This window comes from Pagrus major, chromosome 12 (assembly GCF_040436345.1).
Source record: "Pagrus major chromosome 12, Pma_NU_1.0".
Lineage (NCBI taxonomy): Eukaryota > Metazoa > Chordata > Actinopteri > Spariformes > Sparidae > Pagrus > Pagrus major.
Genome location: NC_133226.1, coordinates 7,420,984 through 7,550,653, shown reverse-complemented (window position 1 = coordinate 7,550,653; position 129,670 = coordinate 7,420,984). Strand labels below are relative to the sequence as shown.

The following is a 129,670-nucleotide window of genomic DNA, read 5'->3' as shown; positions in this document are numbered from 1 at the left end:
ACTTATCTCTCTGCTTTATACTGACCCTTGTTTGACATTAGCAGCAAGCAAAGGTGTTAACATTAAGATTTTGTATAGATAGCGCATGCACTAATTCACAATGCAGCCTAATCCCTCAAAGAGCTGTTGTTCTGTTCACAGTATCTTCCACATCGTACTCCAACAGGCTGAGGGATTTATCAGCTCTGCCTGAAGGAGCAAGTAGGGTCAATTATAAAATCACACTATATGTTTTTTTTTTCTTTTCTCTTTTGGTCTGAAAACAAACAAAAAGTGAAAAAAAAATCAATTTCCATTATTATTTATATATAATACCAGATTATCCTGGAAAAGTCTGCAACAACTGCGAATAAGCCTCCAACATCTGATTTTACTCCAAAAGTTGACAGTGAAGATTGAGGTCACGGAGGTCACGGCGCAGATAAGCTGAGAACTTGTAAATCCTGTCAATCTGTTTTCAAATTACTGCAGTAACAGCATGCGAGGTGTTGTTTCCGTGTATTATGGTAATGTAATAGCTGAGGCAGGCCTTGGTCTGCAGCTCCTGTTTGTTCGCAGGTACCGCGCTCGCTGCGTTTGGCATTCTGCTCCACTTCTCCCACTGAAATGAGTTCTCTCTCTCTCCCTCTAAACTTACTGAGGATGCGGCGCCCACACAGCTGTTCTCCCCTGAGCTGGCGTACATAAAACATAAAAGGCGAGCCTATATGAAAAATGCACAGAGCGCTGGAATATAATGTGCTTGATACCCTGCTGCTGTCGGGCAGGCGAGAGATAAAGAGAGAGGCCTGCCCTGGATAGATTCCTTTTCTGCAGAATTCGTTTGACTGCAGGCTTGGATGGCTGCCTGAGCAAACATTTACTCACCGCGCTCGATTCGTGGATCACATTACAAAGATTGATTGTTCACTTGCCTCTCACCCTGCACTGTTTCATTGGCCAATATGAAATCAAATGGGATTCTTGAAAGAGGGAGAATCTGACGGGTAGACTTGTTATGCACAGAATAAGTGACTGTGCTTCTCGGGGCGGACGTGAACGCGTGTGCGCCGGGTTTTCGAGCAAATTCCTCCCATTGTTCTTGTGTATTCCAGATGAATTGAAATGCTGAGTGCCAGGCAGTGAAAACAAATCAAATATGATTGTTACACTTGGAAGAGTGGCACGCTGCGCCCATGTTTCTCTCCCTCATATCGCCATGTAAATCAGCCCAACCGCCTTGTGAACTTGCCAGGCAATTAATTCGCGACACACAGGTGCCTCGCTACCTACCGCTGCGTAATTGCAAAGTTCACAAAAAGGGAAATTAAACAAGGCAAACACTGGATTGCGTGCGCTCTCTTTGGAGAATTTGTAGTCCAATTAAAGCTCGGTATTGGTTTGAATTGCGGTGGCGCACACGCCTGTGCCAAACCTTGGCTCATAATCATCATTTCAGCTCGAGCAATTGCCAAATATTTACTCAGTTGTTTTTAGGGGCCTCTGGGTACTGTATCAAGAAGCCTAACTAAGAAAACAATTGTTCAGGAGGCAGAGGAGGAGAGGAAACTCATAACGAAAACTATGTGAAAATGCCTGCGGTCCCTCGGTGCGCCGCCGAGAACAAGATCGAAACAGGCATTACTCTCAGTTCAAGGTGACCCTCAGCTTTTACCCCAGTCTTTTCCGACCAACTACACCAGCCACAGAGAATCACATCCACCACGTGTAATTCTCTGCAGCAGGCGAGACGTGATGCTCCCCCTCCTGTTTTTAATCAATAGCAAAAAAAAAGGAGGGAAAGGAAGGTAAAAGTGAGCGCAGAGGATGCTGGTGTTGGTGTTGGTGTGTCAGAACTGCTCGAGTGGAAGTAAAAGAGCCGAGATCAGGTGCTTTGACCCCCGGGGACGGGAGGGTCAGCACACCGGCCGCCAGGGGGGCTTTCTCCTCAGCTAACCTGCTTTCAAAATAACCAAACTGCTCCCGGAGACCCCGAGCAGCAACAGATTAGCCCCCCTCTGCTGCGTCTTGTCCTCTCCTGCCAAACACGCTCGCGCTCTCTTTCCCATTTCCCCTCGTGTGTCTTCCTCCCCATCATCATTTTCCTCTCCTCTCTCTCTCTCTCTCTCTCTCTCTCTCTCGCCCCCTCACATCGTTAGCATTTAGATAGTTGAGAGCAGAGGAGCTTGGGTAATAGGCTTTTCCCTCCATCCCCTCTCTCCCTCTCTCTTTCTCCTTCTCTTGCTCAAATCAGCTGAAGTAAGAGGGATTAAATCAAAAGAACAACAGTGATGATGAGAGCAACTGCGAGGGAGAGAAAGGGGGAATCAGGGGGTGGTGGGGGCGGCGGTGCATAACGCTTGATCGGCTGTGAGCTCATTAACCCGGGCCTTGGCAGAATTGATGTTAGAGGTGATTGGAGATTATCACATTTAGGGGATACTTCATCCCCTTATCTCTCCCAGCTCCCCCTTCTCCTCCTCCTCCTCCTCCTTTTCCTCGCCTTCACTCTCTTTTCCCCTCCCTCCTCGTTCTCTCCATTTCATCCAGGTCAGCTGTCCCCCGGTTCGATTCCCCAGGTGCTGGGAGGCAGGGAGGGGGCCTCACGGATACCATCAACACCAGCTCCTGTGTCTGCTTGATCTCCTAATTCTGCTTCATTTAAACTTCATCAACTGTTCCACTGGACCGGAAGCGGAGAAGAATGAAAACAGCTTATGCGGAAACAGCTTTTTCTCCCTCGCTCCTCTTTTGTTGTTCAATCTGATATGATATTCCCCAAAGCTGCTGCGGCAACCCCCCCCCCCCCGACCAATGCCCACACACACACACACACACACACACACACACACACACACACACAACCTCCACCTCCCCTCCTGAAGTGTACATTCTTGCCCATGTGTTGACAGTTGCACTGCTTAAAAAAATGTCCACCCTCATTGAGCAATTTTTGTCAATAAAGTGTTAAAAGTTGTGTTTTCTTAAAACGTGAATAAATCTTCCAGTGCACATCAACTTTTTCAGGAATTTTGTGTTTTGTAGTTTTTGTGTTTCAGTCTCTTGGATCAAGGCTGATCAAGATACGTGACATTTGGTTTTAGCGCTGAAACGATTGTTCAATTTTCAGAAAATTAAAAGGGAACTTCAAAATTGTCACTTCAACATCACCAGGCCGTTTGACCTCGACTACTCAAAGCGAGCAGGGTTCCTTGAGGTTCAGGATTAAAAGTGGAGATATCTTGACTTCTCTTCCTTAAAAAAAAAAAAAGGATCTCAGTCCCTCAACTTTGTGGAAGTTCAAATGTGAGTCACTGTAGAGGCCCTTAATTTGACAACAAACAGTCTCTGGTTCAAGCTTCTCAACTGTGAGGATTTGCTGCTTTTCTCTGTTTTTCCTCTGCCGAGGAGGTTATGTTTTCACACAGATTTCCATGAAACTTGGATGAGGGATGGGTCTCGGCCCAGAATAGACCCAATTAACTTGTCGTGCGGATCTGCCTAAGAGGGACGGCTCGAGGAATTTTTTCTCACTTTCTTTAACAATAAAAAAATCTGGCGTATTTAGCTGGCTGGTATCTATGAGGGAGGGCAACTTGATGCAAATCCTAGATCTGGTGAGCTTAAATTATGGTTAAGCCGTTATGGGTGCTATAAAATGTAGAGTGATACACGGCAATGGAATTTGATATTGGATTAGGCTTGATTGAATTAAATGGGAGTGTTTGGCTTTGGCAGAGGTATGCACTCTACTAAATGCTGTTTTTATTATTGTAAAGTGAGTATCTTTTGGTTTTGGGCTCTTGGTTGGACAAAAAAAGACATTTGAAGAAGTTAGCTTGGGGTCGAATAACTTGTGACGGGCATTTTTCTCTGTTTCCCTTCATTTTATACATTTTTATACATTACATATTAATGATTAATGGATTTATCAGGAAGAAAATTACTTAATAAATGAGAATTATTTTTTAAATATGAAAACAAAGTTGATTAAAATCAGGAACACATTAAAATGAGTTAACCGACTACACTTGTAGCTTTATTTAAATGTAAAATTATAGTTTCTCACAACTTGGATCTTATTTTTGTACGGTTGTCCGTCTTTTTCATCCATCAGTCACAATTACACTGTAATCACATCATTGATTACCGACATCTGGGGAACACACAGCAAAGTCTGATAGTACAAGAAACCTGACAGGTCAGACAATCAGACAGGTTGGAAAAAATCCCAAATTTGGGCCAGATTATCAAAACCAGGCCTATTTGATTGGCGGCTCACAGGGCACACTGGACCCAGAAGCAACCTCCAAGTGGCCCAGCATACATAAAATCCAATATATATACTAATATTGCTATTTCTATAACATTCACTTGCATTTCTTTAAAATGTGTCATTACCCACGCTTACAAAAGAAATTCAATTTGTAATTGAATAATGCTGCTCTGAACCATATTATATAAGTAAGCACAACTGAAATGTCAGTAATAATCCCTGATTGCACAGAAAAACTGTGTTCATACAACTATAATTTAAATGTCTGCTTCATTTTGCCTTCCATATAAATTTGACTAAGCTAGAAGTTTGTTTACAACCTGTCTGAGCTTGTTTGTTGACTTTCTGAATTCTTCTTTAGTTGTGTCTCTGCATTCCCAGATCTTTGCATTAAATCTGTGAGATGTTATTTTAGCCCAAAGAATGAAGGTCATAACTAAGAAAATACAATCTGATTGTAATAAACCAGGATTAGACTTTAAGGACTTCATCGTAGACACAAAAAAAACCCTGTTAAATGGATTTTTGCAGTGTGCCACAGCTACAACCCTGCAAACTGAGACACACAACACAGATTGGGAAAAGTCACTAATCCTGCATGCCCTGGACGCCGTGCACACCCCTCCCTCCTCCTCCCATCACACTGGGAAATTTAGCATGCCCCCTCGGCTGAGGCAGAAAATGAGATTACTGTATTTAAATGACTATGGTAATGGCGAGCATGCTGCCGGGCCCCTGTAGGATAAGGGATTTCTCCTGTGCTCATTGTTAGCAGTTTTGCAAAGTGCCATCGTCCTGCTCCGCCTCACAATGGGGATGTCATTTAAAAGACATTTCTCTTTCTTTCTCTCTCCCCCCTCGCTTCTTTTTATGCCCCTCTGTTCCCCCGTCAGGCCCGTGTACCAGTCCCCAGGAGGGCCCGTCCCTGAGCATGTGTATGCGCGTCAACCTTCTCAACCCACCGGTCCAGACATAAGGTGAATATTCTTCATTCAAAGGCGCACTAGAGTGATTGGACACGGTCAGTCTGTTTGGGAAGACATAATCCAATCTATGTTTGTAATGAAGTGTACTCTCTGAGGAGTGACACCATGTGTTCCTTGTAGAACGCAGAGGCCAGGTGGCCGGGAGGTCAAGTGCTCACGCCGTACCTGCGTGACTCGGAGCGTTTTCCAAGGCCAGGGTTCTCATTTATAAAACGGACCTGTGATCAATTCAGAAAAGCATATATTAGTAGTTATTTATAAAACCTTACTTTGAAGAATAAATGATTTTATCTCTAAACAACGTCTTGACTTAACTGATTCTTCGGTCGGTTATGTGTAATGCGTTATGAACAATGTGATGTGTTTCTGCAGACCACTGATATGTTCACATTTGTATGAATCATAGAAAACAGACATATTGAAATTTGTACACAACGTGTCATATCACGTTCACATTACATGTTTGTGACCTGACTTTCAAATGGAGAGATGGAGGCGATGGTGGTGGAGTTGTAGGTGAGATGGCTGCCAAGCCAAAGACTGAAGTTCAATACTGCATTTCAGCATTTGTGAGTCTGAAGCGACTGGAGTTTTTTGACGAGGGACGATGGTGTTTTAACGTGACACCACTGGATATTTTTAAGGAGACCTCAAGACAATTTCCAGCCGTGTTTGTGGAGACAAAACCAGTTATTTCAGGCCTTTCCCTTACCCCAAGCAAGTGATTTTGTACCTAAACCTAACCAGAGCATAAGCACAGCATTGTCACAAGAACCAAAAGAAACCTAAGGTTACAGTTACGTTTCAACATATCCGTGGTTTGCAGATCCCATTTCTGCTGATTGGGTTGCACCATCACCATGATCTCGTCTTCAAAAGTTATATTTTCTTCTTCTCTTTTGGTCCACTACACTGGCATTATATGAGGGGAAATCACAGGGTAGGTGCTGTCAATTTAGGCTGATTTGACTCAGCATCTTTTATGAATCGGACACAAGCACACTGCCAGAAATGATGTTAAGACCAAGTATCTGTATCCACATAAAACTAAACTGAAGAATAAAAAGTGTCCTACTGGAGCCATTAGTATATTTACTCTCATTTACTAAATCTTGCCATTAGACAAGATTTAGTATCTTTGGAAGTCAGATTTAGTTAATTTCCATCCATATCCATCATATTTTCCTGCCTCACAGTGCACATGGTCACATTCTGATGTATTTAACAATTCTGTCCACACAAAAATAAAATGACAAGCCTGCAGCGGCTACAACAAGTGGATGAAAGGATTAGGAGCGGATGAACATGAGCAGATGAAAGGTGTCCTTCTCCAGGCAGCTACTTGGTGAGCTTGTGTCAGGATCAGTGGTCACACACATCGACGGTGCAGTTTTACATCAAATAGCTTACAACCATGAATTTGTCCAAATCTCTTCACTCACCAGGGACAGAGCTGCATGAAAAGGACACATGGTTGGTCTTTTACAGGCTGGTTCCAGCAAGTTTAGATTTGATATGCTTAACAAACAAAACATTTATATAAAACAAGGGCTGAGAATCACTTTGAAGCATTAAAAGAACAGTCAAATTTCCAATCCGAATTTCCAGAAAATCAGCAAAAGGAAATGCGAATCACTCCATGATCTGAGGTTTTGTCTGCCGCCATGCTCGTCTCTTCAGTTAAGCAGAGGTTTCAGTGGAGTTAACATGCTCCACTTGAGTCATGATTTATTCACTAAGTCTGTTTACATTGCTCTTTGTTGCATTTTACTGTTATAAATACCCCAACTTTTCAGTGTTTTCTCTGAGATATTCTTTCAATAAAAACAGGTGGATGAAAATTCATTTAATGTTTTGATCCTCATGAAGACAAACTGCTCAGGATGGCTTGCAGCCATATATCATGTCGCTAGTAGCCAGGGGGAGAAAGTGTGATGGGCACCATCCCAAAGCTGCCAGTCAGTTTGGTAGAGGGCAAGTTCTGTACCTCGAGTCAGAGTACGTTATGAGAGAGCTACTGTGACTTGATGGATGGAAAAGCACTTTAAGAAGAAGGATGAGCGCTAGCAAGGGCAGACAAGCTAACATGTAGGCGTTGTCCGATCTGATGTTCCAATACACCGGACACCATCATATCTCAATGTCTCTCAAAACCTTCTGATCTGACACCATAATGGTTTTGTTTTGGTTAGCGTTAGGCAGGAACTGACTTGGTTAGGATTGTTAGGATCATGGTCTTGGTTAAAAGAAAGTGATTTACACTGTTTGCAGGAAGTGAAAAGTGAACAGTGGCCTACAGTGGTCAGTGGTTGACATTTTGTGGACCCAATCGTCCACCCTGACCTCCCTCTGTGGACTGTTGTGGCTCTGTAACAGCTTGGCATTATTTCCTCCTCTTTTCCTGACAGACTTGACTAATTGGGGAAAAGTTACACTCCTGACTTCGGTATTTCTAGATCCTGGCTACAGCCCTGCTCCATTTCAGCCATCGCTCAGCACAGGGTGCTGATCCAAGCTAATTGTGGAAATTATCCCTGTGCTAATGTTGAAATTCAGTCCTCTTGAAGTAGGAGGGAAGAGCTTTAACAAGACAGGAGGCTTTTCATAAAGAAAACAGAAGACACTGAGAGAGACACGGAGAAGGACACTGGAGTAAAGGAAGAAAGAGGAATGCGCTCAGAGGGACGGCAGGACACCGACTGCGAGCTGTAATGTTGCTGTTGCTTTTCCTGTGTGTCACAGAGCACTTCATCATAGGTGGGTTTTTCTCCAGGTCCCCTCCCTTCCCATCCACCTCCCTCCCAACCACCATCCCCATCCCCATCCTCTGTCCCTCTCTGCCTCCCGGGCCCCCCGCCGCAAGCCTGATCTATTGGTTTTCAGCAGCGCGGCGAGCGATAAATCATGGGAATGGGGGCCGGCGATGATTAGGTTGCGGGGTGCAGAGAGAGAGAAGAGAAAAGAGGGGACGGATGGATTGGAGGAGGAGGGGTGAAGGTAGGCCCAGCAGCCTTGTGTACAGCAGACAGGTTACTGATGGTGTTTGTTTCTCCCAGGCCTGTACCTGTGCAGGGGGCAGATTCTCCTGGGTGTTACATAAAGGAGCTATGGGTCTGCCGGGGCCCGACGCAGCCTCGAGGACACATAAAGTGAGCTGGAATTACCCAGGCGCTGAGATATATACGGGCACGGCAGCATTGCTTATTCTGGCCAAGCCCATTATATCAGCCCTGCTCCTGAGACGAAGAGGATGGAGGAGGAGGAGGGAGGGAGGGAGAGGCAGAGTGGGAGCGAGATGAGCCCATGGGAGCAGGAAATGTAGATTAATACTGTTGCATATTTTAGCACAATTAAAACTTCATTTGTCTAAATGTGTGGACTTTAGCCTCATTTAAGCCTCCTGGCTCTGTAGTTTTTTTAACAGGAGGAAAATTAAGAGATTGACCAGAAAAAGACTCACAGCTCACCTGTAATAAATACTGCTGGTTTTGTTCTGTGACAATTTAAAAATGGATAGTTACACCTTATTTCACCCAACACCTATAAATTGAGCTCCCTGTCAATTATTGATACCCCCTCAGAATCTGATTATATAAATACTGGGAGGAAGGTTGATAAGATTTGTCTGGAACTTGAGCAAAACTTGAGTTTATTGCCTCGTTGACAGAGATTTGCCAGTCAAGCACCCTTTAGCCTGTCACCTTTTCTCAGGTGACAAATCCCCCACAATGCACCCCAGCCCGCCATGTCTGGGGGCTGAGGAGTCGGAAAACACAAACACAAGTGGGGATGATAATGAACAAGCTGCGCGAGTGTGTGTGTGTGTGTGACTGAGAGCGGGGATGTGCCACAACAAGCCCCCCTCACATTGTACAAGTCGGTTTTACCGCGCGCCCATTTAATGGCTGTTCTCTGTTACTGTATGTTTCATCAGCGGCGCGGGGTGGCAGGTGGGAGGGATCCTGCCTTTGGAGGAGCGGAGAGGGGCTTTGTTTGCTTTAGTTTACACGCTCGCTCGTTGTTTGTTGCATGTTGGCGCGCCAGCTCTCTGCCGTCAGCCTCGCTATCATCGAGTCTGACAGCTCCGCGGCCATGTTTTGAAGGGAGAGGAGGAATTAAAAGATAGAGACGGGTGGGAGAGAGGAAGAAAGGATCCAGGTGCCGCGCTTTAACCTCACCTGCCAAGATCTTACAAAGTGATTCTCTTTTTAGGATCTCTGGTTTGAGGTTACAGAAGGCACCTTTAGAGCTAATGTGGGTGATTCTCTTCTTTTTCTTGGGTGCGGGAGGAGAGGAGAAGGAGGAGGAGGAGGGGGGGCCTTGGATTACAGAGATGATCCTGCCATTCATCCTAGCTCTAAACAGAGCCCCGTCTTCCCTCCCCAAACCCCGCTAATTCCCTTTTGATGAGGCGTGCTAAATAAATCCTATTTCCACGCCTTTATTCCCCACCGACTCCTGGAGCGTAGATCAGGGACGCAGATTTTAGGGGCTTCTGCCGCCGTTTGGGACCCACAATGGAGCCCGTCTGCATGGCGGCCCACTCTGTCCAGTCAGCCTCATTATGCTTTCACCCCAACACATGCCCAGTGGCCCACAAACACAAACACACACACACACACACACACACACACACACACACACACACACACACACACACACACACACACACACACACAACGAACACTAGCAGAGTGACACATTTACACATATAGTTCCACACAAATACACTATGATGTCTTTGTGCAATTGCTAGGACAAATGCTGGACATCATGTCATGTACTTCAAATTTGTGGTTGGAGTGTGAGAGGATACTCCAGGTGACTATGTGTGTGTATGTGTGTGTGTATGTGTGTGTACTGTACATCTCCCTCCTGTCCTGTCGGCCCTTCCACTCTCACATGCTGAGCCCCTGCGCTCGGCTATGACGCTAACAAGCTCCTCCGTCTCTCCTGCTCTGTCTACACCGGGGCCCTGTTATTAATGGGGACCAGCTGGGAGTGGTGAAGGTACATGCACAGCCAGACAAAGCCCCATATATAATCATAAAGTCATAACAAACGACCTGATGTAAATGAGGATGGGGGTGTTTTGAGGGAGGCTGGGTTTTGGAGAGAATAGGGCCACGGATGCTGGGCCGCACTAAATGGAGAATCGAGGTGTCATCTGACATCAAAATGGCCAGTGCCCTCTTGGCTGGCTGGCAAAGACCTGCCTACCTGACCCTTGACCTCCCCCCTGGACGTGGCAGACCGGGGGTCAAGCCTTGAGAGGCAGCGCTGAGTGCCTCTCCGATGGCTCAGCTCTCCGCTGATGGGGCAGTTAGCCTGAGAAGAATGCTGCGTCTGTACGTGTCCGGGCAAACAAAAGACAGCTTTCCAGACTCTCTGCACTGATAGCTTGGCCTCTTTGACATATGGCACCACTGTTACATGAGCTTCACGACCTGGCCGGCTTGCAGAAGCCTCTGAGAAATTCTTATTTTGAGATGAAGTGATGATTATGATGTTACGTTACAGGCAGTGAGGATCCTGGCCTGCTCATCTGCAGTGTGTCTGCATTGGCGAGGCTTACCCAGACACATGCTTCCAATTAGCTGGGCTTCTTCATGTAAATGCTTCATAAATTATCCCCCCTGCACTGGGATTAGGTGCTCATAAAGAGAGCTAGCATCTCAATAAACAGCAAAGGTTGTGTACGGAGAGCAAATTAGAGGGACAGTGAGAGGGGAGAGGAAGAGAGGGAGGGTGACACTGTGAGATGGTCATAAGGGTGAGGGTGAACAGGCCAAGTTGTATTCATAAAGAGAAGGTGCTCCATCTGGGCAATTTGAAAGGTGTCATGTTACAGAAAAGTATCTGCTAACGTCCAAACTCTTCATATTGTTTCAAATTTCTGTCAGTTTTTAGGGGTGACAGGGTCAAATATACCACTTGGAAAAAGCACAATATTCTAATAATGTTCCAACTTTAGTGATATTAATAATATTTACAATTTAATAATATTCAACCTTTAAATCAACATGAACAGAAAGTGCTCGGAAAAAAATCGGAAATTTTACAACATGTATCAGTCAGGGCGGGTTCCATCTGCCGATGAAGATCATGTGATCATATGAAAGCTCCACAAAAGCTACTAAATGCACATTGTAGTAAGATTATTTTGTTAACACTATAATAATCATTAATATTCCAAAATAACCTAGTAAACCTACTGAATGATTTAAACTAAAAATAATAAAATGATGATAAATATTTATACTTGTATTATATACCAGAGCAATGTATAAAAAAGCTACACATAGGATATATATATATATATATATATATATATATATATATCTATATATATATATATATATATATAGATATATATATATATATATATATATATATATATATATATATATATATATATATATATATATATATATATATATATATATATATATAAATATATATATATATATATTCACACACACACAGACACATATATATTGTCATGTGTAGCTTTTTTATATATTGCTATTGTTTACACAGAGGTGTATTTTAAATACATATATTGAAGTTATTTATCTTCATAAATAAACTGTGTACTTGCAAATAAATCAGTCAATTCTTTAAAGGGTTATTCAACTGTATTAAATGCATACATTTAAATTGAATGTGCCTAGTAGGACAAATCAGTTTTTACAACCTGTGCTGTTATTTTTTTTTTTACGCCACGACAGGTTGAAATGTTCACAAGAGATATGTTTTCCATACAGTTTCAGAAATAGGGCCTGATGTCTTGATTATTTCTATGATTAGTTGAGCAGTTGTTTGTTTAGTCCACTGAATGTCAAACTGCAAATTTTTAAAAAAATCACTACTTCCTAGAACTGGAGGTGATCTTCGAAATGACTGACAAACTGTCTGAAAAATAAAGATATTCAGTTGACAATAATATAAAACCGTGAAAAGCAGCAAATCCTCACATTTCTGCTGTTTTTGCTTGGTAAGTGACTTAAAAATGAGCAAAACCTGTTACTATAAGTGTCTGTCTAACAATTCATTTTAGCAGTAGTAAGACATAAATTAGATGTCAGTCATTTTCAAGCTGAAGTAAAACTTCTCACTGCTCAGTCTGAGGCACTCAACGATAATGACAATAAAGCGTCTCACTGAGCACATACTGATGCAGATCAACTCTCTCCTCATGCAGGAGGTACGAGTCAATCCACGGCTGCTGTGTACATCCACAACTTCTCCTAAACAGCACCGGCTGTGTGTGGAATACGTGATGGGATAATTTAATAAAGCGGCTCTCCTCTGTTCAATCCAACAGATAATAGCCGGGGCATTACGTGAATTAGGCCCTTCGGTTTGTGCAGAGGTGTGGGGTGAGCGAGGGCTTTTTGAATTCTGCCGGGAACGTAAAGCGTCTGTAAACACGACGCACAAAGAGTCTTAACGCACTAAACCTCAGGCCACACTGCCCATACAATGGACTGTCATATTGAATTGGCCCGGAGCTGTGGGAGAGAGGCTGTTTAAGAAGACGCAGGGTGGGAGTTAAGCTGAGAAAGAACCCAGCGTGACAGACACTTGTCCATGTTAACAGCTCTGCAGAAACTCACACCGGGCTCTCAACAACACTCTGCTTTACTGTCGATCACCAAGACACTCGGCAACACCGGCTGTCACCCGTACATGTAATATAAATGCAATCTCACTCTTTCTCTGTGATATCTATCGACCATCTCAGAGGGGCAGACAGAGACTGACACACATGCGCACACACACACACGCCTCACTTTTGAATACAGCACCATACAGACAGTCAATAACAGAATGGGGTGTGAGATTAAGCCTAAGCCCACCTTCTTTTCATGTGGCAGAGCAGCCGCTGCCCCGAGATCTGGCACCAGATGGCGCTGTGCCGGTCGGTGCCAGGAGATAATCGGGACAGATCGGGCCGCATTACTACCCATTATCTTCTAATTATTCTTGTGTGGAGCGCTGATCCTGCCGTTTGTGTAAGTGGATGGCACAGAGAGCCTGTCGCCCCCGGCAGCACAAAAATCCTCCCCACTTCCCTCACCCCCTCTGGGGATGGAGGGAGAGATCAGCCGGGGGAGGAAAGGAGGGAGGAGGAGCTGTGTAGGGTAAGGCAGCTAACCTGATAGAGGGGAGACACGTCTGAGATACCTCACGGCGTCCAATTTTCATACCAATGAAGTCCGGTTGAGGAGATCCCGCCGACCTTTGACCTCTGTGTCGCTGTCAGGTGAGGTGACATCTTCTTCGGTGACAAAACCAGAGCGAGAGCAGCCTCCCTCTCCTCTGATGACTCTATAAAGTGTGATAAGGATACAGTTCAGGTCTCCCAGGCTCCATTTACAGTGTTTGTGTGGAAACAGGCCCCAACCCCCCTACCCCAAAGGATAGCGCTAACTGCGCAGAGGCATATGGCTTACCATGTGCTCGGTCCCACGTGCACACTCTTAAGCGCGATTCTACCCAGAACATCTTCGCTTAATTATCAGCATTTTGTTCAGCATCCTCCTATTTTGCATATTAATATCTGTCAGCTCAGTGTGTAATATGAGGAGATGAAGGCTTAGGCTACGCTAAAATACCATCGTAAACGCAGGCTTCGCCGAGCAAGGATGTACACGTTCAGCCGCATCAACTCCCGCGGGGTGCACAGTCCAAGATGATGTGTGTTTTCAATACATTTTAACCAGGTCTCAAGTGTGCACGTATGCATATATGTTTGTGAAGTGTCAAAATCTGGAGGCGGCGTGCGAGCCGTGTGTGTTTTGTTTGCGAGCGTGTACCCGTCTTGCGCACGTCACAACCAACACCAACACCCACCGGTATACACGCCTGCACACAAACACATGTGTCTGCCCATGGCGTGCGGTAACCAGCCTTCCGACTGACATGTAATAAAACACGGCATTGTTGATCAATCTCACCAGCCCACAGGCCGCACAGCGAGGGCATGTACATGCAAATGAGAATAGCTAAATGCCACTGAGGGGGCGAGAGAGGGAGGCAATCACTTCAGCTGACAAACAGCGCAGGAAGGGGGGGATGCGGTTGGAAGGAGGGAGGGATGAGAGGGGAAGACTTGATATCCAGGGGGAAATTTTTAATGCAAGGTGATCCAAGAGAAATAAAGACAGCGGGCTTAATTACAGGAGGCGCTGCGAGAGATGAGTTTATCTTCACCGCAGTTTAAAGTACAGGTTAAAGAGAACCATCACATCATCTACTGTGCTGATCATTTTGCCGAGTGAAGAGAGAAAAAAAAGTTCAGTGTGTGTTCCTGTGTGTGTGTGGCAGCGATAGAAGCGACAGAGAGCTGTGATTAAAATGTAAGAGAGGCTGCAGCTAAGACCCGAACCATTCTCCGCCGAGCTGGGGTCAGGTCAACTGATCTGGGGGCTACTTGGGCAAATCCCAAACACAAACACGGCAGAAGAAAAGCACAGAAAGCGCGAGGAGGCCGGTGGTAAAAAGACTGATAGAAGGCGTCCATGGGAAGATGAACAGCGAGGGAGATCATGAAGGGAGAGCTGATTAACTGGCTTTTAGATCTCTGGGAAATATCTGAAGGATTGTGCCTCCAGCGCCACAAAACCTGACCCTTAATACTGAATCTATCAACCCTGGGAGCCCCTGTGCAACAATGAGAAGTCTATAAGCTGGTCCAAGCTGCTCCATTGACGGTTCATTAAGCGACAATGAGGACAGATAACCAGTGCATTGCTGTATTGGTGGCTTTCGCTTTACACTCAGAGAGGGCTTTTAGCTTACGTCACCCCAGCTTTGAAGCAGAGGGCATTCCCCTTATGCTAAGCCGGGGTGGCGCATTCAAGAGGCAACAGGCAAAGATTTGAGCAGGTGTTTTCTCTCTCACACATGTGGATGCTGTGCTGCATGTTCTAACTGTCAAACATGCCATCATCAATCCGTTTTTATCTCCCTGACGATGAAATGGGTGGATGACATCAAGAGGAGAGAGGAGGAGGGAAGGTGGGTATCGAAGCTCGAGTTGAAGGCTTCATCCAGCTTCAGAGGGCCTTTCCCTGATCAAAGAGGGAGCAGCGGGTCAAGGATCACAGAGCAGCTGGGTGGAATACTGGGTAGAGAGTATTGTCCTGGAAAATGAAGGCTGTGGGTTTTATTCTTGCAGTAGCCAGCATGCCAGCACCTGTTAACGACCGCTGTGAAGTGTCCCTGATACAACGAACCTAGAGTCCACCCTTGAGAGTTATTGAGCGTCTTTGGCTAACTGTTTCCATAGTTCCATAGGCCGCTCAGGTGCTGGATCGGAGCCAGTGCCTATTATGGAACCGTTTTTTTGCATTTTGACAGCCAATGAACTGGCTCCCAGCCAGGAAAACTGGTTCGAGAGTGGCCCCAACACTTTGCTGGTCTAGAACAAAGAACTGCTTACGTCAGGTGCTGGGGTAATCTTAACCAAGTTTAACACCACTTTTATCGTGACCAAGAACCAACTAAGACTGTCCTTTTTAAAAACCAGAGCTAGTGTAGCATTTTCTGACTCATCCATGGGAGACTAAATGAAAGCTCTGAACTGCTGTATTTTCACTTATGGAAGCAACAGCGGTCTGAGGACCAGTCACGTTTGGATGCCAATGTAGGCATGCAAAGCCAAGAGCAACACATATAAAGAGTCAGTGTAGTCCGCCACACATGTATTTGTTCCTTGCGATGTTGGGAAATTAGATATACGTATACAGTGACTGAATGATGTGACTTTACAGTGGCTCGCATGCCCACGGAAAAGCAAACCATTTCTTAAAAAGTTTAACAGTTGAACAAACTTCGAACCAGCACTTGCACCAGCCCAGAACCAGCACTTTGGTCGTTTTGGTCTAAACAGGGTATAATTGACTGAATTGGTGTGAGCCTGTGTGCAGGCATTTGCCATTCAACATTCATAAGTGAAAGTTTTTAACTGACTGAATTTCCAACACATTCCCAACTCTTCAAGTACAGCAGCTTGATCAGTGGCAGAAACTTCAAACTATGTCAGCTTTGCACATGCGGGGCTCCTCGGACAAGTTAGCAATAATAAATATGCAATGTGCCGTTAGATATTCAAAATAAAGCTTGCTGACAAACGTCACATATTTTTGGCCAGTTAAAGGTTGTGGTTTGGTTAGGTTTAGGCACTAAAAATCTTCGCTAGGTTCAGAAAAAGATCATGTTTTTGGTTAAAATAAGCACGTTAGTTCGAGACTATGAATTATGTAGCGTGGACCCTCACCAGTATGCTCTCAGAACCAACAGATCCACAGAGGATGCCATATCTACTGCCCTCCACTCGGCCTTCACACACCTGGAGAATAAGAACAGCTACATCAGAGTGCTGTTTGTTGACTTCAGCTCAGCATTCAACACAATATCACCCATGAAGCTGATTGGAAAACGTAACACTCTGGGCTTGAGTACACTCTGCAACTGTAAATGTACCTTATAAATTACAAACAGGTGACCTTTGACATCTGGTCACTCAGGTCCCCTGTATTTGACCCACCAAACCACCTACTTTTCTCGCTCTTTCTAACATTTCGCTAGAGGGGTGCCTTCAGGAGTGATGCTACAGGGGTATCGACAGTAGGTGTGAAGCTTTGGGTCACTGAGCAACCTATCATATTTGACACATTGGGAGTGAGAAGAGGCTGGAATTTCAATTTAATTTCAACAAGACACTGCTTTCTTTGAGGGTGAGCCATAATTGAGCAACACTTATGCATTTGAGGGGTTTAAATTATTTTTGTCCAATGATGATTGATGAAAGATGAGTTAATCAGACACTCCAGCCACGTAGTTCAGTTTCTCCTTTTTCTCCCTATTTATCCATTTGTGTTCCGATCATATGACCACACTGTTTTGTGATTTTCTCCATGTTTTTTTTTTCAGTGTGTTTCTCTGATGTTTTTTGGAGTACAAGTGCAGGTTACTCATGTAGGATCGTGCATGTTAGCGGTCAGATGGCCACCAGCAGCTTCAGATGCAACTTCAAACAGAAGACGTGGTGATGTGATCCAATGCATAAGTTTCTCCTTGTCGGCAGGAGGTCTTTAAGGTCAGTTTGTGTCTGGCGGGTCATAAATGACCCTGAACAAGACACAACATCCTCGACCTGCTCACACACTCTTAAGTTGGATTTGGTATAAAACCTTTTTTGGTGTAGAGGAAATGTGGTGTTGCACCGAGTATTGAAAACTTGTTTACTTATTACTTGATCAGATAGTTATTTTAATTTTGCCAATTATTGTCTATTTTTAAGGCTAAAATTCTTCGACAGCTGCTCGTGTTTGGACAAAATTCAACATTTAAGAACTCTGTCTTCTTTTATTGTTTTATATTTATTTCTCAAACTATTCCTTTGGTATTTGTACTGAACGGTGAGCCATTCCTATGTGTACGTGCGCTCATTTGTGCCGATGTCATTGCTTACACACTCCACGCTTTGATTTCAGGGCCTCGACCCTTATTCAACACCACACAATCATTCAGCAGACACCTGTGTGTTCGCCCTCAGCAGAGGAGGTCAACCTTCCCGTGAGGCTTCGTGTTCACTGTAAGATCGGGGTTCACTGGGAGCGGCAGGGTCCACCTCGCAACAACAAGCCACTGCTTTTCCTTCTTTTCCTTCCTGTCTGCGAGTGTCAATCAGTGGCGAGTCACAACCCGTGTGACAGTAATCAAAGTGAATAGAGGAGTGAGACAGGTGGTAATTGTGTATTATTCAACTTACGGGGAGCTGCTTTAGCCTGTTGATCGCCTATGTATAATTTAACACAATCTGTGCATGTATTATAAATGAACAGGGTTTGCGAAGTGGCAAATAGAGTGCAATTAACGTCTCGGAGCTCAGAGCATGCAGATTGACTATCTTTAGCCTATTTTTTCGTTGCTCATTTCTCCCCTTTCGTCCTTTTTTATCTCCCCCTTTTCTTTCACTTCCCCTCTTTCTCTCCCCTGTTCCCCAACCTCTGCTGTCTCCCTCTTTCTCTGGGAGTCAACTTTATAAAGGAGTATGAGTGAGAGTGAGTGAGTGAGCACTCTGGAGGCAGTCAATACCTTATCAACTCCTGCCGAACGCTGACACCTTGACGTCCTTGACAGCAAATTATTACTTTTTCATGACGCAACCAGGTGCAATTACAGCAACATCTTTGCGCTGTATCCTGCTGCTCCTGCAACTGTCAAAAGGCGTTCCTGGTGGGATCCTGGAGGAGCTGAGACATCAGTCTCTCAGTCCCTCCCAGATCTCGGCAAAGACAGACTGACAGACAGGAGCGAGGTGGGGGGACGGAGTGCAAAGAGAAAGTAGAGGGAGCCATTCAAACATGCCCAAAGATTCAGTAAATAGTTGCATTCTACTCAAATTCCTTTTTCTGGCAACACCAAGACGTTTGTTTGGAGGCCTGTTGACTGACAGCGAGAATGTGCCAGAGTTTTGTTGTTGTTGTTCGCTAGACACAGGTAGCGAGCTAGCTGCTGCCGCTGCCGGTGCTAGCAGCCCGGTAAACAACCGTGTTTGTAATGTCATCACACGCTCCCCGCTTTCCTCGCTTCACACTGTAAACCCTGTAGGCTTGATTATAAAGTTTAACCACACTTTAACGCTCAACAACAGTGAGGGAAAAAAACACCAGGTAAACCTCAATTAAGACTTCAGAGTGTCACTTTCTCCCCGTGGCGCGGCAGCAGAAGAAGAGAACACAAAGAGCCCACAAGCCTGTGATGCCACCCCTGTGAATATGGGGATGCTGGGTGGTGGGGGAGAAACTTTGCCATCCTGGAGGTGGAGTTGCCTCATGTCTCTTTGTGTGTTTTTGGTGTGTCCCCTGGTTGGGAGTAGAGGAAGGGGGAGACATGAGGGTGGCGGTGGCAATAGTGTGTGTGTGTGTGTGTGTTTGTTGCTGTGTGTGTGTCATGGAGAAGAAGGACAGGTAAGAGGAACAGAACAAACTGTGAACGTGCTTCAGAGACACCTGAGAGTCTCGCCTTTCATCTCAGACTCATCATCCACTGATCCTCACCCCTCTTCCCCTTCTTCCTCCCCCACTCAGCCAATTTCCACACTTTCCCTTTAACACTCCGAGTGCCTCGCAGATATTTCTTTTTAAAAACGCACACACACATCTGACTTATGTAGGTAATGACACCTCAGTGAGCTATTGGTTTTTCTCGGCCCTCTGTGTGTTTTTTTTCTCTCCTCCTGTCGCCCTCTCTCCCTCCCCTCCCTCCCTTCCTCCCCCCCGTCTCTCTTCAAGCACTGCCTCCTCTCTCCTTTACTCCCTCAGGCCTCCCTCCTCCACACCCCCACACCCCCCCACTCTCTCTTTTTTCCTGTGGTGTCAGACACAGATTTATTCTGCCTGTGATGCGTGTAGAGCAGAGGAGTGTGAGTGAGCGGGGAGGTGGGGGTGGGGGGGGTTAGGGTCAACGGGGGAGGGAGGTGTGTGTGTACAATAAGAGATAAGATCATGGCTCCCCAGGGGCTTGTTTGGCCCTGTACCCGATCCATCAAACGCCGGCTCCAAGTGCCAAGGTCAACTCTAATGAGCATTTTCTGGGGTCTTATTCTCCACGCTGAACACCCCCACCACCACCACCTCCACCACCACAGACACCGACACACACACTTTCTAAACACACCTTGGACGTACCTGCCTAGCTGTAGGATGGATGCTTGTGACAGGAGATATAACATGCTTGCATTCATCCCAACAGGTATTTCGCTCAGGAATCAGACATCGCTGCAGGAGAGCAGGAGAGTGATCCGTGTCAGGTGTGATGACATGAACCCAACCTCAGTCTCTAAATACCTATAAGATTGTGTCCGTAGCATCAAGTATCAAACATCTTTCATCAGATATTTCTGTATCTAAATCATAACTTTGCAAATTTTATTCGTTCGGGTACACCCTAGAGTTAGGGTCAACCCTAAACTTAACCCTAACATCAAATTTCAGAGATTATAACAACTTTTCATAGATGTTTAAGCCAAATTAAATATTCATATTTTGGACACTTTCTTCAGTTTAACTTAAAAACAGGTGGGTTAGTAAAGAGGTTCAACACTGACGCATTAGGAGGTTTGAACACAATACTTATTATATTGGCAAAGTATCAAAAACTTAGGTCATCTCCTCTGCTGTGAGTTCTCAGGTGTGACAACCGGAAAAAGCTTTCACACCGGCTCCCCCAGCTGTTTCACCTTACTTTCTGCACCACCAGTTTGAACGCACACTTGGACAAAAATGGGCCACAGCGCCAGGTAGGTGGGCTTTTAGTAGAAAGAGTCCCTCATCATCTCCTCATCACGCACTGATCTGCCAAAAGTTGTTAGGGTCTGAAGGCTCGCCGAGCGTGGGTGTGCGCCGGAGCATGTGGAGCATACTAATGAAGCAATAAAAGTCACGGTGGGAGGGGGCGAGGGCGGGGGGTGAAGGCATGTTGGAGGGGAAGGTAGTGGCGAGCGGAGGATTGGGAGCCGCTGACAGGAGGTGTGATAATTGAGATGTTGCGACCCCACATATTACCTGCATATTGGCCAAATTAGGAAGCAGGTAGTTTAAGGCCCGAATGGAGCGTTGGAACACCCCCACCCCCCGCCACGCAGCGTGTGTGTGTGTGTGTGTGTGTGTGTGTGTGTGACAAAAATAATACAAGCCCTGACATTTTTTTTCCCAGTAACAACTGCTCGGCTGGGCGTAGGAGCAAAATAAATGGATGGATGGAAATATCCTTTACAGACAAGTATTCAGGGTAAATTGGCTCATGTTTAGCAGGATTAGATTGATGATATGTACAACTGGATTTAAGTTTTACAATATTTTGCTTTTGACTAGAATTATCAATTTGGACAATGGAGTTTTGCAAAAAACGATATCAAACTTGTGTTGGGAATTTTTCAGTTTTCTGATATTTTGACTGAACAAATATCAGATTTATCAATAACGAGTCAACAAATTGATTGATGATGATGATAATTGAAAGTCACGGCTCTAAAGAGCAGCCAAGGTCATTCCTCTACTCGAGAAAGACATTAGAACCATTTTCCAGAGCATCTTGTCGAACATCGGTTTCATTACTCTTGCATATGTGCGTGTGTGTGTGTGTGTCCTGAGTGACACTCACAATGTGATTCATGGATGTAAGCACGGCCTCTTCAGCGCCTCCATTTCCCCACATGGAGGGAGAGGGCCAAGGGCTCGTTCCTCCTCAGTCTCCCCTGGCAGGGTAGAGGGTAGGGGTTGAACCTGGACCCTGTGCCCTCTCCTGGAGGTACAGGAGCTCTCCACACTGTCCACCAGCTTGTGTGTGTCTCCCTGTGGCAGCTGCGGGGGACCCCCCGCCCAATGTGAGCCCACCAATACACCATCGCTCAAGGGGTCTGCATGACAGGTTAACATTGAACTATGAGACCTTGCAAATATGCCTGTTATCTAGCACTGGTCTGGCTGCTGGGATGCAACATACACTGGTTCCAGTTCCTCAAATGTAAGAATTGTACTTTACTTTGTTTTATATCATTATAAATTGAATAACTTCTTGTTTAATATCTTTTGAGAAGCCATTTTGGGCTTCATGAACTTTTGAAGAGCATTTTTCACTTTTGTGTTTCCATCAACATGTTTTTGTGCACATTTTAAAGTATCATGTTTGAAAAAGTATTTACACTTGCTTGAGATTTACCTTTTAGGAAAAAGAGTTGATGCTTTTAGTGGGAGATTGAAACATACCTTCAACTATCAATATCCATGAGTTACAAAAATGTAACTCATGGATATTGGTATAAAAAATCCTGAGGCCCTCCCTACATTTCTCTCTGGTAGATGGTTAAGGTTACTGCTTTTGCTTCTCTTGTGCGTTTTCTTCTTCCGCTTCTTTGTCTTTTAGGTTTCTTAGCAGTTGGCAAACAACTGGTTTTGTTCCTAGTCAGTGGTGAGCCTTCTTCTACTCTTCTAAGCTTGTCAGTGCCTTCTAAGTGTCATGATGGAACATTTAACCTACTCAGAAAAACGTATCCAATAACTAATTGAAAGAGTAAAAGCAAAGTGATGAGCACACTACTTGTCACATTACATTTGTTAGCCCATTTCCGACAAAGGTACTAACGTTAGCGCTAACGTTAGCTCACCCCAGTTAACTGCATGCAGAATCCAGACGAGTCAACTGAATGCTCACAAACCATGGGCGTAGGTTTCTATATAGATGGTCGTGACATGTCACAACCAATGTTCGAGGATTGCAAAATAGTCACTACCAATATTTGTCTGCTGCTGAGCCAGTAGTAACGTTAGTGAGTGGTAGTAGTGAGCATCTTCCAAACTGTGTCCGCTACTTGAAATGGATAAGAGGAAGAAACAGCTGAGAAACAGCGATTAAAAAGTTGAAGTCTCTGGAGGTGGAGGCTGCTAAATGTGCGAAGTTGACGGAGCTTTTTGGTGCCGGGACCAGTGACACCGACCCGCCAGCAGCCACAGGTGCTGCCGCGCCGGGAGACGAGGGAGGAGGACCTGACGATGATGAGCGAGTGGAGGCAGACAGGGTCAGTAACATTAGCCTGGGGCTGGCTCGGCTAAATGTTTGAGACATGTCCAAAACAAAGTAAAAACCGTTTTTACATTGAATGTGATGCGACCTCACTAACTGCATACTGATGAACGCAGCTGCCGCTAATGCTAACGTAGCTGCCGCTAATGCTAACGTAGCTCCTCAGGGACTGAAGTCGTTATTTTCTAACTTTGACAATCTAACATGTGGCAGCACATCAGCCCAGAGTTAAAGGGCTGTGACTGTTGGTAGTTGTGGTTGATTTTGTTCAAATACGCCGAATTGTGATATTATGGGTTATTATTGTTCAGATGATTTAGCTAAGCTAGCTAACAGATGCTAACGTCAGCGGTCTCTTGTTGCCATAGCAACAGTAAACATTCACGTGGCCTGATGAGCTGTAAACAGAGATACAAAACACAAGTAAACCTATAGCAAATAATAAATTTAATTTGCAATATTTACCATTGAATTTATTGTAATCTTTCAATTCATTTATTGTTTACTGAGGTGATAACTATCTAATAGGTATAATTTGTGTGTAAATGTGTTACTTTTACTGTAGTTTTCAAATGGCTGTGTATAGTGTTAGTGTATAGTCTTGAGCATTTTCAGGTCACAAAGATCTGGCTTTTTTGCATTGGGAAACACTAGTAAAGTGTCCTAATGAAAACACGACAAAGCCATTTGACTACCTTGTTCATAAATGATGGTGTCAGGACTTTTTTTTATGACACACACACTTTCATTGATAGGAATACTTGGTTTTGAGGAATGACCTCTATTTTGAGCATGTGACATGCTTTTGCAGGTTATCAACAAGGTTTTGCAGTTTGTACTAATTGTTTTGAGAAATGCACCAACTGTTGTGCAAATGTAAGTAATGATGTGAGAAAAACTCCACCCCGTCTCTGGTTTTGGGTTCTTCCCGTTAGTCTCGTCCCACCCCTGGTCATAACATAACTTCTGTTGTGATTTGACACTATAATGAACAAAGATTGATTGGTTGATTGCTATAGCTGTCAGTTGTAGTCCTTGAGTTCATAGCTATGTGCTTTATTTGTTAACTGGTATCAAGGAATATGACTCTCCTTTGTAGTATGTGTGAGAAAGGACGCCACGAGATTTGTGGACTTCTTCGTGGTGTCCGCTGATAATATAGTGGGCTGGTCTGGACAGAAAATGCCAGAGCTGAATTTTTGTCCCAGTCCACCCCTGGTAATGTCACTACCAAAGCTGAGACCAAACCTACGCCCTTGTCACAAACCAAATGCAGGCAAAGCTATGAGTGACTAACCAGCAGCCAAGAAGATACAAAATATAACTTTGGATTTAAAGAGAGGTGCATTTTTCTTCCTTTGGATGAGGGAAACCCGCTCTGCTGCAAGCTAACGCATCTCTCTGTTCACTGAACTGAGAATCAGTCTCCAGACATCCATGAAACTCCAGGTGAGATAGCAAACACATCGATCCCCCAATAAAACTTTACTGAGATCAGTAACTGTAATGTTATTACTGAACTTCACTGGGAAACTTCACTTTTAGTAGACAGTTTGGTCATTGCTCTGACAGATGAAAGAGTCATAATTCACAAGGATCTGTTACTGTAACGTTAACGTTAACGTACAGTATCTTGTTCTAAAGTATGTGAACAACTGGGATGCATTGACTAATTGGTGATTAGTTGAAGCCCTACTGCTAATTAAATTCCTGATGGCTCTAATAGTCTGCCTGGTTTAGGCCCGAGGGGTCAAAGGTCAGCTAAAGTAGTGTTGGCCCTAGTTTGAAGGAGCTGGCATTCCTCATGAGGGAGACGGTTATGATGGATGGTTGTAGGTCCTCGTCCTCCGCCTGCTCACACCCCTCTCCATTGGCTCCTCACTCACCTCTCCGCCTCTTGGCACCGTCCCTCCATCCCCTCTTATCCTCTGACCAGATGTGTTCGTTGAACCCTGTCAAGAATAATAAAATGCTGGCTGCAAGGGGCGCACACGCCGGGCCGACAGCGCAGGACAGGAGGGTAGCTGCATATTCAGATGCATGAGTGGACCTGCAATTATGAAATACACACACATTAGTCAGGAGCGCCAACTGAGGTTCCCTAATTATTAGAAAGATTCATTCATTAGTTATGGTCTTTGTGATGGTGTTTAGAGGCCATGCTGAACATATTTAAAAATCATTTGAATTACAATATACTGGATAGGATACTGTTTCATCTGGCACCTGGAAAATTGTGATGTCCAGATGCAGCTTCAGTGTCGTTACGGAAATGCCATGTGAATTTCCCCTTTTGACATGTGAAAAACACAGTTTCACATGTGAATTGAATATTTTCACATGCAATTAGCTTTTATTTACATGTGAAATAAAATTCTAAAACATGAAAAGAAGATAATGGGACATGTGAAGTTGGCGTTTTAACGCGTGATTAAATAAAATTTTCCACATGTGAAATATACTGTACATTTGTACATGTGTATTACATACATAATCATATGTGATTGTCTATTTTCACATGTGGATTACATGTGTAATCATATGTGAATAGCATTTTCACATTAATCATGTGACATTTGCTTCTTAACATGTAATTTTCACACACTTTCACACGTGTGCCAAATTTTTAAAATGTGACAATTAAAATGATGTCACATGTGAACTGCACATTTTCTTAAGTGGTTGGCTGTTTTCACATATGAATAAAAATGTCTTCATGACAAATTTACATTTTCACTTGTAAATTACATTCATTTATGTGGATTAACATTTCCACATCTGGAAACTACTAGTGAAATAGTGAAAAGAGGTTGATATAGTCATCAACCTTGTCAAATGGCTGATGGTGCTTTTTAGAGAACATGAAATAACCAGGATCACTGCTCTTCAAACCAATAAAACTGCTATATTAGTTCTTACACAAAACATGACCCCTTAAGGACAGTAGTTTTATTAATGAATGATGGTATTTCAGAGTCACATGACATTTCCTTAACACTCCAATCCAGACACACTGTTATATAATGATATATAAATGTAAATATTTACTCAGGTAAGCAGCCCCATGGGAATCCAATTGTAGGGAGTTAACGAGCTGCACATCTCCACTGAAAACTATCCGGTAAGACTGGGGTCGAGTTCAGTTAACCAGTGATATTAAGGATATCCACTTCCAAAGTACAAGTCCAACAAAACATTTTTTTTTTTTTAATAATCTTAAATCTTCTCTCTCCTTATTTTTCATTGAGTAAAGAACAATGTACAAAAACATCCAGGTAGTCATTTTGTTAAATAACAGCCATAAGTTTTTGGACACTCAAACGTTACACCCTCACAGTATATGATTATTGAACACTTTGAAATCAAGTCACCTCCAAAATCATGGGTATTGACCTGCTGCTAACACGGTCTTCACTCTTCTGGGAAGACTTTCCAGGGAACCTGGACGCAGGGATTTGCTCCCATTCGGCCACAAGAGCATTAGTACGGTCTAACTCTGTTGTTGGGTGATGAGGCCTGACTCACAGTCGACGTTCCAGTTCATTCTGAAGGTGCTGGGTGGTGTTGAAGGCCAGGACTCTGTGCAGGCCTTCAACACCAAACTGGGAAAACTATTTCTTTATATGCATCTGGCTTTGTTCTCAACATTGTCATACTGAAACAAGAAAGGGTTCTTTTGCCACAAAGTTAGAAGCACACTAATGTAAAAAAAAACAAACATTGTATACTGTAGCATGAAATGTGACTCCACCAATGTTCCACATTTAAATGTGTTTACAGGTCTTGGGGAGTACTACTGCATAATATGTGTCAAAGTAGTATAAAGCCTTTTGTGGCTCCAGAGTAAGCTGTATGTAATCTGATACATTTCCTCCAGTGATGTCACTAAGTGGCTAAGTTGCACTGTGGGTAATGTAGGCAGCAGGTTTTGAAATAGTAGAAGAATGTGTTGAATAAAAAAGATGATATCTCTGGTTCTGCTGTATCGATTTTGATTATTTGTTTTAAAACTGTCCAACAGTGTCAGGCCAGATGACTGTTTGCCTAAGGGACTGAGTGACATCACTGGAGGCAAATTATCAGATTACATGCAGCTTCCTCTGGAGCCACAAAACACTTTATACTATTTTTTTTTCACATATGCAGTAGTACTCTCCAAGACCTGTAAATACACTTTAGTGTGTAAAATTTGCGAAGTTACCCTTTAAGATTTACATCATAATGAATTCTTCCAAAAACTTTTGGTTGATGGTTTTCTAATAAAGACTTCTGATCTGACTTCCAGGTATAAATGCTCTTACAAATGGCAGAAACAAGTTTCCGGCCCAGTTCAAATCAACAAAAAGAGAGGCTACAAATACGAGATATCAATTTCACTGCTGGATTCAGATTCAATAAACTAACTCCAGAATCTAAACCTGGGTTTTGTCTTTATTTTTGCTCTATGCTCCATTTACTGTTTTCATATCCGTCAACTTTCAGCAGACACGTCTATAACAAGCACAATGGATGGACACATACACTGTACGGTCGCCTCGCTGTGACATTTGCACTCATGGAGAGAAAAGTTTATGATTCTCCGTCTCCCCTGGTCGGGCGAGTTTTCAGTCGACAGAAGTGCGAGAGAAATGTCAAATATTGCTCATTCTGTTTTGAAAGGCTGGCATCTGCGGCAGGAACCCAACTCTGCTGATGGAGGATGAAGAAAAAGGGGAAAGATGAAGAAGAGAGAGAAACCGTTTCTCGCTCTGATGTGGCTGCTCAGGAAGCCCTCCTGGGACGGCATCAAAACCTGCCTCTCCTGAAACCCCTCTCACCACGGGCGACCGGTGACCACTCGCCCCCGGAGGACGAGGAGCGATGGCAGAGATGGAGGCAGGGCGAGAACATTGATGGCTGGAGTGATGATTTCCTTCACACGCGCAGACACAAATGCCCCCACTCATCCTCACACCTCCTTCCACCTCACCGTGGCCCTGGCCCTGCAGGCAACACACACACACACACACACACACACACACACACACACACACACACACACACACACACACTTTCTACCTCTCTCTCACACACACACACACCATGGTTAGGCCTCCAATTAAATCAAAAGTGGTTTGTTTTTATTGGTCTTTTGCGCTGACAAGTGGGCTATCATTCTGACGGCTCTACCTGTCAGTGAGCAGCTGAAAATCCTCCGTTGACAATGCCCAATGCTTCCAATTAGGGGAGAATCAGACTCCTGGCGCGCTAGCCATCTTTCCACCCTCCCCCCCAGGCCCACCTTCCCTCCCTCTTTTCCTCTGCACTCGCTCCACGATCCTCCACAATTCCCCTCTTTCCCTCTTGCTCTCCTCCGTAATATCTCCTCCCTCCTCCTCCTCCTTCTTCCTCTCTTCCTCCTCCTTTCCTCTTTCTCTCCAGGAGAAGGGGGTCTGTCTCCGCTGCAAATTACCGACACAAAACGAAGGTGGTGGCGGCGCTGGCGCTGGGAGCTGCCGGTCCAGGGCCCTGTCAGCATTAATGAGACGATGAAGGTTTATTTCGCCCGCATGCATGTGCTAAATTCTTTCTTGTGTGACAGCTGACTGGGAAATGTGAGTGTTAACCTTATAAAAGATTCAGCGGGTTCTCATTATTTTCTGTCAACTCCAGTACCTGATGGCGTTAAGGTGCATCATTTGCATCCCTGACTGGTCCAGGGTGCAGCACCAGCTCCAGAGCAAGAGCCTTTTCCTTTTCTTTTGCTTTTTTTTTTTTTTTTCAATGCTGTTTGTTTGTTGAGGAGTCATCTTTTTACATACATACCCCTCGAAAGACACGCTTTTTACTCCGTGTTCCAAAACGACAGAGATGCCAAAGTTTATTCAAAGGCGACACATATTTTTACAAAACATACCTAGATATATATTTAATACACCTGCTCAATTGAGCAAGTAAATAAAATGTTTTCTGTTTTTTTCCCCCCCAACACACAACAAAAACCCAGGGAGCTGAGGAGGCCCAGCAGGCATTATTAGCAGTAAAGCGGACGGACTGGATTCCAATAATGCAAAGGAAAGAAATAACAACAAAATAAAGCACATGTCCACAGGTTGATTATTAACACTGACAGGGACTATTATGGTGCCACATCATCTAGTTTTACACTTTACATTTTCTTGATATTTTACTAATTATTCAAAGACTAACAGCCTGATCAGAAAAAAATATTTTTTTTAATAAATCCATGGAGTTAAATTAAACTGTACAGCTGTCGGCCCAGCCAGAGGAAAAACAGTCCACACTTCACTGAAATGGCCCAAGGGTGCCAACTTTATTTTGAAAAAAATGTGAGTGGAAGATGTGGGGCTGTTTAATATAGATCAATAATAAAGTGTGATTTAACTCCACCTGATAAAAAAAAACAGATGGAGAGAGAAGTGAAGAGACAGACAGCAATTCACCACTCACTGACCATTTCCTCCCTGGAAACATTCCTGTTTCCTCTCTTTAACATGGATCAATAACACCCTCCCACAACGTCACTGTGTGTGTGTGTGTGTGTGTGTGTGTGTGTGTGTGTGTGTGTGTGTGTGGGAGAAAGAGAGAGAGTGAGTGAGTGTGTGTGTGTATTTCATCACTGGGGTAACAGTTGCACTGGCCCTCAAATTCAGACCACTTCCTGGAAAAAAAGAAGGAAAAAAAATTGAGCTTCGCTTGACCAGAGGGACACTTGTCCAAAATCAGCAGCAGCATGAGCCAAATCATTACACTACACTACAGTAAACACACACACACACACACACACACACACACACACACACACACACACACACAGCTACAGTCTAGCTGCACTGCCTTTTGCCAAAAAATGTATTTCTCAGATTTTAAAGGATTTATACATTTCATCATGAAGCCTGCATTATTAAAGCTTATTTTAGCTGCACAAAAACCTCTTTATTTAAATAATCATGTTCACTTATTATAGATTAGACTTAAAACAATTATTTAATTCATATTTTGACAACTCAGCTAAACATTTAAGGCGTTAAAAAGGCAAAACTGTTTTTCCAGTGAGGATTTGCTGTTTTTCTCTGTTGTATTACATTTTAAACTGGATACATTTAAATATTTGGATTTTGGACTATTAGTTTAGCAAAAAAAACAACAACCTTAGGCTAATTTTTCTTTACTTTTTTCTTTTATTTGCTAACAATTTGTTATCGAAAAAAGATTGACAGAGACATTATAAATGAAAATGATCTGTAGGTGCTGTTCTGGTCTGTATAATGTAAAATGGTCACTTTTTTGTCTAAAGTAAGCTTCGACTGCATTATGTTTCTTTGGAAATGCTGCAAAATTAGAAATGATTCTATTTTATTTTTTCAGCGACCCACTGGTTGTTCCATCAGATGTAAACCCATTTCATTTCACACATTTTTGACATAAATAAATGTGGTTAAAATAAAACCCTAAACTTAAAGCAGTTTGGGTTACACCCAGTTAAAATTAAAATCAAATAAATGAGCACTTTGGAGCTCTTTTAAGAAACAAATCAAAATAATTAAAGCTTCTCTATGACTTTCACAGGCCATACGATGACCACAAAGAGGAAGAAGTCAGTTTAATCACCTTATGATTTATTTACTCCAAAATTACTGGAGCCAGTGGACATGCGGCGCAGTGAGGATAAAGAAGAGAAGAGGACAAAAAAAAACTGTGAGAGGAAGCATCAAAGCACTGCTCCTTTTCATGCACCAGCAGAGGAGAAAGAAACAGCTAAGTCAGGGTGGGTGTGTGTTGCCTTATATCTGTGTTGTCCCCGCCTCGTATGTGACAGCTTGCAGCCGTGATGGGACCCCATGGGAGCGGGGAGCGGATTCACTAACCTGCCGGTGTCTGAGACCGACGCGCGCCTCCAATCTGGTGGTCACATGGGGTGGAGGAGGAGGGGGGAGGAGGGTGAGGCGTGGGGGTGTCGATGATGATGAGAAGGGGGTTAGTTAGATTATTAGGGGCTGTCGGGGCAAACTGTTGTGCGGGGTTGGAGCTGAAAGTGCGGCACAATGGTATTTCACGCATGTTAAGGTGAAAAGTGCGCACAATGGCGCCTCACGCGCCTTGAAGTTTTGCGTCACGCTGCTCGGACTATTGTCTACAATTACCAGAGACTGTTAGAGTTATTATCCTCTTAATGACGCCTCCTTCAAGATATTGTTCGTGCTTTAAGAAACCAAACATTTATTATAGTTTGGTATATTTTTCATCCTCAAATTGTCTTATTAGAAAGAATACAAAAAATAAAAGGTGGCTATAGTGAACGTGCACAGACTGTTCTGGGATTTTAAAGTTGAGATTTAAGACTGAAGGTAAAATGTGGACTGCTTCAAAATAAAATCCCAGAGTTTCACAGTGATTATATTTAGAAATAAGAGCGCAAATAGAGCTAAATAAAATTGTTTTAACAATATAATAATAATAGTAATAAAATTATTATTATTAATAGTAATAATAATAATACATTTCTAGTTTTAGCAGATTTTTCAATGGAATTCGCAGTGTCGAAACATGTGAAACTAAACAATACTAAATCTGACCATTTGAAAAATAGAAAATAAAAACTGAAACGATGAAAATAAAAAAAGTCAAATGTTAAAAATGTGTGGGGGGAGTGAGAGGAGCAGTGGAGGTGGAAACGGATCCAGCGACAGACAGACAGGGAGTCGAGAAGAAAAACACGGCGCCGCTCCACATAATAACCCCATTATAAGCCTCATCAATGATGTAATGAAAGCAAACAGTGTGAAAATTGCCTGTAAACAGTTGGATCTGAGTCTCCTGATGAATTCAGTGTCTCTTTTATCAAAGTGAGGATGAGCCAGGGAGGAGAGGGAGACGCGGGGAGGGAGGGAGGGAGGGAGGGAGGAGAGTGAGTGGGCGTGTAGGGAGGTCCACTTCCAGCTCCCCTCAGCCAATGAAGGCTTGTCACAGGGGACTCACGTGGACGAGGCGCTCTTAAAACCTAGCTCCTGACTTTTCCTCAAGTTCAATTTTTTGGGATTCCCTCCCACCCCCATCGCATCTCGTCCTTTTACTTGCCAGTTGTGACTATTTAACCCAGTTTACCTCTCCTTTTCTCGCTCCGGCGCCGCGCATCGCTTCGTCCCGCGTCTTCCGCTTCTTCCTCTCCTCGCCGCTCTCTGTTCCTGCTGCAGCTCTCGGACTCCCCCCTCTCCCTCTCTCTCTCCCTCTCACTCTCTCTGCCTCCTGTTTTCTTTAAAGGTTTTGTTGTTCTGCTCACAAGAATGCGAACAGTTTTCATGTGTCGTCTGTGTGGCCACATGACGAGCAGCCCTCGACGGTTTCCTCCGGTCCTGCTTCAGGTCTGAACCTGTCCATGGTGCTGAAAACGCGCTTTTGCCGAAGACACCGCTCCTGCTGCTCCTGCTGCTGCTGATCTCACATTTCCAGAAATAGTCAATTGTTTCTGCGTCTTTTCGGGTTCTGTAGGTGAGATCATTTCAGCAATAACTCTTTCGTCTTCCCGTCGAGGCTTGTGAACTCAAAGCTGAAGGAGTTGGTCCTGAAGGAAGCGACTGTGACTCTCACAGCGGCTGCATCGATTTCAGGAGGACTCATCTCTCTAGACTTGACGAAAAAAAGAAGAAAAAAAAAGACAAGAACATCGGATGAATGGACGTTTTCTGTAACGCAACTTAGCCTGGAGATATTTTGTCTTTAAAGAACCAGGTGGGGAGCTGGAAATAGCGGATGAATAATCTTCATTTGTAGCGTATCCAAAAACATTCTCCTTGGTGCGGGGAGGGGGGCTCTTTCTCTTCTGCTGGACCAACTGAGACTTTCACATCCCCCTCTTCCCTCCCTCAAATAAAACTTGTCCTGAATACCAAATGGTAGTTTGAGGAGGCCTCGATCAAGACAATGGAGGCGTCCGCCAACGGGTCCAGTTTCGGCATCGACTCGCTGCTGTCCCACAGGCCTGGAAGTCCGGTGTCCAAAGGGGACAGCCTGGTGGGGGAGTGCCGCTCTCCTCTGGAGTTCAGCCCGAGATCAGACGTGGAGAGCGGCTGCTCGTCGCCTCCGTCGCCGAGGAGGGAGTGCGTGGAGGAGGTGGCCCAGAGGCAAGGTCACGGCGTCGGCCTGCCGCCGCACCTCCAGCACGCTCAGATATCTGCGGGGTCGCAGCAGAGGACCGTGACCTCGTCCTTCCTCATCAGAGATATTCTCGCGGACTGTAAGCCTCTGGCAGCGTGCGCGCCCTACTCCAGCAATGGACAGCCGACTCAGGAGGCGGGGAGGCTCGTCTCCAAGATAGCGGACGACTTTATGGAGAAAATCCACAGCAACTCGTCGTCAGACAGTGAATATAAAGGTAAGGACGGGGAGCTGCACAGCGGAGGGCTGCTGTGCTTTGGACAGATTGGAGGGGAAACTGATTTGGCCTTCTGCTCTTACAGACCTGCTCCTGTAGAAAAATACTGCTTTTTAAAAAATGTAATTTTAGTTCAATCTAAAGTAGCTCGCTGATCCGCTGAGATCACTTTTTTCTACAAGTCTAAATTCGTGTGTGTTGTTCGGCTGCAGCTTGTCTGGTCTCGGTGCTTCGGTTTCTGCCTCAATAACTGATTTTTAATTTGGATAATGATTCAAAAATAAATTCAAATATAAATATGAAAGGTTCGTAGAGAGGGTTTGGCACAACATTTGTGGTGCAATCTGGAAAAATAGCAGCGCGTGAAGTTTAAAAAACAACAATTAATTTAATTTAATATCTGTAAAAGCCGAACTGCTACATTTAAATATTATTTAAACATTTTGTAGAAGCAAAATATTTTAAAAACCTTGAACAAATATAAACATTTAAAATAGGTCATTTTCTTTTGGAGTTTTGGGCCTTGGTAGATTATTTTCTAATAATAATAATAATAATAATAATAATATGTAGCTTTAGTGTATAAAAATAATACTCAGTAACTCGACATTTTTTATCAATTTTGGGCAAAAAAATAAAAACTGTAACATCCACTGATCTCCATCAATAACCTGACATTAGTATCAGGCCACCGGAAGCCATCAATAAGGACAAATCGACCCGATCCTCCGCTGATGGTAACATGAGCTTCCCCCCTGTGCACGGTGACGAGCTCACAGTTCATTTTCATTAAAGTTTCTACATTTAATTAAAAAAAACAGCAAACGGCCGCCCGCGTGCACGCGCGGCGCGTTTAGCAGAATATCCCAGAAAGCATCTGTTGATGTGAGCGAGGCAGGAGCGCGAGAGATGACAGGGTCGCCTCCAGATAAATGCCATCAAGGGCCTCTCTGTTTCCAATCATGTCAGCCATAACACACATGTCACCTCCATTGACAGTTTAATGAAGCAGAGCGTGGAGGGACGACGACCGCTGCAGGCCAGGGAAATATACAGAGGACATCTGATGCACCTGGAAAATATTATTATTAGAGTATTATTGTTATTATTATTATTATTATAAATAATTTATATTATTATTATTATTATAGTTTTTTTCTTTATTCTGTTTAATGCTTTTCTCCCAGATTCACTTGTCTTGTAAACTTATTGATAAGGCGTCACGTCATCAATTCGCTCAACAATTTCCGTGCGCGCGTGCGCGCGCGTGCGACAGTGTGGATGGAGATGCTCATCGACGCGCTGATTGATTGCAGGAGCCGCGGGGCCCACAGAGCGCCTGTACGGTGGCTTTGATTTCCTTGAATCCGCCTCCTATAATATTTGAGGGATTTGATGCAATTTGTCCCCGGCGCTAATCAGATTTGTAACCGCGCGAGGCCGCCCGGCTCTTGATTTCCACTCATTTCCACGGTCCTGTGAAGTTTCTCCGGTCGCGGTTGAAAGGCTCGTCCTTCCCTTGTGGCTCAATTAGGCGGATTATTGTGCTTCTTGAGACGACTCAACTATTCAACTACCAAAGATCTCTCGCCTCGCGAGCTCCCCCCCCCCCCTTCCCCTCTCTTCTCCCCTTCCCTGTGTGTTTTCACAGAATTGACTATAAGGAGTGTATATCAATGCTCGCCCTGACATGACACCACGCAGACAGAGAACAAAGACTGCAGCTCCACCGACGGCACAGATATCAGATTGGAAGTGCGAATATTGGAAGAGCTTTTCATAACAATTTAAGACCAAATCAAATAGCTGCACATCGCCTATAGGCACTGTTCCACCGCCGTGCTGTACACTGAGCGCTGCAGAGCGCCACTCTTCTCTGCTGCAGATTAATAGTTATAAAACACTAACGCGCTGATAAAAATCACACGTTTTTAAACATTTTAACAATAATTGCTTGCAGCGTTTTTGTCACTTTGTTTAAAATTCGCATCAAGCAAACAGCAGCTTTGTGTTTGATTCAGCTGCTGCAGAGACCAGTGATTTAAAATAACACAAAGTACAATTTCAGCTTTTATTTCCCACATTTCTCTTCACAAAAACGTAAAAGACGAAACATTGAATTGAACTGACAACAACTGAAGCGCTTTATTGTCACAAAGTTTGGCTTCTTCACGTCTTTTGCGAGAAGGGAGCATTTTCTTCTTTTTATTGTTGTTAACCTCTGATTATGATCATATTAAATCTAGTTAATCAATCAACCGAACAGCCAGCTGAGTCTAATATATCTGACACAATGCAGCTCAAAGTGTTTTCCAATTTCTAAACACAGAAATGAAACGTTATAAGAATTCAGTTATACTTTTATTTTGAGTTTTCTCCTGAATCAGATCATTGAATAAATGACGTAATGAAAATGGACCAGTTTTAATGCATGTTCTGTGTTCCAGCTGTATGTTCTACGCTGCTGCTCAGATTTAATTACGCACCGTGTTCTGAGGCTGCCCGTCCACACACAGATGGATATATAACATGAGGCCTCGGCTCTGTTTTCACCTGCCTTTTGTTGTTTGTGTCCGCCAGTGAAAGAGGAGGGGGACAGGGAGATCTCCAGCAGTAGAGACAGCCCTCAGGTCCGGCTGAAGAAGCCCAGGAAGGCCCGGACGGCCTTCACGGACCACCAGCTGGCCCAGCTGGAGCGCAGCTTCGAGCGGCAGAAGTACCTGAGCGTCCAGGACCGCATGGAGCTGGCGGCCTCCCTCAACCTCACCGACACACAGGTCAAGACCTGGTACCAGAACCGGAGGTAGGGACACACACCGGAGGAGGGAGGGAGGGAAGGTTATCTGGTGTGGCTCGCTCATGACTAAATGGACACAGGGACGCCATGTTCTCCTTTCAGCACCCCAAAGGTGACACGAGTTCACCAGTATTTTAATTATTGATTCATTTGACGATTATCTTCTAGAATTATTGATTAATGGTTTGGTAAATAAAATGTCAGGAATTTAAAGAGTCTTAAAATGTGGTCAAGAACTTTCCAACACCCGAAGAGCCCGGATGAAGTGTCGTGAAAGTGGAGCCACAGACATTTTTAACTTTTAACAATTGATTATAAAAACTGTTTTTAAATCGTTAACTTTTACTTTACAAATGATTCAGTAAATAAAGCAGGATTGACAGCTGATTAATTGATCCGACACATTTTATGATCTATCAGAAACACGTCATCACGTCGTCATTGTTTCATTTCCATTTTATTTTTGAAGGTTTTTGGTTTTTTATTTCGGTTTTTGCTCTGTATATAGAAACTAAAATACTACCAGATTAAATCCTGAACATATCTGATGTGAGACATGTCAGCCTGACTTTATTTATTCAGGTTTTCATCATCTTCATGCAGCATGATTACTTTCTGTATCTGATTCAAGCCGCACACAGCGACCCTGCAAACAGTTTGAAAACCGAGGCGTCAACTTCCTGTAAATAACTAAACTCCATGCAGCTGCAGTAAGAGACTCCGTCCTCTTCTGTGGAGAAACACCTTTCTGTAGTTCTCGCTTGAATTAACTTTAGCATTTATTTGTCTGCAGTTTTGACTCGCAGGCAGCTAAATGACATAAATAAATATAAAAACAACACTTTGGCCGATGAATAATGCATCGTTGCATGTGTGCATATCAATAATTCAAACAAACCACTATATCTACTCAATTATCTTTATTATGAATTATTCACCTGCATGGAGTGCAGACTGGCGATCTAACAGACGTCCTTGGGTGTGAATACAAGTGGCAGGATGGAGATTTTGGTGATTTAAAAAAAAACAAAAAACAGATGTATTTCTGACTTCTAATTGGACCCCAGGTAAACAGATGGGAGATGTTTTGGTGTGTCAGATTCAAACACTCACTAATACTACATGTAATACTACTATATATATATATATATAATACTGTAATACTACTATATATATATATATATATATATATATATATATATATATATATATATATATATATATATATATAGATAGATATATATAGATATAGATATAGATATGTACACACACACATGCTAAAGGCGTTTTTTCTCTCCTCCAGGACAAAGTGGAAGAGGCAGACGGCGGTGGGATTGGAGCTGCTGGCGGAGGCTGGAAACTACTCCGCCTTGCAGAGGATGTTCCCGTCCCCGTACTTCTACCCGCAGAGCCTGGTGTCCAATCTGGACCCCGGTGCGGCCCTCTATCTGTACAGAGGCCCCTCTGCGCCCCCGCCGGCCCTGCAGAGACCGCTGGTCCCGCGGATCCTGCTGCACGGCCTGCAGGGAGGCAGCGAGCCCCCTCCGCCGCCTCCTCTGCCCCCCATGTCCGGCGTGCTTTCCCGGCCGGCTCAGCAGCGGTGAGCCGGCCCCTGCAGGGATGGGGTTTATTTTGTACGCTGACCCTGGCAGCTCTGGACTCATTAGAGGAAATGAAACAAAGACAGAAAAAGATAAAAACTGTTCAAGGCCTTTAAGCTGCGAAAAGACTGATTTAGGCTGAACTCTGTGGACGGAGCTTTGTGACTGAAACTCAGACTGTCTGAAGGATGGTTCTCAGTTTTTTTTGGGACATGAGCTTTATTTATAATTTATTTATTTTTCAATAGGAGTCAAAGCATCTAAGTTATGTATTTATTTGATCCACTGTTTCAGTATTTTTTAGTGTTTTTCCCAACGAAGGACAATTGTTGGTGGCACTTTGACCTACAGTTCAATGTCAATGACACCCCCTATTGGCATTATTATTATTATTATTATTATTATTATTATTATTATTATCATTATTATTATTATTATTACGTGGACGTTCATGGGTGGTGGCACAGGAACGAACCATGTAATTTGAATATAATGTAGTTAAAGGATCCAAAGGAACAATTACATTTTTTTCTTTTTAAATCTGTATTTGATTTTTGTTTCTTTCCACGTGAACGAGCAGATGATCAGCAGTCATAAACCTGTAAATAAGAATATTTTGCATTTTATTCGAAAGAGACTGATTTTAAAAAGAAACTTTTTTTTTTTTTGGGGTTGTTGGTTTGTTTGATCTATTATGAGTGAGTCTTTTCAGACCACGGTGATCCAGTTTAACATAATAGGCTAGATTAGCCATCAGAAACTATAACAGGCGAATAGAACGAGGATGGAAAAAAAGAGACATGTTTGTCTGAGAGATGAATGGATGGACTTCCTGCCTGGACCCACATGTAGGCACAACCTCGAGAGCTACGGAAAGAAATAAATCTATATAAAGTCTTTTTCTTGTTCTTAGTTGAAGTTTTAGCGGAGTAAAAATGTCAAGTAATTTATTAAAAAAAAGCCTTTTTATCCCCACAGAGGGGGAGATGGGGGACGCACTCACCTCGAATGTTTTTTATTTTTCCGACAGACAAACGATCGGACTCGGGTCCACGTGCAGGTGTGACAGCCTGTTGATTTGCTCTTAGATGTATTTGAACAGACGTTGTGCATTACTTATGTTATTTCATATGAAGCCGTGATAAACCCTTAATTGTTATACTCTCCTTTTTGGTGAAAATGTATATTGCAGATATCAAACTTGTGGAGTGGTTCTCGTATATTTCCTGGATCGTTTTTTTTTATTTTGTTTTTAATTTTTTTTTTAATTTGGAATCTTTTTTTTATTTTTCGTTCCTCTAGCTTCCCCCAAAACTCTTCTCCCCCATTTCGTGAAGTTCATTTTTTTTGTGAAGTTCACAGCGAAAAAGTTGGACAGAAAAACGGGGGGATTTGATGTAAAAGAGAATTACTTTTATAAATGTGGAAATAAAAGTCTTTCATTTAATCACGTGGCTGCTTGTATGTGTGACACAGAGGGAGCAAAATGCCACGCGGCTGTCAGGAGGGATCAACACGTGGAATTATGGGCTTTTCTTTTGAAAGGATTTCTATAGGTGGACGAAATAACTGCAACACCTGGGAGTCTAACGCAACCGGTAATTCTGATCACATGTGTGATTGTGTCGTTTTTGTTGAGAAGCGTTGAATCCTTTTATTAGTGTGTCTGAGGTGTTCCTGTTATTTTGTCCATACATTTACACATTTAAAAACAACTCATTTCGGGATAATCTTCTCATAAAGAATCCACAATGTGGAAAACTGTATTTTTTTTCAACAAATATGATTTTTTAACAGAATTTCGACAGAAAAAGCACAACAATTTGGTTAAAAGTGCAGAAAAATGATATTTTAACGGTCATGTTTGGTGCCAAAATAAAAGCCTGTATTTGACTCAATCAAAAGGAAAAAATGAATAAATCGAATTTTTATGTCAAACACGGAAAACTAAAGCATATGTAGAGGCCTTCACTGCCCACTGTTAAAATAAGTGTTTTGTACACATGTCGGTGTCAATGAGCAAAGGTTGACAGATGGGTGCTGTAGCTTTAATTAAAACATCTGCACTTTCCCGGAAGCAGCTCGAAAATAAACACAATTTGAAGGCTTTTCTATTAGAGCACAACGTGTTGGAGTTTCAACATGTCTGTCAAACGACTTTCCCCTCCTCTGTTTGGTTTGGTGTCGTTGATTTAATTTGTTGAATGTTGAGATGAGGGCGAGGAAGAAAAAAAAAAGTTAATAAGGGCTGAGAGGAGCAAGTGCTTTAACATCCGTTCTCCTAACCTTTTCAGAAGAGGAGCGGAGATTTACAGAAAGATTTAAAAGTTGAAGTTGAGTTGTGATGACAGTTAATGTTAAGTTAATTACAGCAATATTGGCTTTTATTTTTATTTCCGCCTTTTTACTTTCGTCTTTTCTAAAGGATATAAATCCATGAAGCGGAAACGCAGTTTTGTTTAAGCTTCATGCAGGAGGGGAAAAAGTTTGATTGGCAACAGTAAGCGCGCGCACGTACACGCATGGCTACCACCCACCTCACACACACAGACACACACATACACAAGCGTTCAAAAGTGCAATCAAAGATCAATTCCAGCTAATGTCTTTAGAGAAGGGCCAACAAAGCAGAAGGGTGTCCAAAATGGAGCCCCTGTCCTGTCCAGCCCTCCGCCCCCTCCCTCCGCCACCGTTCCCACTTTCCTAAATTAACAGCAGCAACTCCAATTCGTTTTCCATAAACAATGCAGGAGATGAAATATTAATGTTATGTGCGCAATTGTTTAAGTGCCCTAAATGATCCCATTTGGAAATTGATTGTTTCCATCCTTCTTTTCCTTGAGGGTGCTGGATGTGCGCTCCTCTGCCAAACGGCTCCAACAGCTGGTGACCGGGCTGGAGCTGACTGCAGACCGGGGATCAGCGTGGGGACAGCTGGTCAGCGGCTCCACCACCGCCGCCACCTCCACCCCCTCCCTCCTACATACAAATTTCACCCATGCACCATCTTCACTCTCTCCCCCTCCTGAGTCTATGAGGGACCCAAGTTATCCGGCCGTGGCGCGTTGGGGGTTAAAGGAGTTCAGGCTGACGGACAAGACTTGGCGTGTAGGATGTTAACGATTAGACAAAAGACTTTAATAGGTTTTAATTGAAAGTCGATAATGGGTTTGATAGCCAGCTCCCCCTGCTGTCATCCACGCATGGCACCTGTTATCTGGGGCCTCCACTTAGTGGCTGACCACGCCGTGAAATATCAGACTGACGGCCTGATAACTGGCGCGTTTATGATGCGTAAAATTGCATTAAAAATACAGTGGGCCGAGCCGAGTTTGGTACTGCTGGGAAAGTGAAGAGGGGGTAGAGGGGAAGGGAACAAATCAAACACCTCCCAACTTGCCAGAAGATCATTATAGTCCCATCATGACGATCCGTGACCGATTCAGATAACGACGACCCCCGTTTTTTTTTTTTTTTTATGAAAAGGGGGTTATTCTTGCAAAGTGCACAGCTGATTATATAAGGAAAAGCCCCCGTGTGTCTTGTTGGATGACTCGGAGATTTTTTTTTCTCTTTTCTTTGCATGTGAAAGGCTGGTGGTAAATCCCCCGGCTCTTACCGTGGATTGTCCCCGGCTCAGGGTTAATGAAGTGCGGACGGAGTCTCGTTGAGCTCCCGACAGACAAAAAAAAAAAAAAAAAAAAAAAAAGGCTTAGACCCAGAGGATCAGTGACTCTGCTTAATCCCATGGACTCCTAATAATAATAATAATAATTCAAAAGAAAGAACCAAACACACAAAAAACAACCTTTTGATGAAATTAAGAGAGAATCAAAGCGTAGTTTGCATTGTGCTCGTGCTGCCAGAGCTTTTATATTTCCTTTCATTCCTTTCAGTGGACCAATGAGGCAAATCTGCAGCTCGCCTTAAGATTGTTTCAATACAAGTGCCGGCGTTTTGTTGAAAAAAATCCGCGGGGGGAGATGAAAAATAGATCAATTAAAATGTTCAAGAAAACGCATGGCCTATATTTTGCCGTTTTTATCCAACAATAGTGTAAAAGAGGAGAGCTAATTTTACAGATTCGTGCGCATAAGCGAAACGCGCCTTTATATGAGCTATTATATCAATTTATTCCCACATGCCTGTGGCCTCTATATCTATACATACGTGTAGGCCTATGTAGGGCGTTTTGGAATAACCTTTGAAGCCATCCTAGCACACAGAAGTGTTTCAAAACAGAGCAAAAGCACTTTATTACACACATAGCCTCATGTGTAATCCTCCAAACAAAGTGTTTGACTTTGGTTCTGAAAGAAGACAAAGTTAAAGATTTCTTTTCATCCATACACAAAGGCCTGTTTGTGTCTCTTCACAGGACAATACAAGTTTGAATAATGAAACATGAAAAATTATTAAAATGTTTTTCAACAGGAAGAGAAATGATATGCACGATTATGTATGCGTTTCCTTTCAATATATGGCAGTGGGTTCTGCTTCAGCCTATATGGTGAAAATGTAAATATAGGCTGCAGTCAGACGTTCAGTTTATGTTTGCTGTGTTTAGAGTCTACAGCAGGAAGGAAGGAAATATAGGACAAATTGTATGCAGGCCTAGTATACTGACCCTGACAAAGTCATCGTTTCCCCACATATTTCTCATTCTAACAATTTAAGTTACACATTTTCATTCTAACCAACATTTCTATGGCGCAATAGCTGAAAATAAGGAAAAGGAAAAAGAGAAGAGAGAAGCCTGGCGTTAAAATGAATCTGACTCAGCAATGAACAGAGACATTTAGAGAGAGAGATGAAGTACATGATGAAGTATCTGTAAAGGGGGCAGAGTGTGGAGGAGTGAGAGGAGAGCAGCAGCCTCCCGGTTAGAGATCCGCTCCTTGCCTGGAGGTACGGGGGGCTGCGAGGAGGAATGAAAGCCTCGCCGAGTGGAGGGGAGATAACCCCACTAATCATTTCCCCAATATGAGGGGGAGAACTACAAACTTGGGTCAGGGGCGCGGGGATTGACATCCCAATCTCAGCAAATAATGAAAGCTTTCCTCTCGGATCAGAAGGAGGGTTAGGGAAGGAAGACGGGAGAGGAGAGTGGGAGAAGGGGGATAGACGAGAGGGGAAGAGAGAGGTGGGGCTGCTGCTTCACAACCACACACGTCGACTGCACTGGAAACCTCTCGTTCTTTCATTTTCTACTGGACTGCAGAGGATGGTGAATATCCCAATTGACTGACTGAAATTAGCACATGTGACAGCTTCCACATGACCCACTCAGGCACCCTTAAAACCACCAAGAACTTCAGAAAGGTTCCTAACGGGTGACAGAACTCCCAGCTTGAAGAAAAGTTTTCCAAAAATAATAAAACAATTCAAATCTGTCAAAACAAACATTACACTCTGTTTCAGTACAGCCAGCCAGACATTTTATTCATTGAGCTATCTAGCTAGCTAGTTAAGCTATCAGTGCTAACATGAACATGCTAACTTATGCTGCATTCAGGCAATGTTGTCAGAGTGGGAACAAAGTGAACATATTCCAAGATGGCTACCCCAATTGTTACAATGGTAGTAGCTAAAAAGTGACCTCATAGGCTAAATTAGCATTATTTTTATAGCATTGCCTGCTGTTAGTTTACAAAAACAGTGACAAACAGGAAGTGTATGGTTGGCACTTGAATTTGGTGAATGAATGAGTGAATTAGATGCAACCACCAGTGATGCTGGCTTAGACATTTCTTTTTGTAAAACAGAGAAACATCGTAGCTCACGTGGACCACACTTGGTGGTTCAAATACACATTTTGAGCAATGACGTCAATGCAGCATTTTAGGACACTCAATGTCATACCTACATTTCAGTACTGAAATCACCAATTTACTGTAGACATTTCATATTGAGGAATATAAAACTATTTTTCTTTTTACCAATATAAGCTGTATCTCAAAAGCCTGTGTGTTTAATTTAGCCTAAACATAAAGGAGCTGTGCAAGAACTTCTCCTAAACAAAATAAGGTCTAAAATTAGCTAATTTGATATCAGACCTATTTCACCCAGGAAAAGTTCTTGCACAGTTCTTTAGTGTTTAGTGTAACCCTAACCCTTTTTTTTTCTTACTTTTTTTTTTTTTAGATCAAATTGCTTAACTGATCAGGCGTGTCAAGTGTTAGGATGTAGGGGAGTATTGACTTTTATGCTGTATATTGAGGAGATAGATACAATAGATATAATCTCAATGGAAAAGTGCTACAAAAAAAAACTCAGAAATTAAAACCATAAAAAAGCACAAACTTTCCCAAACAAATTCCCAATTTCGTGTCCCCGTTTATCCCAGGGAGTGATAAGAGCTGTGTAGCACGCAGCAGGAGGTCGGTGTAAGCCACATTACTATCAGATGACAGAGATTATTCAATCAATACCTTGTTGTGTTACGGCAGGCTTCGCCGGCTGCCACCCTGTGTTCTCAGCGGCCACTTCAACATGGGAAAAAAAAAGAAAAGAAAACAACACACCCCGAGGCCCTGACCCCCACCGCCGGCCAACCAGCCCTGCAAATACCTCTGGGACCAGACGACAACCTCAAGCAATGAGTAAATCTCACACTGATCTGTACATGACTTCTAGACAAAGACGTTCAAGGAAATGGCAAAGTCGGCCATAAAACCTCACCACAAACCAGTCATTTTTTTTATTCAGTGTCTTTCAGAATGAAAATGCAAAGTTATTCATCCGCGGTAGACACAACGTGATAAATTCAACAAGAGCAAAACAAGAGGAGGGCTACACAGACTGAAAAATAACCCGTCTGTGTGAAGACACAGACTGTTTGATGTACAGATATGATTCGGCTTGACTGCTACCTTGTGATTCATACTGATGATAAATGCATCCAATAAACAATGTGAGGCATTTCACCACTGCATCTTAATGACATGTTTGTGATTTTCATATTCCTATAAACTGAAGGGTGACATGACCATTAATAGGTGGAAAGAACAAGTGGCTACACTATTTAAAAATACACTTAAATCGTTATACATCCAAGGTCAACAATCTCATAATAAAGCTGGAAAAGCAGTTATCTTTTACACAGTTTTCAACACAGCAGCAATTCACTATTTATAAGTGATCCCTGCATACAGCTTATACATGTGGAAGACTGTCCATGATCTGCTCTCATTTAAAAGCTGGCTAAATTAGAGGGAACAGGCAGTTTCTTGGACACCCCGGTGGACCCGGGGGGTCACTGACCAGGGGCCACAGGGAGGCCTCTCACCTCATAAACATAAAGGGAGGAGAGGCCATCAATAAATGATGAGGAGTGGTATACATGTATTTTTAACGGTGCTTCCGTGTGATGTCTGGCAGCTCTCTCACACTCTGTCTCCTGGTGGAGGGCAGAGAGCAGAGCAGGACCACGCATTTTTGAATTAGACCTTCCTCCCTCCCTCTCTCGGTGTGTTGGAGGGGAGGGGGCTGAGTGAGGGGGCCAGGTGGTCTTTGTTTTAAAAAAAAAAAAAAAAAAAAAAAAAAAAAAGAAAGCGAGAGAGAGAAGGTTTTGATGGCCAACAGGTTCCTGCTTTTGCCAGCAGGGTCATTGCTGTTTGTCAGTGTGCATGTGAGCGTAACAAAGGAGAGGGAGCGAGTTGAGTGCAGATTGGAAACAGGATTAATAGGAGAAAATGAAACAATCAAAGCAGAAGGTGCACTAATTTGACAGCAGTCGTCTGGGTCAAGTGATGCACCTGCCGGGTTTAAATCAGAAAGACATTAAAGATGCAGACACTCTGATTATGTAACCAAGACGGAGATATCATGTTAGTAGGGCTGAGTGATATGATTGAAATCAATATCACTGACTCAAATATTCTTCTGACATCCATATATATATATATATATATGGCAAATAGAAACTTATGGAAAATAATTTTCATTACAAATTCATCTGTCAGACGTTTTTATGGTTAATGGATTCAGAGATAGAGCACAAGATGACGTCTTCTAATTGCTTGTTTTTATACGACCAATAATCCAAAACCAAAATAGTCATATAAAACAAAGAAAAGTAGGAAATTCTCACATTTGAGAGGATGGAGCTAGAAAAGGTGACATTAATAGTAATAACTTCCATCAAAATAAGGCTGATTACTAATTGGACCATCACTTAATTGACTAATTGTTTCATCACTAAGAGATAACTTTAATACTTGTTTTGGAAACAGTTTGCCTTGAATCATTAACAGGACAAAAAGGTTTAGTAAAATGAAACACAATGTGATCATATCATCACTATACAATGTAAATGAAAGATATTATCAGCCAGTTCTACATGTAAGAACAGTCTGATGCCTTTACTCATGGAGGTATTAAACAAATAATATATTTACATCTAAGTTCTGTTTTATATGATTGAACATGTCAACACGTGTACTTCTTACAAGCTGTCAAATTCACCCCCAAAACCCCCTAAAACATAAACTGTTGATTTTCCTTTCACAATTTGCTTATATGGAGCGTTCAAGTCTCGGCGCTGGATAAATTATGGGAAAGTTGCAGAAATGCCGAGGGAGCAACACTGTGGTTTCTGACGGGAAGGAAGTGATTGATGTTGCTTGTAGCCTCCAGGGGAGCGAGCAAGCGCACGACAATCGATTCAATCAGCGATGGCAGGCAGGAATAACAACACACAGCCCGACTCAGTTTAATTTACATGTACAAGATTTCACAGAGTTATTGTCGTTATCAAAGTACGGGCAGGATTCAGACTACTAATATGTCTCTACCAGCACGTTCATGTGCTGGAGCCAAGCTCTCATCTATTGACACAGCAAACTCATCAGTGTTGGTTTAACTCTGAGTGTACACAAGTTGACTCTATCAGTTAACAGCTATTAGAGTTTAAATCAACAGATCAGATTTGTGCATCTGTCACTGAGACAAGCAACTCACTAATCAACTCTCATCACCTGCTCTTAATCAACACTGAATTATCTGAACTCACTGTTGTGTTACTAATTCATCTAAGCAGTATGAGACTCTACATACCAAGAAACAGACAAGGCTTTCACCCAGGCACTGCAATAAGAATGCAGCTAATTATTATTTTCATTGTCAATTAATCTGTTGATTTTTTTCTTGATAAATCGATTAGTTGCATCATCTTTAAAATATCAGAAAATGGTGAAAAATGTTGATCAGTGTTTTCCACAGCTCAAGATGACATCCACAAATGTCTTGTTTTGTCCACTTGTAATCAAGTTGTGATTTTAGCACAATGTGTAACCCTCATGTTTTTTTCACTTGGGTTAATTTGGTGGTTAGCATAATTATAGGGCTGCAATGATTAATCAATGAATCGATTAGTTGTCAACTATTAAATCAGTCCGCAGTAATTTTGATAATTGATTAATCCGTTTGAATTTGATAGACAACAGTCAAAATTCTCTAATTTCAGCTTCTTATATGTGAATATTTTCTGGTTTCTTCACTCCTGTTTGACAGTAAACTGAATATCTTTGAGTTGTGGACAAAACAAGACATGTGAGGACGTCATCTTGGGCTTTGGAAAACACTGATTGACATTTTTCACCATTTCCTGACATTTTATAGAGCAAACTAATCAATTGAATGAAAAAATAATCGGCAATGAAAATAATCATTAGCTTAATTAACATAATTAAACATAAATATCAGCTATGTCCATAAACTTCTCACTCATGCCTACATGCATGCACAGAGAAGAGCATTGTGTTAGTGTGTATGTTTGAGCTTGTTTGCCCACACACAATATTTATGTGTACCTGTGCTCTTGCTGGGTGTCAGGTGTGTTCGTCTCAGGCCCAGAGATGTTGGAGAATCAGTCAAGTGTGGATGGGTTGGGGACTTAAAGGGGGGCCAAAAAGCCCCTAATTGGACAAGTGAGACTGGTGGCGGTGAGGCTGACTGAAGGGGGGAAGACAATCTACCTCAGTGACCACTCCTTGACATGCCATTTGCCTCTGAGGACCCCCAGGGCTGGCCGAGCAGCTGCCCGACAGAGCCATAACTCCAGGCCGAGGCGAGGACCTCGGGCTAACAAGGCGATAACGAAAGACCGGCGGAGTGTGAGAGGCAAAGACAGCAGAGAGCGGTAAAGCAAAAGTAGGAATAGACCGAGAAGTCAAGAGGAAACACAGATGTGCTGAGACACTTTTCTGCTCGCGCAAACTTTTATTCTCCGACACACAGAAGCTGGAGATCTCACACTGCCGAGAGAGATGGCTTTAATCGTGAAAGAAGCGGCGTGGTTTCCCTGCCTTGCTCCGGATCCTAATGCTCATTTCATCATCAGACAAACTGACACCGATATATTTACATGGTGCAGAAACGGCAGAGGAATTTGGAGGCATGTTGCCGTGGAGATCAGAGGCCTGGTTTATAGAATGGAGGCAGCACAAACAAACAACAGCAAAGGCCCCTGGCTCTGCACACACACACATAAACACAGACACCCACAGACACCCACGCCTATATACACCTGAGTGGAGGCAAACACACTCTCCCAGGTTTGAAGTTTGTCTGGAGTGGCAAGCCGAATAAAGCGTGTGAAGCGTGATGCCAGGTAGGAGAGAAAACCAGCTTCAAACGGTTATCAATACAATTGGCTGTGCCAGGCGCAGCAGTTTAACCTCTTTAGCACGCCGGATGTCTGCTAACTGGATGTGACGCTTTCTCTGGAAGGCGCCTTCTGTGGTGTCGTCTTCACAAAGACTCACAGGGGCCTGATGGGTACTGAGAGTCCCAGTTTAACTGTGCGGCGCCGCGTCCCTTTGACAGTCCCCAAACTCAACCGTAATAACACCCCAAGAAAACACAACAAATTCTCCCACTTGCCAGGGAATAAATATAATAATAAAAAAAACAGAAAAGAAAAACACAGGTTGTGATGTGCAGTGGAAATTTGCAAAACAGTAAATAGTGATTCAAGTGCCTCTCACAACAGATGTCTCAAGTTAGCCTGTTTATGGGAATCAACTTTTCCTGACTGCTCTCATAACACTTTTTCCTAAGAATATCAACATCCTCTTACACACAGTAAAGGACAAACACCATGAGCCATACAAAATAATTCTAACATATTTGTAAACATTGACACAAGTACAAAGATAAACAGGCTCCCTATAAAAATCCACCACATCAAACATGTTTCTACACAGTGCTGCTGCAGCGTGATTTACACTCTGCAGCTCCATCTCGCTTGTATTTTTTTTAATATATATTATGCAATTACTTCCTGTGTAATCACCCGTAAACACATGGTTTTAGCAGATTTAAAGGCTGAGTGGAAATCATGTCTAATCATGTGCCCAGTGGTCATCAAATGGCATTCATGTATGTCACATGTCCTGAGGCGCGAACAGGAGGAAGCAGGCAATAAAATAAATTCATAAGAGGAAGCCTCCAGTTTTGCCAAGACGGAGAGCTGGGAGGAAAAGGGCAGGGGCGCAGCCTGCCAAAGATGTGGCGGAGGCATTAGGGATTGCAGCTGGTGTGCAGTCAGGCTGGCTGGGCGCAGCGGCAGCCCCTGCACCCCTTGATCCTACGCAGAGGCAGGTCTCAGCAGACCTGCGGGTGCCAAGACGGCGCCATCCAAACCTGGAACCATCAGCCTCCACATGGACGCGTGAAAACAGAGGGGGGGGGGGGGGGAATGCACAGGGAGCACATGAGTCTACAGTATGTATATGCATGCAGGCACACAAACATGTCCCCCTTCGCTTTGAGCACACTCCCACACACACACACACACACCCTCTGACAGGCCCTACACAGATGTTCCCGTGATAACTATGACAATGTCAACACATACTGCTGCCTAACTCACATCCTAAGTCATAATGAACTAGAGCCACTGAGCCTCCATTTCTTCTTCTGGGCTTCTCTCTGACAATTTGTAGACTGCTTCTGGCTCCAGGTTGCATCCTGACCCCGGGGAGGAGGAAGAGAAGAAGAGGGAGAAATGGAAGAGAGGCTCAGACAGGCTCATAACAGCGGCTGGGTGTATACTATATATATGTGCAGCAGGCTGATCAGGATGGAGAGACGTGTTGCTCGGTAGCCGGGCTCTCCATTTTAACGCCACGTCGGCGTGTGACCCTGCAGAGCTCTTGTCCCCTTCAATTAGGCCTTGGAGAGGATTAGCAGCGAGGGGAGGCAAGGGGAGATAGGGGTGAGACGGCTCGGAGAGATAGAGTAACTGGCGCAGATAACGGTGTATTAAAGAAAGGGGAGGTTGAGTCATAAGACGCAGCGGAGGGAAAGGTGAGGAGTCAGCTGGGGGTGGGGAAGATAGACCGGCTGATATGAGGACCCAGGCGGAGCTGGTACAGTGGGCTCAGGGAACACACACACACACACACACACACACACACACACACACACACACACACACACACACACACACACACACACACACACACACAGACAATACAGGAGTAACTATAGCTCAGTTGCATAATGTTCTGAGGCTCCTATAGAAAACTGACACACACGCTGACACACAATCATTCACTGTCTTACTGTAGAAAGGCAGACTGGATGTACAGCAGATGGTAGAGAGTCTCTCTTTGAGTCTAGCTTTCAAAATCAGGTAGTTCACTATTTTAGAAGGACTTTTTAAAAAAGTGCATAGAAACAGAACTTGGCTGTGGCACTTTTGTATAGGGAACACACACATGCTGTGATGGAAGAGTAATAAGAGTAATACATCATTATCTGCGCCAGTTACTCTATCTCTCCGAGCCGTCTCACCCCTATCTCCCCTTGCCTCCCCTCGCTGCTAGGTAGTCTGTTGATTAAAAAAATCAGCAATTAAAAAAAAACAAGTGTACTTTGAAAGTATTGAGTAAGATATTTGACCCATACCTGCTCAAATGTTTAATAATCATGTAAATGCCTACAATAATGATGTAATATATTTATTTATTCATATATACACTGGATTCTTTACATTTTATAGAGATGCTTTCATTAATTTGATCTAGCAGGATTTAGTAAAAAAGAGATATTTAATCAACAAAGGAGCCTAATGTATCCTCAAACCTACCCGGTCACCAGAATAACATTTCGGCATTTTAAATTTCCGCAAACCACGGATATATTCAAATTTCTATGTCATACATTCCATATTGACATCTCAACATGTGTCATATCACATTCACATAACATGCATATGAGCTGGCCTCATGTCGGGAGATGGTGGGAAAGGCAGTGGCGTTACAGCTGACGGCTGCCAAGCCAGAGACCACTGTTCAAGACTGTGTTTCAACATTTGTAAGCTTGAACCCACTGGATATTTTTAACATCTTCCAGCCAAGTTTGTGGAGACCCTTTTCCTCACCCTAAATAAGTGTTCTTGTGTCTAAAACTAACCAGATCATAATCACAATGTTACCACGACATTAAATTAAACATACAGAAACATAAAGAACAACACAAAGAAATATAAAGTTTCAACACATCTGTGATTTGCAGAGAGAATTGCCAACATTTATTCTGACAGCTTGGTTGGCTCAAAGGTAATTAATTTTTTAGTTTGTTTTTTTAGAGATAAAAAAAAAAAAAATAGAAAACACTATTCAAATACTTTGTAGACGTTTCTAAATTTGGAGTCAAAGCAGTTTAATGATTTAATTCCAGTCAGGTCTGGGAGTCAATTTCCTCTTTTATAACAAAGAAATTACAGATTTTCCCTTTATTTACCCTGTGCCCAATATCTGAAAGTAAAATTACGTACAGTCTCCATTTGAAAGATCTAACAAAATAAAAGCTTGTTGTTGGATGTTGTCACCAAACAAGTGAGAGGGTTTGAATATGCAGCATCAGGTGATATTTTTTACTGTATTATGATGAAAATCACTGGTACAGGCTATCATGTTTATTTAAAGTCCCCCTCCAGTCCACAATGTGTTTTTCTTCTTCTTCCTACTGATGAAGGTTTGGGCTTCACTATGTAGAATAACATATGTGGAGAGTGCTCAGTTTATGTGTAGTGTACAGTGAAGTAGGAGACATTTTGTGTCCAGCATTTAAATTTGTGAAATGATTTTTTTTACATATTAATATATTCTGGAATTTTTAATGAGGGAGAACGAAAAGGTAACATTTTAAGGATTTTAATGCGGTAATTATACTTTTGTCCCAGGCAAAACAGTCAAAAACAAATCAGTCAGAGAATTATTATGCATGCCTGAATAAATATGCGGAGGGCATCGTTAAGCATGACCTGAGAACACTGAAAAGGAACTGACCTTTGCCCTTTAATTCAGATTACACAGTCAACAGAAGCTGTGGCAGCTCTACCCTGAAAACCCAACTCCACAACAAAACACTGAGTTGCTTTCCTGCTGCTCATCTCCATTACGGCGAGCCTCCACCACGATTACCAACAAGGGAGCACTGCGAGGCCTCGATGCTGAGAAAACCCGCTCTGACAGCTCCACTAAACCTGACGGAGAGGATGACGGAGCGAGAGAAAGCCGCGAAGAACCTATTGTACAGCTTCCAGCATCTGCGTACACACAGTTAAATCAACTGCTGCTTTTTTATTTTGGATGCTTTTATCACTTTGGATCGCTCACCTGAGCTCCCCTCGAAGCTATTAATTTTAAGCCACAAAGTTTACTGCCAGTGCATCATCGCCTTACGTTTCCACCTCCGCTAAAAGAGGGGAGGGTAGAGGGGAGGAAAAAAAAGGCAAAGAGTAACTTATTGTTTTTATATGAGATCTATTCCCCTGGTGTTCTGGTCAATAATGACTTGATATATCAGTGACTGCCTTGCTATTTGCACTGTTTTCGGCGTGTTGTCTCTCCCTGTGATTGAGCGGAGCTATTTTCACGCATGGAGAGAGGTGGTTGAGGACCAGGGAGGCTAACGTCTGTTTGATCAAAGTTTATGTGAAATTTCCCGGGGCCGCCGGGGGAGTCGCTGTTTATGAACTGTAATAAAAAGAGTCATTTTGACGGCGTGACCCCGGTGCACAGGCAGGAGGGGGGGCCAGGATTTGGTTATGTCTCTGTTTGCAAGGAGGAGGAGCTCTCGCAGGCCTTGGAGAACGAGATGGAACAGAGGAAGGGAAGGGATATGGGAAGCGGAGTGAGGAAGAAAGAGGAAGAGGGCGCAGAGGTGAGGGGCTGAAAGGACAAAATGCATGCGGAGGATGTGAGTTAAAGATTAAAAAGGATAGAAAGCAAAAAGTAAAAAAAAAAAAATTATAAGTGAGGGAAGGAGGGGAGTGAATGGAGGGATTACACCCCCCTGTTGTCTTAGCAGCCAGCCAACAGCTCTTAATGAAACACTTTGGTTCAATTTCTGATTCATCTCGCACAGCGTGATCAGCTTTGTCCCCAACAATCCTCCTCTCATCTGAATTTAATGCATCGTAAATGAGATATTAGAATGCACACACTCTTGCAGAGGGGAGGACAAAGAAAAGAAAATGAATGTGTGCCATTCCCGCGCGCTTAAGTATGTTATGAGAAAACGGCAGTTGATAAATACGTATAAATAGTAACCTTCGAGAAAATCAAATAATGTTGACCTTTCTCTCAGTCGATAGTGTAATCCTCTGTGCTTCTGGCTGCCTGCAGAGACACTTGAACAGTATCACACTTTTAATGAAGAGATGATTGGTCTCCAGTTTGAGGAGCTTACAGCTGGACTTGGACAGATGCTCTCCAAAAGCATACTAAATGATAGGTTAACGTCATATTAGCAAGTCCTCTCGCAACATGAAATCTTAATTTAGCCTGTTTTTTCATCCTGCTTATGGCTTCTTGACTCATACATATGCACTTAAAAAATTAAAAATGAAAACTCAATGCAAGAAATCAATGATCATTCTAATTGGATTGATCAATAATACCCCCTCCCCACTTTCAGCTCATGCTCAGAGGAGGTTGAATTGAAAATGTTTAGCAGCAGATGTAATTAAAACACTAACAGATGACACCTTACAGTGCCACTCTGCACCGCTTCTCTAAATAAACCTCCCAGGGTCAGTGAAACTGCAGGAGAAATCACTGCATGATCCAGGGAAGCTTTGCTGTGACAACACTCCTGTCTAGTTCCTGTCTGAGATTTATCAGAGGTTTCACAAAATCAATGCAGCTCGCTGTAAGAAAGATCACAGCAAACACTAGAGACCCATCAGCAGTAATAGCCATCTCGACACGGGCGGGGAGGAAAAAAAAGGTGTTTGTCAGAAGTGGCGAATTACAGAGAAACACACGAGACAATGAGTTGAAATGTATAAGGTGTCATTTTATGATGCTGCTCTCAATATATCAAGATCTTAAAGGTGAAAAAATAAACTCCTGGATTTCAGACCAAGCATAAAAGATTGTGTTTGTGCATCTATATGTTGCACACGTGTGATTAAAATTTGTGTAATGTGTCCTGGACTTCCTGCCAGCCCAAACACAGACACACACATCCATCACACAGCACACCTATGGGTCTGTGGCTGTGTGCCACACACACCCACACAAACACACGAACACACAGGCAGGCAGAGGATTATTGAGGTAGTATCAAACAGGAATAATAAAGCAGGTTCTTAAGATTTTAATAAGAATAAAATGAAACAGTAACCACCGAGGGGCCAGCAGGGTTAATCCCTTCTATATTACTGAAAATAAAAAAAGGATAAAAACAGACAGGAGGGCAGAGCTGCAGCCGGAGGAGAGAGAGAGAGGGAGAGAGAGGCAGGGAGAGAAGGAGAAGAAGAAGGAGGAAGAGAGGGGGCTGTGCACATGAAATATAAGAATAGTGGTCGGCTGGTGTCAAAAGTAGAGCCAGTTAAAAGGGATTGAAATTAACAAGCAGGTTTAAAATAGCACAAGCGGGCTTATAATTTCCTGCTCTTGTTTTTATTTTATTCTCTCTCTCACACACATACACACACACACACACACACACACACACACACACACACACACACACACAAAGATGACACTGTTTGACTGTGTTTAGACTTGATGAAAGCTCGGTTCATTCCCTATGCGTTCAAACACCCGTGTCAGTTCAGCAGCATATTTCCAATGTCAAAGCACGTGCGCCGGCAGCAGATGGCATGAAACAGTTGGCAAGAGTGAGCGAGCGTGAATATCTGTTTACTAATAACCCTTTAATTACTTCAGATGGGCAATGGGATCAAACATCCAGACCCACACAGGAATTAGCCTTAAATGAGACTGGACTGAAAATCTAGGCTAACCCCTTATGTTGCCATAAAGACCTTTGCCGTGAGAATTGGCGCCTGGAAAAACCCTTATAGATGGAAAGTGAAGACACTTTGAATATTCTCTTTTCCACTTAGAGGGCTTTATTTATAATCAAGCAACACAGCAGCTGCTTGTATATTAATCTAAAGTGGGGGGAGAGGAGAAACATTCACATATGGCTGAATTAAATGATTATTTTCATGTATTTTTTAATTCAGTGATTAATCATTTAATCTAGAAAATGTCAGAAAATAGTGGAAAAATAACCATCACAAGTCCCCGCAGCCAAAGGTGATGTTTTTAAATCTTTTATTAAAATAGAGAGAAGCAGCAAATCCTCACATCAGAGCCTGGATCCAGATACAATCTGACTGTTTTTGCTTATGAAATGACTTCAGAGCTGCAGCTAACAATTGTTTTAATTATCTATCCATCTGTTGATTATTTTCTCATACAATCTGTCATTTGGTCTATGAAATGTCAATGAAAATATTGAAAAATGCTCATCACACTCTCCTAGACCAAGGCTACGTCTTACAACTGCTTTTTCCAATGAACTGGGCAGAAAAAAGGCATTCAGGTTACTGTCAAATAGGACAAAGTGAAGCAACAAATTCTCACCACCGAGAAGCTGGAGTGAGTGAAGTTTTTGGTATTTTTTGTCTAAAAAAAGACCAAAGTGGTCAAGCAGGTCACTGACTAATCAGTTACATGTCACTACTGTTTGATGTCTGTGTGTCACAGTTACAAACAGAAAAAAAAACTTGCTCTTTCGACTAAATTCCAACGGATACAGGATTTTTCAGAGAGCTGAAAAAAAACTGATAGCCTATTGATACATCTGCAGCTCATTTTTAAACAAATACACTGAAAAAAGAACAATAAGGATTTCTTAAATTCTGTTGTGACTAAGATATGTGCTGAGCGGGACACGTAACAATTGAAAAATTAACCTGTCACTGCGCTCTAGTGGACAGACTGTGTAATGGCAACACCGTTGCTAAATTACATTTCTGCTAATTGGCAAGTTGGCAGTCACTTGTACGTTTTTGGCTGGCACATACGCAAATACAACCCAGCCTCTTAGCAGTTTTTAAAGCAACATTATATAAAAATTGGCATTTTGTGCGATTTGGCGCCCCCCACAGTTTCATAGTGCAACACCACTGTCATTAATACAAATCCCAGGTCTGGAACACTTGGTCAGATGTAATGTAGGTGCCAACTACAAATAAAACTCACTTCGTCATAACAATTATGTGTTGAAAGCTTGTATGTTGAAGTAAAGATGTATGTAACACTGTGATCCTACCCTCTCACTGAAGTTACATAGTGCAGAAAGTGATGGGGGCGGAGTGGCTGAGACAGAGACACCATTCACCCTATTACAAGACAATGTACCATCAAAATTATTTTGAAGCTGATATTTTAAGGTCAAAATGTGACATAATGTTGCTTCAAAATAGTGCTGACATTTAATTTAAAGGATTTGCTTTCATGGGCATGAATTGTCAATTTTTTTGTCACTTTTTCAACATTTTTGAAAATTGTTTTTCATGAACTGAAAATATCTGCCTCAGCCTAAACCTAACCTTGGATGTGTACCCTAGATGCTGGTGTGACAGTCCTGGACTCTGTAAGAAGAGTCATAAAAATTATTTAAAAATGTGTCTCTATGTATACTTATCCTGTAAGTTATATTTTCTGACTATTTCAAGAACTGCTGTGATACTAAGTTGGTAAATACCAGTACACCTTTGATATTAGAAAAACAACCAATTGATTTGTTGGACTGTTTTACAAGATCCATCTCCAAAAACAACAAATACAATTTCACATTTATGTCAAATTTCATGTCTGTCAGAATATTTTGTGAAATTATTATAAAGCGTTCCCTTCTATTTTCATTCATTTAAGGGTCATTGCAACTGATAACAATTATAATGTACCCCATGTTACGGTGAGGCCGTGGATATTTTCTGAGGTGGTTATTGTACTGTGAAAATTTCATACCATTGTAACCCTACTCTTGACTGCAATTGAACCAAATTTAGCATCATTACTTTTTTACATAATTAAAAAGTGTCTATAGCATCCTCTGAGAATGCACTTCCTTGAACGAGGAGGCACTTTTAATATTTTGTACACTTAATGCATATGCCACTGCTCATATGCTGGGAAGTCGAGTGTTATGAGGGTGCTCCCAGGGAGAAAATCCCTGCTGTGTGTAAATGTCATGAAAAATTCCTTCATCTGCCGGAATAACGTTAACCTTCTCCATTTTGTTCCACTGAACCCACCTCTCGGGCAAATGTGTTACAAAGACGTGCTCGTCATCCGGCACCTCGTTCTTCCTCTACGCCTTTCATTACGTGAACAGGGAGTGAATGCGGCTCGCTGGCTGCCCTTTTCCGGTGCATTCGCATTGAGAAAGCATACATTTTAATGACGGGACCTTTACTTTTGAATAACAGTGAGGAGGGAAGAAAATAAATTGCTGTTCAAAAGGAGATAATACTCTTGGCATTGTGGGATTGGCGAGGATTGGGCAGCTGTGTGGCGACGACCCCTGCGCTGAGACCAACCTGTATAAATTAAGATATAAATAGCCTCATCTAGAGAAGTATTACCAGGGGTGTGCTTGAGTGCTCGAGCACATGCTTAATATATGCATGTAGGTGTGTGTTTGTGTGTGTGTGCACCCTCATGAGAGAAGTGGAGAGAAAAAGAGCATGCATATGTCCATAGTGCAATCTGGTTGCATGACAAGTGTGTGTGTGTGTGTGTGCGCGTGTGTGGGCACGCGTGCTCACACATACTTGTGACAGAGTGCTGGGGAAACCTAAATCCCACTCAAGTGTAAGGCAAACAGTGGTGGCAGTGTGTGGTTATTGTATTTTCTTTGCTTGGATCCCAGTAAACACCCCCAGGCCTGCGCTTGCCTGCCTGCCTGCCTGTCACCGCGGCCATCCTGCCATCAGTGGCCAGCTTCATGCTGCAGCCAGAGCCCTGGCGCAGGCCCCACAAGGAAATTAAAAGGGGATTAAGGCTGGCTGACACTTTGTGGCCGATTACTCATTTATTTTTTTGTGTGTGAGAAGCGTAGGGTGGCAGGGTGGGGTGGCATCTTGTCTTGGCTAGGAAGAGCTGGGTGGGGCCTGGGGGCCGGATACTAATGTGCCTTAGTGTGATCATTTTCAAATGCATCCCACAGCAACATCAGATCCGTATGAGGATACTGGGGATGAGCATTGTTATAAATGTTTCAGTACTATTCCCAATATGATACCCCAGCTTTGGCATCATTTTTTTCAATTTGACAAATACAAAAAAGTTTTTACAAAAGCCTTTTTTTCATTTGACAGAAGAAGTTCTGAAATGCTGAATGCTGTCTAAACACAAGCTGCTGGAAAAATAACTTTCCCTGAATAAAATTTGCAATGTCAACTTAAATTTAGGAGCTATCTGTTCAAAGAATAAGTAAACAGGACTACAAATCTGGCCAGACCTTCAGTGCTAACAGTCCATACTTGACAGTTTTAAATAGTCAATGCTAAAATCACATTTAGGTCAGTATGAAAGAAGTACTGAGGTTTGATGCTCAGCACTATAATTTGGCAATTAGGGCAGAATTATTCTAATCCTTAAAATCTAGGGCTGAGGAAGTACTCGGCTGAGGTATCCGGTACAGTAAATGTCCTCTTTACGAGTAAGAGTATCATCCGAGTAAAATATGTCAATATTGTACTCCTGATGAAGAAAAATCCTCATTGGGAAACGAAGTGAAGTTTATTTTAGATATAAAAAAAATATATCTAAAGCTCAATTCTGAGGCGGTTATGTAAATTGTCTTAAATATAGCAACTTCTGATCAACTCATATCAATTTTAAGCTTAAATGATCAACTTCTGGTTAACCCCGCCTACTTCTGCTTTAAGACCTGCCCACTCTTCAGAGTTCAGATAACTTAGTGGGTTAGTGAACAGATACCGATAAAGGTGTACTCACTCGCCTCTATTCAAATTCTTAAATAAAGTAAAAGTAGTAAACAAGTAATAGTAAAATATCCTAAAGCTTGATCAGTTACATGTTCCTCTATCTCTTTCTGTTTCAGAACCCTTTAAGATCAAGTGAAAAATGCATTGTGATCCAACTATGAAGACCTGCTCTCCTGAAAAAGGTGCAGTAAGCAATTCTAGAGAAAGATAGTTGATTGTTCAGTCTTGATTGAGTCATGCCACCGACCCAAGGCATCGGTATTTGACGACCTGGTATTTAGGCTTGACAATCAACTCTATTTCTCCAGAATCAGTCACATGCCTCTCGCTATCGAAACAAACAACAGAGCATGACTTTCTTTGCTCAGGATGCCATTACTTTAAATTGCTGCCTGCTGCTGTATTAATGTTCAAAATCTCAATTTAACCTTTAAAATTTTTGAGATACAAAGTTAGTTTTTTTCCCTGACAACAACATAGTTTTATGAGCTTATCTCATATTAAATGTTATAATGAGTAAAAGTTACTTCCCTCATCTGTTCATTGCTGATCTAATCTACCATTTCATTCTCCTGAAATCTGTTTTTGCCCTTTATTTGCCCTATCTGGTGCATGATCCTGGCATTAAGTATGCTTAGCAGTGAGTCCCCTTTGATTGTGATGCACGTCAGGCAGCTCAGGTTTACTGCCTCTTTGTGTTAGAACTCAATATCATCGCTGCAGGGAAAACAAACTGTACAGATGCCAGTGTTTGGTCTGCTAATTAGCAGTTTGTATTAGTAATTAATAGGCATTACCAGTCAACCGGGCTCCTGCTCAGCAGCCTCCAACAGCCTGTGAAGGAGATCCAGGCAGCGCGCTCCCCCCGCAGCGGCACAGCACTGCGGCCCAAGGAGAAATCTCAGCGTCGAAGTCACTCATGTCAGGACGAGGGAAAGATGGTGTGTCCTATCTGACTGCAATCACTATTTTTTAAAGGGAGAATGCAGCTTGAAGGCTAATAGGCTTATCTGTCGGGGCTGGGTATCAGATCTCAGTTCTTTTTGAGGACTTGTGTCTCTTGTATCAAAACAATAATTTTTTCTAATTGTAGAATATTTTGTGTAGGCTAAGTTTTTGCAAAGGTGCTAGTGTTTGTGTTATTTTGTCAAAAGAATGAAGTTTGTAGAAAAATGTATTTACATTCTTAAACTATGGTGTTCAAACGACTACAATATCAGTACTGGCACTCGTACTGTAGTACTGTATTGGCACCAGTATTAGAACATTTCAGATACCCAGTCCTACTGAAAATACAGTAAAAAGATGTAAACTAAACACACCATTAAGTCCATACTTCCACTTTTCTCACTATGAGTGAAAAGATATTTCTATGGTAGAACGCAACCTGACAAGCTTTTAAATCTGTACAGTAATGTGTCCACCACTTATTTGGGTGGATGATGAGCCGATGCGTGGTGGGCACGAGGTGAGGCGAGGTGTGGTGGAGTGGCAGAGTTATCAATTATCCAGAGCGCAGTGGCACTCTGGCTTCCTCCAGATCTGGTGTTAAATTAAGTTGTCAGCGCTGTCTCTCCGATTTCCCCCATCACATGAGCAGTCGGTGATGGCGCATGACGGCCGCTCGCCGGAGCTCCTCGCCGGCTGCCGCCCCGCATCTCGCCTGCAATTCATCAGCTTCTGAGCACACTGGCCCAGCCTCAGTCCACGCCAGCGCACGCCGCGTTGCACCGGAGCCAGCCAGCCCGCCAAGCGCAGTGGCAGAGGAAAAAGGATCGGATCACCTTCCAAAAACCCGCCGTAGAGGACAGGGTGCAGTGGACTTTTGCCCCCGTGTCTGGGGCAGGAGTGGACTGTTTGAACTTGAGGGGTGTTTGTTTGGGTGTGTTTGTACAAAAAGAGATGAAAAAGAGTGTGGAGGGGAAAAGAGTTGAAAACAGTGGAAGGGCATCGTCTTGGGAGGTGCACAGTGCACAGTAAAGCCTCTGGCCCTGCTGTCCTGTTGGGGCAAAGCCTCAGGTGAGGGCAGAGAATATGGGACACAAAGCAGGGAGGCTTGGCACATGGGCACTAGCCACCAGCTCCCTCCCAGCACACTACAGTGTTGAAGGGCACCGCAACATTCAGTCACAAAAGGGAGAGTGAGGCGGTGAGGGGAGGAGACAGAAAAAGGACAACCAGGTGACAGAAATAATGGATAACTGTAAAGCAGCGGGGTGCTAAGCTCTCAGTGCTTAAGTATTTATTTGTGATGAATAGTAATGACGGCACACTTACAAAGCACTTGTTTAATATAGAGAGGGCTCGAGAGGGGCGAGGATCGCTCCCGCGCTCCTTTAACAGGGCCGGCGTGCTCGGAGGCGACCGCGGGGAGATGCCAAACCCTGCCCAGCCCTCCACCTCCCATCTGCATTCAAAAACACTTGCCGTCCCTTAACACTGTCCCTGCCTCGGTGCTGAATAAAACATTAAACACCATTCTGAGATATTAACCTACTTATTGAAAAAAAAGTCAGTGATTTATGTCGATTTGGTTGGCTTTCAATGCTGCCCAGCTGTCACCGCCGAGCCTGTAACCTAAATTATCCAGTGATGCTCTTTCACTCCAGTTAAGGGAATAAGCACTCCTTTAACACTTCAAAAGGCCTGACTGCGCTAACTCTGAGTTGTTGTTTTATTTTTTTCCACACTTCTTAAGTTTAGTAATTATTCAATCTGGGTGATAATGAGCGCACAGTTGACCTTGCGGATAAAGAATATTTTCTTTTATGTTTATGCTTCATGTTTTCCAGGCTAATTTAAGAAAACAGTGCTTAATCTTTCACCAAAAGCAGCAAAACACCGGGCCCTCGCATCCTCTGAGGCGCAGTGGGAGGACCCCTCCGGTTAATAAGCAGCATCCAGGCCCCGGTGTATAACTGGCAGCGGGTTCGGCAGCCATGGATCAAACAGTCGTAACCTCCTGTTCCAAAGGTAAGCTGCAATCAGATCTGCGGGGGATCTTTAACCAGGGAGGAGAGTGTGTTTGTGCGAAAACGAGGCAGAACAGACGGGGGAAGTAAGCATGAAATAGAATGAGCGGGTGGGAGGAATGTGTATGTATGTGAGTGTGTGTGTGGTTCGCGGGGAAGATGGCAGCCCGCTCATCAGTGACGTGCCTGAACGGAACCCAGAGGGGGGCCCGGACTGAGCCCCTGCGCTTAATTGGGCACTCAAATGTTACCAGGTCCCTTCCCAAACGACTTGGAGGTGACACATGGCCAAGTGAGGGAGTGGAGAGGAGCTTGTGGAGAGAGGAAATGGAGCAGAGGGTTTAGCACCTCCCGCGGCCAAGTTTTTTCTCTCCCTCTGGGTTTTTCGGTCAGGACGGCGGACGGCGTGAGTGATAGTGCATTTGGCCTCTCGCTGTGCCAAGGATGACAGAGCAAAATTAACCCCTCTGTCGTGGGGACAGATGGAAATGAGGCTAGTTTCACTTTCGGCTTTGCTTTTGTCGCAGAGTGAACACATTCATCTGTTGCAGAGGCAGATGAAACTGTGGAAAGAGCCGCATCTCATAAAAAATTTCATCCCTAAAAATTAAATCTGTGCTTTGAGAATGGGTTAAAATGAAATTTAACACCAACACTCACCTATTTGATCACACAGAAAAGCAGGAAATAAACTGCAGTTTTCCTTTAAAAAGACAAGGACTTCAAACGTGCACTACAGCAAGATGGGAGCAAATTCATAATTTTTTTCCAGTTCATCAAAGCCTCCGTCGGCTAATCCCTTTCTTATATAAATAGCTCTTTTGGTGGAGAGGGTAGCTGCCGCATAGAGCTCTAACCCTTCTGTCCCTGAAGCTACAGCCAGGATAAGCTGTGTGTTGGATTGGCACATCGGGCTGCCTGGGGCCTGCTGCTGCGCTGGCCGCCAGTACAGATGGAGGGCAGGGCTGGGCAATGCCAGCTTGTCAGTCGGATTAAAACGACTCATTTATTCACTGAAGTATCGTGCAAAGCGACCGGCCAAAGCGGGGTGAGGCGAAAGGGGGAGAGGAGGGTCGAACAGCGGCGAGACGGGGGCAGCTTGGATATGAGAGAGGGTCTTCTGCTCTCTGGCCCTCAGCCCTCCCTCTTCATCCCGCTCTCCTGCCTTTTTGCCTGTTACTTATCTTTCTAGGGCTGCCAGAAGCCATTACCGCAGTGTACGGAAGGCGGCCGGCAGGGTGGCATCTCCTAGTGCCCGGGTGACAGATTGCCGCTCGGCATTGGCGGCGGAGGAGGTGAGGGGTGGAAAGTGATTGGCTCTGATGGTCAGGAAGTGGGCACAGAGGGCTGGAGAAGGAGGTGGAGGAGGGCAGAGAGTCAGGGAGAGGATGACAAGACCTGGCTGCGTGACCTTTGGTTTCGCGCGAGTTACTTAAAGGGGCACAGGCCCTGCTTTTAAGAGCATGCTTGGCAGTGGTGGCCGCCGTGGTGGTTGCAGGCCGAACACGGATGCCAGGGCAAGTAGAGGTGGCCCCAATGCTGACCCTTCTGGTTGTGCCCCAGACCCCGCTGTCCCTGCAAAACCTCAGTGAGGATAAGTAGAGGACAACTGGCAACGTCTGCAGAACCATCCAAGATAGTTCACTGTGGAAGGACTCACCTCTGCAACGTCAGAGCCACTGCCAGCATCAATCTTAGAGTCCTCAAAGTCATGAAGTGTTTCGATGTCAGGCTTTGACCCAAAAGAGAGATGAAGTCTTTAAACCAGAGCAGAGCGCTAAATATTTTAGAGACCTTGGTGGTAGAAGTAGCCAAAAAAAGCCCCTAATTTGACTTTAAAAGAAAAAAAATGTGAAGACAATTATCGATAATAAAAAAAAACAACTAAGTTCTAACCAAACAGCTCAGGGCCTACAGCCTTCTTCTTTCTCAACATGGCACACACTCAGGTCACTGACAGGCCAGAGCTGTGTGTGTGTCTGCAAGTGTGTCAAGGGGGGTGAGGCTTGGAAGGGTTTTATCGGGTCTAATTACTCCCGATAGCTGTAATTTACAGGTTGACAGCAGGGAGAAATCGGCAAGATTCACACTTCTGCGGGTCAGCATCTGTCGCCATTACTGCGCGGCGCACGCTGCCGGCCAGTCGGCGAGCAGGAGGAAACAGTAAACAACAAACGGCGTGTGACAGATTAGCAGCGCGGGCTAAAGGACCTTCCACTGACACATCATTTCTCTCGCTCCGCGAGTTTGTTTCGCGGCAGCTGTCACCAATAAAATGGAAAAGCAGGAGATGGGGAGGGGAGGTGGCGGCAGCGGAGGTGGCTTTTGTTCCAGATCCAGAGAGGTGGGTGGTGGAAGGAGAAGGAGGAGGAGGAGGATGAAGACAGGGTGGAGGAGGAGGAGAGAGGTGGAAGAAACTGAGATGGGAGGGAGGGCTAGCAAGTGTGACCCGTTTTAAAACTCTGGCCTCACTTTGTAATGGAGTATTAGGAGGAAAACCAGGGCAGGGCAACGTCAAACTGTATTTTTCCGCTGACTGTAATTACCCTTGCTATTTCTCCCTTTTTGGGTCTGCGGTACAAATTGCCAGTGTCACCATGAAGTGGTAATTTTAGTTCCGTTTGCATCAGCCTGTGTGGTACAGTCAGCAAGGAGCACAGTTATTCTAGAGGGTAAGCATTATCTCAGTACATACAGTATGTGAACACATTTGTTAACACTGCAGCACTGCAGACCGCTCCAACACACTTCCCTCTCTCCTCCCATCCCATGTGGCTTCTCCTTCTCCTGGTCCCACGCAGTTCAGAGAGGAGCCAGGTCGGTCCAGTGCCAGAGAGGGCTGGTGGGCTACACTGCTCTCCCCCTGTCCACCTCATTGCCTACACACAGCCTCTCTGGCCAGCTCCTGTACACAGGGCTAACACTGCGTACATCCTGGCAAACTGATTTTTCCTTGACCTCGAAATAGAGGACGTTCTCCAAGTTGTTGGCTCATTAACCTGGACTGTTTTTGTCGACCAGCTCCACAGAAACAAAAGTTAGGCCTTTGGAGTAGTTACTGCAACTGAAGCACGAAGTCTGTCTGAAACTGGTAGTTTTACCATCTGTGTGAAAATGATTATGGCACTCTATTGCATGCAGTTTGCATCTTCTTGACAATCGCTTATACTTTACATTATTACCAACCATGTTTGTTAGGATCAAGTACTCATCTTCATTTTTTGTGTAACAGATTAATTCTTTTGCATCGTGATGTACAGAAGTCCTGCTCTCGGTCTGTCTTGTCTGGGAATTGATTTATACTTCAGCATCGCATTTCAGTTTGCACCATTACAATACCAGATAAATGTTTCGTACATTATCTGTTCCATGACTAATTATTATACAGATTACACCCAAATAACTGGTTTTACATTCTTTCAGTCACTTCTTGTGAAAGGGAGACCATTTATGTTCAATCATTACCAGCAGAAATAATTGTGTGTATTTTTTCTTTCTCATTGTTATGGAGAGTGAGGAGTGAGCAGAGGATTTGCACTGGAAGTAGCACACAAAGTACTGTATGTTTGGTGTTGTTAAAAAGAGGATTATGTCAATATGCTTAATGTCTTCACTTTTCAAGCCTCTAATGGCAAACTACTGGAAAACTCTTTGTTGCTGCATTATAACTTATGCAACAAAGAAATGACCAAAATCATAATATTCTACTCACAATGCTTGTGTGATTTTTAGCATTTGTTTCCCGCATCATGCTTTAAAACAGAGTGGTTTTCAACATGTCATCATTCAGGTTGTTCCAATATTGCTACAGGTATCGGAAATGCCTCCTGTACAGCTTAAAATGCTGGCATTGATATCGGCAAGTACACGACTCTATGCACCGATCTGATACCTTGTAATTTATTTATTGGAAACAGGACCCTGCTACTTCCCAGCAATGTCACATACACCTGTAGTAGCCAATATCCATAAACAGCAAGCAACTTATGTAACTTCAAGCACACCCATCACATAACATCCACATAGAGTCAGTAGTGTGCAGGTGTTAAAATTTTTTTTTAAAATGCACTGGTTTTGGATCGGTACTCAGTATCAGCCAATACACAAAGTTCAGGTATCGTAATCATACAGGCGATTTTCACAGCAGACATTTTGACTTGTCAAAGCAGGAAAAGCACAGGTGTGACCAATGACGTTAACGATGGCTCCAATCTTATGAGTGTCCCAGTAAGCCAGGCCAGTGAGTGAGCATGCACAATACCAGAGCCTAGAACTAGCTCACCTAAATGGAGTGCAGACATCATCATGTTATAAATCCCACCTGTGCTTTTTCTGCTTTGACAAGTCAAAATGTCTGCTGTGACAAGAGTCTTTCAGGAAGGAGAAAATGGCATTGGTATATCACGTGCACTAAGGGAGATTTTAGAGCAGTCCCTGCTCTCAACTTCACTGTGCAACCACAATGTAGGTCTCAAGTCTATGCAAGTTGTTTCACATACTGTGGCTAAATAGAAACCAAACACTGCCTGGAAAGTAGTGAATCGACTGAAAACCTTAACATGATTTGGTCTGTAGTTTAAATCTATAGCCAATGGAGTAAAACAGTCAAAAACAATGGTATAGTCCTTTGTGTGCAGATGGAAGCCGCTGGTGCAGGTGTGTCTCCATCACCACCAGCAAGCACATCCATAACGCTTGGTGGTCGTGGGGTGATCACGTAGGTCTGGCCCTGTCCTGTTTAATTTCTAACGGCAGACTGCCTGGTGACTCCGCGTGCCAACCTCCAGAGCCCCCAGTCTTCTCACAAGTGCCATATGGGCGGCCCAGCCCCATTCCATTAGCGGGGCTCGAGCAGAGGCAAGAGCAGGTCTGGACCCCAGCCCTCCTGGCCTTCCCCTGGCACTGCCACAGGGCATGTCCTGCCCACTGCCAGCTGCCCACACTAGGTCAGAGGACACAACAGCCGCTGCCTACCTGAGTCTGGCAGCAACCAGCCACTGGTTACAGTGAGAAAACGTGCATCAATGAGGAGGAGAGAATATCCCAAAAATCTATTACCAGGACAGAACAGACAAAATGGAGTTTGTTGCAGAGCCATCTCACACTATCAACAACAGCTGTGTTTAAAGATCCTTGTTTTGCATCACTCACAGCAAACATAAGCAGTTTCTGCCTCATTGACCAACCTGTAAACACTACAGTCATTATATTCTACTATTACTGTACCTCTGAACAACCTCATATCCTCTTTTAGCTCTCAGATAGTAAAATTGTTATTGTTGCTCTCTCTGTCTAAAAGTTGTATCAAGTATAATAAAATATTGCCATTAATGAAATGAATTGTGTCGCTAAAATGGTAACAGACTCTTAGGAATGTATAATGTTTGCGACAAGGTCTCTCCACAAAACAATGCTGGTGATTCAAACATGGCCGTCCGATAAAACTGATCACAACTGAGTCACCGGAATAATGTTTGCAATATACATTATGCAAACTACGGATATGTTAAAACTTTTCATTTCTTTCTTTCAATCATGAATTTTATGTAGTGACAACACTGTGCTTCTGGTCGTGCTAAACATACAGATTTCACTGCAAATCGTCCCAGCATCTCCTTCAAAATATCCAGTGGTGTTAGAGCACACAAATGTTGAAACACTGTCTCCAACAGTTGCCAAAATGTCAATTCAGCTTTTATTCTGTCAACTGAGCAGATAAGCTTGTGGTTTTATTTGAAAGCATGCTGCAGTAGCTCTGCATTCACTAGCAATCATCTTCTTCCTGTGTGGCCATTTTGTTTTGCAGGTTTAATTCTATACTGATCACTGCACATCTACATAATCATGTACTCTAAAGGTTCTACAAAAGCAGACTTGAACTGTCCAATTCATACATGTGCCAAAAGTTTCCCAAGACCATCCTGAAGCAGGGAAATAAAACCACTGATATTAAAAAAGTCCAACTTCGCTGTAAGAACAGTCATTGGATTCGGTTTTCATTCCGCTGTGACCTGTATGACATTTTAAACAGTAATAAGCCAAACATATTTCAACAGTCTATTTTGAGTTTGAGAGATCGATTATTTTTATTCACCTACAGGGTTCATCTGTTTGACGGTATATTGATGACTGATGTAATCATTCATTGCTAATGGGTCTATCAATTTTAGGACAATCTCTCAAATGATAATCATTATACCAACACAGTATATTTTTCAGTGGTAGAACAGGCTACTCTTATATGAGAATTGTACATGCACCTATCAACCAGTTGAAATATTATAGACCCCAAACAGGCTGAATCAAGCCATGAAAACTACCTGAACTCGACCTCCAGTCTGCTTTTACATACGATTACCAGGCCCCAGTCTGTCACCTCATGTATAAGTGTGCTTTAGGTTAAAATGCTGGGTGCACAGGCATGTAACGTGTGTGAGGGCACCTTCCCTAAAGACATGCACAAGGAAAGCAGGAGGAGGGCGGGCAGAGGCAGAGACATGCAGCAGATCACATGGGAATGTCAGCGTGTGCCTCAGCAGCCTGTACCTGCCACAGGACCTGGGGCCTTTTTTAATTAATCATCACACAGGATGAATAATTCAGCCATTATCGCTGGGAATAAATAGAAAGGCTCCTGAATTCCACCCAATAAATTTCCATGTTTCCCTTAATAATTTACAGATTAGGATTAGGGTATGACCACAGATAAACATACCTTCTAGCTAATAGGTAGTGGCAGGGTTTTCTAAACTAAACAAATAGCAACTTGATTCAGCAGTTCTGGAAAGTTACTTCATATATATATATATATATATATATATATATATATATACATATATATATATATATATATATATATATATATATATATATGTATATGTATATATAAATATACACAGAGTGAAGAGTCCAGTGGATAAATGTTATCATGCAAAATTAGCATTGCATAGCATTAGCAGTTATTCCATTTGTCATTAGAACACGACTGATGTATCGGTCGGACGACATTATTGGCTGATATTGGCCTATCACAGATCGGCACATATGTTGTAAGAATTCATTTGCTCCCTACTATTGGCACAGGCTCCAAAAAAAGTAACATCAGTAGAGCTCTAATTGCTGTTTGGAAACAGAAAAGAAATGCAGCTAGTTTTAAACTTTGGATTTAAAGATTGACTTGTAAGACGTTTTGTCATAGAGGCATTATTCTATTTTGAAACCCACGCAAATTCAAAGATGGACAATGGTGAAGCAGAAAACCAGGCTAATAGTGCAGGGATGAAAAATGTCAGTCACTGAAAGGACATTTGTTTAATATGAACATTAATATATGATTGATCAAATTCAACGAAGCTCCAATGGGAAATGTATGCAGTGCTTAAGTGTGTGAGTGAGTGGAAGATGAATTTTGGTGAGAAGCAGCTTCCCTCCACAGAGTCCAATAGAAAAAGCTTGGAGTCCACAATTATATGGTATGTGAGCAGCACCAACAAAGGAAGCAGCAAGTGTTTGCACATTGTTTGGAGAGAGCGACAACAATATATGGCGTCAAATAACTGTATCTGATGCCAGTTATTATGTGAAATCTACTATGGTGTCGCCCAGTGGCCTTTTTCCAACTGCAAACATTAAATGAAATACACTCTGTAGTTAACTTGATGGATGAATCTGCACCCAGCAACAACAAAGTCCTGATATACTTTAGTTTAGAACATCTGTCGCTTCTTTAAAAATGTTGCCCTATGTTGTGTTATGTTTCTTATCTCTGTGCAATAGTGTTCACATTCATAATGACTCTGAACCAGAAACCAGGTTACAGTGATCCACAGTAAGAGGATGCCCACCAAAAACTACCAGCAAAACTAATTTAGCTCGTAATGCCAATGCCAAGCAAATCAACAGCATTAAAGCGTCTTAATCCCAAACAACAACCAAAAGAAAACATCTTAGCTACTGACTGAAAATAACTCATGACTAATTCTTTCTTCACCATGGACATTTTAACTTGTTACTGTATAGTCAGAAAAGCACAGGTGTCACAAATCATATTAACCAGTGAGCTAGCATGCACAATACCAGGGTCCTGAAGCCAAAGCAGCTAGGTGGCTGTGTTCAGAACCAGTTCAGTGTCCAGCCAGGTTCCAGACAGACTCTAGGGCTAACTGAGCTATGAGCTAATTAGCTTACGGTAGCTTGTTACAGCCACGGATAGCTAGCAAAGAGCGGCAGTTGTCGGTGACTCTGGTGAAATGCTGCCAACTATGTTTTTTTAGCTACCTTGAAATATACCTTTTGGCAATATTCTACAAATTACACCTTTAAGGAGCGAAGAAAAGTTACTACCTAAAAATACCTCATAATGAACTCTCATTACATACACAGCAAATACTTTTAGGCAGAATATAACTTTTTACACTGCAGACATTTTAACTTGTTACAAAGGTGTTACACAAATAATATTAACAAGTGTGACCAGAACCAGAAACTTCAGCAGCTAAATTCAGCCATGTAAATTATATAATATACACCTGTGCTTTTTGTACTGAGACATGTCAAAATGTCTTTCATGAAAAGGGCTTAAAAGTGCAAAAATTAGCTCCAGAAAACACCAAGACAGCCTCAAGATATTAACACCAACAAAACCCACTCAATACACATGTTAGCACAAGCAGCAGTTAAGCTAGCTACTCACCTTGATGAAGTGGAGCATGTCCCTGGTGACACAGATGATGATAAATCCCTCTTAAACAAGACTCCGAGGTTTATGACACACAAAAAGGAAACTCCCACTTTCAGTTTGAAGTGGTGCATGAAGGTATTTGTGAAAGCTTCATGAAAAGCAGCTGTTTGGGGCTATTTTTTAAACGTTTTTTTCCTTAGTTTCTAAATGAGCAGCGTCGAGTAGTGAAGTGGGCGGGGCATACCGTCTGAACAGTCTGCCATATATGGGCATGTTCACCTGCAATTAAAGGGTTGATTCACAAAAATGACAACGACAACAACAACAAGAACAACAATAATAATAATAATAATAATGTGTCTAATAAGGTGTTTTTAATGTAAAGTGGACATTTCAGTTAGATTTTTTTTTCTACTAAACAGTTTTCTAAAAGTGAAACCTTCATTATATGACTGGTAGATGTCAATATTAGGCCTGAACAGAACTCTTCCAGAAAGTGAAATCTGTTTTATTTCAGAGACAGAGACACCCATGGCCCTCTAGTGTTATTTTTAACCAGCGCTCATTGGTTTCCCTCTGGCCTACAGTCTGTTGAAACAGTTCCCAGCATGTGCCGTTATTCCAGCATGAAGCTCTCCCTCTGATCCTAACATCCTATCACCTTGACCTTTAACAGGTGACTGAACATCCCTGAGGGGAGATAAATAAAAGGCCAGCACTGTGTTTCCTACTGATGTCACTGATGTGATATCAGTAGCATCTCATAGAGAGGGGGATTTGCTGTTGCTTTTCTGGTGTATGCTTCTCTGAAATGCACCATAAGCCCAGTGACTCTCAGAGCATCGCCTGGTAGAGGCTGTCAGGGCGTATAAAGGGGGATGGGAGGCTTCATTGTCCCTTCCCACTCCAAGGACAGCATGGGGGGGCAGAGGAGCACTGATTGAGAGCAACACCTGTCAGGTGAGGCTTTCGCAGTTGACGGCGCAGAAGGAGCGCCAAGTCGACTGCTATGACTGCTAATCTCTGACGTGGCAACCTGCCGAGCTCTGCCGGTCTCCAGAGGGAGAGCGCCAGGAGCCCGAGCTTTTCCAGGGCTGCAGTCCTGCTAATGTCTCCCCGAACAGAGTGAACCACGCTGATATGCTCTAAATACATTTCATTATCATCATCATGATTATATCACTAATTGTGTGTACTCGGTAATGTGCTGCAGCAGCCCCCTCCTGGGAGGTGTCTGAGAGACTGAATGATTAAAACATGTATGATGAACCATGCATCAAAACGTCCCTGCGGGCTTCCTCACAAGATACATGTAAGCAGCTCCAGTGACACTTGGAGCGAGCAAACAGCAGAGGATGTGGTCTACTGAGGGTTGAAAGGCTGAGGAGGAACCTGCAGGCAATAACAATACAGCAGGTGGATATTAGAGATGCAGGGGATTGACCTGAGGTGACCCCATCCATATCCATAAACCCACACAACATAACCTATATACCCTCAGACATGACTGCAGCGCAGCCTAAATAATTCCAGTAGCACACAATAAGTAAACCAAAGGGCTGAGGTTCAACTCATGGCTGGGCTACTTTGGCCTGCACGGGGGCCTGTTTCTGCCTTTATGTGCGCTTGACAGGAGAGGATAAAGTTTTTGTGACAGCATTTGATGAATGTTTAATCCAACATTCATACATCCCAGGCTGGGATTGGGTCCCCAGTCAAAACCCACCAAAGACACACAGCAGGTGTGTGAAATATTCATTCACTACACGCTTCATTAAGAATGAAACATACCATGGTCCCCGTTCATTTATTCATTTCGATTATCGAAACAAAAGACAGAAAAATGAGAGATTAAAACATGGTGGGCGCGCTATTCTATATTTGTCTCACAGATTTGTAACAATTTGTTTTGTGACAAATAACTCTGCCTGTTGAAATCCCGCTGTCATCTTGCTGAGAGTCAGGCAGCTACTGCGAGAGGAGCTTTCATGTGAGGGCTGTAACAAATCACTGTCTGCCTGGGAATCTCCAGCTCCGCATCCCACCGCAGCAGTTTGACCTTTGACCGGTCCAGGAGCGCCCGGTGACTCAACGCATAAAGCATGCTGATATATACCTGAGCCATCAACTGAGGACGGGACAGTCTTCATATTTTCATTAATTAACGATGAAATATGACAATTAACGATCTCTCTCTGTGATGAGCGACTGCACTCGGACAGATGATGTGACTGATGTCTTCCCTGTCAACGACGGAGCTCGTTCTTTTTTTCTCTCTCAGTGTGGTGAATATGTCATTGTTGAGTGTCAGCGCTGCTTCAACAGAGACTTACCCTCTTTGAGTGAATGTGTCACATAGATTACAAAATCTCCCCATGGAGATCATTAAAGTTTCATCTAATCTAATCTAATTAAAATAAGAATGTGCAAGTCCTGACACACCGTCCAAGGCTGATGTTTTGTTCTCAGACATTATGGCTTTGTTGAAGTCGAAACACAATCGCTATTCAACATAAAACAGACAAAAAAAAACATATGTATTCTTCATTTGAAATGTAATGAAACAGATTAAACAGACTACATGCTTAGCAGTGATTTATGTTTCAAATAATTTACAAGTCACATGCATATATATATAGATATATATACACTACAGAAATATACTGAAACAAATCAATCTTAACATTGCATGATGAATAAACATTGAAGGTTTGATTGCACAAATGTATAAATGTTGGATTTAATGTCTGTGATGTGAAACAAATACCTTTATAAATGTAGTTATATTCAATTCAGTTGAATTCAGTTAAACTTAATTGTCATAGCATGTTAATGGAAATAATTCAATGTCCTTTAACATGTTATTTCCCCTCTTTAGTTGTAACTACAGGTTTGTGACTCATTAAAATGTGATGCTATTCAAATATAGGGACAAAGACACTCATTCAAAAATATTAAAAATATACAAATTGCTAATAGTGTATGGGTGATTACAAAACTCATTACTATATTTGAATAGGGTTATTGATTATGGTCAGTCTGTCTGGCAGTAATGGCAGACTGATTGGCACAAGTGAAGTAATCGAAGATGTTATTTTCGACATTTGATCCAGTGCTAGTTTAACTGATAGCTACAGAGGGTTAAAGGTCAAAAACAAAACAATCACCTTGTAAATAGAATAGTACACCTCCTTCATATTTTCACATTATCATACCTACACCTGTCTTTACTATGTAGCAGAAGAAGCAGCCGTACAACTCACATTTATCTTCTTACACAGAAACGAGATGGTCTTACGTGTTATTTGTTGTTCAATATAAAGGCTGAGCTTATTAAATGTTAGTGATCTTGATATAGACTCGTGTATCAGCTTGGGCTGCACAATTAAACGAAATATTATCAAAATCGTAATATGGACAAGTGCGATGTCAGAATTGCAGAAGCTGCAACTTTTGATAAAGGTGATATGTTTGATAAAACAGCATTATAATGAAGTAATGTAGTGCTGCAGAGATGTCCTGGCCCACAAATCTTCTTCTCCTGATGTAAGAAAACAGGCTTGTTTGACCCAACAAATGTCACTTCGTCATATTATTTTTTTTTCCAGTATAAAAGAAATCATATCATATTGCATATCTGTCATAATAATCACAATATGATTTTTTTTATCTGTATCTTGCAGCCCTGTTAGCTGCTAAAAGGACCGTTAAACCAGTTTCAGTTGAAAAGGATCATAGTTATTAAATATATGGCAGAGCTGTCAGATAATCACTGATAATCACCTACTTTCCCCCAAGTGATGGGCATTCATTTTGATATGCCTTAACATACAGTCAGGTATATAAAACTACAATATGGAATTAATCAGGGGTTGGAAAACTTTTTGGCTTAAGACCCTTTCCAATGAAGTAATGTCCCTTCATCACAGGTTATGGCAAGTGTGTCAACCATGAGTGATTTTCTCTTCTCAGATGTTTCATTTGTAGAAGATTTAAAGGTCTGAGGAGGTGAAAGTATCCAGTTTTTCACAAGAAAAGCAAACATCTCAGAAAAGTCAGAAATAAATAATAATTTTGTTAAATCTATCTTAAGGATGACCACTGAAATACGTTATTACAACTCTAACTATATCCCTGCATGACAATATGAATATTATTTGTTTATTTATTTAGCAATTTATTTGACAGGGACAGTACATGTAGGCATCATTACATATAATTGAAAATCAACTACTGCAATGTATACAGGACTTGTAGCAATCACTTATTTGCAGTTCTTCTTTTCCTGGTTAGACTTTTGGGGAATATAGACAAGGTTCATTTAAGGTTAAATTTCATTTAATCGTCATTCTACAACACAAGCTTGTACATCACCATGTTTTCAACCCAATACATCATATTTGCTTTGCAGCAGTTTATCCACCCACTTTTAGTCCCCTTTCAAACACTAACACTGACATCTAAAACTAAAGGATAATCTCATGAGTCAGACTTGTTATTTATTACAATGTCACAAATCATGACTGTTTATTTGGTGCCCTTAACTAAAAGTAATGTAGTCTAATACAACAGTCCACCAGTAACAGTATTTATTTTAATAATTAAAAACCCATTCAGTTGAAACTGTACACACCGCACTATTTAACTTCGCGGAGGAAGTCCCTCCTTTCCCTCCTCGCGCTCTCTCCAACGTCACTTCCACCCCGCCAAAAACATGGCGGCCGCCAGTCCGTCAGATGCAGTGCATTCACTGCCCACAAATGTAGCTATTAAGACCGAGCCAGAGACCGAGGACGGTCCACTCTTCGTTCCGGATAATGTGCCTGTTAAGCGGGAGCCCGTCGTCCCGCTCCTGTCCCCGGTCAGCGGGCAGCAGCCGCTCGCCTGGTCGCAGGACCACCGCCTGGCTGTCTGCACCACCAGCTCCCTGTCGCTGATGGAGCTGGTGTGCGATGTACACAGCAACAAACAGGACCTGACGCTGCACAGGACCTCCATACCCGTCCCCAACGAAGCATACAAAATGCGGGTAAATATGCACAAATGTTCCCCTTTTTCCTCCAGAGGGTGAAGGAAAAAAGATAAAGGCTTTATCACTTAGCTTAGCTTAGTTGGTAGAGCTTTAGCTAACGTGAGTAAACATGGTTGTGCTGGTTGTGTACTGAAGCTCCAGCCAGTCAACTGGCTCATCAACCTCTGATAAATAGGCTGTAATGCTCTCTCGTGTTGTATCAGGACACAATAACAACCAGAGCAGCTGACTCCTGAGCTGTTAGCATGGCCCCTCTCTCTCCCTCTGCAGCCACAGAGAGGGAACCAGAGAGGGGGGGAGTGTCACCAGGGCTCACATCCCACTCATATCCTCTGCTCATGATCTGGCCTCAGTCTCTCCTCACACACGTCCAAACATCAGGTTGATTGTAGTCTGGTGTCAGTGAAATGAAATCCATTTTAGTTTCCGTAATATCCCATGTTTTCTTTTTCAAATACTTGTAGAGCAATTTGAATTGTATTTTGATTTGTTTAATAGGTGCTGTTGAAGATTTGTCGAGATCTGAGCTGTCAGGTTGACAACATATCAAAACCTGCAAATAAGTAACTACTCACTATCGTACTCAGCTATGAGCTATGATAATTATTTGTGGCTGATATGTCTTTTCATGTTAAATTAACTGGTTCAAAATTCTTAAATTTCGTCTGCTCCTTATCCCTCATTAAAATGAGTTATCAGTGTTTTCCAAATCACACTTTTTAAATTGCAAACTCAACCATTATTGGCTTTCATTCAATGTTTGTAACAAACATAATCATGCTTGTACACACGACATCATCTTTAAAAAAATACAGATAACCTTGTGATGATGGAAGTATTCCGACTTGTTGACGTCATGATGTCATACTGTTACGCACTTCAACAGCAAGCGTGCCATGAAGCGAAAGAAATATTATTTATGCACCAAAATTTGTGCATGTCGGAAGGTTTGCTTGGTACTTGGGTAAATCCACAAAAAATAGGTGATTCCCTCCTTCCCCACTGATGGGTTTGGCTTTTTTACTTTTTTTTTCTGGTTTGTCATGCTACACGTCACTAAGATGCAGGAAAGCTGGGAATGGTAGAGAGCAGCAGATCGTATACCTCATCAGACTGCATGCAGAAGACATTAAAACTTGTTTCACAAAAGCCTTAATAACATTCAGACTCAAGCGCATATATTTTGTTGATGATGGAAGTAGCTAAGGAGCGAGCCTTCTTGCTTTCTTCTCATCTGTTGAGAGTTGTACCTGTGCAGTATCAATCAATGTTCGAGTGCTGCTTGAACGGAGAAGGATGGAAAAGTAATTATGTGCCAGCATCCTTAAAGAAAACAAAAGATGGATGTTAGTGGTTGTTATGGTTTTTTTATTATGCCTCTGACATAACAAGAAACCTCTTTTTTTTGCCGCCGGCAGCTGTGGGCAGTGGCATTATGTCTTTGGGTTGTCCATTCATCTCATGAATGTGATATCTCAGGAATGCCATGAGGGAATTTCTTCATATTAGGCACAACTTCCCACCTGGACTCAATGAGCTGATTAGAATTTAGCATTAAAAGGTCAAAGGTCACTGTGACCATACAAATCACGTTTTTGATCAAGACTTCATACGCTAATAATGACAAAATTTCACACAAATGTCTAATAAGATAAAATGATGAAGTGACAACATATTGTATTCAAAAGGTCAAAGGTCAACTTCACTGTGACATCATATTTGCCATTATTTAGCGCCATAACTCGGCAACAGAGTGTGAGATTGTGACCATATTTCACATTTGGTCAGATTATGAATTGGTGACACCAATCTCAATCTTTACAGCTCACTTTCCCAAGACGGTGTACCTCAGCCACTTTTATTTTTAGCAGCTCTCCCAACCAACAGAGTGTAAAAAAAGAGCCATACTGACCCGACGTTAGCATGTTAATAGCTAACATTGCTAGCAGTTACCAAGCCCCCAGGCCAGGCTTTGAAGCCAACTTTCGTAGTGGCCAAACCATGTAATTACAACACTGGGGCACAAAAAGATTTTTCCCCATAAGCTTACATTGTGAAAGAAGCGGCTGTAAAACGGTGTGGATACATTTTCGTTGAGCGACACAACCCCCACAAAATGCCTTGTTTGATTATCATAATTTGAGTTGAGAAGAGCTGCAAGATTAAAGCATTTTATCTCTATTCCAGTTAGTCAGGCACGAAACCAGAAGTTAACCGGCTTGGTTGGCGGAAGTCTCTAGTGCGCACGCTCTATGGGGCCCACAACACGGAAGATCCTGGTATTTTTATAGCGGGGAAGTCATGCTCCTTGGGCTTCATGCGCCACTGAGCAGCTTTAAAAGGAATGAATTGGGCTCCGAGTGCAACACTGTGTCCAGATTTAATGTAACATCCTTGGCGGTTACCCATCTATCGAAAGGATCAAAATTGTTAAATACACCACTTACAAAAACAGTAAACTATTAACAAAATATACCAGTTGAACTGTTAAAGGTATTTTACATAAGTTAGGGATGAAAAAGCACTGAGATTACTGTTGATTTATACTGTAGAGTTGAGACTGGAAGGAAAAGGACATGCAGTTTGTAAAGTGGATATACGACACTAGATTGTACAAGTGGAGAACTAAACTTCAGGTAGTGGTCGTTGTACTGTGTGACAATGCTCTCAGTCCTCTGTACGGCCATTAAAATAGCCTCCTTGTAAAAAAAAAAAAAAAAAGCTTGTTTCCAGTTTCACTGGAATCATACATGTCAATAAAGTAATAACTTTTATTTAGCCTTTTAATAAATTCCTTCAAAGTCTTCACTATGAGTCTGGACCGACAGTCTGGACGGACATGGATTCAAACTGCAACTGGACTGGTTGATGGAGGCTTACAACTAATTCTAGTTAACAGAGTTTTTTGGACAACATGGGTGTATTTTGCAACCAAAGTGCCGAAACATTACAAGTTAATACCACTGCTAACAAGTAACAAGTGTGTGTGTAGGTGATTACTGATTACAAAATGACATCTGTGAGTCTATTGGAGTAGTGTTACGATAATTTGTGTACTTGTTAAGCAATTTGTGTAAACATGCCTCAGAAACACAGCCAAGCTAATACTCACTTGTGTGCTATTAGTTTGGCAGTGCTGGATGGTTCTGTATTTTCATTATTTACTGAACTGAAAGAAAGATAATTAAAGCGATGAAATACAAATGTTGATGAAAAGAGAAACTGAAAAACAATTTTGCTGCAGTAAATCTGTCACCATGCAGCTGCTCTAGTGTGTAAACATGATTGTTTATAGGTTCGTCTCCACTCCAAAAATCCACTTGGCAGATAAAATACTGGATGGAGCTGAATTTTATAATCCACTTGGCACAGTGGCAGACAGCCAACGTTGGATTCCTGTTGTCCTTTATAGATATGATTAACTGCTTGTACAGTCAATGGCACTCAAAGCAACTTGATTTTTAGAGGCCACATACTATCTGTCTGGTGACACTACATGGCCAAAAGTAAGTGGACATCCCACTATCACAGCTATATGAGTTTGTGAGACATCACATTCTAAAACCGTGGCCATTAATACCATATGTAGTTGGACGGATCCACCCACACAGCCACCGCTCTTCTGGTAAGGCTTTCCACAAGAATTTGGAGTGTGTCTGTGGCCACTCAGCCAAGAGACCATTTGTGGGGTCAGGCATCGATGTTGGACAAGAAGGCTTGGCTCCCAATCTGCATTCTGATTCCTCCCAAAGGTATTCAGTGGGGTTGAGGCTTGATGCCAGTGGAGTTCCTCAACACCAAATTCGTCTAATCGTGTCTTGATTGAACTTGCTTTGTTCACGGCACAATCATGCTGGAACAGCAAACTGTTGCTACAAAGTTTGAAGCGCTCAATTGGCTAAAATGTCTTTGCATCCTGTTGCATTCGGACCCTTCCCAGTCTTTAGGCGTAGCACAAACAGCTGAGACCATTATGCTTATTCAAACTTTACAGTGGGCACAATGCCATGAGGGTTTTTCTGATATCACCATGTTGGTGTTGTTCCCAAAATATTATAATTAATGTTGCTTCAGGACCATCATTTCAGCTTACAAAAAAGCGAAAAGTCTACATCTGGAGCAAGCCATCATGGCTGAAGGTGTTAACTACAAGACTTTCAATCAGGACACCGAGACCCGTTTCCCTTTTGGAACATATTATTTTCCGTTTCTTTTCAGTTTTCGGTTGCTGTTTAGTTTAGCCAACATAAACACTTGGTTAGGTTTAACAAAACAGGGTTTGGGTAAAAATAGACCCTTCTACAACATCCAACACGTGAAAAGAATAACTTCTCCTATGTGCGTATTTTTCAGGTCTTTATCCCTAAATTGCAAAGCAATGACATTACAAAAACATGATTGGTTAGTTGCAATGACGGTCCTGGAGCACACCAACACTGTGATATCAGACTGTGCATGCCATGTGTCAGGCAGTGTTCACCTGTAATCAGCCGAACTCAGATTCGTCTATCAGAATGTCAGGCAGACACCTGGAATTGCGCATGGTGATGTGAGGCTTGTGTGCATCTGCTTGGTCATGGAAACACATTTCATGAAGCTCCTGACACACAGTTATTGTGCTGATTTTGCATGGAGAGGCAGTTTGGAACTCTGTACTAAGTGCTGCAACAAGTGATAATCAATTTTTACACACGCTTCAGCACTTAATGGCTTCACATTGTGAGTTTGCATTGTCTGCCACTTCAGAGCTGAGCTTACAGTTGACCGGGGCAGCTCTAGTAGGGCAGGTGTTTCACACAATGTCTTGTGGCAAAGGTGGCATCCTATTACAGTACCATGTATTGTCTATGAAGATTTCATGGCTATGTGCTGGATTTTATGAACCTGTTAGCAATAGGTTTGGCTGATTTGTCAATGATGTTGTCTTCCTACTTTTCGGTCCCAACAGTCCCGCTGCACATACTGTTTCATATAAAGTTTGGATGTATGCTCAAATGACCTGCAAACCTTTCTTAAACCTGACCTTTGACCTTAATTATTGCTTTTGTTTGTGTTTTAAACTTTTAAGGTAGGACCAGCAGCGGAGCTAGCTCAAGCAATGGAGAAGTTCGCCACACATCCAGACCCCGCAGTAAGGCAAGTTTTTTTGGCCGACACAGTGATGAACCCAGCGGTAGGAGTGCAGAAAGGAATAAAATATGCCAGTTGGTCTTCGTTAGGTTGCGACTCAAGTGGACGCTGTCTGCTCGCTTGCCTAACGCTTGATAACAGACTCACCATTCATAACAGCCATAAGCGTCTCGAGTGGAACATGCTCGTCGATCTCACCAAAAAGTACAGTGAGAGGCTAAAAGAGCGGGGCTATACCAAAAAAGACAACAAGCCCCCACAGGCAAACCTGCTGGACTTTGACGAGCTGCAGCGGCGTTTCCGTATGCAGACTCCTCTGAGAATGGAGTGGTCGAGCGTTTACACGATCAAACAGGTTCAGACAGACAACACATGCGTAGACATGGAGATGGTCCTCCTCGCCGTCTTAATGGAAAATGGTGACCTTGTGTTGTGGAAGTTTGTGTTGCCCTTCCTAAACGGGGCAGATGTCATATTTTATGATATCATCGAGTCAGGTGTGACTAGACCGAGTGACCTGGCCTGGTGGGAGTATGAAAGCGCAGATCGCCGGATGAGTGGACTGATCGTCGGCAGTGAAGTGGGACCTGTCAAGATCATGCCGGTCAGCCTGTCTGGGGTGAAGGGCTACTTCACCCTCCGACACCCTGTCATCCTCTGGAAGGAGTGCGACGAGATCGCTGTTGAAAACATCAAATGTGTCCCGATGATCCACCCGATCCAGAAATCCAGTTGCAGCCTCATTGTGGCCTCACGCGGCTGCTATGTCTTTTGGTGTTTGCTCATGATTTCGCCGGCTGGACTAAATGTACACAACTCGCATGTGGCGGGGCTGCACTCGCTCCCTGTGGTCTCGCTAGCAGTCAGTCAACATGGTGTCACGGTGTACACATGTTCCACAGATGGGTGGATTAAAAAGCTGACGCCAACATTTACAGAGAACACTTTGATTTTTAAACAAGAGGACATGCTTCAACCGGAAAATGTTACAGGGAGGAGGATACATGGGATTGCGGTGAGCCGCAATGGAGCGTATATTGCGCTTGCCAGCACACAAGGTATGGTTGACGACTTTCATCCCATTAACAGGACCTACCAGGTTCACTTTGTGACCCTGAAAACGCCAAAAATGGCCACAGCACTGCTGCTCAAGTCCCCCACACAGAACTTGTACAAAATGACCGACCTGCTTGACCTCATCAGGTGGCAAATTTTGAAGAACAAGTGCATCCCTGCATCGCTACTGGAAGAGCTTGATCGAAAGATCCAGGAAGTAGACTCACCCTACTTTTGGCGTTTCAAGCTCTTTTTGGTGCGTATGCTGTACCAGTCACTACAGACACCTCCTACAGACAACCGCTGGAAGCCCACACACGAGGAGAGCAAGGTGTTTGTCAGGGACGAGGAAGAGGAGGATGGAAAAGACGAAGAAGATGCCCCACAAGAAGAAGGCGAGCCTGGTGGAGTAAAACAGGAGGCCAATCAGGAGGAGCAGATGGCGGAGGTGCAGGCTTGGATCAATGCTGTTGAGACCCACCTGATGAGAGAAAACATAAAGAAGGTGCTGGGGGTGGTGTATCTCAACACCTGGATTACTCAGAACACCAGCATACCCACCTGTGGCCTGGTGGAGTACCTCTCCAAGGACACTAACGACAGAGCTTCAGAGGTAAAACTTGCCTGATAATTATTCACTTTAGCTTCTTACCCTGAATGTTGTGATCTTATATTTTGCCCTGATCAGAGTGACTCATTGTCAGGTATTTGCTTATGATCCCAAAGTGCACAGTGTTCACTTAAAGCACATTAAAGTTAAGCTAAGAAATGCTTGACAGCATAACAGCTGCTTTATGAAAAATGCCTGTGTGACAATTTTCTATGTAATTTCTCAAAGAAGAAATGACATTCAACTCCTAAAAAAGAAAACTTGACTTCATAAGTGATAAAACTCACCCTTACTCAGTTGAATACACTGTAATATTTGCTGCTACAGCCCTCCTTGGTCTGGAATGTCAAGTAGCTCATGGGGGCTAATGTTAGCTGACTTTAGATAGATATTGTCGTGTACCTGACATTACAGATTTATTACTAAATCATTCATTACTAATTGCCTCTTCACTACACTACATGGTCAGAAGTGCATGCCAGTCACACCAAACAAAGAAAACCGGGTCTTCCTCAAGGAAAAGTTCACCCAGAAGTGGAAGTTCAGTCATTTCCTACTCACCCTCATGCCAAAGGAAACTTGGGTGAAGTTTCATAGACCGCAAAACATTTCCCGAGCTTCAGGGCAAAACGGCGTCTCAGCATTCCATTCTGCCAAACAACTAAAGGATAGGAGACCACAGATAGATTGATGGAGACTTTTCAAACATGGAAAAAAAAATGCTTATCCGTTTTAACCAAATTTCTGGAAGCCCAGATATCCCAAATTGATTTGAAAAGACATTTTTTATACCCTCAACATGAGGTCGAGCTCATGCACTTCTGCTGATGGGGTGTGTGCTAACATTTTTAGCTTAGCAGCTACAGTGAAGATTTCAGCTGAAAAAAATGGTGTAAATATGTCTTTTCAAATCAATGTGGACTTTTTGGGGGGTTGTTTTTTTACATTTTAAAATTCCCCATCTACTTCAGTTGTTTAGGAGAATGCTGCAATTGTGCCTTACTGTGAAGCTCCAGAAATGTTTTATGAACTATGAAACTTCACCTGACTTTCCGCCTGTATTGAGGGTGAGAAGATAATGACTGAATTTCTATTTTTGGGTGAACTTGTTCTTTTAAAGGTACCATGAAATGACCTCATGATGTCCTCAAAGGTGTACTGCGTAACCTTTTAAGTAACAATTTTGGCTAAATAGTCCTATAGTCCCTTTTTATCTATAAATTATTTTAAATATTAGGACTTATAGATGAGAAATGTGCTCTTTTTGTTCGCACCCCACTCAAAATAGAAGCCTGTTCTGCATTAATGTTACAAATGCAAATGTTGCACATACTGCTTTAAATAACATTGAATCCTCTTGTATCAAGAGCTCTTGCCCTGTTTGTTTATAGGCCCTTAAAAAACAGTGTACCTTTTTGAAGTGATGTATTCCTTGTTGATGCAGGTCATTGGCTCAGATTAATGTGTTCATGTTGCTATTATTTAAGGTGAGAACGGCAGTTTGATTTGATGGGACTGAAAAAAATAAAGAGTCAGAGTCACTAAAGTTACGTCGACTCTCTGTAATGGTTTATTTGCTTTTTTATGACATGTATAGTATGTCATCAGGTGAAGATGCAGTGCATTTGGGTTAATAAAGACTGTACAGCCACTACTGCTGATCAGCTCTCATATTATTGTTTTCGCCTGTGTTGTATTTGTCTTCACTTTTACACCCCGTGGCTTTGTGTGTGTGTCATCTGTCTCAGGTCCTGATTGGCCACATCAAGAAAAAGATGAACAAGCAGACGTTCTTGGAGCGCTGCAGCCTGTGTCAGGCGGCGCTGCCCTTCTCGGACCACAAACAAGCAGTCTGTAAAAATGGTCACATGTGGCTCAGGTACAGAGCTCATTCTCTACCATGAGTTTAAATCTAATCCACTAAAGATGTTTTTTATTAGCTTTAGCCTCAACGTGCTGTGCAGGTTCAGATGCCACAGTTGAGCCTGACAGGACATGAATTGAATCTTAATGCCAAGAGCCTTCTTTGACGGTTTATTTATCTTCACAGAGCAGTAATCAAGCCTCCCACCTTTTGATATTTACCCATACACCACTCTCATCATCTCATAAATATCCTCTGTCAAATATTTCTCCTGCTAGTGAGAATGTGCTGCCTCTGGTGGGCACTGAGAGGGAAATCTGTGCCCGTCAGTTGGACCTCAGTGCTGTTTCTGCTCTACTTTTGTGTCTGTGTGTGAGTCTGTGTCTACGTGTGTGCATGTCTCTGTCCCTGCCAACCAGCTCTCTAATGCCTTTCTCTCGGTCTCCTCCAGGTGTGTGTTGTCATACCAGGCCTGCCAGACGCTGACGTTCAGACGTTGCCTCCTGCTGGATAGCATCGCCAGACTGCCACAGCCTGAGGGTAAGCGCCACTTTCCATCTCTCTTCCCCTCCATTTCACAGTCTCATTCTCCATCAGCCATCTCCTCCTGTCACCTTCAACGTCGGCCTTCGTCCCGCTCTGCCGCTCGAAAACTTCATACTTAAAAAAACATGAATGACTGTAGAAATTAGCTGGGGTTTTTTTTTTTTTTTTTTCTTAATTGAAAAGTGTTTAAAAGGGATTGTCTTGTCTGTTTTTCTGTCTGTCTGATTTACAATTGTGGTGAGACGGGGAAAGTATCTGTCAGGATGACAGGGAAGCTCAATATAGCGACACAGCGACACATCCTTGTATTCTAAATAATTCCATCCAAAGTCTGCACTACAAGAACCAAGTTACTCAAGTGCATGTTAACGCTTCTGCACAGAGGTGGAAGAAGTACTCAGATCTTCTACGCAAGTAAAAGTAGCAATAACACAGTGTAGAAAAGCTCTGTAACAAGCAAAAGAGTGCCCATTATGCAGACTTACATATTTAAGAATAATGTATATTATTGGATTATAATTATTGATGCATTAATGTGTTCATCACTTAAACGTTTAAGCTGGTTAACTACTTTGTACTGTACTGTGTATCTGCTGATGTCCTCTGAATTTCTCCTCTAAATCTTTTAAATTACAATTACACATTATTAAACTAAATCTGCAAAATAACTAGTCATGACATTGGTCAAGTAAATGTAGTGGAGTAAAACGTACAATATTTGCCTCCTAAATGTGGTGGAGTAGAAGTTTAAAGTAGCAGAAAATGGAAAGTAAAGGTTCACATACTTTTTAAAATTTTTTACATAAATACGGTGCATGAGTAAATCACCTGGTGACTTTCCAGCACTGCACATGTGTAACCAGATTTCTCTGATTTAGCTGGTGTGTTGTGAGCAAGCATGTAAAAGCACTGACTGATTGATCAGATCAGATGGAGCCTGATTGATTTGATCTGTCAATCATTTCTGTGATCATTCTGACCAATGCTCCAAGTGCTCTCATCTACACATTCAATAACACATTAACTTTAATGTAGAAAACATGGCAATTCTTTTTTGTGAAATATTTTTTTACATGTTGTCTGACATCTCTCCTCTGTATTTGTCTGTAGCCCATTAGTCCTTGAATGCATCGTCATATCAGTGTATCTAAGCCCGTCTCCATAACTACATTTGTTGGATGATATATTGCCCCAGAAATTATTGAGATAAAGGATTATTGTCATTGTAAGCTCATTTTATCCCTCTGATGTAATTCTATAATCGCATAATAATTCAAATACACTCTTTAACTTTTAATTCTTAAGAATATTCAGACATTTGAATTTGAATTTGAAACAAATACTAAAATATCCTAAATAAATAAAACATAAATAAATAAAACCACACACCCAAAAACAGTAACTAAAACATACTCACTGGCTCCTTTAACAGAAATTGCTAGCAAATACAATGGGCAATATTGAGACCATCAGAAATGATCGAGGTATGTCCTTTCATGTAATTATTAGGGATAGACTGATTATCGGCCTGGCCAATAATGGCAGCCAATATTTTTCATTTTTGGAATATTGGTGTTTTTTGTGTCCGATTGGTCTCAATCAATGTCCTGCCCACAACACATCTGATTGGTTACATGTCACAAGTAATATCAATACTGAATAATCTGAATCTGCAAAGTAACCAGTAACTAAAGTTATCAAATAAATGTAGAGGAGGGACAGAAATCGGAAATACACGAGTAAAGTATCTCAAAATCGTACTTAAGCACAGTCCTTTGGTAGATTGTACTTAGGTTCATTCCATCACTGGTTATTATAAATTTTGACACAAAGATTCTGATTTTAACTGCAACTGTATATCGTTTCCAAATATCGGTTATCTGTCTCCTTGAGTACTGATCATCAGAACTGGCCCTGAGAAAACACATCAGTTGATTCTTAGTAATTATCGTGACAGAGTTTAGCGCAATTCGATTCCAATATCATACAGTATTTTAAAGCAATCATTATTATTAGAATAATGAAAAGCGTATTCATTTATAATGAACTCTGACCCTCCGCACCATGGTTTTGTTTGGTGCTTTAGAAAATGCCAAACAAACAGCCTGGTCTAGTGGCAGTTGTGTGTTTTCTTGCCATGGTTTCAGTCAGGAGAACAACACTGTGCTCTTCAGTGTTTGAAGGTTAGCTTCATCTGACTGCTACATGCATCCCAGGTCTTTATGTCAACATCATCCCAGCTCCTGTCTCAAAACATCCAACAAATGTTTTGCCTTCTTCTATGTTTTGTTTTGAAACCATGTGTTGCAGTTATAGTTGGCATTTGACAGTAATAAACCCTTCTGAGCTTTCAAACAGGTTGAGTTTTTGAGTAATTATCAGTATCAAGGAAGAAGGCTGCATCACTGATTGCTTTTCAGACTTGTTTTGCAGTTGTCAAGGGACAGTTGTCATGTTTTCTCTGCACCGCAAAGGGGAAGAAAATCACTTTGTGTAAAGTGATCTGACATGACAACTTAAAATGGCTCATTCAGTGTTTTTGTGGTTTTAATAAACTGATTTATTATCTTTGTGCATAAGAAATGAGTTTAAAGTTAGAAGATCAAGATTTGTTTTACAAAAATTAAGTGCAGAATTTTTTTTAGAGTGGTCTCAAGAAGGCGTTACAAGATGTGTATTTAATCTCTTTGTGTATTTAACTTTGTGACAATATTCAATTCAGACTTGTGTTGAGTGTGTTTTCAGAAATGTTAATGAGGTCTGACCTAGTCAGACTGCTGCCTTTGACTTTTATAGGAAAGGCTTGTAATCAGATCTGAGACCAGTAAAATTCACCCCAAATTTATGTAACGAAGTTCAAGTCTGAAAGTGGCTGTAAAAAGTCTTTATAATGATATTCATATTTATAAACCTCCAGTACAAACATGACTTGTTTTCTTTCCCCCACAGATCCAGAGTGGATAAAGAAGTTACTGCAGGCGCCGTGCACGCTCTGCGACTCGCCCATGATCTAGAGCCGAACCGTGGGAGGAACCTCAGGGCTTCCCTGCGACCTTCAGAGCTCCCCGCTCTGACGCAGGGTCCAATTTTGTTAGACATCACTGCTCCAATTTTTTATTTCATGTATTTTGTTCATGTTTTTATCCCTTTATATTGGTATCTTAAAAATGCAAATAAAAGGCTTTGATTATACGTTCTAACTCTCATTTCCTCACGAGTGCAGCCTACAGAGTGTGTAGAGAGACTGTTTCCCCCTGCAATGGTTTTAAATTAATATTTTACTGAGGTAAAACATTTTGGACTCAAACTTTACAGATTTCTTTATTTTCTCCGCGCTAAAATTAATTCCCAGTCAGACACAGTGTTTGCACAAGGGGTGCAAAGAAACAAAGTTTCAAATGTGGAGGTTTCTATTATTCAGTAGGACTTCAGGGCACCATAAATAAGCTCCCTCATTTTCCTTATGTTGACTATATTTCCGAACCTTTGGTGTAGTTTTTATTGCAAGTAAGTGGAACTTACTCTGCTAGTCCTATTTTAGTGAGGCCTTTTTTCTTCTTTTTTTGAGCGCAACAAATAATACACTCTGAATAATACATACTCTGGAAAAAACTCAACATACCTACTTTAATTGGCACTGTAAAACAATTTCCAAGCTCTGGAAGGAGGAGGGTGGAGGGAGGGTTGGTGGTGCTCAGTCATTCTCTCAGATGAGGACTTCCGCTAATGTAAACGCAGAATAGAAGGAGCGGCGAGGCAGATGAGATGAGCAAGAGGCAGGAAGAAAGCGAAAAGTGTGCTTAAAAACCCGGCGCGCTCCCTCCCACGGGAGCGGCTTGTAATGAGATTCAGCAGTAATGAGGGACAGAACATGGCGCCAGATGTGATTCTAATTCTAATCAAGGAGGGGAGGGAGGTGGTGATGGAGGGGGGGTTAGAGAGCATATTGTTAAATACAATTAACCCTTTTTTCATATTTGGAGGGAACAAGGGCTGAAGGGAGGGGATACAGGCTCAGCGGCGTGTTCCCCGGCCCCGGCTCCTTGTTTGGGAGACATGGAGGTCGGCGGCCGGTGATCAAAGAGGAAGCTGGACCCTGAGAGACTGGGCCGGCAGCACCGCCAGCCTCTCTCATCCCTTCCCTCCCATCGGCCCAGGCAGAGGTGGGGTGGGGTCTGGCCTCCCTCTGGTGTCACTGGAGATGATAGCCTGCCCCGGGGCGAGGAGAGAGGAGGCTGCTCAGCTCCAAACACTCAGGACTTTCATGAAAGGGGGACTTTTTTTATTTCATTTCCTTTAAACCACCACGTTTCTTTACCCAGTGGTGGCATTTATTGGCCCGGGACTCAGTGAAGATTCAGTCCAGCTGGGGAAGAAAGGGATGTCTCCCATTTTACTATAAAGTGAATCATTTATCACATTATCCTATGCAGGAGCAGAGAGGGCTGTTTTGGACTCATAGTGAGATTAGTTTAAAGAGTATGGCTCCATATTTTTCAACAGTAAAAATAATACCAGTAAAATATCCTATTGAGTGAATTTACTACTTGTTTAAACATAGAGCTGGGCAATATAATGATATGATGTCTTTACTGTGATGTGAGGCTATACATCTTTATATCATGATATGACATAAGTGTTGTCTTTTCCTTCTTTTAAAGGTATTTGGTCACACATATTGTGATATTTGATTTTGTCGCCCAGTCCGAGCATTAATGAAGTGCTTTTGAGGAAATTTCAAAATATCGAGAAATATATAGTGTATTGAGATATTACTTTATAGCCATATTGCCCAGCCCTATTTAAAGGGGCACTATGTCGTTTTGGGGAAGAGATTTTAATCAGAAGAGAAACATCTTCCATGATTTTTTTTATGCCTAAACAAACTTGATATACAATTTCTCTTTGTTTTCATGTCTGAATAAACAAACTGACCTTACACAACACATTTTCATACTTTGTTTATATGTGGTGGACCCTGCCATCTTTCTAGCTTCAAACAGTGTTCTGGAGACCTTATTCTCCTCTGAGGACAGCTTGTTTCTTCAGTTACGTAAATCGTTACTTATCGTAAACGTATCATTACCTCATTAATATTTCAAATATTAAAATTCTGAGCTTGAATTTCTTCTCCAAAACTACGTACATGTAGTACATGTAGTACATGTAGTACTACATAACTTGCTGAAGCTACTCACTCTAGCTCTTTTGAAGAGTATTAACTGTTAGTTGAGCCTGATATCACAAAGTCTCTAGTACAAAGTCTAAAGCTTTTAGTGGAAAGTTTTCTAAAATGCCCAAAAAAATGTGTGGCATTTTTTCAACAATGCATACAACGAAAACGTATAAAGCCACTGAGTAGTTTGATAAGGAAACAAGAAAAATCAAACTAAGGTCAGCTTAATAGCGTCTCTCCAAAGCTTAATAACCAAATAACTGATCAATTAATCGACAGTGAAAATAATGATAGAATTATTCTTATATAAACTCATAATTCGGCCTCTGTGATCTGGTTCAGTTATTCCCCACAAAGTGGTGACTTTAGCATTTTTTAGAGGAACTAATCATCAGATTTCTAAACATAGGCACAGCTGAACCTTTGTGAAAATAAGTTCACCAGCACTTCATTAAAACTGCTTAAGTTTAGTTACCAATTTTAGACAGTGAGTTAAGTGAAAAGTAACTAAAAGCCTTGTAATGAGCTCTCCATCAGGCATCTGGCTGTGTTAGGGTTCAGGTTTCTTTTTGTTTTCCAGCCTGGGGATTTGGTGCTCCGTGTTATAGTTTGTCAAGTGGAAGTGGCTCCTCAGGTTGTAATGTTCCTGTCACTGATAGGTGGAGACCAGCACTGTTAGAGGTTAGCTGTGTTTGGTTGATCCTCCTCCCGCTTTAGTATAATAATCCGTCAAAGAGCAGCTCGACTAGTAATTACCTGCTTCCCCTCCCTTTCTCTCTCACTGTCTTTGCTCTCAAGACTTCAAACGGAGGATTTTTCTCTTTGCATACAATATTTATATCCTTTATGTCAGTGGCTGGATGGCATAAAACATTCATGGCACCTTTTCACACCTTAATTTCATGTGATATTCCTTTTGTTTTGTTTAGACTCGATTTTGAACGTGTTCTGTCCCACTGTGTTCTCTCAAGAGCATCTATTCAATTTGTTGCTTCAAAATATTCTAATTCACAGTGTAGAAGTGGCAGCTGCTTCACCGCCGCAGACATGTGACTGCATCACCTGGTGGGACCACCACATTGTTTTTACAGACTCGCTGCTTTTATGAGTCTCCTGCTGATTCTTTATACATTGTGACACATTTCTGAGAGAAGTTTCTGAGTAGTTTATGATGATACACATAATGAGATGATGTAAGTTTGTCAAACATCAGAGATTCCATACCGTCTGCGGCGTGGTAGCTTTCTTTTAATATAGTTATATTAGGTCGTTGGCGGCAAATAAATGAGCAGGAGAACTTTATGGCAATACTGAATATTATATAATATAAATATATTTTTGCATTGAAGCAGATTTGTGAGGCAATTCATTTGCAGGATTAGCCAAAAACAGACATTTCTCTATTTTATCCAATTTAACAGTTTCTCAATTTATTTAAAGCGGATATAGACAACTTTACAACTTTCCCCCCTCCTAGTCTCTCATTATAATAATGTTGGCACCGGTTTTGCAATCACCGCATTAGCAACATGGCTACCGCTAGCAGCCTGGCTACTGTCCAAAACAAAAAACAACCATGAGAATCTCAATTTGACCTAGAAACTCAATCTTGGTGGTATGAAAAGGCAGAGTAAAACAACCGGTTGTAGGTTTTGTTACTTACTGATGTCGTTAAAAGAATGCAGGATTTGAACAGTCTTGAGTCTCGCTTGTAAGGGGAAACACATATCAGCAGGGTAACAGACTATGACACAACACCGGCGCTCTCCATTGAGTGAAAGCCCGTCTGTTCACTCTTGTTTTACCTCAGTTTCTATCATTCTCCCTCTTCACCTTCTTTGCCTCCTCCAACAGCAGGGTTCTTTAAAGCTACCACAGTTATTCCAGTTGTTCCACCATTACAGAGGGATAGTGACCGGGGAAAACAATGCCTCTTCCTGTTTTGGTTGCCCAAACGTTTTGCCATAGATACAGCACAAGCAAGGTTTATAGGGAACCTGTCCATACGCAGATGGTGTCATTTATCTACAGCCATTACACTGTGCAATCAGTACTTACTTCAGAATAATGAGTAGAGGCTAAAAAGTTGTCTATTAAGAGTTTAATTTACCTTTAAGTCCAGTGTGTAGGCCTTATTGGCATCTTGCAGCGCTGCCAAAAAATGTGAAAGACCCTCTGATGAAACATGATCAGAAACATGATGTGCAACATGCCCGCTCCCTCTGTAGATATAAAAGGCGAACGAAAACACAACAATTATTCAGGTGATTATACATGAATGAAAACATAAATATGAATATTAAATTGCATTTCTGCCACTATATCGATGATTTTAGTCGACCACTGAATCATATTTGAATCATAAGAAATCTGCAAATGCTGCGACTTAAAGCTCAGTTCGTGTGGGACAATGGACAGGAAGTTGGCTAAAACGACACTTACAGCAGCTTTAACTTCACCTGTGTCTGAGCCTTAAAGTTTCATTTTCTGAATATCCAATGTGCAGCGACCTGCCTTGATATGTCCTGTTGGAAGTTATTGAAGTGCATGTCAGGAAAAATCTTGAAAGTACTGGATTTATCTCATCTCACTAGCAAGATTATCCTCAAATTTCCAGAGAGAAAATAGTCTTGAATTCGGAACATGACTCTAAATCACTTTAAGTTTTCATTGATTTTTTCCCGCTAGTGATTTTTTTTCCTCGACTGTTTCATGCTCTTTTAGAGCGGGCTGCAAAAGCTTGATATTGAGGACTACACAGAAAGAATAAACATATACCAGTAATTAACAGTGAGGCTGCAGGGCTGAACAACATGACCTAACATCTTTTTCATGATCCACTGCACATAATTAGTTATATAAATATAAACATAATGAGCAGTATTTATTCTGGACTGTGAGGTGATTGGTTGGTTGAACATCCAGTGAGACATCACTGGTTGTTGAAGTTTCTCACTTTAACTGTGTACTTTACTGAAAATGTGGTTTCTTGCCCAGCCCTTGCTGACAAAGCCTAATGACCTCAGAAATCTGACTTTTTCTTGAAAGCATATGCATCTGTGTAGCCTCCAGACAGGAAGCAGAATGCCCCTCAGCTCAGCTAACGTCAGGGCCCAGAAGCACAACACAGTGCTGTAAACACTTTGGCACTGCGACAATCCAGAGTTGCATCATTGCATCTCTGCCGCTGCTGACTCCCTCCACGCCCCTGCGAGGCCTCTCTCCTCTGTTTCTACAGTCTTCTAGACTGAGCCCCATCCCCCCCAAACTTGTCAGTGCTAATGAAGTCAGTATGCAAGGTTGTCTTCTGCTCTCTCTGAACTGATGGGGTGAACATGCTTGTCTAACTGGTTGACTCCCCCTGCTCTGCCGTCCCCGGGGAGCCGAGGGAGGGGAGGCGCGGTGACCCGAGACCAGCCGAGGGGTAGTGTGAGGAGCGTAGAGGGGGGCGAGGTTGTATGTCCATCATTAGAGTCTCTATTTGTTCCTGGCTTTGGGGGCACTGAAGTGGAACTAATACTGAACAGCAGAACGGACATGGAGAGGGAGGGCCACTTTTTACTGCTACATTAATTAAGCTCATTCCCAACATGCTCCCTGTCTCCTCCGCTGCTGCTGCAATTAAGCGGAGGGGCCGCTTTGTGTGCACGCTTGGTTTAACCTTTTCTGACGTTTAGCACGACACCCCACTCTTTCAGAGGTGGGAAGTGACTGAGAACATATTCTTAAGTACTGTGTTTTAGTGCAGTGTTGACTGTTATTTTCTACTTTTACTGACTGCATTTCAGAAGGAAATTAAAAGTTTACTTGGGCTAAAACTAATGGCGTTCTAGGTTTCTGCAAACCACTGATACGTTAAATTAAAAGTACAGTATAGCAACATTTCTACAATATGTGTCATATCACATTCATGTTACATGTAAATGAGCTGACTTTTTTGTCAGTAGGTGGAGGGGATGGAGTGATGGTGGTGAAGCCGTCGAGTTCGACTAAGAGAGCAGCTAACCCTTAACCCTAACCAAGTAGTTTTCTTGCCTAAACCTCACCAAACTGCGAGCACATGACAAAGGTCTGGTACGCCTGTCACTGGTAGGCTGCAACCGTCATGTCATTTTGGAAAAGGTTATGTATGTCTATGCATCTCAGTGAGATGGCAGCTTGAGATGACTTTTCATAGTTTGTAAGTGCGAAACCTCTGGATATTTTTTACAAGGTAGGACCTTTTCCAGCTGTGTTTGTAGAGACAGAACCAGGTGAGCCAAAAAGACAAGTTGCAACATATCCCTGGTTTGAAGAAATATACATCGTCATTTATTCTGGCAACTGGGTTGACAATGGTAAATGATTAAAAAGATTGATTAACGAGGTGTTGATCAACATAACTTTTAATCGATTGGTTGTTTCAGCTTGTTTACTGTTGACTTAAACTTTTCTTGTTCAGTCATTAATATTTAATGACACTGTATCCACCAATAAAGCTAAATGTAGTTTGAAGACCTCTGTTTTTTTTAATTTATGGTGCATGTAACAAAATATGTGTGCTCAATTAATTATCAATAACTAACTTATACATGTAAAACGCATAGAGTGGAGGTCAGAGGGGGTCCACAGTCATTTTTTTCCTTTAGGGCCCTCTAGTGGCATTTTAATCAGGCGACCAAGCGACCATTAATCAATTATTAATAACATTTGTCTCATGTTTATATCTCTAACATGAACCATTTGTGTAAATCACTGGCTCCCAACCTGAGGGGCTCTGAAAGGACCTGCGAGATAAATCTGAGGTGATTAGATCATTTACCATAGCACAAAAAGTAAGGACATTTGACAACATGCATTTGTGGGGTGAGCAGCAGAGCTGAGTATTTGGTTTGCGCTCATGAAAAATTTGCCAAATCTTCTCTCCCAAACAGCTTATTCTGCTACTGACTCTTGTTTGGTGGATTGGATGATTGAAGTCTGAAGAAACAAGACATGTTAGCAATTTACAATTTATTAATTTAACAAACAGGAGCCTCAGTAGCGTGTGGAAGAACCATACACACCCACAAGTGCCTGGCACCTCCTCCTCATGCTGGTCACCAGCCTGGTCACACACAGAGCGGGGTTTCTCAGAGACTACCTCCAGAATTTGGAAGTGGAGAGGATGGAATGGCCTGCCAGCAGTCCTGACCTCAACCCCATTGAACACTTGTGGGATCACCTTGGGCGTGCTGTTCATGTCAGAGTGACCAACACAACCACATTGGCTGATTTGCGACAAATGCTGGTTGAAGAATGGGATGCCATCCCACAGCAGTGTGTGACCAGTTTTATAAATTCAGTAATGAATGAAGAGATTGGTTGTTGATGTTGTTTTTTATTTCAAGGTGTACATTACAGAAGTCAAGTGTGTAACTGACTTTTTAAAAATGTACTCTCATACTTTTCTCCTGACACACATGTAGTTCCCAAACTACTTCATTCACTGTCCAGGTGATACATTCGTCCATACAGAGAGGCAGTAACCAGCCCAGCAGACATGTTGGAGTGTTTCATGCTCACTCTGCCATCTGCAGCTGTTTCCAGATGCTCTGGCTGCTCCAGGACATGCTTACTAGCCAAAACTGACGGGTGCACATATTTGGTCCCAAACTTCCCCTCCAACAGGAAGTCCATTTTAGTCTCAGCCTCTTCCACTCCCTGTCCACAGGAAGTGACGTCCGACCCTGCACAGCGGACTACTGCGCATACCTGCAACACAGATAATGATAAATGTGTCAGGAGTTTCATGAGGAAGTTTTAAATATTCAAACTTCTTCTCATTCATACCTGTAGGGCGAAGCGTCCGTCCACAGTGTGTGTTCCTGCAAAGGCTCCCAATGCGTAGAGCTCTTTACTGCCACTCTGAGGTGAACGCTGGTACTGAAGATAGCAGCAAAATGTGCCATTGCACACCTTCACTTCCCCCTCTGTCTTGTTTAAGAGGACAAATGTAAATGGGTCAGACATCATGGATAAGATGAAGGTGTCGGAGGAGGGAGGGACTGAAGAAGCAATTTCAGGAGGAGGAGAATTAAAACAGCTCTCTTGCTGACAGGCTTCAGAGTCTGTAGCTGTAGAGGATGTGGAGTCATCCCTAACTACGCCCTCCTCTGTGGCCACACTCTGATTCACCCAAAGTGGGTCTAAGACTGGCACCCTGGCCACCAGCAGTCTGCCCTCCTCCGGGTCTCCTTTATTGGCGTGGTGGTAGGTGGCAGAAAAAGGGGTGTAGATACCACTTCCTCTCATGTTCATTAGGTCGTGACGAAGGTTGGCTGCTAGCAGGGTGACATTGGCACCCAAGCTTAACGCCCGCTGGAACTGCACTGAGTCCAGTAGGGGGAGCAGATTCATCCAAGCTGTGGGGAAGATGAGCTGACGCACACCCTAAAAATGGTCGAGAGAGAGGCTGAAGTTAAGAAAGATAAGACCAAACAAAGGGATGTGGAGTTTGGTACAAATTTTGAGTGGCTGTTAATCTACCTTCTCCACAAGGGTAATTGTGGGCACTTGAAAGAGGATGTCAAAGCAGATCAATAGGCCAAACCTTCCAGCAAAAGGTGTATCAAATGTGATGATCTCAGGTTGTGGCGGTGTGTCAAAGGACTCCTCAAAGAAGAGGTTTTGTTTATGGTAGCGGGCCACCAGCAGGCCATCTGAACTGTGAGAAAGAAGATACTATGAACAGTTCACATATGCTAGGAGATGGTGCCTTAATTGGTGCACTTGCAGGACTTTGGCTAAACTATTCTAAGGTCCACACTGCACCTGAAAACCACGTTGGTGTTGAACTGCCAGCGTCCATCAGGGGGACAGGAGGAGGAAGGGTCGGTCCGCAGGGGGCAGGGCTGCAGGTCAGGCATGTTGGCCACCAGGTAGAGGTTGTTATTGCGGGCCATACAGCTCAACCTCTGGAGAACCTTTAAAACACAAAATCTGATTTGTATTCAGACTGGTGCTGCTTGACTGAATACTCTCGACAGCCTAGTGGTGTCATGTCTGGATGCCCATCAATACCAAAATTAAATCTACAAGTATGATTTTACACCTCAGTGTTGTTGTGTTTGTCTGGCTCTGTGCAGGGGTTCCAGCTCTCCTGCTGGGGGTCAGGAATGGTTTCTAGGTAGCTGGAGATGGACGAACGGGTGAAGTTGAAACCATGAATACCATCTTCTGGAAACACCAGGATCTGGGCACCCTGACCAAGGGAAGATGAGGGCAGAGTATAGAGATGAGACAGGAGACAGGTTTATTACTCTACTGTAGTCAAGAACTCTGTGACAAAAAAAAGTATGAAGACAAAAGAGTCAATGCTCTCAATCAAGTGATCACAAGTAGTTTTATTCTCACACTTAATTGTGTGAGCATAAAACCACTTGTGATCACTTGATTGAAAGACTTGAGATTGAAACTTGATTGATTGAGATCACTTGATTGAGAGCATTGACTCTTTTGTCTTCGTATCTGCTCACCTTCAGAATGACCCTATCTTATTAAATGTAAAGAATGTTGCTTTTTAGTTATTCTCTGCACCTGAATGAGCTACCTGTTACTCAAGTATGTAATTTTCAACTGAAGAAGCCTCTTGGATGAGAGGTGAAACGTCTTCAAGAAACTGAAGCAAGTCCAGTTGCCTACAATACAGCAGTTAGAATTACCATGACCTGGGTGACTGAGAACATTCATTAACACAATTTTCAATGACATGGTGTTGTTTCTGGGCTTTCTTCCTCAAAGGTGTCGGCGTGTAGTTTGGTGATAAAAGAATTTGCGGAGGCAAAGCTGGTGGAGTGATAGAGCAATTTTCCTTGAAATAGCTTTCAAGCCTGCATCCGAACCAGTGCGGCCGCACCTGGTGTTCCCAATATCTGACAAAGTTCTGCCTAAGGCTTTGCCCTCTGCTCTACCAGAAATCCTCTCGAACCTTCAATCTAGGAAATCTACAAATACCCACCTAACCTTACCTAACTCTGCTGATGTCCCTCTTTGGGACTTGCACCCTAAAGCTGACCTGACTGTTTCTCTGTCCTTCTAGGGAAATGTATAGTTGAGCCGGCTCCAACCAGCTGGCATAAGAGTTGAACTCAGTTTAGTATCTTGTCCTCCAGCTGACCTTTTGCACACGCATAGAGCTGACTAATGACTTTGGGTTCTACTCACAGATCTCCTCAACATCAGACACTTTCCTTAATCCCCACAAACAGATGTACCATGTTACAATTAAATCATAGCTCAGAATGTGTACTGACACAGACACCTCAATGGATACCACAGTAGATAAACAGAAATGTTATGTATTAAGGGAGCAATAAGCAACAGTTTCTTTGACAGAAAAATCAAACACTTGTAAAGTCTTTTACTGTTCTGGCCATACCTGCTGAGCGGCCCGGGCAGCCTGCTCCTCATAGATGTCCAAGTTTTTCTGCATGTGTTGGAGAGCCTCGGTGCGCGACAGGGGGACACGAGGGTCCGGGTTCAGGACTAAGTTGTGCTCGTACACAGCAGCAACGTACGAGGAGTCTGCAACGGGCCCTGTCTGAACAATGGCCGAAGTTAACGAAAAACTTAAAATGGCAATGAACAGAAACATTTTTTCGTTCATATGAGACCTGAGTAGTGTGACCCAGACGGACTAGCAACACAATGGCAACTGAGAGTCAGAAGTCCAACTTGGGGCATAAGTAAACAGAGCTGACTCAGCTGGTTTTCTGTTTTATTAGTGTTGATATGAAGCTCCCCTTGTGCAATAGTTTCGATCAATATGGTCATAGTTTGTACAGCTCCGTGTCTCAAATTCTAAGAAATAAAAGCATGTTTCTGCTACAACCAAATTTGGTCTCATTTTTCAGACTTCCCTCTAATCTTTGCATTTGTTCTTGCAAATGACTGGGTTGTTTTTTTGTTTAAAGGGAACTATGAGTACATTTTACTGCCACAATGGATCTCCAGTGTTGGGGATGTACCCTTGATTTAAAGCTGTGCCAGGAATGAGAACTTTTGATACTTAAATGCATTTTACAGCTAATCTGTATCTGCTTTTCCTTGAGTAAAATCCTACTTGAGGACTTACTGATGCTTTTCCTTAAGTAAAAGATATATGTCAGTTTAATGAGGCCTGTGTGATGTTGCTTTGATTGTGATTGATGGACAGTTATTTCTTTATAGCTTCAGAACTATATTTTCTTTTTTAACGTTAAGATGACAGGGACAAGTGAATAAAAAGGCATTGGTGACTGAGCCTGGGCGTGTTTTTCAGCAGATCTTAAGTGAAACATACTCTTCAGCAGTCCTGCAAGACATCACGCGGTGTGTTCGTAAATGTGGCGGATGATGGATGTCTGTCTCCATCAGCGCTGGCAGCGCCGTGAAGTGACAGCTCTCTGTAACGGTGACAAGTTAGGTTCCAGCGGAGACAGATTGCCTTCAGGTGGCTCCATTTTCAAAATCTTACCAAGAATGTGGAGCGCTTAACTCTCCCCTTGAAGGCTGAAGGGCTCTCGGAGCCTTTTATATTCCACATTTCAGCAGGAACAGAAAGTAGCAAGGGAGGGGGGGAAATGGCTCATTTGAGAGTTTGCTTTAATATCTGTCTTTCAGAGATCAGAGGGTGTCAAATTCTCACACCTCATATTTCACAGCATCTATCACAGGCCATGTAAAATTCCCTTAAAAGTGCATTATGCAATATAATAGCAGGTTTGGGTGACATTTATCTGCCAAGGGGAGGAAGGCTGGTTACAGACCTATTGCCTTTTACAAAAAGGATTTCATCACACAGGGATTCTTTGTGAATTTCTCCGGTTTGTCTTGCGATTGCAGCCGGTGAGTGAAATTAAAAATGAAATGTATGCCTCTCCCATGGATAAATATGCTAATAATTACACCTTAAAGCTGACATAAAGCAAACACCCGCTGCTTTTGGAAGATTTTCATAATGGTGACTTGTTGTGGAGATACTGTCTGAGCAGTTGATCTAGATAATCTTGTGCAAGTCTTCTGTAAAAGCGAGGAGAGAGAAATTATTTCAGGGCCTGGTTATGCAGAATCTGTAATGAGTATTTTTGTTTAGTTTTTTTTTCTTTTTTTTTTAAAGGAAATACCGGTAATAACTATGTGCAAAACCATTAGAATGAATATTTATGCCGTTCGTTATGAAATATTCATTAAGTCGGTATAAAAAAAGAACAACGAAGGAGACTGGGGAGAGAGATTGTGTGTTTACTTGTGTGTATTTGTGTGTAAAATGGAGGAGGAGGGGGCTCATCACCTATTGCACAGGAGTACTGACAAAACCCCTGGATTGAATATCTGACATCTCTTAACAAAAGCAGCAGCAGTAGCATCTTCCTCCCCTTGTCTTGTAATGTTTCTCCCTCCACCATCTCTCCCTCTTTCTCTTTCTCTCCGCCTGAGGTGATACGAGTCCCTCCGTTCATCCGATCTCCACATCTCTCCCTCTTTCTCCACCTTTCATTCCCTCACTTCCCCTTCGTTCCATCTACCCAAATTAAGAAATTAATGAGGGATAGGTTCTTTACCAACTGCCCCCGCAATGTTTACCACTGATGAAATTATAATGTAGGGCCTGCTGTATTATTTATAAGCCAATTAGGGGAAGTGTTACTTGATTTGATGGGGAGCCGACACACAGAGTACATTTAACTAATGGAGACCAAGAGAGTAAAGGGAAGGAGGGGAGGGAGGACAGCTGAGGCGGACTATTTCGTACGATGCTCTAGGATTACGTGGCTAATTGCCCTGCTTTATCTGTCTGTCACGGATAGCCATGCATATTTTAGCGTTCCCAAAGACTTTGATTGTTTGCACTCGTGTTGGGGCTGTAACAAGTAGAGCAGAGGCCAGAGTGGAGTGTAGTTAAAAACTGGCAGCAGGGGAGGCAGGGAGGGGGCGACGGAGAGGAGGAAGAGGAGGGGGAGGAGGATGTGGAGGGGTGGGCGGCCGTGCACAAAACTCAGACACTGTGACAGGTGGAGGAAGAGTTTTGACAAGGAGCAAAGGGGTGTCGAGGTGGGAAAATGTAACGGGAGGGGGGGAGGGGGGCATTCATTGGGAGGCTGCAATTAGATGGCAGCACAAACAGTAATTAATTTCACTTATTGTAGCCTGTAGCCAATCGCGGCTCGCTGACCCGGTCTGCATATTGTTAAGAAACGACTTCATAATTCTGTTTCCTCATTTGCATGGCTCATTTGCACCGCGGCACGGCAAAGTAGTGACATCCAAGGAGGCAACGTGGGGACGAAAATCCCGCGGCATGCCGGTGCACACAGCAGCTGGAGAACTGTGGCTGAAAAACCACAAACTGATTCAAACAAAAGACATCTGAAGAACCGATTAGTCAATCAATTAGCTTTTAAGAGAAGGAATAGGAAGAACTAAGTCTTTTATCAAGTAAAAATGAAAAACATTAACACATTCCTGCCTCTCAGCTGAGTGAAAATTATTGCTGAAATGATTAGTTGATTAATGGATTAGCTGACTCAAAATGAATCTGGATTAATCAATTTTTAAGAAAGAAATGAAGAGAATTAAGTCTTTTGTCCAATAGAAATGGAAAACTTAAACATGTTCCTGCTGGTTTCATCAGAGTTGAAATTAGTGCTACAACGATTAGTTGATTAATTGTTTAGTCGATTGACTGCAATGATGCTTGTTTCAGTTTGTCAAATGTTAGGATGCATATGTTTTTCTGTTGTATTTCATTGTAAATTGAATATATTGGGGTTAATAAATTGATTAGTTGTCAACCATTAAATGAATCACCAACTTTTATTATAACCGATCAATCAGTTTGAGTAATTTTTAAAGAAAAAAGTCAAATTCTCTGATTCTGGCTTCGTGAACATGAGTATTTTCTGCTTTCTTAACTTCTCTGTGACAGTAAGCTGGATATCTTCAGGTTGTGGACGAGGCAAGACATTTGAAGGTGTCGTCTTTGGCTTCTGGAAAAACTGAGCGACCGACTTTTTTCACTAGTTTCTGGCTAGTTTTATACACTAATCATTTGATGAAACTAATGATTAGTTGTAGCCGTGATATAATCTTAATTCCTTTGGGTTATTCAGACAAGCGAGTGATCTGTAGATGTCACCGTGTGATGACCAAATATCAATATTTACTGACATTTCAGATTTAATGTTTCACAATAATAAATAAATCACTCATGGGAATATTAAAGGGGCACTATGTAGTTTTGGAGAACAAAATTTAAACTCTATTTTACAATATTACAATATTAATGAGGTAATAATACAAACTCAGAAATATTTATTTTTTCCATAACTGAATAAACAAGCTGTTCAGAGGCTCAGAGGAAAATAAGGTCCAGAACACTGTTTGAAGCTAGAAAGGTGCCAGGGTCCGCCACATATAAACAAAGTAAGACAGTATGAAACTGTGTTGTCCTTTAAGGTCAGTTTGTTTATTCAGTTTATTCAGTCATGAAAATGAAGAGTGTTTGTTTATTTTGTTTGTTGAGGCATAAAAAACTTAGTCAATGAAGAGCTTTCTCTTCTGATTAAAATTTCTTCCCCAACACTACACAGTGCACTATCAATAAGCCGAAGCTCTACAAAAGTTACTCATAAAATATTTCAAAAATGCTCCAAAAACAATACCTATTATCGATCCTGGAACTGTGTGCCGGCTGTATCTTGTAGAATAATCGATTTTTTGCTCATTTATTTGGGTCCTCCAGGGCGAGCCGTGGGCCAAGACCCCCCTGGTGCTGAGCTCGAACCTGCTTTAAACCCCTGGAGTGGAGCAACTCTGACTGATGAGCTTTTTGAAAGTTGATCAGACACTTATGCTAAGAAGGGGAAACTGGAGCAAAGGCATCCTTAATTATCTGATGAGGGGAAGCTTATCTGAACGGTTTCTTTTTCTCTCCTCTTTTATCCTGCCGGATCACATGGCAGATCTTTACATAACAAAAGAGCTACCTGGCTGGCCTGCTTCATTTAAAACGCCCTCCTGATCCAAAGAGACACTCTGCATGTGTGAGGCCAAGTTCTGGTCTGAGGGTGACCCGCGACAAGAAGTCCCTGCTTCACATCACACACTCTCAAGCTGCTATTTCCCTGAAATATTGTGCTATAAAGATTTCAGGCCTGAGCATATTGGAACATTTATGGGTCTCTCCCTGCAATGACTGTGTAATTAATTCACGATTAAAAGTATTAGTACAGGCTTTGTGTGGTGATTTATTTAAAGGCTGGTACTAATGCTGGCTCGGTTTCCTCCTTTAGGAAATGGGTAATAAGATCCGATGCCAGGCCTTCTTTAGCATCCCTCTCCACACACACACACATCCCATTTTAGTGTGTCTCCTCCATTAGAAGCCCACACATAAGCACAGGAGCCCTGTCACCGCCGCCGTCACAGTCACCATGTTAACTTATTCATCCCTGTTAAAGCCCATGTAACTGGATAGCTGTTAATTAATATAGCTGTCGGGTAAATGGTTGCCGCCGGACCATCGCCACCATCCATCAGTAACATAATCTCGGGCTTGTTTTCATGCCAGGCCTCGGGCTCAATTAAGATAATGCTATGCAAACGAGGTCTCTCGCCATTAGCCTCATCACTGAGGGGCCGTTTATTGGCATAATTGGGGCACTCCAAAGAACAATTACCGTGGCACCTCCTCTCCACCTATGAGATCAGCAATCATCCGCGAGCATGACTGAGGAGTCATGAGTCGTGACCACCGGGCGACGTGTCGTGGCTGTAGACTGACCCGGGAGGTCCAACAAGAGCAGCTGGAGAGCGCAGACAGACGCCTGCAGCCAAGACCACAGGCCTGTGACCCGCCTGATGGACTGTAATTACTGTCAAGTCATGCATTCATGCTGAAATACATGATACTGTTTATATTACTAACTTTTATAATTAACAAAATGACCGAACACTACAGTCTCACTCTTGGTCTCAAGATCGAGGGGATGAGGGGTGTTACAGCTGGGTGACGCAGCTGCCAAGCCAGAGACTAGTGTTCAGGACTGTGTTCAACATTTTCAAACACGTTTACATTTTTTATGCATTTGAAGATTTTACTTGCAAAGATGTGTTACTCGTGTTTTACAAAACTCCCTGTCAGTCCGTTCAGTGCACGTGCTGTCGTGTGTATGTTGTTATTATTCTGTGATTTCTCCAAGTTAAAACTTGAGTGTTTTTGCTTCCCAGTTTCAACCCACATCTTGTTAAAGTTCAAGTTAGTCAAGTGGAAATAGAGTACATTTCCTTTAAAAGTGTTACACTGATGTCAAGCTAAGGTTTGTTTCCACAGAATTTGCACAGAATTTGTATGACTAATTCAAACACATATTTAGCCAATTTTCAAACTTTAAATCTCGCTGTTTCTGATCTGAAAATCAAAGCTTACCATGCTTACTGGGACAGGCGGGATATTGAGGAGCTGCATATCAAATCCGTAAAAGAGTTTTTAAAAAGGATGTGGAGGGGGCGGCAGTGGTCCCATGTTGGTCCTTGAGGGGGATAGGCAGGAGGTTGGTTTTTGGCAGAACAGTTTGGCCATGGTGAAGGTCAGTGAGGTAGGAGGGGTGGGGGGTTATGGGGAGGTTTGTGATGTGATTTGAAGAGGTTTGAATGAAATCTACTGCAATAAGGAGCCTGTAAACTTTTAAGACCGGGGGCGACATTGTCTACAATAGGGAAGTGGACAAGCAATCAAGATGCCAAGTCCTGGATGTAGTGAAGTTCAACATATTCTCATGGTGTATAATCACCACTAACCACACGCCACTTTTAAACTAAGTATTTTTTGTCCTTTTCATGGCTTTATTGACAGGACAGCTTGAGAGATGAGAGAGAGAGGGGACTCAAACCCTGAGTTGCTGCAGCAAGGACAAACCAACTGAGCTACTGGGGCGCCCCACACGCCACTTTTAAGAACATTCTGCGTGTCACGTCATGCATTTTAAGCTTTTTGCGTGTCCTTTAATGTCATTTAGCTCAGTTAGCTGTGGGGCTAGTGGCCCTATTGGCTGACTGGTATCTACCTGGACCACGACCTCACAGGCAGTCAGCAACGGCAACAGGGTTTAGCTTAACCAGCCTTCCAGTGAACACCGGACTGGCACTGAACACAGCCTCTGAGACCAACGGAAGCCAGCTTGACTGCAGGGGATACAGTACAGAGGTAATTTACAGAGGTACAGAGGTGATCATGGCATGAAGACATGGCAGGCCGGGGACAGGGAAGAGATGAAGTGGCAGAGGAACGAGAGAGTCAGGCATCAGCAGTGGGCAAAAACGCAGTTTAGAGTCGGAATATTTCCTCCGTGAACTGAGGACTTATTTTGACCAACGCAGAGATTATTGTGGAAAGAGTGAGTTTTATTTTGTTTATGTCGACTTTGAATTAAGTAAAAGGACAAAAACTTGAATTCAGAAAATGAGCTTGTAAAACAGAGAAGTTGCTGCTCATATACACCTCTGTGTCTCTGTAAATTTCTGCTGGGATACATCTCCCAGCAGAAACTATGGGTCCTATCAGACTATATAGCTGACTTCAGTAGACATATCTGCAATACAACGGATCGAAGTTTCTGACGTTACATCAACAATGTCATCTCTTTACATTCTGTTGATAATATGAGTTTACCTGCACCTTCAATGCTCCTCACCGTAGAGTTAGATGTTACTAAAACCTTGATTTAACAAGGTGGATCAAGAGCCACATCATTTCTAACATAGTTGTTAATCTCTTGAACTAATCATCTAACCTGGGCAGTTTCATGTACATCCAGCTGTCAATCACTTCACATTGTTTATGGAGAAACTGAACTGGTGATGGAAAACAAAAATCTGCACTTCTGTAAGAAGAAGTGAAGTGATTCACAGCACCTTTGAACAGGCTGTTGCTCTGAAACAAGATCATTATTCCAAAGTACAATTTATGACTAAGTGTAACATTCTGAATATAGCAACAGGCAAAGTTTCACAGTCCCTGGGCTGTGAACCTGCCATCCGAATTTGTAAATTTCTGGGACACTTTCTGTGTGCTGAGTCACATTCCCACACATTTTCCTCCACAGTGCGTCTGTTGTTGATTTGCAGGTTCTTTCCCTTCAGCAGGAGAGACAAAAGCCACATCTCTGCAATACTGAGACCCTTCCCATCTGTTGTCTGCTCACACCTCCACTTTGCTACATGACACACACACACACACACACACACACACACACACACACACACACACACACACACACACACACACACTCATACACCATAGGCGGTCTCCAGCACTAGCACTGGCTATAATGATTCCTCTGACACACATTGGGGCACATCATTCCACAGCACAGCACAGCTTTGCAGCTCAAGGCCCCTAAACCTCACTCACACTTCTCACTAGCAAGATGCTTTCTGTGTGTGTGTGTGTGTGTTCACGACCACGCGGCTGAGAAGTGAGCGGCTCCTTGGGAATTTTAAGAGTCAAGCCCCCCTAAATCTTCTTGTTTCAACTTTAGAAAATCAATAGGATAAATATCCTGTTTGCCCCTCTTGTCCTCAGCCGCCCGCCTCCAGCTCGCTCAGGTTACCGGAGCGGAGAATCTCGCTCTCACCTCAGGCTATGTTTAAAACAATCCCTGTTTTTTTTAAGCTCTGAATGGCCGTGGATCTCAGGTGCACCCTCCTTTTTTTTTTTCTTTTAACAGCAAGCAAGAGGGGAGAATCATGTTAACATATGCCATTGGAGAGCGCCACTGGCTAAGTCCTCCAATCGACCTGCTCCGTGTGTGATTAGGCTAGTGAAGCTGAGCCCAGCCCAGACACAGATCGAAGAGGGTACACTCTCAATATGGATGCGAGCCGTGCCTGCCGCGGCCACATCCAGCTGCTTCTATTGATTTTTTTGTCCTCAATTATATAATAGAAGCTCTGTTCTGGATTTGAACTTAAATCACATAGTTTGGCGAACGAGCATGTCCCATAAATCAAGAAAGCTTTTTTGACTCATATGAAATAGGATTTTTATCGACTGCATTTGGCCGCCCCTCTGGAGAGATTTGCGTGACTACAGTGTGAATGTGCGATACAAAAGTGTACGTCTGGAGGGTTTTTTTTTTCCTTCTCCTTATGTGTTCCAGGTGATTGAGCTAAAGACGAAGAGGCACTGACACAAAACTTTGAGTGTACAGTTCAGCAGGCCACAACTCAAGCTCTCACAAATCTGTTTTGAAAAGCCCTTGGATTAGTTCTCCCAGTACACAGTTGACTCTTCTAATTGGACGACACCCACTCTTTTAGCCATCTGATCCATTGGCAACTTTGTTGAAACACATCCCTAAAGTCTTTATCCTACCAGGCATATCGATATCAATAGGAAGCAGGTTAGGTCACTGTGAGTGAAAACAAAACTGAACACTTACCGTGTTTCACGGCAAAAAGAATATTCAGGTCGACCTAACAGCCATTGAAACTTCAGTTCAGCCCAAGAACAAAGGATGACCTACGAGTGAGAAAAGATTATTTATCTCCGAGTTCATCAAATGAGTGAAATCTTCCATCTGTCTTCATTCCTGTTGACTATTATTTATAATGATACTTTTATCAAATACATAACGCAGGTTTATTTTAAAGGTACAGATCAGTTTCAGTGATAGGCATAACTGGATCTGATGTCCTCATAGAGCTAAAATGGATGATCACCAAATATCAGGCTGTCCCGACAATTTTACATCACATCCACGGTCATGTTGAATACCTGTTCAACAATAGATGCCAAAACAATTACAAAAAATCAATGAAATCAATGAAAATGTATTTTTATATCAAAACCATGTCCACGTCATGTTTTCATCACATAAAACAAAATGTCAAGTGGGCTTACATAAGCTTGAACCAACCAATTTCAACCAATAACATCATGTCATTCACCCATCAATAAACTAATAAACTAAACTACTAACTTTAAGTGGTGAGCGAGTTGCACAGAGCTAAGAGATTTCATGCCAGAATGATGTGTTTGTGGGGCCAGGCCTCAATTATTACTGTACAAAAACTCAAATTTACATCTTTATTCACTGATTTGGGTGTCACTGGATCATATTTTATGGATACAATGTTTTCTGGTTTTTCCCTCTAATGTCCTACAGCTGCTTTGCCTGAACCCTCTGTGATTTATGGAGTTTATGAGTATGGAGAACAAATGACTTAACTTGTTGCTAAAGTGACCGCTAACAGCGTCTAACCGTACCAGGCTCCAAGTGAATACGCTTCTTTGATAGGGAATCCAGTTCTGAGGTGGTTAACAGAGTTCAGCTGCTGTCAGACAGTTACCACCTGCTTGTTTAGTCATGCAGCTAACATTAGCGATCCTAATAGCTGAATAACATTAGGCCCCGGGTTGCCAGGAACCAAAACCGGCAAGGAAACCACCTTGGCACTGTATTTTCTGTTGTCAAATTGGCAGCTGTCAGTCTCAGATGCTGTGTTAGGTCCCACTCTGGTCAGCTCTCTAACCACTCGGCCGTGCTCACAAGGTGCTCATGGTGTCCTTGTCGGACAGAGTCAGTTAATCTGACATGTAGCTGTATGGTGGAGGACGTAACTCTCATTCTAACGCTATCAGCTACTATAAACGGCAATGAATATCCTCAACAAGTCCTTTTTTGTCTGACCGTTTTTTACACAAAACACGGAAACATGCAGAAGGAAATAACACTCCACCTTCCATTTCATGCAGACCTTAAAGGACATAGTTATAATCTGTTTATTTGCTTTTTTGATTAAAGTTGGATGAGAAGATTGATACAACTTAAAAAGTTACGTGCTGTATCGATCTTCTTATCTAGCTCTCGGCAAGAAGGCAAGTATATTTTCCAAAATGTCTTTTAAAGATACTACCCCTCAGGATGAATTGTAATCAGTTAAAATTGATCCCCTCACTTTTCACCTTCCACCATCGGGTCAAAGCTACAATTTGTCCAGAGCAAATACCTGCAGAACTGATGACTTTCCCATTAGCCTCAGGTGTATTTTGTCTTTATTGCTAATTTGCAAATGTTAGCATGCAAAGCACAAAATGAGAGCTTTAAATTATCGATTCTTTTTTAATTTGATTTTCAACCACTTTTGTGTATTTAAATTAAACACCAGAAACATCCTGACAGACAAAATAGACAGAAAATAACTACTTTCATCACTGTGTTATATGACTGTCACTGTAAACCAAAGTATTTCATGCCCTATAGACCTGGTAAACTGACCCATCCAGTCCGCTCATGGAGCACAAACATCGACCTAATTTAAGGCGGCCCGTCTTTCTTGCAAACGAGAGCACCGTCATTATCACCGAGTGCCATCAGACACCTGGAGGAGGAGGAGGAGGATGGTGAAGAGGCAGTGGCCGAAGATGGCCGGGGGTTCTGTTCGATGGGAGGGAGGGTAACCTAAGCCTCAGATGCTAATCTTGCTACGCTCTGGCATTTTGGGGGATAATTGTAGCCCTGGCTGAGCTCAGGTGATGATGCAGGCGATCCGCTGGAGTTAATCCCCATCGTTTTCACCGGTTTGCTCTTCTTCCCCTCACCTGTCCTTCTGCATCGGCTTGGTCTTAATCTCTTTTCCCTTCCTATATCCACCCCTCCTCCCTCTATATGAATATTCCCCAGAATGCCTGACAAACCAACAGTAAGAGGCGGTTGGGAAGGGTCGTGGGCGTAACTTTAGCTGGAGTAATGAGGCCTAATCCCCTGCTGGCTGGGGCCTGTTTAAACAGCTACTGGCTGAGCCACCCAGTAATAGAGTAATTAACCCCAGTGCCCTCTTCTGCCCAGCAGCGCCACTCCTCCACGACGAACGCCCCCCATATTCTACTCCGCCCGGGTTTCTGCTCCGTCATTGTCGTGGATGTGTTCGGGAGGAAGATGGGAAAACATCAAATCAGCGCTGATGGGATATAAGCTCAAGATGGAATGCAAAGTAATGCAAGCAGCCCCTCACAGCCTATTGCTGCTCTTCCCTGACATTGTCTTTGTAGTGACGTGTCTTTATGTGAGGAAGCAATATCATATGTGTCGTGTGAAGAAACAGTAATGGGAACAGTTCAAGGGTCATTATGAGCGCCGTGAATCACTCGAGGCAGACAGAGCGTTCAGGTATGAAACATATCTCTCTCTCCACTGATCTGATTTCCAGACAATCATACACGGCAGATTCTTTTGTATTTGCTTTAGGTGGGCTCACGAAAACAATCAGCACAATCAAACAGCATACACTACACACAGGCATCCTATCAAGCCAATAGGAGAAGCCTCGTGTGTTCGTGTCCCGGCTCTTGCCGTCTCCAGCCGGCTTAACGCGGAGAGGCACTGAAGCGTTTGAAGTAAGCAGCCACCACACATTATGCCAGATGAAATGCTATCATGCGTGGTCGCTGAATGGTTTGTGTCATTAAGAGAATAAGGCAAACAGGGAGCCGGGCGCGCTCAGAACCTGCCTGCTCGCATGCCTTTCTGAGGGGAAGGCAAGATTAAGGGGATGCTCAGAGGCTCTCGTCTGTCAAGACTTCAAAGATGCCATCGACACTCCTTGTTTCTGCCGGCGCAGCGACCAAATCGCACACACTCTGCCGCCTCTGTGGCTGTCAAAGCTCCTCTGACATCCCCTTTATCAGGTATACAGGCTTTAATCCAGACACAGATAAATAAATCAACACACAGGGGTCCCGCTCCTTTCAGCGCCTCCTGGTGGCAGGGTATCCGCACAGCCAAGGAAAATATCAAGAAGTCATTAGTCGTCTGCTGGGGACAACAAAGAAGGGCCAATTACACAGTACAGAAAGGATAATTAATGCACTATAGTCAAATACAGGAAAGCAAAGGAGTGATTTAACCAATAATCAGCGCATTGCTTCTCTTGGCAGGCACGTCAGATGATTCAGTGCAGATAACAAGCAAGAAATGAGATCAGCAGTGGCATCAAGGCTCACACTCACTGAATTGGGCTCATCTCCTCCTACACGCCTGAATTGAATTTCAAAGTGTATCTATCAGTTTCTACAAACAGAGAAATGTGTTGCTTTCCGCCTTTTTTTTTTTACCCTATATCAGGAGCAGAGATCCATTTTGACACCCAGTGCAACATCTGGAGCAGACAGATGAGAGGGAGAACAGAGGAGTTTGAATTAGAGTTGACACCTCGACATGCAGGCAGACACGGCACACATCAGAGCCAGCCCCGCGCTCTGGGATGGACACATCAGTCTGTTTGGATATCGGGAGAATCCTGAGTGTGAAAAAACACAGCTGAGCGGGACGGCGGGAAGCAATCTGAGATATCGACAATGAAATAAATACAGAGGAACAAACCAAAGGAACAGCAGTGTGTACCCAATATGACTGCTTTAACTCGCTGAGAACTTCCCGGGAAGAAAAAAAAAACACACACACAGAAGCTGGAAAGACATAGTGTTGTACCTGTCTGGGTGTATTTCCGTTGGTTCTTTTCATTTTATTTTAACAGCAAAAGCGAGGCAGACAGAGATCACCACAACAGAAATATGATGTCTGAACTGAGAAGAGAGATCTGTTGTTCCATTGTTCTGTTTGTTTGTTTTGAAGACCGGTCTGGCAGCAGAAAGCACATCCCTTTCAGAATACAAAAGATGCCTTAGAGGCAACATAAGTGAAGTTTTATGCTGATGACTGACTGTTTGACAAACATCGGGGGTGAAACTGCAACTCCGTTCAGTGAGGAAGGAGAAGAGGAAGGAAAAAAATACCTGGGTAATGTGTAAAAGAAAAAGAGGAAAAAAAGGGGTTTAAAAACTGAGGGAGTGAGAGGACAAAAAAAACTAATTTATATCCTATAAGAGGAATGTGAGGCACCCAGGGGGGCCCTGTAAGCTGTGAAAAATTAAAGGAGACGGATTCAAACTGTCCAATTTCCACATCAAACAAACCCTGGGCTCCATGCTCCTGGAGAGGCTGCCTCATATCCAACACATAGCCTCAGAAAAAGGTGCCCCCCCTCCTCCTTCTTCCTCCTCCTCATCCTCCCCCTGCCTCTTCATCTCCACGAGTCCACCACTGCAGCCGCCACGTTTTTTTTTATTTTATTTTATTTTATTTTATTTTTTTTGTACTGGTACTCTCCATTTCCTCAATAACCCCGCTCTCTAATTCCCCTAAGCACTGTACTGGTTACACTAGCCACCATCTCTCCCCTGCCTAATTATACCCTTGTGAGTCTATTAATCAACTTGTGAATTATTTAAGAAGGAGAGCTCCTCTGCCTGTAACTGGCTTTGACACTGTGAAGGAGAGACGAGAAGAGAAAGGCAGCGGGGTAGGTGGGGCGGGGGGGGGGGGGGGGGGGGGGGGGGGGGGGGGGAGCTAAAGGAAAGAGGGGGGGTGAATGTTAGGGAGGAATGAAGGATGGAAGGATAGAGAGAAAAGAAAGGAAATGAAAAGACAAGAAAAGCAAAGGGAGATGGAATCAGGGTCTTCTTGCATACGTCCCCCGAGGACCGGGCTGCCTGTGCAGCGCTGCACCCGGACGAGACAAAACCCCCATCAACATTCACCCTGTTTGTTTTTTTTTTCTGTTGTTGTTTTTGTTTTTTTTTCTCCCTTCCCACCCTCTATTTTCATGCATAAGTTTTCATGATAAACAGGAAATTCATGAATATATGGAGTGATACAGTGAGAAATGGAGGAAGGGGGGCAGAAAGAGGGGTGAGGTGAAGGAAGAGAAAGAGGAGTGAACAGTCAAAGCCAAAGAGTGAGCGAGACTGGGAGGGAATTATGTAGACAGCAGGATGTACACACACACACACACACACACATACTTGCATACACATGTACACACACAAGCAGATGCAGTCACATACATCTACACACACACACACACACCCGACTACGCATTGCAGGCGAACCGGGGTCCTTCTGCTGTTTGACAGGAGGCAGCGTCTCCCCGGAGCAGCAGGTACGCGTTGCGATGGTGATGATGATGGTTGTGGTTGTTAGCGTGCCGGAGTCTGTCCTCCTCGCTCTCCCCTGGTCCCTCCTGCTGCAGCCGCTCCTCATCAGTCGAGAGGAGAGCCCGACCCTTCTAATGACTCCCATCGACACTGACGCCCGCCATAAGCAGCCGGGGCAGGAAGAAACAAGCGTGAAAGTGAGATCATTATTATTTTCATAATGTTTTGTGCTCTCAGTCGGACCCCTGGCGCATCGGCGCGCTGCCCGCAGAATCGTAATGAACTCGAGTCTGAGGAGTGTTTTGGGGGCCGAAGAGAAGAAGTTTATTTCAAAGATGGCGTGCCAGTTTAAAGGGTCAGTTCTGTGACATTAGAAAAACAATATATTTTCTCCCTTACCGCTAGTGGTATCTAACCATAAAGATAATTTGGGTTTTATTGAACCAAGTTTTAAGACATCAGCCTGTAAGGTTTCTGGCTACTTCCCAATAAAATGAACAAAATTACATTCATGGTACATCTCTTTAGAGCAGGGATGCCCAAACTTTTTCCCTTGGAGAGCCAAAAATGAAATTTATTGGTGGACCATGGGTCAAAAGCAAACACTTATTGTTTTGTATTGTATTGTATTGTATTAAGATGCAAAATGGCACTAGGGTCTCAAGTTCCCTTAAAGGGACTCTGTGGAACTTCTGTGTTGTGCCGGAAGCCACTTGTTAATGTTAGCAGACTCCATTTCTAAACTACTGTTAGCTACTGTTGCTCTCTGTTAGCAGAGCGGAGAGAGGCACTGAGACAAGGCACTCAAGACCATGCATGAAGTCACATCCTTTAGACTGTCGTGGACAATCTGACTCCTTCAAAAAGAAATCAACAGTACAGCAGCATTAAACAACTGAAACAAACTGGCCACGGGCTTGTATAAAAAAATGAGAGAGACGGGAAAGGTCTCATTATTCACATCGAGTTACAATCAGCTCACATATGGCCATTATGGCCTGAACCCCATGCTAGATTATGAAAAATAATTCATAATTAGGGATCCTACATATAATATAATATAAAAAGAGCATTTTTACCCACAAAATAAAACTACATTTAAAAAAAACAAAAAAAAACTCAAAACATTTTTTTTTTCAATAGGAACATCTGGTGGGCTGCCCTTAGAGAAACAATGGTACTGTGTATAATCTACAGAACAACAACAATTTCCCATGGGACTATTTCTTTGGCAGAAAGTAGTTCCAAAGGTCATGTTAGTTGTTACTTGCATCATCCTTAACGTTCTCAAACAATGTTCACACCCAGAGAAATACGTAATTTTGTTCGAACAGTGCGTTCGTTAGGTTGCCTGTAGCTATAACTTCCACTAGACAGTCAGAGTGTAAGGATGGAAGCTGGCGAACGAGACTAAACATAACATGAATAAAACTTCAAAACATTACCGCGTCGTGTTGTTTGTATTGAAGACTCCCACCGACAGAAATTACATACTGTATGTTTAATTAAATAATGTTTCCTGATGTAGATCAAGAGATATCTGTTGAAATAAGAACTCACGACCTGTCCAAGCATTCAGTGCCAACTTTTATACTTGATACTTATCCATACATGTTTTGGTCTGTACCAAAAGTACTGAGGTTCAATACCCAGCCCGACTCCAGAGACTATGCCCTGGTTACTCTGGATAATCCTCAGAGCTTGTAATGAACACTTTTTCTTTGGAAAAACTTTCTACCAAAGAAATATTCTGTTTCTAGAAGATAGAAGTTTAAAATGTTATTTTTTAATGCTGTGAGCACCACAAATGAAATTCCATTCACTGCCATTGTACTGGGTCGAGGTAGAAATCTCCCACCCAGATATCTGAAAACTAGCTATCTTCATGCCTTTAGACCACAATAGGTAAGTGAGGAAATATATATTTTTTTAATTTAGGTGAACCGACTCTTTAGCGCTCTGCCCTCCCCCATGTTTATTGAGCAACCGAGCCTGTGGGCTGCATATTGTGTGTTTTCAGAAATACTGCGTGCACACTTCGTGAATATGTGTGTGTGTGTGAGTAGCACGTCTCATTAGGCCCGAGCGGTGCTGTTGTCTGCCAGGGTACATAAGTTCACACTGCTCTGTCTCTGTGGGATGTTTATTAAATTAATAAAAAGTTGCTCAAGGCGAGCTGTACCGTGGAATGCCCAGGGCTCGGCTGTGATTGGCACTCTCCGCCGCCCTGCGTTCTCTCCAGGGTCCGCCTGCGTTTGCTTTAACTAACTGGCCGTGACTTAGGAGAGCCGGCTGACATGAAGCCCCTCTCCTCTCCCCTTCTGCACTCCCCCCCCCACCCCCTCCTCGCTCTAACTGGGCCCGGTTTGCTTTGAACGGGGGGTACAGCAAGAAATCAGTGAAAAAAGAAGACAGTGAAACCTCCAGCTATTTCTTGTTTTGACAACGACTTACTGTTTATCATCAATAATCAAGTAACAATTAGCAAAGCTTTAGATTTGGCTCAGTGGACCCTGGGCATACATAACAAGTAGAAAGTAGAACAAACCAAAGTTTGAGTGCCAAAAGGTGATGATTTGGGCAAATCTGTCGGCTGTAATCAGGTTGTGAATACATTTGTGATGAAAAATGGGTCATGCTAGTGCTGAATCATCTTTTATTTTACATTTACAGTCCCTAGTTTAAGTCGTTCATTAGGTTTGGGAGAGAAATCTTCATGTAAACCACTCTCAGAGTTTGTTGATTGGTCTGGCCTCCTCACTGGATGTTTTCCAGACTAAAAACAAAAGCTGAGCTCATGAGATTTAGGCTGGCTGTGCAAGGGCTACTAATCATTATCTTCAACTTCCTGTTTTACATCCACATGGTTATATTTTTCAGAACAGATTTGTTTTTTTAGAGCATGGACCAAATTTGAGTCTGTTGTTCTGTTTTCATTTACAAATTATAACTAAGCTTGGAGTGCCCGATGGCTTCTCTCAGCAAAACTCGACAGGATGGCTGAGCAGCAGGCTGAGACCTGACGAACCAGACGGATCAGAGGTCATGGAGAGGAAACAGTATTTATATATAAAGAGAATAATCAGGGAGGCAGGGGCGGACCAGACTCCTGAGGGGAAGATGAGCCTTGTTTGTTGGAGACAAAACAAAAAAAAATGAGTCATTATACAACCATTTCTCACTTCACACAAACACTTTATTTAGACTACCGGCATTATGTTCCAATTAAACACAAAAGAAAAGTCTGGCATTTCAAACTCTTCAGAGAATCTGCATATTGCCTTTCAGGAAAAAAAAAAAAAACAAAGGGAAAAATTAAAATATATTATCATCTTTTAAAAATCCTTTTAAAAATAAACAAGACAAACACAAACAAAACACAACAAAAAAGCCCCACTCTGTCTCCTTCACTTTATATCTCTCTGTCTATCTCCCCGTCTCGAGCTCGGCTGGCCGACTCTCTGAGGAGGAGGAAGCTGAGAGAACTCATTTGCATATAAACTGTGAGAGGCAGGGATTGTCATCGGCGGCACATTAGACGCAAGGAGCGCGAAGGGAGAGGATTTTCATGTGCAAATTTCAGCCTCGCCAACTCTGTGCATTATTATTTCATCAGCGCCTAAGAAGGAAACCCCTCCGATCCCCAAATCCCGCCATCATCCCCACGGACACTTCAAGATTCAGACCAAATCCCCCCGTCGCGCTTCTCCCCCAGAAGGCCCCACTACTGAGTAGCTGTTTACACCGGGGCCCGCGCTGCAGGAGGAGTCAATCCGCCTCTGTGACGGGCCTGAGAGATAAGAGGGAACCGCAGGACGAGCGAACAGATATACACCAGTTGTGACCAGCAATATTGGTGTTCCTTGCATTAATTGCTTGTAAACTGCGAGGCTGGAGGCTTGCTGGCTTTCAAGTTTAAAAAGGAGATTACAGCCAATTAGCAGGGCCTCTGAAAACCCTTTACTGCCTGGGGAATAGCGGCTGATCCCTAATGTGGGACAGCTGTGAGCAACAAAGGAACAGTCGCAGTCCTGCTTTTGAAAACACACTTGCAAGTAGAGCACTTTCAAAACACACACATATTGCATGCACACACGTGTATAATCTCACATGCAAACAAAAAAAACAAACCCTGACTGATAGTAATAGCTGCAAAGAAGTACTATTATGGGCATGAAAAATGAATGAGTACATAAATGCAACCACGCAAACAGACTCAAACGTGCACAAAAGTACGCACGCGTTCCCAAAGTGACAAAACGGGAACAGACGGGGAGGTAAATATGTTTTAAAAGGTGAGGGGAAAACGTTTGTGGGTTGGGGAACGTATTTCATCCTTTTAAATCAATTTGTCAGGTTCTTCTTAGAGCCGCGTTACCAAAAGAGCAGAGTGTTTCCCTGTAAACTGCCATCTTTAATTTCTTTGTCTGACATGCTCCACTGTACCACGACACACCAGAGACCGAGCGTGAGGTGAGCAAAAGGTTCAAAGCCCAGATGGGAGCAGAGCCTGTGTACCCCTGAGCACCGTGGATTACCTCATTCACTCTCATGTCAAACAGAAGGCAGGAAGAGGAGGAACACAAGTCGAAAGATCTCCACAGGCTCCGTAATCTACGACGATTTATGCCGAGCCCCGCGACTCCCACTTACGACTCCCGCTCAATGATTTCCCTTCTTCCTCTTTATCTTTTCTCCCCGTGTTTCATTCCACTTTCTGTCTGTTTTCTGTCTGTGTACCTTTCTGTCACGTTCGCTGTGCACCTGCACATCCTACAGCTACACCCCACCGCCCTGCCATCCTCCTCCTCCTCCTCCTCTTCCCTCGTACCCGCGCACACATTAGCAAAACAGCTGTCTGCCAGCTATTCCGACTTCAGGTAATGAGATGCAGATCCTCCATATGTAAAGAGGTAAGGATAAAATCGAAGTGCCTCAGACAGCTTTAGGGTGCCAAAAAATGTACAGTTAAACCTGTCGAGCAAAAGTACAATGGATTGTTCTATATAAGAAAATAAAAGGTATGTATAAAGCCAATACATAAACGTGCTTCGATTTCAAAAATACTGTTCAGCCATTCAAACTGAGAGGAACAACTCTAACAAATTTTAAGAGTCAGAAAACTAAGCTAACACAATCTTTGGAGTTGTTAGCTTGTGTTGGCGGACACCATTTCTAAACTAACGTAAGCTACTGTCGTCGTTGTCTTAGCTAACTTTCTGTTCGTTTTGTGGCTAGCAATCCTCTCCGTCCATCATTACTGTTGGAATACAGAGGTATTTAACACTTATTTTAATAAAATTATATCACTTAAAGCAACTTTAAACAAATCTTCCACAAGCTTGTACACGCAACCGAGAGAGACGGGTGAGACACAGAGCCCCTGTAATGTTTTTATCACAAAAGTCAAAGTAATCACTACTTGTAGCCATTTTGCCAAATTACCTCAGAGCTTGAAAAGACAATGTCCTCATGATTCAAACTGCAGCATTTGTTGCTTGTTTAAATTCTTGAAACAGACAGTTTTACTACAGGTGCTCAGTACATGCACAATCTCTAATATTAAACCCACAATCTGAACTGACTGAATGGAAAAAAACAATTTCACCATCAACTGCCTGAAATTACTATTAAACTAGAGACAGTCAGAAGCAGTGGAACATTGTGACATTGCTATTGTAGGCTTAAAGGGAAACAAATTGAATGGACTACATAGTTATTGAATCTTTGACTTGAATTAAATAAATCTGAATGAGTAATTTTGTTACTTGTGACTTTTGTAATTTCGTTTTTGTGACAACCAACAAGTGTCTCATGAGAAGATGGACGTACTGTGATGTCACCTGTTAGTGAGGAGATCTGGGTGGAGGCAGGCACGTAAATCACCTGACACTTAAACTGTCCAACACTTCCAGTCTTATTTCCTGGCTCCTACTGACAATCATCTTTGTTTTCATTTAACATTGACCATGCTCTTTCCAAAAAGTTAACTCAGTAAACTTTAAAGGGTAAGTTCCCCCCAAAATGAAAAATTCAGTCATTATCTACTCCCCACCCCCATGCTGATGGAAAGTCGGGTGAAGTTTCGTCGTCCACAAAACATATCCGGAGCTTCACAGCAAAACAGTTGCCACATTCTCATAAACAACTGAAGCAGATGGACTAAATATATATATATTTTTTTAGATGGCTCCATATAGCTCGTCCAGCATAATCCAAGCCTCTGGAAGCCCCATGATCCCAAATCGATATTATATATTATATATTAAAGACGTTATTTACAAACTTGATGTGCAGTCATGCTCGTGCACACATTTCAAATAGGGTGAGTGCTAACACTTTCAGCTTAGCATCTACAGGGAAGATTTCAGCTTAAAAAGGGTGTAAACAATGTCTTTTCAAATCAATTTGGGATCTTGAAGCTTCCTATATACTTGGATTACACTGTACGTGCTGTATGGAGCCATTTCATGTTTTTGGGGAGGGGCTGTTTTGTTTTTTACATTTTAAAACAAGTCCCCATCTACCCTAGTTGTTTATGAGAATGCTGCAATGAGATACTCTCATTTCATAACCATAAAAACTCTTGACACTTGCAGATTTGAGAAGAAAAGATGCAAATAAACATTTTCACATAATTTTCCCTTTATATACAATATGAACACTTCACAGATGCATTCAATAAAAAAGTTTCCTTATAATGTTGATAAGTATCTTAATCCAGGTAACTACGTTTCTGTCAACATCATTTTTAGAAGACAGGGTTAAACACTCTGATCACCTATTATTGTAATTTGGTGCTTTCAATCACTTTGTACGAGTAGGTGTGCCATCCTCTCTGTGTGCTCAGGGGAGTATTTGTTTATAGCGTGACCCTCTCAGGAAAGTCAACAGCTGTTTCCAGTCGGGCTTAGCGGCGACACCGCCATCCGTCAACATGATGGGTTTCGCCTTTTAATGCATCGCAGTTAACCACATCCTAATTAGAACTAATGACTTGCTCGTTAAAGAGCTCTACAGCTAATTGGCATACTGAACTGCAAGCAGGGAAACACCGCAAGGAGGTCAGGAATTAAAAAAAATTAAAATATGAAAGTTGGAAAAGGGGGCGAGGCTGACCAGAGAAAGCTAACGCTAACCTTCTTATCAAACTGCATTTTTAATTAGAGATAATCAATATTCAAGGCAATGGATTTACCACAGTTTATATATCCATCAAGGATCATAAATACTTAATGCTTTAAGAAAAAAATCAGAAACCCCAACACACCCAAATTTTTATTCCCCGAGTTTATGGCAATCTGGCAAATCAGATATGATTAATTATAAATTGAACCATTACAGTGCGCTTCAGAAGCTCACATTCACAAATTGCATCCACAACCGGGGTTGAACATGAATTTGCTCTCCTGGTATTTCTGCAGCTCGTATGCAAAGTCGCCGGGTCTGATTCACATGCAGGGTCCGTTCTGCACCCTGTAGTTTCATTTAGATCAAAAAGACTCAAATAGACAGAGAATCACAGGATATCCAGAATATCTGATCATCCCCCCACCACACCTTGCCTCTGAGAATCTAAGCCGCTCCCGAGACGATCTCATTAAATCAAAGATGTAAGAACCAGAGAGAGAAATATACAACGGAAATACTTCCCGCTATTGTCTTAGCTATAAAACCCCGTGAATCCAGGTTAAGTGTTTCAACAGTCCTCCATGTTGGACCGTTCAGGGGAACGGCAGACACAAGTGGAAGCTTTGACAGTCACACCACATTAGTGCAGTAACTGTAAAAAGGCCTTTCTGGGATTTGTTCCCTAAAAATACACTCACACCACTCGAAGCCGGAGCCTCTCAGGAGCCTGATTTGAAACCTTGCAGCCTGAGGACAAGGCAAGCAAAAGCTGAAAAATAAATAAAAATAAAAAAACATGCCCCCAAACCGCTCCTATTACACACACAACATGGCAAACAGTGGAAAACAATAGAGTTATTTCAGCGCAGAGCAGAGCAGGACAGAGAGCGATGGCATCTTGGGGCAGAGGGCTGCGGGGCTGGGTGGGGGCCTCCCGGGCGGAGGTGGAAGGAGGGGTGCTCTAATGGGCTCGGGGAGGCTGGCGAGCCCTGCTGGAGGCCCACAGGAGGCCCTAGCCTGTGGTCTTGCCTTGGGCAGGCCTGCCACAGCAGCAGTCAGGTGGGCTGACAGACTGAGGGAGAGGAGGCCCTCCCCATGTGGCCTGCCATCAACCCCCCCTCCGCATCCCTCCCTCTGCACAGATGTTTGGGGTTTGGGGAGCAACAAGCTGTGCAGAAACAAACAAAGACGGAGACTTAACATCTCCAAGTTGCATCTGATTGATACCTCTCACCGCATTGCTCTAATTGAGTCAATCTGTGGTGGTTTTTAATTCAGACTGTAGCATGTGCCGACATCTCTGCTGCCGGATTAAAAGTTAAACGTCAGCTCATGCAAGATGGATACGACTGAAGCACGAGGTTTATTAATTAATGGTCATTTATATGGTTGAATTAAACATCAACACGAGCCCTCTGCGTCCACACGTTAGTACAAAGTTTGTTTTTGTGCTGTGTGTCTAAAAGAGAAGAAAGGGCAGGCATCAATGTGAATCTACACATCAACACACACAGGCCTCTTTTCTCAGGTGTGTTATAGAGTTGCTCACTGTTTATACAGTCGACCTTTAACCCCAAAGCTCCCAGAAGCCCCATCCATATAGCCCACTGCAGGAGGTAAAGATCAGGGCGGCCCAGCCTGGACTCTCCCCTCCTGACCGGCGAGGCGTGTGAAGCCTCTGGCATGACTCTAAGCATGGGAAAAGTGCAGCTTTATCACCGCTGCTCAAACATTCATCACACACACCTCTCCTGCAAGCGCGCTCCAAAGGGAGACAATAGCGCCTCCATCAACTCCCATCTGAAGCTGCCGATTTAGGCAGAAGGTGGCAGAAAGGCGACTTCAAAGTTTCTTGGCGGCCCACGTCACACCAAAGAAGAAGAGAGGAGGGAGAGGAGCAGCTCTATCCAGTCAGGAGGGAGGTCATTATCAGGCCATGTTTACGCCGGCACAGAGCACACTGATGTGTGCCGCTGTTTTAACATTTGGAATATTGTGCTGCAGCCCTCACTGCAGGCAAAGTAGTTTATGTGCCTATGTTCGTCTATGTCTATGTATGTGCGTGTGTGTGTGAGTGTGTGTGTCTACTGAGAGAGCCCTTTAAAAGGTATTTGCATTATATCCTGCATAGTAAGGTGAAGGTCAGTGTTTCCCTGGTGAATATCAACATTTCTGTACAAACAGCAAAAATAAATACTTTATACAATGAGGCATCAGGAGAATAAACTGTATCAGATTTAATAAGTCATTTGGTTTGTTATTGCTGCTATTTTTTATTTTTATTATTAACACAAAAAACCTGCCTTTAAGGCTGCAATAATTGTTTCTGGTTTTACTTGTTTATAAATATAAACACGCATTCATAGAAAATTCTAAAGAAAATTAAAACCTGACTCAACTAAATGACATTATGTTTAGAATTTAAAACACATTTTAGGACCGAATATGAGAGAAAAATAAGGTTGTGGATTCCTGCTCACTGCCAACAATTTATCAGGCATTAAACTGTTGCCTCATTTTATGTATAAACATTATCAATTATTGATGAGATAATTATCTGAGGTGCTTGTGATTCTTTTTTTTTTTGATTGGTTGTGAGTGTAAAGATATTGTTTCATACTGTGGGTTTAATGCCTGGTGAAGGTTTATGACTGAAACATTGTTTTTTAAATACATTTAGTGCTGACAGTGTGAGATCAGAGGTGTCCTCCTGCTACACAGCTGTCTACCAGCTGCACATCAGACAATTATCAATATGAGACCAAAGTATGTAACAGCATTGTATTCAACAATAAAATTAATAACAATTATTATTAGTTAATGAGATATTGACATGTTAATGTCTCTAGTTTTTATTTCTTTAGTGAATGCAATGCACTTTTGTATCAAAGTACGTAAGATTAAGATTAAATTTAACAGTTATTGCAGTGTTTAAACTTTGTATTCATAGATTTGGCTAAAACACAACATTGTGTAAAGGTTTGTGTTCTTAATTTTAAGTATGGGAGAGGAAAAAATACCTGCATACAACTTAAAGAGGCTCTTCAGATGCTAGAATGGTTTATTACATGTTCAAAAGGTGACCGTAACGAAAACTGTGAAAGAAAGCTGAATGTTTTGGTCATTGGGCCATTATCAGCTCAACTTACAGACCATTTCGTTTTATACTAACTTAAATAAGCCATCAAACAACTTTTGGATATGTCATGAATTAATGGTTTTTGTCAGGGTGTGGGCATCTGGGGCATTTCTAATCGCTCACATAAGATAGACAGACACTGATGATTTGTGGCCAGTCAGGTCTGCTGTCTTGCATTTTTCAGCAGTTGCGTTGATGATGGCCTCTGTCAAAAGATCTGTTATAAACAGCAGTGAACTTGTTTTAATATAACTAAAGAGTTTTTTACGTGTTTTGGCTGTAATCCTGACTGTGTTGCGACAGAAATTAAACTGATCTACGCTGCAAAACAGACAGTTGTCTGCATAAGCCCAGCTCCGGGTCCATATTCTTTCTCTTTTTGTCCATATCTTGTTTGAATAAATCTTTCTTGGAATTGCCGGCGAACAAATCCGATCATGGGTTCAGGGTTTATGTTCAGTAAGAGCATCCGTGTCATGATTAGTTCAATTCATCCGTACAGTGTGACATTATCGTGGTATGTTTTGTCAGAGCATAGAAGGTGATTAAAATGTGTAGTGTGAGTTAACCGAACACAGAAGATCGTCCAGTGTCTGCCCAGCATTAGGATGAGTAAATTGCTATGTTTAAACTATATGGGTGTAAAAAAAACAACAAAAAAACAAAGATGAAATCCTTTTAAGAATCAGGAACAATAAATGTGCAGTTATTTCTCTCAGCGGCAGAGATGTTTACAGACCTGCTGTGCCTCTCCTGTATCTACAGACCAGTTAACCCATATTTCATAAACATACAGAGTGAGCGAAAATAGAAAAACAAAGTCAAACTATGCCATATCACTGGTGTCAAGTGAAGTATGATTGCACATTTGAATTGGAAATCTGGCAAAGTGACGATAACAACCTCGTGCACTCGCTCGGAAGGCGAGAAGAGGGTTAAATGAACAAAGCCTTGAAAAAGAGTCCAATTCTCCAGCTCCTGCCCCAATCCGCGCAGTTACCCCCACAAAGTACACAAGAAAAAAGAAAATAGTATCATGCATATCATTCATTAGCAGCAAATAAAAGAAATTCTCTCTAATAGTGCCCCCAAATCCCCGAGCTCCCAGCACCACGGAGCGGGGAACTAAAGAAATGGGGGAGAGAGATGCAAAAGGAAGCCGTCTCCCTCAAGTGCTTGTTAGGCCCAAATTATTATGGCGATGAATAATTTTAAAAATAAATAAGAAAATAAATAAATAAAAAAAGAAACATTTATAGATCTAAGTATTATCAGAGGAGCCGCGGGTCTGTTGCCAAGCTCTCTGGGCCCGTTTGAAATCCGCCTTTGTTTTTCACTTTGATCTTTAACTGCTAACCTATCCATCGCTTCACCTGGTCCCCTGTTAGCGCTTCTTCACCCACTTCCTCCTGTTAAACTTTTCTCTACGTGGCAAGGCACTGCCCGCACTAAGTGGTAATCATAATCGCATCATCATCATCATCATCCTTCTCTTCGTCGTCATTAACTTTCCATTCTTTCACAACAATAATTAACATACTGCACAGGGAGCAAGATCAGGCAGAGAGATGCAGCAGTAAATGAGGGAATATAGAGGAATCCAGAGCAAAGAGACGAGGGAAGGCAGCCATGTTGGAGGAAGAAAGAGAGGAAGGAGACATGAGAGAAAGCTGCGACCAGCTCCTCTACTCTTGCTTCCTTTCCTCTTCTCTCAATTACTCTGATTTACTTTTCTTTTCTTTTGTTAAGTCTCTTTTTATCTCACTTCCTTTTCTTGTTATTTCTCTCATCTACTATCTGTTTGTCTTCTCTACTCGTTTGCCATTTCCTCTCCTCAAACGTCTTTTCCTCTCTCTCCTCTGGTCTCCTTCACTTACAACATGTCTCCTTTCATATACCCCTCCATCCCTTTTTGTTTCCTTTCATTTATTTACTCTTCTCTCATTTCCTTTTCTTTTATCACATCTTCCCCTTATGTTTTCCATTCCATTTCCTCTAATTTAATTTCCTCTTGTGTTTTCTTACTTCTCTTCCTCTGATTTCATCTCCTCTTATTCTGTCTCCTGTCATCCTTTCCTACCCTTTCATTTCTTGCTTCCTCTGCTTATCTCTTCACTTCTCCTGATTTTTCCTTTCTTTTCCTTTCTTCTCTTCCTCTCCAACTGTGTCTCCTGTCAACCGCTTTCTTTGTCCAACCCTCTCCTCCTCAACACTTTCCTTTGCTTTACTGTTTTCTTCCTTTAGTCACAATTTCTCTCATCTATGTTCATCTAATCCCCCTTTTCTTTCCTTTTGTCTCATTTCCTTTCTTTATCCTCTTCTCCTGCCTCATTTCTCTCATTTCTTGTATTTTGTTTCGTCTCATCTACTTTGTGTGTGTTTATTCCTCCTCTTGGTCCCTCCTCTCTCCTTTTGCTTCCTCTCCAATGGTTTTCCTTTTTGTCATCCACTTCCCTTCCCTTTTGCTCACTCTCCTTTCATCTTGGTTCATCTCATCTTGTTTCCTCTCATTTCCTTTTTTTCCTTGCTTCCTGTTTTGTTTTGTCTTCTCATCCATGTGTCCTCCTGATCTCATTCTCATCTCATTTTTGTCCTCTCATCTAGTTTACTTTCATTTTTCCTCTCCTTATGTTGTCCTTGTCTATTTTGCTTTCTTTCCTCATTCCCTCTTTTCTTATTTAATGTCCACTCACCTACTTTTTCTAATTTCCTTTTGCTTATTTCCTCTTTCCTGTCTTCTTTCTTGCATCTTCTTCCCTTTATCTCATCAAGACTTCTCTCATCTACTTTACTCTCCTCTCTCTCATGTTTTCTCTCCTCTAATTTTATTCCCTCTTATTTCCTCATGCTCCCTCTCTCTTTCCACTCACTGACTTTTATCTTTCTCCTTGCTGTTTCCTCCACTCTCATCTTGCTTCCTTTCCTCTCATTTCCTATGCTCTCATCTCATTTCCTTTAGTCTATTTCCCTTTCCTTTTTCTCACTCCCCTTTCTTCCGCTTTCCTCTCCTTTCCTCTCACCATGTCTTCTCTCATTGACTATTTTCTCTCCCCTCTTTGCTTAATCTCCTTTTCATCTTATTTGCTCTTTTCTTGCTTCCTCTTCTCTTCCTCGACTAGTATTTCCTTTCCTGTCCCCTCATTTCTCCAATTATTTCCTAGTCTCCTCTCCTCTGCTCGTTTCCTCCCCTCTCCTCCTTCCTATCATCCTCCTCTTGAGGTTTCTGACCTCATGTGCAGGGACATCCCAAACCCTGTGCTGTGCCCGGCCCCTGATTGATATTATAATGAGACGTATCCCAACATCCCTTCTTCCCTGTACCTCCCTCTCCCCGACTCCTATCTTTCCCGGTACCCTTCCTCACCCCTCTACCCCCTTTGCTCCCTGAGCCCCTGAGTGGCTCGCTCGATTCCGTTTCATCACACATCAAACGGGCCTGACGCTCTCCACGCAGGCAGGACCCAGGGACCGCAACATCTGCACGGGGAGGCATGCGGGGGTGTGTGTGGGGGGGACTCCGGCCTCTGAGGGGGGAGGGAGGACACGCCATGCTACGAGCAGATGTCACCGGGACCCGAACAGCAGGCTGGGGGGACGCCGCGGGGAAAGAGAGACGTAGAGAGGGACCCACCCCTGCAGCCCAGCCCGGGGAGCGAGGAGAGAGGAGATGAACCCGAGTGTCTCCAAACACTCCCCCTTTTGCTCCCCTCTCCTCTTCTCACCTTGCAGCCCAGCTCCCCCTCCCGCTCTCCCTTTTGACAGTACAATTAGGTAATTAGTCACCTCCGCGCTAATAACCTAATCATTACTTGTCTGTGTGTGTTTTCTCTCAATTTCAAAACCCGTGTCCTCCACAGGCGCTCCCCTGAGTCCTGACGTGGAGGTGGAGGGGCAGAAGAGGCGTACAATTACCTTTGTCTGGATACTCCCTGTGGCACAGAGAGAGCCAAGGCTCTGATCCAGACCAAAGCAAAGGCCCTTTTTAATGGAGACAGAGAGCCTGCTCTTTGCAGAGGGTCAAGATTGCTCTCACATCCATTAACACCGCAGCTATTTCATCATTGCCTCGTTCTGGCAGGCGGGAGCTGTAGAGGGACTGTGATCAGCCTCCGTCGAGTGCAGACGCTGACATTTCCCCAGTTAGCGAAAGTGGCAATCGGGAGCTTTCGCTGTCAATGAGTCATCAAAGAGCTTGTTTGAGAACAGCTGTTGACGTCAGTGCACTGCCACAAGCATTAACCCTAGTTGAGAAGTGAAGTTTTTTTTTTCCTGAATTGCTGATGATCCTTTCATCTGTATGGGCAACATGCAGATCTCAAAGTTCACAGAAATGTTATCTGTCAAAAGGGGATCATGTTTTGACAGCATTTTTCGAAGAATTTGGAAAGGTTGAGCAGAACAATGAACCTTGATTTTTTGCATGTTTCGGCCATTTATTAAACAAATTCTAATTCTAAAAATGTCTAATACTTTAAATAAATATCCAACATCTTCCAAAGCATACATTTTAAAAAAATATATATATATTTTTTTATACTTTTTACTGGTTTTCTTCCCCCCAAGAAGCTGTTGGATTCCATTAATTTTAGTGCCGTATGAAACTCAACTTAAATACCACATCATTAAGAACACCTTTTACTATTATGTCAACTTTTTAAAAGTTATACTATCAACCTGTTAAAACCAGTTCATCATCTCACCCAGAGCTGAGTGCATAATGCTTAAGAAAAGACTGAAATTAAAAAGCCATAGTCCAAATTTCAAAAGAAATAAAAAACAAGACACCCATGTAAACAAGAGTCTCTGTGAGGCTGTCAGCATGCTAATAAGCTCACAGTGACAATGCTAACATGCTGTTTACCATGTTCATTATCTCAGATTAAATGTTAATTAGCAAATGTTAGCATTCTAAAAACAAAGCATAGTTGAGGCTGATGGGAATGTATTAAAGTAGAAGAGGTGGACCGACCAACAGAAGGTTATTAACATCCCTAGGCTATTAAAGCAGCTCTAAACGCAAAATGTTCATCCACCATATAATCTAATAGTCAGCATTAAGACACCTGAATGACTTGTCTTGAATTCTAATTCGCTTTTGAAGACTTCAGACTCGACCGTGTCAAACCTTAAAGCAGCTCCACTTTCAGATGTGCTACCCGGCCAAGATTAAGTTAATAAATTCAAAGGTGACACGATGTTCACTGGGATGGATTCTGTATCTATCTCCGGCCAATTTCAAGTCTGCACATTGATTTTAATGCTAAACTGAACTGAAAGGAGACCAATAACCTTGGAAGGTCATAAAAACATTCAAAACATTATGTAGCCTTGACAACAGTCAGCAGTAACTCGATGTAAAGCGGCAAATGGGCTAAAACATGCAGAAACATCAGCACCGTCTTTCAGTTGACCTTTTTCTAGATTTTCAAACTCGACGCACAAACCACGTCTACTTCTCCTTTTCGAATGTTGTTCAAATCTCCACTGACTACAAGTTTCCCAGCAGCACAGAAAAAGCTGCTCATCTTTGTGAGTGAAACGACCCTCATCCGTTCCTCATAATCTAGTCCCATGTTTTTGGTTTGTGGAGTTTGGATCCCCCACTGTGCTCGCAGTGACAGCCGTCTTGTTGTCCTCTTTATTATTCAGATTTCTTGAAGCCAAACAGCTGTTTTGCATGGCAGACTGAATCAGAGCGTGTCCTGACTCCTGACATTCAGGTGACAGATAAAAGGGCTGAGGTCTTGAATTATGGCACAGCAAGAAATACATGGAGACAAGTTGAAAACTAGTTGATATCGTAATCCCCAGTACGCTGATGAAGAATTGCACCAGACCGTACTTTTTAAATGTACTGTGGGGGTTGTTAGTGTGAACTCTTCACACAGTCTACATCAATACTTGTATATAAATTACGTTTTACGATGAATAAACATCTAGACTTCACGAGCAGGGGTTTTTAACTATGGAGACATGTGTCAAAGCACAGAGAGAGAAAATTAATCGCCACAGCCAGTAACAATATTTCTCCTCTATAACAAACTGCTGCAAATGGATTTCACTACCAAGTGCATGGTGGGCAGCAGCCTTTATTAGACGGACCTGAATGCATTACTTTAACTTGACGGCGGAGTCGGCGCACTTTATCACGGTCCGGGTAATGAGAGATAACTTCCCTGCGTCTGTGGGAAGCGAGTCCGGCACCACAACCCCCATGCATTTTTTATCAGCCGCAATTACTCAGAGCTTGTTGATATTTCCCATTCGTTTCATTTGGGAGCATTTGCATCAGATAACCAGAGGTCTGCTGTAGGGCTAACTGAGCCATGCTGCAGTAAATTATAGGTCTCCGACTGTCCGACAAGTCACCGGAGGATTTGCTAATGGCCAGGCTGCAGTGCGAGAGGTCAGTTGTCAACTCTCCAGCTCAACAATTCCTGGGTCAAAACTTGTGA

General features: G+C 42.7%; 3 protein-coding genes across 3 annotated transcripts; 2 read left to right on the top strand and 1 right to left on the bottom strand.

Annotated features, from left to right (window-relative positions):
- Positions 1-32,760: 32,760 nt before the first annotated feature.
- Positions 32,761-37,612, top strand: barhl1b (BarH-like homeobox 1b). Its single transcript, XM_073478572.1, has 3 exons — positions 32,761-33,211; positions 35,792-36,014; positions 37,312-37,612. The coding sequence occupies exons 1-3, from the start codon at positions 32,761-32,763 to the stop codon at positions 37,610-37,612; spliced, it is 975 nt and encodes a 324-aa protein (XP_073334673.1).
- A 37,620-nt stretch (positions 37,613-75,232) lies between these two features.
- gtf3c4 (general transcription factor IIIC, polypeptide 4) lies at positions 75,233-87,965 on the top strand. Its single transcript, XM_073477386.1, has 5 exons — positions 75,233-75,564; positions 80,636-82,366; positions 84,112-84,242; positions 84,679-84,767; positions 87,723-87,965. The coding sequence occupies exons 1-5, from the start codon at positions 75,250-75,252 to the stop codon at positions 87,785-87,787; spliced, it is 2,331 nt and encodes a 776-aa protein (XP_073333487.1). The 5' UTR covers positions 75,233-75,249; the 3' UTR covers positions 87,788-87,965.
- A 7,323-nt stretch (positions 87,966-95,288) lies between these two features.
- LOC141005679 (biotinidase-like) lies at positions 95,289-98,652 on the bottom strand. Its single transcript, XM_073477626.1, has 6 exons — positions 98,348-98,652; positions 97,022-97,171; positions 96,742-96,893; positions 96,457-96,634; positions 95,761-96,360; positions 95,289-95,682 (listed from the first exon to the last, which is right to left on the bottom strand). The coding sequence occupies exons 1-6, from the start codon at positions 98,573-98,575 to the stop codon at positions 95,410-95,412; spliced, it is 1,581 nt and encodes a 526-aa protein (XP_073333727.1). The 5' UTR covers positions 98,576-98,652; the 3' UTR covers positions 95,289-95,409.
- Between the last annotated feature and the right edge of the window lie 31,018 nt (positions 98,653-129,670).

Excerpts from the sequence above, each read along its gene's own strand:
- LOC141005679 (XM_073477626.1), bottom strand. The coding sequence starts at position 98,575 with ATGAACGAAAAAATGTTTCTGTTCATTGCCATTTTAAGTTTTTCGTTA. Across the intron at positions 96,894-97,021 it reads ACAAACACAACAACACTGAG|GTTCTCCAGAGGTTGAGCTG; the intron begins GTGTAAAATCAT and ends TGTGTTTTAAAG. Across the intron at positions 96,635-96,741 it reads AACACCAACGTGGTTTTCAG|TTCAGATGGCCTGCTGGTGG; the intron begins GTGCAGTGTGGA and ends TCTTTCTCACAG.
- barhl1b (XM_073478572.1), top strand. The coding sequence starts at position 32,761 with ATGGAGGCGTCCGCCAACGGGTCCAGTTTCGGCATCGACTCGCTGCTG. Across the intron at positions 33,212-35,791 it reads GTCAGACAGTGAATATAAAG|TGAAAGAGGAGGGGGACAGG; the intron begins GTAAGGACGGGG and ends TGTGTCCGCCAG. Across the intron at positions 36,015-37,311 it reads ACCTGGTACCAGAACCGGAG|GACAAAGTGGAAGAGGCAGA; the intron begins GTAGGGACACAC and ends TCTCTCCTCCAG.
- gtf3c4 (XM_073477386.1), top strand. The coding sequence starts at position 75,250 with ATGGCGGCCGCCAGTCCGTCAGATGCAGTGCATTCACTGCCCACAAAT. Across the intron at positions 75,565-80,635 it reads ACGAAGCATACAAAATGCGG|GTAGGACCAGCAGCGGAGCT; the intron begins GTAAATATGCAC and ends TAAACTTTTAAG. Across the intron at positions 84,768-87,722 it reads CAGACTGCCACAGCCTGAGG|ATCCAGAGTGGATAAAGAAG; the intron begins GTAAGCGCCACT and ends TTTCCCCCACAG.